Source organism: Pithys albifrons, chromosome 7 (genome assembly GCF_047495875.1).
Source record: "Pithys albifrons albifrons isolate INPA30051 chromosome 7, PitAlb_v1, whole genome shotgun sequence".
NCBI lineage: Eukaryota > Metazoa > Chordata > Aves > Passeriformes > Thamnophilidae > Pithys > Pithys albifrons.
Genome location: NC_092464.1, coordinates 36,110,560 through 36,254,738, shown reverse-complemented (window position 1 = coordinate 36,254,738; position 144,179 = coordinate 36,110,560). Strand labels below are relative to the sequence as shown.

At 39.9% G+C, this 144,179-nt stretch overlaps 2 protein-coding genes across 3 annotated transcripts; both read left to right on the top strand.

The window, feature by feature from the left end:
* The first annotated feature begins 14,841 nt into the window (after nucleotides 1-14,841).
* Nucleotides 14,842-23,581, top strand: DAZL (deleted in azoospermia like). The gene is made up of 11 exons (XM_071561254.1): nucleotides 14,842-14,976; nucleotides 15,720-15,854; nucleotides 16,192-16,283; nucleotides 17,618-17,669; nucleotides 18,148-18,214; nucleotides 18,491-18,624; nucleotides 19,912-19,992; nucleotides 20,794-20,850; nucleotides 21,899-22,000; nucleotides 22,749-22,841; nucleotides 23,528-23,581. The coding sequence occupies exons 1-11, from the start codon at nucleotides 14,842-14,844 to the stop codon at nucleotides 23,579-23,581; spliced, it is 1,002 nt and encodes a 333-aa protein (XP_071417355.1).
* Nucleotides 23,582-44,346: 20,765 nt separating this feature from the next.
* RFTN1 (raftlin, lipid raft linker 1) lies at nucleotides 44,347-139,439 on the top strand. 2 transcript variants are annotated; one of them, XM_071561044.1, is made up of 10 exons: nucleotides 44,347-44,587; nucleotides 54,555-54,710; nucleotides 85,081-85,267; nucleotides 95,479-95,587; nucleotides 107,591-108,014; nucleotides 112,441-112,644; nucleotides 121,141-121,256; nucleotides 131,742-131,845; nucleotides 133,209-133,290; nucleotides 137,075-139,439. In XM_071561044.1, the coding sequence occupies exons 2-10, from the start codon at nucleotides 54,566-54,568 to the stop codon at nucleotides 137,486-137,488; spliced, it is 1,785 nt and encodes a 594-aa protein (XP_071417145.1). In that variant the 5' UTR covers nucleotides 44,347-44,587; nucleotides 54,555-54,565; the 3' UTR covers nucleotides 137,489-139,439. The 2 variants fall into 2 exon arrangements, with proteins under 2 accessions (XP_071417145.1, XP_071417144.1); XM_071561043.1 differs by lacking the exon at nucleotides 44,347-44,587 and adding an exon at nucleotides 45,165-45,217.
* The last annotated feature ends 4,740 nt before the right edge of the window (nucleotides 139,440-144,179 follow it).

Here is a 144,179-nt window from a genome sequence, read left to right as displayed (position 1 = left end):
TTGCAGTTACCCTTGTTGAACTTCATGAGGCTTCCATCAGCCTATTTATTGAGCTGTATAAATCTCCATATTAGAATTCCTTGATAGCTGTAATCTACCAAATGCTGTTGAACAGCTGAGTTCATATCTAATGTCACTTAGGAGTTTACTTCACCTTCTAATGGATTTGAAAGGATAAAGAATGGTTATAGAAAATCTAACAAATGACATCTCCATAACAATGCTTAGCGTAATTCTTATTCAAATTCATGCAAAACAGAATTAACCTTCAAGGAGTAACTATGAATCATTGTTTCACAAGAGGCAAAGGTTAGGGCATAGAGAATGTCCAGGGCAAAAAGACAATCACACTAAAGAACATAGAATCTGCTAAGTTTTAGCCCTACATCTATTTACCAAGACCCAATTATTCCTTCATGCGGATAACAATAATTACATTTATGCACAGCTAATATTTACTATATATGTCATAATACAAATACAAGACAAAACAAAACTGAGAAAGCGAGAGTTACATTTTGATAAATATTTCAGACCAAATCCAGGCATTGGTGAAGTCAGTATTAAAATGCACACAGATTTCAACCACATCAGGACTTTCACACAGTTTCACAAAGCTGCAATGGGCAAACTGGCTCTCACACTCATGTGTGTGTGTGGCTCGGCTTCGCGAACGAAGATTTGGGAAGGGCTGTCCCCACGTAGGGTGTGCCCTTCCAGCCTGCTTAGTGGATTTTTTAGGTGAGGCACAGAGTGCGCAGAACTGGCCCCACCGTTTAAGTCCTGAGGTTCATCTGCCACGGCCAAGCGAGCTTGGACAGTGACAGGGAAGTCCTCAGGACTAGAACCTACAGCACCCGGCATTTCCCTGGAGGTCTCCCATCCAAGTACTAATCCGGGGCTGACCCTGCTTAGCTTCCAAGGTCTGACAGGATTGGATGTCAGGGAGGCATTAACTGCCTATCTTGGTGAAAAATGGTAAAGTTATAAAAGTACAATATGCAAAGTGCATTTGACAAACAGAAGATAAAACTTTCAAAGATTATTTCACAGAAATATAGGACTATAGAAGGCCTTGGGAAAACACTCAGACTGAACGTCTCATTTCAGTGCATTTCTTCTGCACCTCCAATAGTTTATCTACATATTTTTAGACTTGTGCAAAAAACAGACACAGTGTTCTAGCTGAGGTCTCACCCATGTTGAGCATACCAGAATATTTTATTTCATTATCTCATTCATGACCTTCCTGCAAATATTTCCCAAAACTACATTATTTCACTCTTGTATCACTGTCTTATATTTATCTTGCTATCCAACATAAAGTCTGGATTCCTTCTGATGTATAACTGACAAATGGTAATTCCCTTATTTTCTTCCTGTGTGTCCAATCTGACTTATTAAGTCTTGATTTTCCAAATCTAGTAAGAGAATTTATCCTGCTGATTGAGGGACATGATTCCACTTTGCTAAGATAGCTCTGCCCTTCACAGTACTTGCCCTCTCTTCCAGCTTGCTCTTACTCATAAATTTTGTATGCATATTCCTCTTTCCACTATCCAAGTACTTCATTATAATATGAAATAGAAATGACCCTAGGACAGGGTCCTAGGTTCCTGCTGGAACCTAACTAAAAATTCACTCTCAGTTTGAAGCAAAACACTGGTAACAACTTTGAGAGTAGTTTTTCACTCTGCCTCTATATCTGATTGATTGTTGGCAGTATAGAATCATGTCAAACCCACTTCTAACAGCAAGATGTATCATCCACAACCCCTTTGGTCATGAAGTCAACTATTTCCTTACAGTCTAGTGGTTGATGCCTCTTTTACTCTTTTAATAAAAGAGTATCTTGGAGGTTCACAGGATGAGAACAGGAAGGCAGTGCAGGATTTCTGACTCTTCTTAACCATCACTAAGACCCTCAGCATTGCTTTTTTCCTCCAGACAGTAGTAAAGCACGCCCAGAGACAGGCGAAACCGTGCCATATAACCCTACCAACTTCTGCCTCTTTCCCATCCCATTACCCTGACCTGCAGCACCTTGTAACCAGAGAAGTGCAAAGGCATTGCAGATGGGGGACATGGCAAAAAATGCCTATAATGGTTGTGAACTGGTCTAGGAAAATTTGATTATATTCTCCAATTCTGAACATTTCCTATGCTAAATTTCCTTTAACCTGTTCTGCCTCTCCTCAGGCTAAATTTTAAAAAGGAGGTGAAACAGAAAACAACTAGATCAGTTTTAAAAATTTGTTTTAAAAATCCATATGTTTATATCAAAAGAACATCACTTAGTCCCTAAAATGCAATATAAATTGTTTACCAATAAATTAATAATGTATTACAGGAAAATGTTAATAGTTTAGTGTCAATCTCAATATCAACAGAAATCAAAGTAATCAGTTATGCCTATTACCTATTTTTCTACCTTGCACATGAACACCAAGAAAGGAACAAGTACTAGAGATGAGGAAAAGCAACAACCTACACCATCCAGGTTTGAACAGTCACTTGTTTGTCAAGATATTAAAAGTTCAGTTTTAACTCTCCTCCTTTTCTTCCTTGCTGCTAAAAAATATGGTTCATTTTAAACATATACAAAATTCTGCTATTTAAAGGCATTCCAGAAAAAAAAAGTTTCATTTTTTTCAGAATTGGAGCAGATAAGAAGCTGTGAGGCATTATAAAGTGGCAGAGCTAAAAGGGGTGAAATCTGCAAAACAACTGCTTATATCAATGCTGACATCAGCTAGCACTGTCAGAGCTGTGTTAAAAATAATTTGGGCCCTTTGATAGAAACAATACTTTTTAAACTAAGACTTTTATGTTTGAATCACTGTATTAAAGGTGACTTGCAAACAACACAATAGTACAATTTCCTGAAGAAAAAAACCCCTAGAGCTACACACACAATTATAAAAGACATCGTTCAGAGATATGAGAGACAACTACATTTGTGTCTTTTGCAAGGGGTCTTGCAACAGGAACAGGATGATTACAGAGCTTGTAAGACATGAAGTCACTAAAACACCAAGCCATGAATTTTGTGGACAGTAGCAGCATTTGCAAATATAAATATACATATACTTCTACACTGGAAAATGCGATGCTGATATCTAGGAACAAAGTTTGAGAAGCTTCTTTCTAAGAAAGCTGAGAGAAGTTCAGGAAATATGCTTTGAATTTGCTCACCTGACAGTCTGAATGACTGAAGTGTCATAGCTATTTCTTCTGAAAATAAATTATAAAGCATCTCGGACTATTCCAAAAGTCTGAGAGAGACTTTAAAGAATTTGTGCACATAACATTACATTTTAATCTCTTTGAGAGCTGAGGGGAAGTGAAATATAGGAAAATAAAATTAAATCTTCCAATGATCTGTCAGTATATTCAGGATTATAAGTTCATGTCTATACATTTTCCAAGGCTTGCAAAGATACCACTTTAAATACTGTAGCATTGAAAATATGCTACTTCATAGTTAGAAAATTTGATTTGTATTTGATTAATACTATTTTCTATGCTAACACTTGGACATTTACTTCATGTACTGGTTAGCTCTTGATTTGCAAGGCATTTTGCAAATACTTCTCCATGGTAACTTTTAAAAAGCAGGTATGCCAAATGTCAGAGTGAGGCAGTAGGAAGAACCGGACTGACAGCTACAAGGATTAGGGTTAATGAGGTAAACTATTCATTTCTTACTATTGTGAGAAGTTCTGAACTGAGCCCCTAACAGTTATTTTTACCATGCAGGAATCATATTCGGAGAGATTGTTCACTCACACCCATTTAACCTAATCCTGTCAAGTTGCAGCTGACAAAAGCAACCAACTATAGGTGTAAGTAGGCAAAATGATTAATGGCAATTAAGTCCAATGCAATTCAAAAAATAAATTTACCAGTTGTGGTGTCAATAGGTTAAGAATTCTCAATACTAGGAAGTCAACTGAAGACAAGATTGTAAGGCTGAGTGCTTATTTCAAATCCATGATTTATTAAGCCTTTGGAATCCAGGTAGTCTTTTCTTCGTGAGAAAAGCTCTTGGCTTTTAACAAGTTCTCCTATCAAACGTCTCACTGATCTCCAAATCATCAGCTACCAGAAGTGATGGCTTCTGCAAAGATTTGAGCAGCTCTTCAATTAGCAAGGAATTGGAATCATAATTAGATAGCTATTTTTTATTTTAAAGTATTACATACCCTTTCTATTGACCTGTCATGAGGCACTGCTGAGATCAGAGCATAATGATTACGTTCAGGACTCTTTTGATCTCTACCAAAACCCTGAATATACTGTCACTGAAATAGTTCACCACCAGAACTTTTAAAATCTTTTCATAATTCCCGAATGGATAAGGTCATTGCAATGTAAAGCTACTGACAACAGTATGAATAAAACTCTCCTATGTAGGCAAAATTCCGCATAAAGCTATCCAGTGACCAGGGACTTCTAGTCATTTGAATTTTATGAGACAGAACAGAGAAGATAAATTAGCTAAAGCAATCTGATTCCAAATGAAAATACAACTTACCACTGTAACAGTTGAAAGAACAAAAATATTCAGTAACTGATTAAAAGTCTTCATCTCTCCCATGAGGTATACATATGAGCTAAAAAATATAAATGCTTCAATTATTAATACTGTGTTCATTCCTTCAGGTTCAAGTATTTTCTTAAAACACTGAAGAAGCACAAAAAGGTGGATTTTTTTTTTTATTCAATGTTCTTTCGTTTGGATTCCTGTAGAATGACATGATAGAAAATATGCAGATACCAATCTTTTTCTCAGCTACACTATTATTGGTCAAAGTAATGTACTTTCACTAAAGCTGAGGAAATTGTACTAGTTTAAGGCTTGAATTACTGAAGGAGTAACTCCACTGCATAACTTCTGCATAACTTCTAACTCAGGTAACTCTTCCATTAAATTAAGGGAAGAAATAACCCAGCTAAAGTATAGAAAATCAGCCTATAATCATGATGCCAGACAAAAGGTTAAAGTTAAGATTTTGTGCTATGAGGTAACCTTATATGAAGGATGAAGGCTTTAATACCTCTCTTAGAGATGTCTTTGGGCAGCACTTAGCTCTTTTGTGGGTCTTGCAACAATACAGCAATTTTTCTCTCCCTGAAGATGTTAAAGAAATAATAGGCAACATGAGATTACTGTGGTCTGTCCTTTTTCTGGCACAGCTAAGAATGGGCACCAAGGGCTGCTTTTGTTTTCCTTCCTAATTTCTGCTCTAGCACAAAAACAGAACAGCAAAAATTTTGTCAGAAGACTATAACCTGCAGTTTTTCTGTAATTTTTGAGCAGTCCACTCTGCAAGTAAAAGCACAAATTTAGCAGTAAACAGAGTTGTTCATACTTTCACTCACACACACTTCATTCCTGTGTTCTTAGCAAACACTATATTGTAAACAATCCCTGAGCTTGTCTCCATATCCAAAATGGAGCTACCTTAAATTAGACCTTGACCAGCAATTTTTTTCTTCTTGAATAATTTCAGAAAATAGGATTCTTCTGATTCTGATAGACTCCCCACCAGTTTTCAACTTGTTAGCCATGTAGACTGGAGTTCTGAAAAATAATTGTTCCTCTACTTAGATCATGCAAGTTAAAAACACACTTTTAATTTAATGAAGATGAAGAAATTTATTCAGCCTAATGGTTTAAATATGAACTATTCTAGACAGGAAATCAAATCACAGTTGAATAACTCTTCTGTCTGTGGTTCCTCAGTATTAGAATATCAGTCAAAGAAATCAAAGTGCTTCCAGCATAGACACACTGGGTTTGTACCACTGCAGTAAAACTATCATTCCTGGAAGGAATACAATAATAAGAACAGCTTTTTCTAAATGAGAGCAACAGATGTTATGACAGAAACCTCCAGTGTAGACACTTGTTATAAAAATGAGGTGCTTCAGCTTAATAATTTAAAAACAGTGGTAAAACACATGTAGTAGTTTAAAGTCAGCTCAGTAGGACTAAATGATAAGAGAAATAAAAAATTATTCTGTTTCAGTAAATGGCAAATATGAGAAGTCCTTGCGTAAAGGACTAAAGGTAAATTAAATTTTGGTAGTTCTACTTTAATTAAGGCTGAAGAAATTTTTTTTTTGATGGACTACTCACCATTAGTTACAAACAGATACTCCACAGTGAATATAAGTAATTGGCATTTATGAAGCAGTATAGTGGCATGACAGTCCTACAAAGCTCTGCAGTAAATACAAATTTGATGATAATTCAGATTTTAATTTATTTTTTACCTTTCTGAGTTAAATCCAACTGCTGCACTACTCATTTTAAGAAGTTTAAATGGAAAGACAGCCCTTATTTCTGTTTCATATTATTCTACAATCTGGCATTCAGTTTCTTTCATATGGCCCAGTAGTAGATGCTTCTCTAGTTAGCAGTAAAGACTTTTCCAGGCTAAATTATAACCTAGTGTCTTACCTGATAATTCTGATATGCAATATAACATACCTAGCATGTGTGTTGTTAACTGAGCTTATTCAAAATAACTTGACTAACAGATTCTGATCACTAAACAGTCTGGTTTTCATTTTTAGATATGGATTTGTGTCTTTCATGGAGAACGTGGATGTTCAAAAAATAGTAGAAGTAAGCTGTTTGTCTCAATTATTTGTAAAAGTTGATTTAAGAAGGCTTGAGATGGGTTCAGGGGAAGCCAAGTTACGTAGCCTGTAGAGTAAGTTAGAACAAGGAAAGTCTAGGACTTCTTAATTAGTGTGTGTGCTCTACAGATGCTTTGACCAAAAAAGTTGTGAAATATCGTGGGTTTGGATGTTCTGAAGGAATGCATGTGAAAGCTGCTCTAAAGAGAAGACAAAAACATGCCGGCTGCTGGTAGTGCATGTTACTGTTGAGGCATGTGATATGTAGTAAGTGTGGAGGCAGTAAGTGGGCCAAAGAGCTTGCTGAGGGCACTGCAGGAGAGATGAAGGGTAGAAGACATTTGGTGTTGTGGAGAATAGATGCTGTTCTGTGTGTATGTGAATTGATGGTACTGTGGTGTAGAAGCAGAGTCCAGTCTCTTTAAAATCCCACAAACCACTCACGTCACTGACCTGTCTTTCAGACGCAAATCAACTTCCACGGAAAAAAGCTGAAACTGGGGCCGGCAATTAGAAAGCAACAAAATCTTTGTAAGTATATCTAAATAAATTTACTTATGACACTTTTTTCTCAATTACACCGCAATATCCTTGGAAATACTTTTTATCGGGTACAATATGTATACTACAATTAAACCTTGATTCTGTATGAGGATGTGCAGTTGTGATACTGTAACTTGGGTGGATTGCTCAGTGTAATACAGCTCATGTTGAGTAAAATTCAAGGGGTTTTTTCAGTTTGAATTCAGATTCCTAGTGAAATGTGAAAATGTCTTACTACTGTTTTTTTCTTTGTTTCAAAACAAGCTTCTTATGTACATCCCAGACCCTTAGTTGTTGGTCCTCCTCCACCACAGTTCCATAGTGTATGGGGTGGTCAAAATACAGAGACATACGTGCAGCCTCCACCTGTAATGAGCCCAGTCACATCCTGTGTTCAGGTAAGGCTCTTCACCTACTGGCCTTTTGTTATGCTTACAGGGGGTACTTCAAAACAACCATAAAAATGCATGTTCTTAGTTCATCATCATCATCACGGCTAGGCTTCGCAAACGAAGATTTGAGAAGGGCACTACCCACGCTTGCTGCAAGCGTGCTGGTAGCTAAAAAGGCCGATACGGGATAGGCAGGTCCAGTCACAAAAGGCACAGCAGAACGTCTCTCTAGGTGACATTGGTGAGGAACGCTTCTTTCTGCCTTGTCTTTTCTCCTCCAGACTGACTCTCCGTGCATTCTCAAAGGAAGCAGCAGCGTCGTGAATGGTGTGTCTCCACGAATCCCGATTGGAGGCCAGAGTGGACCATTGGTGGCAGTCAATATGGCCAAGGCTGAGGTGTTGTTTCAGGGAGTCCTTGTATCTCTTCTTCGGGGCTCCTCTCTTGCGGCAGCCGGTGGCGAGTTCACCATAGAGCACAATCTTCGGAAGGCGGTGATCCTCCATCCTGGAGACGTGCCCTGCACAGCGCAGCTGCGTTCTCATCAGCATGGCCTCGATACTGCTGACCCCTGCCTGTTCAAGAACAGACACATTGGTCACGTAATCAGACCAGTGGATGTTTAGGATTGAACGGAGGCAGCGCTGATGGAAGCGTTTGAGAAGCCGCAGGTGGTGGCGGTAGATGACCCATGATTCAGACCCATATAAAAGAGTAGACAGTACAATGGCTCTGTAGACACTGATCTTTGTACTTTTCTTCAGGTGTTTATTGGACCAGACTCTTTTATGGAGTTTTCCGAAGGCTTTGTATGCCTTTGCTAGCCTGTTGTCTATCTCTTTGTCGATCTTACCGTCTGAGGAAATGATACTTCCCAGATAGGTGAACTGCTGGACTGACTTAAGCTCTGAATTGCCTATGGTGATGTGAGGATGATGGAAGACTTCTTGAGGTGCAGGTTGGTAGAGAACTTCCATCTTTCTCAGTCTGACTTCCAGCCCAAAAAGCTCAGCAGCCTCTGCAAAGCAGGGTGTTAAGCGCTGCAGAGCTGCTTCTGTGTGAGCAACGAGGGCGGCATCATCAGCAAAAAGCTCTTAGTTCTTAGTTACAGCTATTTATTTTTACTGCCTTATGCTTAAAAACGTACAATTCCCTGATGGGATTGAAAAAAAAGTTTAATTCCCTAAGGGAGTGGCTAATAAAACCAGCACAACATGACCTAATGGAAAGAGGAAGTAAATGGCCCTTGTAAGGCCTTGGCTATGCACTTCCCTGCGATAACCCTTCTCAGCGTGCCTCCAAGAACAGTTCCTAACTGGCACCATCATTTCTAACACATTCAACATCAACTCACTCACCAGATGGTCCTGTGGGTAACACTTGAGTCAAATTAACAGAAAATGTGCACTCTGTGGAGGTATCTTCTGGTTTACCTCTTCCTTTGGTGTTGAGACTCTTCAATGAGAGCTACACAGGCACTGTCAGTGTTTTCTTAGAGCTACAGCGTAAAGCCTCAGATACAGCCTGGGGCAACCAAACCAACTAGAACATTAGGTCAAAATGCCACCTGCATTTGCAAAGAAACGGACATCAGTAAACTGACATCACAGCTTTTTAACAGCCCATTAAGGCTATTTAGGTTTTTGAAGGTGAAAAGGACACAAAAGCTGGTAACACAGAAGTGTAGGATAATCAAGGTACTATCTTTATAACAGCAGTGTGATAAAAACATGGCAAAATAGGTATTATGGAAACAATTATATCTTCAGTGATATGGAACAGTGAGTAAAAAACTGCTTTAACAGGTCAGTCTATGAAAACACTGAGTATAATTTTTTGAGCCACTTTATGCAGCATTGTAACCTTTTCCCCCACTCCCTTTAAAGAACATTTTATCCAGAACATTCCTGCAAAGCAGTCCTTGGACATTTTTCGTGTGCTAACATATTCAAGTCTGTAGCAACCCAGTTCCTCCCAGACATTTTACTGCATCTACTTTTGGGTAGGTCTCTGCCTGGCCATTACTACTTCTAAACTTTCTGAAAATTTGAAGCAGAGTAGGTAGTTCCACACAAACTCATGCATACATCCTTAACAAGGGAGGTACATAACTTTCTTTTATTGTCTTGGGAGACTAAGGTCTTTGAGTAAGAGGAGGAAAAGGAAGCTAGGACCCAGTATAGTATGAAAGACTAAGAGAGTTCTCAGTTCTACTCTTTTAAAACTATAGCCAATTTCTACACAAAATGAAACTCTGTTACCAGAGATTCACAGTAACTGGAATTCTTGTGCAGACTAATTAAATCTTTAACAACTTTAACAAATGGTTAGTTAGACTTGTCAATACAAATTTAGGAAGCCAAGGCAAAATAAAATTATTCTGTTTCAGTAAATGGCAAATATGAGAAGTCCTTGCGTAAAGGACTAAAGGTAAATTAAATTTGGTAGTTCTACTTTAATTAAGGCTGAAGAATTTTTTTTTATGGACTACTCCCCATTAGTTACAAACAGACACTCCACAGTGAATATAAGTAATTGGCATTATGAAGCAGTGTAGTAGTATGACAGTCCTACAAAATGAAACAGGTCACTCATTAATTTCTTAAGGGATAAAAATATTTCTAGAACAAACTTACAAAGAGCCCCTAAAAGTTAAGCATCTATCTCAGTTCAAAACTCACAAGCCATTTATGGATGAGGTAAAAAAGACAAACATAGAAGCCCTCTAGTTCTCTTAACACAAGTCAAATAAAATTCCTCTTCTATTCCCGGTAGAGAAGATTGAGAAGAATTTGGAAATTCGCATTGCTCTCAAATCAAGTGCACTTAGCAGAGAGTTAATGACTTCTGGCTTAGTGAGTACAAACCTTGCAATAGAAAAAACATAGTATAACACCACAAACTATCTGAACATATTTGTTGGCTCCCTTTGGCAAAAGCATGTTTTGGAACTTCCTACAGGATTCTAGCTGCTTTAGAAAAGAGGCTTAGATATGAAGTTTTGCAAAAGATTCTGTAGGATTTACTTCCACAAGAATTTTAATATGTCTGCCATCAGACTGAATGCAGCTTTTTAATTTTTTTTTCGGTAGTATATATGTCTTAGCCGAGTTCTACTGCAACTTCAGTTAAACTAAACAAGACATTTGGATAATACTTCTCCATTACTGGAACACTGCCCATTTCAGTAAATGGCCCTTTCTACCCATTTGCCATGTAGGCATTAACTGCGTTTGAATCATTAGACTTCAACACAACCCTTAGAAGGGCAGCTTTATCAGCAGATGTGCCAGCCGCCGACAGTCATATGTAAATAATCCTCGGCCAACCATTACGACTTGGGTAAAAGGTCTGTTGTGACTGGAGTGATGCCTTCTAAAGAGCTCATTCCATCTGCTATCAACTCTCCGCAACTCTTCGACAAGCAAACAAAGTCAATTATTCCACTCTTGAGTGTTTTTCTGTAAGAAAGCAGAGCACCAACCAGACCTGTAGCGTTTATTGTAAATATTTAATTCTGCTACCGATCTCAGGAAGTGGTAAGTCCCATTCATTGTCCTCACCTCGTCGCAAACAGCCTCAGCCTCACGGCATTCATCAATAAAGACAAGCAGCCTCATAACTGCACCAAATGCTGCTATTTGGCGAATAAGGAAATGCTGCAGGTAACTACGGGATAGGTGAGAGGCATCCTTCTAAGCAGGAGAGAAGCTTCAATCCCTGTTTCAGCAGAGAGGGAGTGTCCTCTAGTAAGCTGATAGGGCAGCAGAAAGCGTTCAAACGAGTCTTGTAAGGCCTTGAACCCTAAGTATGGATCAGTTATTTTTCTCCAAAAATAAGTCTGCGTTCTCACCTGCCGCGGTGAGATGCAAAGGCAGCAGTTCGCAGTTACCGATGCGAGGCACTCCGTGCCGGGTATTTTTATCAAGAGATAGTTTTCCTCAGAACAAAACTGGCAAAAATCCACTGCTGTTTTTCTTTCTTCATGGCGTCAGCACATAGGACAGATCATGAGATCCAAGAGACAAGGCAGAGAAGAAGCCTGTGATTTTTGGCTGTAGATGAAAACTGTCCAAAGATCACAGAGATTTGTCCAAGATTCAAAAACAAGTGGACATCTACAGACTGAATGTACTAAATGAGGGCTTCCCAATTTTATACAGTGGTGTACAAAAGTCTGGATACACATATAAGATTCCAGGTCAGCATTTCAATCATGGCAAAAGCCTATGTGATTTTTTATCTGTGGTCAGAAATAATCTTAAAAAGTTCACAGCATTTATAACATATACTATAAATACTATTTTGAATTAGGATTTTAAGAGAAAGTCTCAAAATTACTTTTATCCCTCTTTCAGTTCTACCACTTACCATGGATAGTTTTTTATAGAAATGGAACATTATAAAAACCAAACAGTTGGGGCTTATTTAATCAAATATAAAATGAAGACTGTGGAACTCATTGCTTTGCTTGACATCTTGGTTGAAATCTAGGCAATAATAAATGAGTCTTAATGGTATAAGCAAAAAATATTTTTGGACTCAGAAGCATAAAAGAATAAACATTTTAGTTCTCATTAGTACTGAATTGCAGGGAGATGGCTCTCCAGAAATAGTTATTCATATAGTGTACCACGAGGCTCAGAACACACTGAAATCTTTCAGAAGGAAATATCTGGGCAAAAGATGTGTTATATCAGAGCCAAGACGGAAAGGTGAGAGGTTCTGTTAACCATGAAGGCTGGCATCCCACTCTAGACTACATAGATAAGCAAAAAAGGATGCTGCTTTTCCTCCTCTTTCCTCTATAGCAGATGGAAGGATGATACTCTGCAAGGAAGTGACAAGCTGATATTAAACAGTGAAACCTGTACCACAGACAGTGTTCTTTTTATTTGGGTTCAGGAAAAAAAGAAAAATCCCTTCTCTGTTTAATTACCAGTTTGTACAAAGCCAGTCTTTTGGCTCTAAAGCTTTTTTTCACCTTGGGGAACTCATTTTAAGGAAAATATCTAGGGAGACCCATTTCCAAGCTCCAACCGACTCGGCATTCTTATCACCCTTAGACAGCAGCACTCTGGTTTTCTGTTTGGAATGGAGCAGAGTGCCTGGGGCCTGAAATGGCTGGGAAGCGCAGTGCCAGCCTCGGGAGCCGCTGCCCTGCGGGGCGCTGAGGAAGCCCACGCAGCTCACCTGCCTCCCGTTTGAAAGCTATCGCCCTGATCAGAAAAGGCATTCAGGATTTATTAAAAGAAGAAATACTCCCTTTTCACTTAAGAAATACTTGCCACTCCTAAGGCCAAATATTAAATCCATTTTATTAAATACTATGTATTATTTTCCCCTCTTTCCTGGAGCCCATTTTCAAGATTTCAGCCATTGAAAATAAAAATACAGAAGACCTTATGCAGTACTGTAGAGCACATCTTTTATTTAAGTGTTAGCATTAGCTGCATGAAAGCCCACAGTTTTAGACAATACTGCAACCCCAGCAGCTTTAACAAAATCTCTCCTACATGTAACATAAATACATATTTTGTGATCAGGACTTTGTTATTGCTGTTACCTAAACCAGCTCTGGGTCCAGGTACATCTGGTGCAGCAGTCTGCTTTTAATATGTGATTCTCATCACCACATTTGGAAAAGGTGAACACTTGGTATGCTGTTAAAAAAAAGGCATTACAAGAAATAAAACTTGATAGGAAAAAACCAGCTTACATGTTAAATATGTTCCAATTTATCAGTTTACTTTTCTACTTTCATTTTTCATCCTAAACAAGGATCATTTTTATGCTTTTCCCATTAACAAACCCTGCATAAATCGAACATCTTATTAACCTAGCCCAGTTAGAGCTTGGGTTAATTTTATCAGGACATCCCTAAGTTTCCCCTCTCCCTGGAGCTATCTAAAATCAGTGTTCTAAACATCTGATACCAGTGGCAAACAATTATAAAACTCATTTGCAAACCCCATCTCGTTACTGTAGAACCAGAAGGGCTTCCAGAGAGGTTCTTTCCAGCAAGGTCTTGGGCGACTGGCAATGACACAGCAGGTTGGTTTTCAGTACAGGCAGTCACACCATAAGAACAGATTGCTCTAGAACATCCCTATAACATTGGTTCGTGAAAATAGCAATAAGAAGGCTACAAAAGCTGACTTAAAAGCTTCTTCAACAACACACCGCTCCCCAACTTCCACTAACCAAGTTAAGTGCGAGTTCTTATCAAAATTGCAAGAGCTGCTGCCCCATGTACTCAACAGCAACCTGCTGCACAGCAAGGCCACATGTAACAGTCCTAATTTTCCAACAAAGAAAAGCCACACTGCCGTTGTACTCGCCCTTGTCTCTTCACGAAGAGCTAAACCCCAGTGGCCAGGAGTGCCCGACTACAGACAACGCCCGGGCGGGTGTGGCCTCTCCCCGCCCTCTTCTCACCGGGGGCTACTTAACGAGAAGAGCGATTTCATCAAAGATACCACGTCGGGCCATCAATGGAACATCTTCACCGGGACGACTGAACGAGACGGACTGTGATACTGAGAAGCAGTTATATCTATCCCTGAAAGAAAATCGACTGCCCTCAGTGTGTTTTCTCAAAAAAGTTCATGTTGGTTTTGTTTTAAAAGCCTCGCTAATTTTTTGGTGTGTAGCTGCAGCCTCAGCTTCCGTGAATGATGGTAGGTAGAGGGGGACGGGGAGCCGTGTGGGCGGTGGGTGATGGCGCTTGAAGGGGAGACGAGTGGGCCTTTGCCCGGGGATGTTGTGGCTTTGTGGGACCCCCGGCTTGGTCGGACATGGGCAGCGGAGGTGGGAGTTGCGTAACGTTTTGGGGGTGAGGAATAAGGATGCTGACAGCGTACCGCTGTGACGGAGATAAGCCCCGGAGGGCTTTTAAGACCTCACGAGGTGACGGATTAAGGTTATGGAGGTAACATCGCGAATGAAAAGGCACGGACTTGGGCGAGGGAAGGCGGCAGCTCGCAGCTGTCGGCCTTGGGTCTGCCCTGGGCTCTGCGACGGACAGCTCTTCGCGCCCCCGAGCGGCCATTTTGTGGCGGCTCCGCCACATGGACGTGGCCGAGCCCCGCTGGGCTGGGCCCGCTCTGCGCGCCGCGCCTGGGGCCGGGCAGGGACCCTCGTCGGGGGCTCTCGAATAGCTTCCATTGCCCTCAGAGAGGCGTCCCCTGACGGCCGCGACACCTCCGTGCGCGCGCTCCGGCGGCGCTGGGCGGGCGAGGTGTGAGGGCGTAAGATGGCGCCGTGGCGCCCCCGCGGCCGTGGCGCTCCCGCGGCCTCCCCGCACCGCCGGGCCGGCGCCTTCCCCTCCGGGCTGCGGGAGCCGCCGCCGTCCGGGCGCGCCGGGGACACCGGCTGGGCGTTACTGAGGGCTCTTCATATGATAAACTGTTTGTAGACACCTCAAATAGTATAGGAATAAAGTGTTTCATTAAATAAAAACCCTAAAACGATAAAAAAACCCCAAACCCACCAAGGAAACCATTTTTTGCCCCAATCCCCGTAGCAGCAGGCGGGCAGGGCCCGGCCCGGCGCCCGGGAGAGCGCACAGGGGCGGGGATCGCAGCGCTCAGATGTTACCAAAAAAGAAAAAAATTGCAATGCTTACTTTAACCTAACTGTGTGTTGAAGCCAGGGAGAAGCCTGAGAAATAAGAGGGTTCTTCTGTGGTTAAAAGAAAAGTTAAGGTTTTTCTCTTATAGATGTGCATAAAACTAAGCAATGTTTGCAACCCCTTCGAGCAAGTCGGTATTTCAACGACCTGGCCCCAATAATGGTCTTTTTCCGCCTTTTCTTTTGCCAAAAGACGACTGTAATAAGGACCTTAATCCAGTTTCCTGGCATCAACCTCAACTTCATGCTTGCTGGAATAATGCATAGAGCAAACTGATCCATTTTACCTTGTGATGAGAAAAAGAAAAAGGCCAGTTAATTCCAGTATGCTAAAATTTATTTTTGAAATAGCAGAAGTTTCGCATCATACTACTGAAGTCTTGAAAAGCAGCTTTAAAGGAAGATTGTGTTTCTTGTCTTCATACTGCTGCAGGCAATCTGATGTCTTAAAGTAGTGTAAGAAGGTTAACTGAAATAAGTATTTCTGTTTATGTTTTTCAGTCTGCAACTGTGGAGACCCCGTGTGCAACTGCCTCAGAGAGTAACACCTGTTCATCAACAGTCAGTCAAGGTTATGTTTTACCAGAAGGAAAAATCATGCCAAACACAGTGTTCGTTGGTGGAATTGATTTAAGGGTATTTACATATTCATGTTCTTTTCCTTGTTTAAGATAGGATACGGCACTTCAGTGGGAGGATGATGGGAATCTGAACTCTGGGAAGATGATGGGAATCTGAACTCTGGTTTGTGTGAGGGCGCTTTCCATGGTCTGGTTTTTTTTAATGTGTGCATTTTGCTAGTCTTCAGGTATTGAAATTTCATGGAATAATTTTGGAACAGGTGTGCTGCCAAAACAGACCTTTAGTTCTTAAGGTAGTAGGAGACGGTTTTAAAAAATGGTAGTGGTTGCTTTAAGTCAGTTTTAAGCAATTGAATGTGTTTGAAGAAGTTCAAGTCTTCATTTTCTTCCAGATGAATGAAGCCGAAATTCGGACTGTCTTCGAACGATATGGTACCGTGAAAGAGGTGAAGGTAATCACCGACAGAACTGGTGTTTCAAAAGGGTGAGTACAGCAAAAATAGTTGTTTTAAGTTGCTGTTTATGCATAATTGTGTCATAGATAATACGAGCAGAAACTTTGCAACGCAGTTAACATGTTAAAGCCTGGTGCTAGCTGCAGTTTTCTGTTGTGGTGAATTAACACAGTGAAGCCAGTAAGTCTGTATTGCTCCTAACTAAATCTGTATAATCATACAACAAAGAACAGCCTGATTTTTCTGACTTAGTCTATCTGTTCAGGAAAAAGGGTTATTTTTCCGTTAACCAGTGGAAACAAAGCTTGAAACTTGTGATGCTTCCACCAACAGTTCTCTTGTAGGCCTATTCTGATGGTGAGAGTAGTTAAAAGACACAGTTCAGGATGGTTGAGAGAATCAAGGTTGTTTATTCAGGGCAGTGGGAATGCACTCTTCTGACACTTGGTTATATGTTCTAGATAGAAACAACTCAGACTCGTTGGGGTGAAGAGTGAAACAAAGTATGTGAATAAAGTTCAAACAATGGAAATTCCCATTGGATACATAGAAAAAAATCTGGATTATTGTAGTGAAACCCTTAAATAACCCTTAAGGAAGTGTAGGACCTTAGCGTGTTGGTGTTCTCTCTGCTTTGAGAAGGAGACTGCACCCTCTGGACGTTCCTTCTAGCCCAGTTTTTTTTGGGATTATATGCATAGATCCTAAAAGGTCACGTTTTGTTCTTAGACCTGTATAATAATGTGTGAGCTGGAAATGAGTTTTGGTTGCCTGTATCTGTTGCTGGTCCTCACAGTGAATCCTGATGTGCAATTAGCCAGTGTATGTTCTGAGTATTGATAATTAAGTGACCGGCTTAATTAATTTGACACAATTTTTAATGCAGTGTTCAGAAATAACAGAACAGGTAAAGTAGGGAGGCAGTGAAATAAATTGAAAAACCGCTTCAAGGATTGCTTTCTCTACTGGTGTCACTGTTCCTGTAATGCCTGTTTTTTGTCCAGAGCTCTGTAGTAAATACAAAATTTGATGATAATTCAGATTTTAATTTATTTTTTACCTTTCTGAGTTAAATCCAACTGCTGCACTACTCATTTTAAGAAGTTTAAATGGAAAGACAGCCCTTATTTCTGTTTCATATTATTCTACAATCTGGCATTCAGTTTCTTTCATATGGCCCAGTAGTAGATGCTTCTCTAGTTAGCAGTAAAGACTTTTCCAGGCTAAATTATAACCTAGTGTCTTACCTGATAATTCTGATATGCAATATAACATACCTAGCATGTGTGTTGTTAACTGAGCTTATTCAAAATAACTTGACTAACAGATTCTGATCACTAAACAGTCTGGTTTTCATTTTTAGATATGGATTTGTGTCTTTCATGGAGAACGTGGATGTTCAAAAAATAGTAGAAGTAAGCTGTTTGTCTCAATTATTTGTAAAAGTTGATTTAAGAAGGCTTGAGATGGGTTCAGGGGAAGCCAAGTTACGTAGCCTGTAGAGTAAGTTAGAACAAGGAAAGTCTAGGACTTCTTAATTAGTGTGTGTGCTCTACAGATGCTTTGACCAAAAAAGTTGTGAAATATCGTGGGTTTGGATGTTCTGAAGGAATGCATGTGAAAGCTGCTCTAAAGAGAAGACAAAAACATGCAGGCTGCTGGTAGTGCATGTTACTGTTGAGGCATGTGATATGTAGTAAGTGTGGAGGCAGTAAGTGGGCCAAAGAGCTTGCTGAGGGCACTGCAGGAGAGATGAAGGGTAGAAGACATTTGGTGTTGTGGAGAATAGATGCTGTTCTGTGTGTATGTGAATTGATGGTACTGTGGTGTAGAAGCAGAGTCCAGTCTCTTTAAAATCCCACAAACCACTCACGTCACTGACCTGTCTTTCAGACGCAAATCAACTTCCACGGAAAAAAGCTGAAACTGGGGCCGGCAATTAGAAAGCAACAAAATCTTTGTAAGTATATCTAAATAAATTTACTTATGACACTTTTTTCTCAATTACACCGCAATATCCTTGGAAATACTTTTTATCGGGTACAATATGTATACTACAATTAAACCTTGATTCTGTATGAGGATGTGCAGTTGTGATACTGTAACTTGGGTGGATTGCTCAGTGTAATACAGCTCATGTTGAGTAAAATTCAAGGGGTTTTTTCAGTTTGAATTCAGATTCCTAGTGAAATGTGAAAATGTCTTACTACTGTTTTTTTCTTTGTTTCAAAACAAGCTTCTTATGTACATCCCAGACCCTTAGTTGTTGGTCCTCCTCCACCACAGTTCCATAGTGTATGGGGTGGTCAAAATACAGAGACATACGTGCAGCCTCCACCTGTAATGAGCCCAGTCGCATCCTATGTTCAGGTAAGGCTCTTCGTGTCACTGATTTTGAATCATCATTAAATATTTTTAATGATGCAAGCATGTACTTCAGGAATATGCATTGAGAGGCCAATCTGGTCTTACCTAGTTGTTTTTGTAAGAAGCCCCCAACCTGAAACCACTTAAAAAATGACAGCAACTTTGAAAAATTCATTCAGTGATATGATGTGGTGTTTTTATGAAACAAAAGGAAAATACCTTCCAAGAGTGAGAACTGTTGAAGGTGAAGTGGAGATTGAATTACTTAACAGTTCTTAATCTTTTTACTTGTTGATCCACTTAACAAATCAAACGTATCCAAATATTAATGTATTGCTGTCCTCCTGTACAATAAACTACAAACTTTAAAATACATTTTTGTAAACAAGTATGGATCCAGAAGTTGTCTTTGGTACTCCTAGCCAGGCTGATTCTTGGTTTTGAACTGCTGTTGTGTCTTAGAACACTCTGTTTCAGCATCTAATGTTAATAGCGGTGACCTTACAGTATTGCCTTGATGCAGGACATCACTCTTGGTACTTCAGGTGAGTGTTCCAACTGAGGTGTAAGTAGAGTGCTTTCTGGCCTTGTTACGAGGCCTGTACTGCGAACAGAACAGATTAGGCTCTCTTAGCGCATTAGCCTGTGTGATAAGGCAGTGCAACAGGGTGTGTAGTATTAATTACCAAGTGATTCTGTTTTGTGTAGAAAACTGCAGTGACTGACAAATACTTCTTTGTAAGGCAGAGAGCTTGATAATAGTATTCTGATTCTGAGTTTATTGGGAGGAGAGTGAAATAGCGAGGACGAAAAAATTCACTTGAATGCTGGAATGCGCCTTTAACTACGTTCTAAAGAAACTGAGAAGTTTCCAGGTTAAAGTTGTGTCAGTAGTTAGAGGGAAGAAATACTGGTAAATTGTCCGAATTGGAGTACTTAGCTTCTCTTTGGCTCCTAGAAACTGATCCTCAGCCTGTACTCCATTATTCACAGTAGTTAGTCTGTTTCAGGTCTACTTTAGGAAGTTTATGGATTTTTAGGTGTAAAAGAAGACACTTCAGAATCCCACTTTGTAGAGATTATTAGTGCTGGAAGTGCTGAAACCAAGTTTCATGGGAATTGGTAGGTGTTGTTTTTAAGTAGTGAACTTAGTCTGAACAGGAACTGAAGTAACAATGTAACCACATACAGCTAAAAATGTGCTCCTGGCTAATACATCTACAAATAGCATACTTTTATCTTGCTTCAAACTTGCAGTTTTTTAAAAAAACCCCAACAATTAATTTGCAGCCATATCCATACAGTTCATCTCCAACCGTACTGCTAAAGCAGCAAGTTCCTGTAGGATATCAGCCGGCTTACAGCTACCAGGTACGTAAAGCTGTAGTAGCAGCAGAACAGTTATTTGATACCTGACCAGTGGGAATGAAATGTTAACTGGAGTCTGATCTTTGTGAATTCTGTTTTTCTTCAGCTATTCCTTTGCATATATCAAAAGTAAAAACAAAAGTAGTGAAATTTTTATTCTAATGAAATGGACTCTGTTGAATATCTCAGCATACGCTTTTTTTTTAATATACGTTAATGTTTGTTTCCTTAAATATACAGTGATTAAAAAACTTTCAAATTTGTAAAAAACGTACATGGATTAGTAGTAGTTTTTCTTGTCAGAAGGAGCTTTGCATTTGTATGTGCTGTAGTGTGGATAGCTAGGTATTAGGTACTCAAGATCTTGTCTTGGCAGACTACAAATGTGGGATGTATATAAGGAAGATGCACTCCTGTGCTCTGAAAAACATCAGAGAAGGCACTTACCTGGTAGTGAGTTTAGAACTCAGAAACGAGATATGTGGGCAAGTCCTATTATTGAAGCTAAACTAGAAGTTAAGTAACTAGAACCCAGTAGAGGTCTGAGATTGTATTCAGTGTGGCTGCTGTGATTTTCTTTATTTTCATAACATTTAGAAATGCTATTTTTATTTTTTTGGGGGGGGAATGAGAAAAGGATGGAGACAGTTGAATAAAATAAGCAGTCTTGCTGGACATAAGGACTATTGTTTAGTGAAAAAAGCAGACATGAAATGCTGTAAATGGTGGCACTTGCAGAGCAGTTACTTGTCTGTGTTGGAGATAAATGAATGAAAGCTGGTTCTTGTCCAATTTTTGTTTTAGGGTCAACCACAGTGGCTTGCTGGGGAGCAAAGAAGTTACGTTATGCCTCCAGCTCCGGTAAGTCTACAAAGTTAAACTTCTGAAACTGTATTCTGTTAACCCACAGTTTTTACTGTTTAACACTAAAAAAAATCTGTTTGTTGTCTGTATAATTATGTAATGTAGTCTGTAAAATTACCTAATTGCAGACTAGTACTGAAGTAGAGCCTTTTTGAGTTACCTGACAGAACAGATCTACCTGTTTTATGGCTTTACTGTATACATCCAGATTACAGAACTCTGGAATTTTAGCATGGAGTTGGTCTTTTCAGGAAAACTCAAAGGAAAAATATGTGTGACCTAAAGGACAATCTCTTTAAGATTTAAAAAGTATCAGTGTTCTTTGCAAATACTGATTTGTTTTTTGACTCCTTTCAACAGCTTTTAAAAATAATTTCCCAGGCAACTACAAACTGTAGATGGTGCTGCTGGCTTCTAAAGAAATCAGTTGCATTCTATGACTTTATACAAGTGACATCCACAAGAGAGGGGAAAATATTGTGTATTTCTTTAACAGAGTTGGAGCTTGAACTTGCTTCTTGGGCATTTTTATGTTCTTTAGATACAAGCTTGTGGTTGTTGAACAAAGCTTCAATTAAGTGTTTAAAAGCTGTAATACATAATTTTATTCTGAATTACATTCTTTTTCTGGAAGATTTTAGAGGTCAGTGAAATACTGGTTTTTATATCCTGTTGCCTTGAAGTAATTTTTGTTAAACAACATCCATGAATGTGATACAGCCACAGTATATCACTTAACGATTAAATAGTCACAGGAGAGCTTTTAGAGTAGATGTGTATGGGGGTTTCATTGTTGGAAGTTTTAAACCTGATTATATGAGCGACAACTCTCCTAGTCCTGTCTCTGTTAAACAACTGAAAATATCATTAGTAACTGTCTTAATAAAACAGATCAGGATACAGTATGTCCCCCATTCCAGAAACTTAGTAAAAGTGCGAAGGTAAAGCTGGCACAGCTTACGGACACATATGATAGATTAGGATCAATGACAGCATAACTTTGTATGCAATGTTACTGAAACACTGCAATACTTGAACTGTACAGGTTTATCCATCAGTAAACTACCACTCTGAGGATCATGGATTTATTCAGATGGAATGTGCTGTTCCCGAACCCATGCAGTTGCCTGCTAACAGCCCACAAAAGGTAAGTTGTTTCTCAATACTCTAAAGTTCCTTATAAATCCTAGTCCCAGAAACTTGACTGTGAAGATTATGTGACTTTTTCAAGGGCCTGTGACAAGTATCCTAGGAATTTAGGTTATAGTTGCCACTTCTAGCTAGTTGCTTTGTCCAGGGCCTTTGATTTCTGTGTAAAACTTCAGAAGTCTCACGTTTTCTTGGAACTGTAGGTACTTATCTGCAGTGCTAAGAGCTGTGTAAAATGTGTTATACTTAAGTATACTAATGTTTTTAAGTGACTAAACTTTACCTACTCTATATTAATTTCAGGGAAGATTACAGGTACTAAAATAGAATATTGGATAGCACGGCTTACTGTCTTAGGCAGATTTATTTTAAGCTTCAAACATCTGAGTTGGTAATGGTTTACTCCTTTTTTCACTATGTTTTGTGGAAGGTGACCCAAGTTAAGCCAACAGTTTGCTCTGAATTCAGTTTTCTAAAGGAGATTTCATTTTTCAGCAGCAAGCGTATTCATTCCACAAGTGAACTGGTTAGAATTGTTCTGGTGTAACACCAAAGTGGGATAATGAGTTGCCCATACAAAAAGATGAGGGGGGAGAAAGAAAATGACAAATACTCTAGGGAACATAAGGCAGTTGAGAGGAATTCTGAATGCCAAGTGAACTGAACTGTATGACACACTGGCATTGATAGGTAGTAGTGCCCTAACTAAGAAAATCAGTATTGATGCACCTGTAACTGTATTTCAGAAGTCTGTGGACAGGGGTATGCAAACAGTCGTGTCCTGTCTGTCTAATGCTGAGAATCAGCCAAGGAATGACTCACAAGACGACAATGCAAAGGTATGTAGTGAAAGCAAAATTAAATCTCAAAACACAGCTGACTTCCAATTTGTTCACCTACAGAAACCATAAAGATGAAAGAATTCGTACCTGGAATGCCATTTGAATGTTGTGCATGTTCTGAGATGGATGAGTTTGGCTCTCAATTGCTTAATGATGGAAAGAAATGCTGAAATTGGATTCAATGGGTTTAATCAAGATGGCATAAATTTGCTGAACAGTGACACATGTCTGAAAGCAGTGAGTTACTCTCTAGTTTGGACAGAGCATATAGAGTTGTTAGCCTGGGTAGTCCCGTGCAGTAGTCAAGTACCCCCCTGTAGATCGTGGCTTAGTTGTGCTTTGTCTTTGCTTTAACCAATAAATTGTAGTCCAGGTTGGTAGCTGGTCAAGCATGTTTTTGCTGTATGTGTTCAGTCTCTGTAGAATTGGAAGTTCTGACTACATTCCATGTGGTGTGTAATTTCAGTTTACTAATTTCTAAGACCTTGCTTCATTTTTGAAAAAGACAGACATGTGACCTAGGCACGCATTTTCTGAACTGGGAATGCAGAAACTGTATTTAGGAGTTTTGGAGGGAAGTGAAGAGAGTACAGAGTGTCTTGACATAGTTTTTATGAAACTTCAGTTGCCTTATTCTAATGATTATCTTTTTTTCTCTTATCTTGCCTTCTGTCCCATCCTAGGAAAGCAGAGTGTATCACTTTCGAAAAGGAAGGCCAGGACTCAAAAGTATTTGATGTATTGAAGACTTTAAAGTATTGAAATTAATTTAAAGTTGATGTTACTACTGTTCAGTTTAGCAATACATTCAGCGTAACATTTCTCAAAGTTGCTTCAAGTTAAGTTTGTGTTCACATTCCACCTGTTTTGATACAGTTCTTGCTTGGGTAGTTTAAAGTTGTAAGAGTTGACAAACTTCAGTTATATTTGCTGCATGCAGATTTTCTTCTGAGTTTTAACGTACACTTTGCATATTACACAGTTTTTCTCTAACCACAATTTGACTTGCTGACCGGTTAACTCTTGCAGTTCAAAAATGGAAATAGTTATTTGCCCAAGAGATTGTACTTTGAAACTGAGCTCTTAAATCAGTGCAAAAGAAGATGGCAAGTTGTAACTGAGCTGAAGCCCTTTTTAAGTCATAGTTGCCTTTAGACAACATAATCAACGTGGTTATGTTTATTAATGACACTTCATGTACCTGCAGTCTTGAGCATTGCTATTATTTTTGGGTAAGTAATGAAGAGATTCCTAAAATGCCTGTATCTTAACTTAAAATGCAAGAACATAATTATCTGTATTGGCTACTCAGTATGAGTATGATATTTTACTTGAAAAATTTTAACAGTGTCTGTATGTTAACATTCTGAGAAAACACTGCATTTAAAATACACTTTTGTTATGTGATGTGCAATGTTAATCAAAGACTATCTGTATGACTAATAATCATGTAGCTTTTAGTTGTGTATTTTGAAAGAGTGAAATAAATTTTATTTTGCCTTGGCTTCCTAAATTTGTATTGACAAGTCTAACTAACCATTTGTTAAAGCTGTTAAAGATTTAATTAGTCTGCACAAGAATTCCAGTTACTGTGAATCTCTGGTAACAGAGTTTCATTTTGTGTAGAAATTGGCTACAGTTTTAAAAGAGTAGAACTGAGAACTCTCTTAGTCTTTCATACTATACTGGGTCCTAGCTTCCTTTTCTCCTCTTACTCAAAGACCTTAGTCTCCCAAGACAATAAAAGAAAGTTATGTACCTCCCTTGTTAAGGATGTATGCATGAGTTTGTGTGGAACTACCTACTCTGCTTCAAATTTTCAGAAAGTTTAGAAGTAGTAATGGCCAGGCAGAGACCTACCCAAAAGTAGATGCAGTAAAATGTCTGGGAGGAACTGGGTTGCTACAGACTTGAATATGTTAGCACACGAAAAATGTCCAAGGACTGCTTTGCAGGAATGTTCTGGATAAAATGTTCTTTAAAGGGAGTGGGGGAAAAGGTTACAATGCTGCATAAAGTGGCTCAAAAAATTATACTCAGTGTTTTCATAGACTGACCTGTTAAAGCAGTTTTTTACTCACTGTTCCATATCACTGAAGATATAATTGTTTCCATAATACCTATTTTGCCATGTTTTTATCACACTGCTGTTATAAAGATAGTACCTTGATTATCCTACACTTCTGTGTTACCAGCTTTTGTGTCCTTTTCACCTTCAAAAACCTAAATAGCCTTAATGGGCTGTTAAAAAGCTGTGATGTCAGTTTACTGATGTCCGTTTCTTTGCAAATGCAGGTGGCATTTTGACCTAATGTTCTAGTTGGTTTGGTTGCCCCAGGCTGTATCTGAGGCTTTACGCTGTAGCTCTAAGAAAACACTGACAGTGCCTGTGTAGCTCTCATTGAAGAGTCTCAACACCAAAGGAAGAGGTAAACCAGAAGATACCTCCACAGAGTGCACATTTTCTGTTAATTTGACTCAAGTGTTACCCACAGGACCATCTGGTGAGTGAGTTGATGTTGAATGTGTTAGAAATGATGGTGCCAGTTAGGAACTGTTCTTGGAGGCACGCTGAGAAGGGTTATCGCAGGGAAGTGCATAGCCAAGGCCTTACAAGGGCCATTTACTTCCTCTTTCCATTAGGTCATGTTGTGCTGGTTTTATTAGCCACTCCCTTAGGGAATTAAACTTTTTTTTCAATCCCATCAGGGAATTGTACGTTTTTAAGCATAAGGCAGTAAAAATAAATAGCTGTAACTAAGAAAATGCATTTTTAATGTTGTTTTGAAGTACCCCCTGTAAGCATAACAAAAGGCCAGTAGGTGAATCTCGTTTGTGTTGCATTCAGAAAGTTGAGATGTCTGTTTACTGTCTGGCTGTAGGCATTTCCAAAACAGGTGTATGGTTAGAGCTTCTTAAAAATTTGTACCTCTTGTACTCTCAAATCAAGTGGACTGTGTTAATTGTGGGCCAGCAGGCAGCTGGGAGTCTTGGTGGATCTGCTGTTGCTTTGCACATGGTCTGTGGGACCCAAAGCATTGAGTCTCCTTTAAATATTAAGACAAGTCTTTGTCAAAAGAAACAATTGTTTAGACAAGATACCAAGTAAATGTAAACGTATTTTTCTATTCTCGAGCTATGATACTTGGTTTGTGTCACAGCTCTTGCCCGAAGTGCCCCAGTTTGCTGCTTGGTGGCCTGGCCTTTTCATACTCTTTACGAGCTTTGCCACCTGACAGAATTATTCTTGGAATGAGGTAACCAGACAGATGGCTTTCTTGATCTCCATTAGAATGATTGTCTGTCACAGAACACTAATTTTCTGTAAAAATGAAAATATTTTTTTCCTTGTAGGTATTTATATGCTAAACCCAAGCTGAATTGTGTTTTAACATCAAAGTGATCTGATCCCGGATTGCTACAAAGAAACAAAACTTTTCTCTAAAAAGTCCTTTAACAGGTATACAGTGTGTATTCCTTGCAGGAATTGCTTGATAGACCAGTGTTTTAGGAATAATATATATTTTAAGAGCTTTAGTGTCTGTCACTTTCAGTGTTTCTAATAAAGTTAAAAAAAAATCCAGGCTATCATGACAAATGGGCTTTTTCATATGAAATATGTCATTCCACGAAAACCCGAAAGAAGCTTTACAATCTACATGGTTTCTTACTTGACTTTTTCATTTCTACTCTAAAAATTCAGGCTGAACTGCAGGACACAAATATGCATACATTATCTAACTTTTTTAAAAAGGCCCTAGCTGAGTTTACAAAGACTTTTGTATTGCTCCACTTACTCTACTGGCTTTAACTTCTGTGAATAAATTCAAAGGTTTCTTTTTTTTTTTTTCAGTTAATGTGAACTTCTATGTACTTGATGCTCAAGACAAACATGAAAAAGGGTTTTCTGCTCCTTTAAGGTTGGGAGACTAGCAAATTTATTGAGGGCACGATTTATGTTGAAAAACATACTGCAGTGAAATAAAATGTCAGAGCTGAAAGTAAAGATATATAGAGTGACAGCAGCTTGGAGGGTAGGGCCGTTAAGACAGGATAGTGTTAAGCCTCCTTTCCGTCAGGCCGAGCTAGGGTTGACCTCAGTGTGCTGCTGCCATTGGGCCCCCTGCTGGTTGCAGCCCAGGGTGGTAGAGCTGGGGAAGACATGGCAAAACCAGATGCTGATGCAGGCGATGGTTGGCCATAGCCACTTCCATGCAGAATTTGACAGATTCCAAACTGCCAGCTGTAACCTGCTGTATGGTGAGAATCACATTGATGACCATTGTGATGATATCAGTACCATCTAGGTGAACTGTAGGCATTATCACATCAGTTTGGAGCTAAATCATGACTTATAACCAGTTTTGGACAAAAATTTTACCAATTTTGACAAAGATGGATGGACCACCTTTAGTTAACTTGTAAAAGGGGCAAACAGTGCTTTGTCATCTAGTTGGTGACATGTATAAACGTATGAAGGAGATTCCTATTGTATTTACGTACTATCCAGCAAAACCACATCCAAGGGAACAGGCTTGGTGGAAAAAGTGGGTAAAGGAGCCTGTTGAGCTTGATTCTAGTCTAGCACTGTAGAGACATGAGATGTAGAGTAAGTGGGAAGCCAAGCATGCATGTGACAGTGTGGGACAACTCTTCTGCAGGAGTCCTGGCCATGGCTGAAATACTGCTATTCCAGTTGTTTTTTTCACTGAAGTGGTGAGGTGGGAGAGAGGGGGGCGAGTCCCAAAGGGGGCTTCTAGCTGCCAACAAACTTCCCCATTTTCATGTCCTTTGGAGCCCCAGTGTTTAGTTGTAGGCTCTGTGTCTGAATCATAATGGTACCTTGGGACTAAGGTCCCCAGCACCATGGGTGGCCCACACCGTTCTCTTCTGCCTTGCAGCTTTCCATTCATTCTTTCCTAAGCCTGTAGTGTTTCGTGCAGTTGTCTGTGACCCAAGTGCCTTGGCTTTGTTGAACCTTCTACAACTGGCCCATCAATCCAACAGTCCAGATCCTGCTGCAGAGCCTTCCTACCCTCCAGCAGGTCCCTGCTCCTGCCCAACTTCCTGTCTTGTGCAATACACTTAGGAGGCAGTTGCTCTCATCCAGATCATTGATAAAGGTACTAAACAGGACTAGCCTCAATATTGAGCCAGTGGGAGCCCCCCTAACCGACCAGCTGCATGTAATTCCATTCACCAACACTATGGGTCTAGCTGTCTTGGAAGATTTTTATCCATCTGCTTGTACAGTCCTTGAGCAGCTGATTTTTTCAGGGGAATGGCATGGGAAACTCAAATTCTTTACTGAAGTCCAGGATCCACAGCCAGGATCGACTAAGTGGGTCACCTAGTAATAAAAGGAAATCAGGTTAGACAAGCCTACCTTCCTAAACCTGAGCTGGCTGGGCCTCATCCTATGGTTGTCCTGTACATGCTGCGTGATGCCCCTTATGATGATCTGCTTCAGAACCTTCCCTGGCACTGAGATCAGGCTGATTGGCCTGTAGTTCCCTGGTCCCCTCCTTCCAACCCTCCTTGCAGAGAGACATCAGATTTCTTAACTTCAGTTGACTGGTACTCCCAGGTTAGCCAGAGCTGGTAAATGATGGAAAGTGGTGGCTTGATGAGTGTTTCTGCCAGCTTGCTCAGTACGCTTGGCTGGATCCTACCTGGCCCTGTGTGTATGTCCAAGTGTTGTAGCAGGTCGCTGTTACCTCCTCAGTTATGGGGGGGCCTCATTTTGCTTTCCATCCCTGTCTTCTACCTCAGTGGGCTGGGTACCCAGAGAACAGCTGGTGCCAGTCTGAAGGCAGCACTTTACATTACTGGGGGAAAACTCCTGTGCCAGGATTGGTGGTACAATACCCCAAGGCACTGAGTAGCTCACTTGTGATTTGCAGGTAGGTTTCAAGAATGCTCCAGGTGATGTTTTCACTGCAGCCATCAGAGGGCTCTCGCTTCCAGGCCTACATAACAGGATGTGGCTGTAGCTATGAGATATCAAACAGAAATCGCACTGAAAACATTGGTCCGGGTATGTGCTTGTAGCATACAGACAAACCTTAAAGCATGAATAAGATTTCCCCCAAGGCTGTTAATTACCTTTATTTTGAGCAAATATGCAGAATTGATTTGCTTAGAATGCCAGAGGAAAAAAAAAAGTCACTCCTTTTTGTTAGATGTTTTGCTTGTGCAGATAAAAATGACAACTACAGCACTGTGTGTTAGACATGCTAATTGATGTTGCTTGCTTGGTACTACTGATTCTACTTGCCCTAGAAAAGAGAACTTCATACATAGTTAAGCAACTTACTGAATCTCTTCTAGGGAAAAGTGTTCCAACCAAGAGAAGGTTGTGGTTAACCCCAGCCAGCAATCAAGTACCATGCAGACACTTGCTGTCCTTGGAGTGGGATCGGGGAGGGAATAAGGGTGTAAGCTTGAAAACTTGTGGGTTGAGATAAAAAGCTAAAGCCGTGCACGCAGGCAAAGCAAGGACTGAATTCACTGCTCCTCAGGGAGAGGCACATGTTCAGCCATCTCCAGTGCATAACAGTTACTTGGGCAGACAATTCCTATCATTCCAAATGTTCTCCCCTTCCTCCTCCTTCCCCTCTACTTTATATATCAAGCATGATGTCATATGATATGGAATATCCCTTTAGTCAGTTGGAGTCACCTGTCCCAGCTGTGTGTTGTCTCAACCTCCCATGAACCCTCAGTCTCTTTGCCAGTGTGGCAGTATGAGAAGTGTAAAAATCCATGACTGTGTGAGCACTTGTCAGCTGTAGCAAAATCCTCCCTATATTACTGTGTTCAGCACAAATGCAAAACCTAGCCATGCCAGCCCCTGTAAGGAAAACTAACTACCTCAGTCCAAACCAGGACACAGATTTTTATTGATAAGACATTTCTTGTAAATGCTAGCATCTGTTTTTGACAGTGAGAGAAGTCTCTCTGGTCTTTGTTACAGTATTCATAAAAGCTGACTTGTTGCACTGGATATCCCCTGACTTAGGAGGCAGACAGACTCTGAAATCACTTGTTTTCTTAGGTGTTCTTGAGTAGTTTAATTGTAAGTGTAGTTGTGTTAACAGATTTTAAAAAAATCTTTCAAAGTAAGATAAAGAAGATTGATTGTAGTGGAGTTTCAGAAATTTTTGTTTTTAGTGCTGTGTTACCTGTTGGTAGATTGTGAAGTCTGAGCTGATGAGCTTTGTTCTGCCCTGGTTTCTGGGGACTCAGTAAGGTGCACAGCACTTCAGAACACCAGGCTGCTGGAAGATGGGGAGCTGCTGTGCTGTGTCACAGCTCACACCAAAGCCTGCTTTCTTACATTGACACGGTCCAAATGTGTCATTTGGGGATCAGCTGGAGTGAAGGAAGCCTGAAAAGGGATATTGTACTTCTCTTGCTATATGTAACTTGACTGTGTGTGTGCAGCTTCTAAAAACAGCCTTTTGGGCAGTTGATACATGCAGGAATATCTGCAAGAAGTTCAAAAGTCTTGAGCTACTGAGTCAGTAGATGGAAATAAAAAATGATCCTGGAATTGACATCTTAGTAAATGCTTCTATGTCTAGGGAAAGAACATCTTCTAGGTTCTGTGTAAATTCAGGGCCACTGCAGAAACACTTTATGTCTCAGCACCACTGAGCAGGTGTCTACTCATTCCATTTCCCTAAGCTTGGGGGGGGATGCTTCTAAAAGGGCTCTTACTCTATTTTTTTCAAATTATTAAGCAGGTTCTAAAGTCAGGCCAGCACTAAGTGCAAGCAGGGGTCCTTCAATCAAATGAGGTTAGGTTACTTACTCTTTAAAATAAGCCTTAAAACTCTTCTTCCAAAGAGAATTCTCAAATAAATGAGACTGAAATATTTTTACATTATAAGCCTTGACTTCTGTCCTTTTTCCTAGATTCCTTGATTTTTGAGAAACTATACCTGAACCTAACGCAGTATGGTGATTGTGCTGGGTGCAGATGAAGGTGTAGGAATTCTTGCAGGCTAACATCAGATGTTCATTGGTTTTGTAGCATTTCTTACATTATGCCTCAGTGTAGTAAATCTGGCTAACGTATTTTTTATAACCATTTCAGTTCTCTTTCTGCATGTTAATCTTCATGCTGTGGTGGACCCAGCTGTGCAGTCCATCTTCTGCGCAGAATGGGACCAGTTGCCATGACAGCGCAGGGCTACCTACTGGTGATAGAATAATAGGCGTGTGACTTCTTTGGGAAGTGTCACACTGTCATTTAGTCGTCAGCCAGCAGGTGGGGCATGAAGCTAACAGAAACCTGCCAAATACTGTAATTTTAAAAACCTTTCTCTTGGGGGACACTGTGGTCTGTCCTTTTTACAATAAAAACTGTCCAGTGCAGAATGTAGAAGTTCTTACTGTTGGCTAATTATTGTCTGCATTAAAAAATACGTCTCTAAGAAATGCAATGAGAACACTTTGTAAATTACCCGAGGTTGTGTTATGAGTCATAGTAGGTGTGGCAGAAGGGCAGGGCTCGTGAACAGTTTTGACACTGGATCCCAGTGTGTCATCAGGGTAGTGCCGGGCACTCACAAGGAAGCAGGACTGGGAAGTTTAAACAACTGATGTACCCCATAGCTGAAAAATTCCTGTCAGCTTATTTGTAGCTCTTTTCAGTTCCTCTCTTTATTTGTACAGTGCTTACAAATAAATCCTTAAATGAACTGGACAGTATTTCAAAGGGGTATGAGTAGGAAAAGCCCTTGGTCCTCTTTTCTGCTTTCAGGTAAGTCTAGTTTATTCTACAATCCCAAAATTTGATAAATGTACAACAGTAAAAAGAAAAGCCATAGAGATACTCAAAACTCAGCATATTCTGAATGTACTCATTTAGCCACCTTCTTTGTTCCCTTTTTCACAGAGGTGGGTTGAAATGAGTAAAAATATGGACCATTTCTTTAAACTGGATACTCATTCTTGATCTCTGTTCTTGTAAACGGAGCACAGTAACTGGCAATGGATAGGAACTCAGATATGTGGTTTATCCTTGCTACCAGTGCTCAGTGTAACCTGCTGTTTTCAGTGTTTCCTAGGACTAGATCCCTTTAGGCTGGTTGGAGAAAGGGAGGCAGTTACCCAGCAGGAATTGTAGATAATTTAATTTTCAGTTGCTATGTCTGTTTCCCCTAGGGAATTATGCTCTCTATGAAATGTTTGCTTTCTTGGGTGACATTTTCCAATATAAATGACACTTTATGACAGTGTATTATGAAGCCAACAGTGAACAGATAAAAAAAAAAAAGAGAGTTCACTTATATATTTGCTTATCTTGTTAGTATAGAAACAGCACTGAAGAGGTAAAAAGTAATAAAGTATTATTTTTGCTGAGTTTCTACATTTGATGGTGACCCTGAAACAATCTTAGTTAAGAACTACTATACGTGTCCAGATCAAGGTTTGTCTAGTTCATTACTAGGTCATTATTGGAAACCTCTCTGTAAATGGATGAGTAAAAGGGCAAGAAAATAGATCCTTGAGAACATGCTCAGTTTTAGTAGCTTGTGCCTCAGGTTTTGATCTTGTGTTTCATTTTTCCCTTTGGTAAATAGTAAAGAGAATAGCAAGGCAGGCTCTACTGGAGTGTTTTGTCATAATGTCATAAAATGCAGGAATTACATTTGTTGTATGAGTCCAATATGTTTTCATCCTTGCCTTTACAGACTTAGTAATGCTTTATCTTAAATAACAATCCTTTAGCTTGCAACAAAGCTGTTACTGTAAAAAAACTTTTAAAAAATCAAATTATGAAGCAAAATTCTTTCATAGACTATTGAGGATTCTTTAATGGATTTTCTGCCATACTCAGTGTTGTGAAAAGAATTTAAGTTCTCTATTAAGAAAACAACCTGTGATGCAACTGCCTAAAACAAAGGCAATAGTAGATAATACTATGTATTTATACCTAGAACTCTTCAGAAGTACTTAGTATCTGTTGTGAATATGTTCATTTCAAGTGCTGTGTACATGCTGCCTAAACAGCCAAAAATATCCTGTGTGCAGGATTAGAAGCAGCTCCTAAGGCCACAGGACCAGCTAATCCAGGAAAGTTCTTAGTGTATATGATGAAGTATCATCTGATTCTTGTAAAAAACATAGGGGACGTACGTAGCCAGGGATACTCCTGACTGCATCTTGAAGCTTTGAGTTTTGGCAGCAGATCTGTTACAAACGACTAGAGGGATCTCTTAATCCAAGTGGCAGGGGTCTGTGTTTTGGCACCAGATGATGTATTATCTCAAACCAGCCTGCTTGGCTTGTAACGTGCAGCTTCAAAAAGTACGAAATTTGTGTTTCTGTGTCTGTTCCTTCACATATGTACAAGCTAAGGATGACACAGAAATCATATTATAGTACTGTTAGTATTTTGGAAAGAATGCTTTTCAACATGGAAAGCAGATGTCTCAAACCTAATTAGAAACAGAATTCTGTTGCAGTTTAAGGATGGAGCAGTTAAGGGGACTGGCCGAAATGCCCATTAAGTGCCCCTGGCAAGGCTCTGTCAGAAACAGAGAGAATCTCTGTCTTGCCTTACTCAAGAGCAAAATTTGTTTTACTTTTGTCTGAGTTAAATAACATGGAGAGTTAAACCTCAGTCTCTTTAACATGTTAGGAAACTGAAGTTTGCAAACTAGATTTTTGTGATATTAAATTTTAGGAATCTTATTATTTGCTCCTTCAACCTGTGTGCTTCACTTTATACCTAGTAACAAAGAGAATGTGGAGCTAGTGGGGAAAATTAAAGGCTGTGACTAGTTACAAATGCCATTACTATTTTCTTACTGTATTTGTTACCTGTGACAACGAGGGTATACTTTAAATACTCATACTTAACTGTCAAGTCAGAGGTGAAACTTAATGGGTTTATTTTTCAAATACTGTTCCCCAAGAGCATTGCATGTCAAAGTAAGGCTTCTAAAGACTTGCAGCAGGTTCTGCCTCTTACTATTCCAGAAAACTAAAATAGTGCAGCAAGTAGTGCCTTTGCAGTTACAGGAAGTTAGTCAACTCAAAATATTTGTTTATTAGTACAAGTGCACAGATTACATAGACAAGTTTATGTTGTGTCTGTATGGAAATGCCAATGAATATAGAGTCCACATTTATCTTGTTTGAATGCTACTTGCTTTGTTAATTCATCATGTGCTCAGGCAGCTCTCTTCAAGACTGTTGGCTTTCTGTCTCATGTCCCAAAGTTCTGAATGCTGAAATCACTTTTGAAATCACTTCCATAATGAGACTGCCTGGATTGATATGGTTTTACAGTTTTCAAAATCCGAAACTATTTTCTAGCTACTCCACTCCATGCTTTTCTCTTGATAACTGACTCTCTTCAAAGCAATCTATTCCTGTCCTGCACTGTCCCTTCTAGTTGGATACAGAAGAGAAAGTTCTCTTTGATACTCATTCTTTATGCTGCTAGTTAGGAGTCTGGGTTAGATTGCGGTCCTTGTTCACATTCTCTTATGTCAAACTTTATCTTATTGGCAATACCTGATGCAGTTATACAACAAAGATATCTGAAAAGGGTCTTACACATTTTACTGGGGAGGGTAAAGCACTGTGTCATGTGAAAGGGGGGAGAGGGACAGAAAGGCAGAGATTTCTAGTCCCACCTATATTAATATAAAGTTATTGGCTATAATAACTTTATAAGCGTCTTCGGAACAATCAAAACTTTATGAACCCAGCACTGCCTGTCGAACATGGGACAGAACACAGGCTGGAAAGATTTTCAACCTTCCTATGAAGACCACATTTTAGCCAGGGAGAACTTACTAACTATAAGTGGCCCAGAACATCAGAGCTTTATATAACCCAGATCAGCCTGTCTGCGTCTCACCTGAGGAGACAACACAGGACAGCAACTGCCTGGAAAGGTCTCTGATACTCAGTTTATGGACCACACTTAATAGCAAGAACAGCTCCCAAAGTAACTTTTATTAATACAAGTATGTGACAATGCCTATATCGGTTGCTTAGTCGGTAACATCGGCTGCAGGATTGTATTTAATTGATGACAAAATACCACAAAAGAAACTGTCACAAAACACATTTTACAGGCAACTCCAGCAGTATACCCCTCCCACGACAAACTTAACTAACAGATTACTAACCAGAAACACAGCTCAACACCACATTTAAACACTCAGTAACCCAAAGGAAAAGCAACAGGAAGAATATAGCTGCTTCCCACTAACGTATACACCCGGTGAGCTGTAACAAATTATAATTAGTAAGGCATAGGAAAATAAGAATTTGGTTGCTTACCCCTGCAATGTCCGATGGAGTGGGGGTGGTGGTGGGAGAGACAGGATACCTCGTAGGTTGCCTTCCCACAGGTGGTGGAAGTTTTCTCCCCAGTTTTTGCTCAAGCCCAATCTCTTCTTCTACCTTTTTTTTTTTCCTTTAGGTAGATTGTGTGACTAAAGCTAATACTTTGGGAGTGATAGATGCCTGAGGGGTGGATCTTCGGGTCTCTGCAGGGTGCCACAGGGTGCCAAGAAAGACCACGTATCATTTCTGTAACACTCCATTCTTCGGTAACCCCATCAATAAGCACTTTCAGGGAGACACTGGAGTCTCTGTCCTGTCAGCATCCCTCCAGGGGGTCAAGGCGTTTCCCTCAACTCATCAAGACCTTATCAGGTTGATCACTGTTTGAGAAAAGTCTGAGAATAAAGAAAACTTATAGGTAAGGTAGTTGAGGCCACAGTGATACTTCTGGTGTATAAAACAATGCACTCAGAATACACAGTTCATGTGCAATTTGTGTGAGATCCTAAGTTTGCAGAAAGGATGAATTCATTGCAACTTACTTTTTCATTCATTATATTAATTTTCATTTCTTTACATTAAGTGCTGAAATTCCTAGGACTATATCTATGTAGTGTTTATTCAGATGGTAACAAAGCAAACTCCAGAAGTTTCCAAGAAGGTTAGAATCAAGTGTTCATAACTTCAAGATAGTGACCCCTTTTAGTCTTTTGCCTAGTCTAATCTCTCTTTTGCCATTGGAGTAGCTGGGCTGCTGCAACTTCCTCAGGAGGGGAAGTGGAAGGGCACACACTGATCCCTTCTTTCTGGTGAGCAGTGGCATGACCCAAGGGAATGGCATGAAGCTGTATCATGGGAGGTTTAGGTTGGATATTAGCCAAAAGTTTTTCCAGAAGAGGATAATTGGGCACTGAAACAGGCTCTGCAGGGCAATGGTCAGAACACCAAGCCTGTCAGAGTTCAAGAAGCACGTGGACAGTGCTCTCAGGCACATGGTATGACTCTTGGAGCTGTCCTGTGCAGGACCAGAAGCTGGACTTTGATGAGCCTAATGGGTTGCTTCCAACTCATGACTCTATGAAATTTGTGGGATGGTATTTTTGTGGGGTGTCTTTTACCTATCCATCTACTGCAAAGATAATAGACTGGCTAACATTTAGTAAAAAATTTATGAATTTTTGCATTAAAGTTTGGTTGTCTAATCCTTTTTCATATTAGTGAAATCTGTTCAAATGAGAATCTCAGCTGACCTCATTAGCACAGGTGGGTACCAGGTAGGTGGAAATCTAAAACTTCAAAAGTTCTAAAAATTACTTTCCTTTATGTGTGGTTTAGCTTAATGCAATGAAGAAATGTAAAAATGCATTGTTTGCTTTATAGGGCTCTGTTAAACTACAGGAATGTTCAAGAGACAGAAATATGTATGAGTATGTATCTAACTCCTTACTGATGGCACTAAGTAGCGCTTAGTCTGTATATCTAAAGATAGGAAAAGGCATATATTCAAGCTCCTTTAGTAATGCAGTGCTTCTTGTTAACATTAAGTCTTCTCCTTTGGCACTGGCTTACAACTAGCTGACCTTTTATAGAGAGCTTTCACTTGCATGTATTTGAAGCACCCATGCAAGAGAAACAGCTTGTGGAATGTAATCTGAAACAGGTCATAGCTTCTCTAATGCTCGTTAGATTGGCACTTCTGACAGTGAAAATTTGGCCACTGTTCTGATGACAGAGCAAGAGCAGCTTTAGTGCCAACTTGATAACAGCAATAAATCTTGCTCACTGGACAATGCTCTGTTATATGCAGCCATTTGGGGGCATATCTCTTCTGTTTCTGAAGGTTCTTCTACAGCTTGGATTTAATCAAAGTTATTAATGACCTGAGAATGTGAAATCTGTGTATCTGTCAGATGTGTATTGAAACATTCAAGAAAGGTAAAATAAATAGGGATGAATTAAATGAACGGTTAGTAATTCTTACATGTAGCCACAGCTTTCCTCTTGCTCCTACAGAGGCATATCCCATCATATACTCATCATGTCAAAATTACGTCCACATGTTGTTATATAAATATGTGTAGTCTTCAGAAATTTATGGCCATAAGTGTATGTTAAGTTTTAAGACATAGAAAGCAGCTTTCAGAAAGAGCTTCCACATTGAAAACTGATCCCTAATTATACCCAGCCTCGGCAGCTCCCTAGTAGTTGCTGGCAAATAAGCAATAGAAGCTCTTTAATAATAAGAAACTAAAAAATATTGTCCTGTGCCATTAAAATGCTGTAGTGATAGGATTTCTATTGAAGTTATTCTTCATGGGAAATAAAATATGTGCTATTTTAAATAACTAATTGGGCTAAAATTTTGAGCTAGTCTGAGGCATAGGTTGCCTCCATATTCTGAAACCCTGGAAAGGCACACGTAGCTGTCACTTCTGAGCAAAGGTCAAGTTGTGTGCTGCTGCTGAGGGAGAAGGGGTTATACCACCATCACCATTACCAGCTGGGGACTGGTCTGATTCTCTCTTTAGCAACAGTCTAGTTCTGACTACTTGAGAGCTTTCTAGTCTGTCTGAGTTCCTTTAGATTTAGAGGCAGTTTTCCTGGTATTACTGAGAAGCTGTGGTGTAGTTCTGAATAACACCCAATGATATAATTTCTTTGCAATAAGAGAAGAGTTCATAAAAATTGAAACTTCTTATTTCCACTCAAGCTTATCATCACCTCTGTGTCCTGAGTGCTTCAGCCTGTTGAAGACTCAAATATTGAAAATGAAAAGATGTTCAAGACCTTGCAAGTGCAAGAGTCTTGGAAAAACAAATTGGAACCAGACAGGGGTCAGACAGTTACAGATCCTTTCTTGGAGATGCCTTGGTGGCAGGTTGCTTGGCACTATGGAATTGTGCAAAACTAAGGGAATTGTTTTCTCTAGCAATCAAACCAATTCATACCACTTGAGGTGAAAATGGAAGTGAGTACAGACAAGATGATGTATTTGGCACTGGTAAGACAAAGATACTTTCTACTACAGGGCTCAAAATACAAACTAGAAATCAAAAAAATGGTATCTCAACAAGTAAGAAAAATGTTTAATCTTTGGGTAATTAAGATGTTTCTTGGAAGTTTGCACTGTTGATCTGAGGAAAATAGTCTAAATGTCTTGTCTACCTCAAATGGAGCCTGATTTTTATAATTTGGTGTTTTCTTTCATATTTTGTCCTGTTAATAAACATGCTTTGGGACAGTGGTAACAAAACTAATTTTCTTTACTGTTATTTTGGTATCTGTTTTTGATTAACAGGACTTAGTCAGAAGTAATTTAAGTTTTAACAAGTCCTGTTCAGTGTGATGTTGCAAGTGTCTTGCTTTTTGACAGAGGAAACAAATTTTATTCTAAATGACCTTTAAGTATTTTTCGCACAATTGCGAAAACTAGAAAAATGAGACGTGGTTAACTTGAATGCTGGAGTCTAACTTTGTAGTGAAAATAACAACAACTGGCATTGCACTGAGTGTCATGCAAAAAAATAAATGAATGGCTTTGCCTTACGCCTATGTGTATCTTTCCAATTAGTTGCTCAAATAATGCTTGGAATAGCCAAGCAAGGGATTATTTAGTGGCATAACTAGAAACACCTTGCATAAGAGAATGCTGTGCATGTGATTACATGCTGTTTTTCACAATATATAATCTTCTCTGCTTAGGCCAAAGTAAGTACAGATATTTGACCAAGCACAATTCTTCAGTGCTTTACCAGTAGCAATTTACACCTACGTGGAACTTGCCTTACCCAGCTGCACCCAAGACTACAAAGTGCAAATGGAAAATGTGATCACTCCTGCTTGTGGTACAGCAGGTTGTAGAGCTCTGCACTGCTAAGTGTGGGGATTTACAAGAGAGATTACACTGGCTAGACACAGAACTAAAACATATCAAAGCCCTTTTTAACTCAAATGGAAAACTAATACTCCCTAATGGAGTGTCTAGGGGCAACATCTTACTGTTGATTAAAGCAATAAGGTCCTCCAGTTGTTTATAGTTAAATGGTGGTTATTTAATTACCAAGTCACTTGTGCTTTGCAGTAGTGCATTGTTCTGCAGGGAGGGAGGGGTGTGTGTATACAAATATATGTATGTATACATACACAACTCTGAAATGTCTAGGATGCTTGTTTAAGTTTTTCAAGTTGATCAGACTTCTCATGGAAATAATATTGCCTGTTCTTGAAGTACCATGCAAAATACCTATTACAGATAAAATACGTTATAGATCATATCTTATCAGATCTGTACCAAAATGGTTCTGAGAGAGGCAAGTAATTTCAAAATATGGCAAAAGTGCATATTCCTAAAAGGAATACGTGAATGCTAGCAAGCCAAATTGAATTCTGAAATTCTTACAGTGGTAGTCTGGAAACAATAGTTTAGATGTAGAGTATCAATTTGGATTTTATGCCATGCTTCAACCAGCCACTTGAACCATCTTCATTTTGTTGAATTTCAATGTTGACACACCTAAATAGGTGATAGTAGAGATGTCTATCCTGGTAATCAATCTGCTGCTTCTCTAAAATACTTCTGTAGTCAGACGAAAATATTTTAATGTCAAAAATCCTTTGGAAGCAACTTTTAATTCAAATTTGCCTCTACTAAAATAAATTGCAGGTATGACATAATGGGTTGTGTATTAATGCTGGAGTAGAGGAGTTCCAGGTTGAAATTGTTGCATCAAAACACATCTTATCCCTGTTAAGTTTGCAGACATGTCTGATGCGTGACTTGTGAAGTGAGCAATGGACTTGTGAAGTGAGCCTGGTTTGTGCTATGTGACCCACTGTAAACACTAATTTGAAACACTTTTCATGTGTACAGGACTGATACTTCATAGAAATCTGCAGACGTCTAGGAATGTTGTTTTTCTAGTGTTGATGTTCCTTTACATATGCGAGACGACTCTGCACCAGCAAAAGTCTTCAGTGTTGTAGGAAGGACATCCTTTCAATTCAACCCCTGAGGTGTAGATCTGCAATTCCTGTGGTGTCAGCAAGCTCTGGTGCCTAGGATGATCCTTCTGGAGCCATCTGTGACCTGATGTGTTTACAGTAGAGGGAAAGCTGCACTTTCACGTCTTCCTACACACTTAGCAATCCTTCCCTATATGCTTTAACAGCAGCATTAGAAAAACAGCTCAATTACATGGCACCCTGATGGGACTGCATGCTGCTTTCTCACACGGTCAGAAAGCCAGAGAAACTAATGAGTGGAGGAAAAATGATGAGGGACAATGATAGAGCAGAAACTGTGTGTATAATTAAAAGAAAGGGAGAGGACAAAACCAAAACACACAGAAGGAAATAGAAAAAGAAGAGGAGTAAAGTTCCCAAATTGCATTGCTGGTGTTTGCTTCTTAGTTCAGTGCTGGTGAAGTAGGTTGACTTTGTCATTTCCAATGTTCTGATGTTAAGCTATTGGCTACTGACTACTCACTAATTGTGATAGTTGTGCTTTAAGAGGACTTGAGACCACTGGAGAAAATTTTTTGTTCCCCAATAGCACTTGAGGGAAAAATAGGGGCAGTACTTTCAAATAGATTTTGTCCATCACAATAGCAGCACTTAATACACAAATATTCTGCAGTTAGGAAGGAATTGGGGTGCCAATGCTGTGTTTGCTTATATATTTTTACAGAATTTAATTTTGTTTATGCACCTACACAGTAGGGAGAGAGATTCTTAAGTGGACCACGTATAGAAAATGTAGTTGTGCCTGCTGAGCACAAGGACTTCAAGCAGTTTCTGTGTTAAATCGGGTGGTTTAGGAGTTACTGAACAGATTTCCTAATTTCCTTGCTTGCCTAATAAAGGGAAATATAATGAAGGTGGTATGCAAGGTTCCAGACTTGGTCCACAAGCATGACATTTGGGATGGATACATGTTTTTTCTGGAGAGACAGGGAAGATGAGAGTGGAGGGTTGCCCACTCTGTAAAAAGAGCAGCAGGATTGTATGGAGCTCTTGTATGGACAACAAGCTGGTTGAGAACAACAGTAAGGATCAAAGGAGTGACTCCTAAGAGTGACAGTGGTGGATTACAGACCAGCTACTCATGATGGAATGTTCATTAAAATAGCAACTCAATAACATCTATGGGTCACAGATCCTGATTTTTGGAGAGGAGTTAATCTTCCTGAGAGCTGAATGGGCAGCATGGAGGAAGAACCTTGCAGATTTCAGGAACCATCTTGGTAGATATACTGAATGGGCCAGCCAGGGGTGTTGCACTAATGGATGTCCATTAACAAGGAAGAATTGTTTAGGAATGTGGTAAAACAGCAACTCTGGCAGCAGTCCTGGTCATACAATGTTGTTCAAGGTCCTGAAGGGAGTGAGGACTTCAGAGTCCCTGGACTTCAGAGAGCAAACTTTGGCTTATTTGGGGAACTGGTAAATGGGAAGCAGCTTTGAAAAGTGAAGGGAGCATAGGGAAGTAGGCAGATTTTTAAGGGGAGCCTTTTCCTGATGCAAGAGTGACATGGTCCAAATAAGGAACCCTGTTGATGAATTGGGCTACCAGCTAGGCTAAGCAGGGAACACCTAACTTGACTTCCTTGCAAAACTGTCATGGTGGAAGCAAGAACAGGTTATGGTAAAGAAGTTACAGAAGTGTTGTCAAAGCACGTAGGGATGGTGTTGACACATACAAGAGCTCGTGGAATCTCATGTTACTCTCAAAAAACTGTTAACAATAAGAGGCTGAACAAGGAACGTGTAAGTACTCAGGCTACCTTTGCCTCAATGACCTGACCTATGAGCTTAGAGACAAGATTCAAGCAAGTGAAAAACTACCAGCAATGGATGAGGATCAAGAGAGGGATTCTTCTGAGAACTTGACCTGTACAAATCTGCCTGGGCTGGGCTGGGGTTCTGGTCTGTATCTGAGGGTGCTGGGAAGAGGTGACTGATGCCTTGAGAGCAGCTGCCTCTTTGCACTTTGTGGTGTGTATGAGGGACAGCAATGAGTGGGGTGAGGAGGGTCCACAATTAACTAAAGCAAGGCCATTTCCAGAAAAGACCAGAAGGACAGTTTAGAGAAACATGAAGAAATCAGTTCCTGCTAAAATCAATGAGTCCCCTTGGAACAGGCTTAGTTTTGTATACCTTGTGTCTAGAAAGGGTTCCAGCTTGCCTCAACCTCTTGCCTCCTGTAATAAAATGTAGGCCTTTGCAGGCATGGAGATGGTAGTGGATGCCATGGCAACTTGAGTAAGTTGGCTGACACTGGCTCCCATGATGTTTTTGTATGTGCTTAGGATTCTGTAGTCTGGATGGCTGGACAGTTAGGTGGGTAAAAAGCTTGTTGTGTTACTGGGGTCAGACAGTTGCAATTTAATGGGTTGCACTTTGCTTTGAGGGCAGTACCATGTGGAGGCCTGTTGTATCCTGTTTGCACATGTCTGCATACTAGAGGTGCTGTTCAGGGCTGGGCTGATGTCCAAAATGACCTGGCCAGGCTCAAGAATAGGCCTGCATAAACTTTTTGAAATTTAACAAGGACAAACATTGAGCCTCTGGAAAGGAAGGACACCTTGCACAAATCAAGAGCGGGGATGGCCTTTCTCAATAGCAGCTGAACGAACAAAGGTAACAGCATGTCAGTAGCTTGGTAAAAGTGATGATCCACTCCTATTAGTCACTCATTAGGGCTCTTCTAAACCATATACTATGTCCAGACGTGTCATTCCTCTCAGCATCCTGTGACAAGAAAGTTGTAGTCAAGCTGGGACAAGCTCAGTGGAGGGCCACCAAGGCCAGGGCTGGAGCCTGTGTCCTGCAAGGAGAGGCTGAATAAGCTGTACTCATTTGACCTGGAGCTGGGAGGTCTTGCCACCATCTGAGATAACAGGCATGTTGAAAGGAGATGTGCAAGGCTCTGGGTATAAGGAGGCCTGTTCCACTGCAGTGCCCCCAGGTCTGGCTTGATAGTGTGGGGATGAAAGCACTGATGTAGAGCCCACGCTGGCTGGGGGCAGGGGGGAAGGGAGCACAGCTGCAGTAGAGAGTCACAGAGTTAGTAGGAAAGAGATTGGAAGCAGCGCCAGCAGGTCATCTGGCCCAGCCTCCCTACTCGAGCAGGGTCATCCTAGAGCACATGGCACAGGATTGCATTGAGGCGGTTCTTGAATATCTTCAGTGAGGGGGACCCCACAAACTGCAGTCTGTTCCAGTTTGCAGCCACTGGAACAGTAAATAAACCTCTGTTGCTCAGTTTCTGCCTGTTGCCTCTTAGCCTAGTGGTTGGCATCACCGAGGAGAGCCTGGCTTCATCCTGTTCACACCCACCTTTTAGGTATTTATATGCATTAATGAGGTCCCCTCTCAGTCACCTCTTCTCCAGGCTGATCCCGCCCAGCTCTGTCAGCCTTTCCTTGTAAGAGGGACTCCCCAGATCTTTGACCAGCTTTGTAGCTCTCCACTGGACCTGCTCCAGGAGCTCCATGTCTCTCCTGTACCGAGGAGCCCTGTACTGGCACACAGTACTCCAGATGTGGCTTTATCAGGGCTAAGTTGAGGAGCTGCTGGCATTACAAAGATCTAATGCATCCCAGGATTCTGTTGACCAACCTGGCCACAAGGGCACACTGCTGGCACATGGACAGCTGCTTGTACCCCAGGATCCCCAGGTCCTTCTCCGCAGAGCTGCTTTCCAGCAGGTCACCCCCTGTCTGACCTGGTGCAGGGGGTTATTCCTCCCCAGGTAGGGAGGCAAATTTATTAATTTATGGTTGCAGAATTTCAGAAGGTTCTTCTTTCCCCAACTCTCTGGCCTATCACAGTCCCTCTGAAGGGCAGCACAACTCTCCGAGGTACCGACCCCGCTCCCAGTTTGCATCCTCGGCGATGACGGGGGGCAGTACCGGGGAGCTGTGCGGTGCCGTGCCTGAGGCGGCGGTGCGCGGGCACCTCCCGCCCCGGCCGGCGGGCGGAGCAATCCGCCTGGGGCTGGGCTGCTGGGGCTGGGCTGCTGGGGCTGGGCTGCTGGGGCTGGGCTGCTGGGGCTGGGCTGCTGGGGCTGGGCTGCTGGGGCTGGGCTGCTGGGGCTGGGCTGCTGGGGCTGGGCGCGGGGCTCGGCGCCGCCGCTCGGAGGAAGAGGAAGTGGCCGCGGCCCCGGTCCCGGCCGGGCTGAGCGCGGAGCGGAGCCGCCGCCCCCGGGCTGAGCCGCACAAACTTTGTGGCGGGCGACGGGGCCGTGCGGCGCTTCCGCAGCACCTCCCTGTCGCGGAGCCGAGGGGGAGCGGCCCCGGAGCGCGGCGGGCGGGCACGGGCGGCAGCCGGAGGAGGAGGAGGAAACGCTGTCAGTGGGGGCCGTCTCCGCCCGCCGGGCATCCTTCAGCACCGCCGGGCTGCGCTTCGCCCGTCGCCTGCCCCAGGTACTGCCGCGCACTCCTCCGGCCCGGCGGGCAAACTTGGCGAGAGGGCGGGAGGGGGTTGCTGCTGGGCAGGGGCGGCGCGGCGGATCGGGGGAAAAGCGCTCCGGGGCTCCGGCTCGTCCTGATGCTCAGGCTGCCGAAGTTCGGAGCGGGGCGCCGGCTGGCCGGCGTGCCCGGGTTTGGAGGGGCTGCGAGAGACTCGGTGGGGTCACTGCCTCCTGCCCACTCCCCGCGCCGGTTGGGCCGTGCAGCCGCTCTGGAGGGTCCGCCCGCTGCGGTCCTGCCGCGGGGCCGGAGCGGAGCCGCCCGGGCAGGCGGAGGGGCCGGCGGGCGGCTCGGTGCTGTCAGTCCGTGCTTGCGGGACCCCGCGGGGCGGCACTGTTGGCGGCTGCCCCGGCCACACGGGTGTCCGCGCCTGCCGCGGCGGGGCAGAGTCAGCAGCGAGCGGAGCTCCGGGGGCGCCCGCCCGCCCAGCCCGCGCCCTCCGCATGCCGGGCACCCCAGGGCGGCGGTGCCGCCGTGGGTCTGGCTGGGCTCGGGATTTACAGGCGCTATTTTCCACTTTTATTGCCTTTTAAAGTTCGTAATACTGTTTCAATACATTTTTCTTATAATGTAAAGAGAGGCAGGGTGAGTATGGGTCGGCATTTGTACGTCTGAGTATGAAATACATATCTCTTCTCTGGCGGTTTATGTGAATTCTTGTCAGAGCAGCCTCTTCGGACAGACTGCTTGTGGAAAAGGGGAATTTAATTGGATGGACATTTAGAGCTCTTCTGTGGTCCTTTCAGCTGAGTCAAATAATTAATGGGAGGCACTTCTGAGTGTGCTTCCCTCCAGGGCGCTCCCAGCCCGGACCCCGGGAAGGAGCTGAGCCAGAGGCTGCGTGTGGTTGCAGGACGGGGAGCGCTGCCGGAGCCCGCCGGGGGCTTGGTAGGGGCGGCTGTGGTGCTAAAGCGATAAAACTATAATTATACCTAGCAGAATGTTCCTTGATGTCTTCAGCCAAAATTTCGAAGCTGTGGTGTGATTGTATATCACTTCTAGTTTTATTATCTTTAAAAAAATAAGGGTTTATTTATTTATTTAGTAGGAGAATAACCTTATCAAGACTTAGCTGATCTCTGCTTACAAGAGAAAGTCTTCCTGTACATTTGCTTTTATGTTTTATTTTTAATGAATCCAGTCCATTTCAGCTTCTGGTATTAAATGACAAGTTGCTGGCAAATGCTAGTGGTCACATTTAATTTCTGGTCATATTTAATTTCTGTTTTCTCTAAGGAAAAAGAAAAGTCTCGGAATGAAGGGTTATTTTAGGAAGCTAACTTAACCTCAAGTTAGTTACATTAGACGAGGGGCTTTCCACCTCTTGAATGCTGGTATTCCCCATTCTGAGAATGAGAATGTAGCATGAAGTGAGTGTATACAGCTGTGATTAAATACCTAAGGGAGTTCTGAGCTGTGGTACTGGGAAATGCAGATACCATATTGGGTATAATGAAGTGGCCGTTACACTCTGTGGTGTAAAAGCTGGAGTCACAGACTTGTGAAGAATAAAAAAGTTTATGAAGTTTGTATTTAAAATAAGTAAAAAATATTCACATTACTATTATTCATGTGAGATCCCACAGCTTCACACCTGGCACGAGTGGTTCTTTTTACCGTTTGCCCTCAGTCAGCTGGTCTGGGTTTTGCTCCATGGCAAACTGACAGAAGGCAGCGAGCATAGGACTGTCAAGTCTGTCTAGTTTTGTGTTTTACCATAGGTTTATTTACTGTCCTGAAGCAGCTGTGCATACATTGCAATGTGCTTCTGTTTTTCATGCCTGTTTTTTGTGGGTTCAGAGTGGTGTGGTGTTAACTTTAAAGGACGATTGGATCATAACTAACAATCCTACACATGTTTTTGTCAGGTTCATTTAGTCTTTATTTTCTAGACAACAAATGTTAGCTGTTGTGATTTTTTTCTTTAAATTTTTAAAGAGTAGTTCTCTAATTCTTAGCATTTCTATAGCCTCTTATATTCATTTGGGGGCAATGTGTGTGAACAATTCCATGTGGTGTTTTGGGATGAATTTTACCTGTGCCTTGTTTGATGACATTAACACTTTGTTATCTTGACCAGAAATACTCTGAGTGAAAGTATTTTGTAGAACTATGTGGTACGATCTGAATCTTGCTGTGCTGAAAGACAGGATCATGGTATCACCAGGTACTTTGAATGAGTGTTACAGGGGGGATGTAGGTAGGGTAGGAAGAAAGGATCTCCCACCAAGCTACTATTCCTCAGATTGCTCCCCAACACTAGCACATCCTGACTTTGTCCTACATCAGTTCTCTCTGATCCTCCTTGCTCCTCTTCCTCCCACCCTCTTGCCCACAGGCACACACACAGAAACCAGCTTTGCTTCCCCAGAGAGGGTTAAGCATGGCCGGTGGCAGCCCCTTCTTAGGGGCAGGGAGCCCGCAGAAGTGGCCTGCTTACCTACAGGCCTGGGAACAGCACAGAGCAAGGTAGTGTGCATTATGCAGGGCAGCAGAGTTGAGCCCAAGTCAGAGTTTTGAACTCTGCATTAAGGACAATCCTAATAAGTGTTTGTTGAAATCACGTTATCACGGTGGCATGTTATTTGATGTGCTGCATGCTAGGGCTGTGCTTTCTTTGTGACTTGTGTTTACAAGATCTGTCAGGGTAGTGTGTTCTAACTTTACTGAATCCGTATCACATTTATCCATGTATTACTTAGTTTTCTTCCTAAAGCTTAGAAACTCTTGAGGCTAGACTAGCAATTGTCTTAATTCACCAAATTATGTTTTCCTCAGTTTTTTTTTGTAGTCAGTACATTTTCTTGTGTCCCTGGGAGACAGTACCAAACTTGATGCAATGTTTGGTTTTTAATTCTAGCAATTGGGTTTGCAGTTCGTTATGACAGGTCTTCCAGACTTCTTGATATGAGTCCAGATTAGTCCTGATTTGTGTTCGATTTCTCTTGAGTTGTGGTATCTTTGGCCTCTCCAACTTGCCTTGGCTTCTGGCACATTTCATTTCATGACGGTGTTTCTTGATCCCAGACCTTCGTTTCCTCTGCTGAACTTTGTTCCTGTCCCTTGAAAGCTTTCTGCTTATTGTACCTTTCCTTCTTTATTAGGTAATTAATCTCTCTGTGTCTGGAAATCTTCTTATGAATTCTTTTGTCACTGCCTTGTGTTCCAAGTTCTGGAGATACTCATATTTTAAACATGTTCCAGACTTCCTCTGTGCTTATGTCCTCTGTTCATTCCTGTTCATATTACTAATGAATTCTTTAGTTTTTGAGATTTGCTTTTTGAAATTGAAAACCTTAATTGCAGATTTACTTGGGTTGCTTTTCAGTTTAATTTAAGTCAAATCAATCACAAAGAGTAAATCTGGGATTATTCTTTCACCAACCTTTCTGTAAGCTGAGATTTAGCTATCAGCCTCAAGTCTAAAACCCTGACAGGACTGGTCAGTTTTGTAAGTATATGGTGAAAATATTTGGTCAGCTGTAACATTGAACAATAGATGGGACTGATTTATGGTAATTATTCCTTGTATTTTCAAAATAAGTATTTCAGAAGCTTTCAAATTGTTTGCTAAACATTAGTTACTTAAACAAGAGATCCCTCCCTACAAATAAAAAATATTGCAGTATTTATTGAATATATGCTTACATAGTGTCCTTTACAGTAATACTGTTGAAAAAAAGACCAAGTAGGTATCTCATGGTTAGGAGTTTACCTCTTAAACAGTGTAATCTCAGAAAAAGCCTGTGCAGTGGTAAGCCAGGGCAGGAAAAATGGGAATATGTCACAAGGAAGGCTGTATTCTGGGAACTGACAAAGGATCATCCCTGGTGTGCTATTCTGCTTTCTTTGTTTACCTGTACACCCAGTTTGTCAGGTCCAGTGTTTTTCAGTCTTTGCTTGAATTAAGCTATTTTTTGCCTTGTTATTCCTCCTCTGCTTCATTGCTTTAACTGTGCTAGGAAAGGGACTCGACCATAATTTGCAAGCTCTCTCAGGGTTTGTTTAGAGCTGAGTGGGGGACTAAACACTGTGGTGTTTTGTAGACTGGGAAGGATGCAAGAATTAAGTGACCACATGCCAGCAAATGAACTGAGCATGAAGTGCTTATTATTTTGAAAATGGAAAGGTCAGGATTGCAGGAGTGTGGGTTTAAGAAAATAAGCATGTCTCTACTGCACAACAAATGTGAAGTCCTGTAATTATTTGTAAATGCCTTCTAGCATCCCTGTGAGGTACCTAAGCATTACCCATGGAAGGAAGAACGAGGATGAAAGGTCTTAACCAAAATCAAGGGAGAAAACCCATTAATACATTGCAGTTATCTTGTTTCCCAGCTGCTGCACTCCTCAGCAAGAATACTATATTCCGTAGTTGTGTAAAAGGAACTTCAGCAGTAACTTGCAATATGTTTTTTAAAAAATGCATTAATTCATGGTAAAGCTTACAGAATGCAGTCACTAGACTTGGAAAATAAATGCTTTAAGTATATTAATGCAAGCTTGTTTTCACTAATTGTGCTTGAAAACAAGCTGAGTAGCGTGTATTGTTTTCCTTGGATCCCACTGTAAATACTAAAATAACCTTGGTGCTATTTCAGATGGTAGTGTATCACACCTACACCTTTGTTAGAATATTTAGTCTAATGCTATATGCTTAGCAGTTGATTCTAGTATTATAAATATTTAAATGAATTATTTCAGAATTATTTTCAAATCATGCCTCTGAGTAGTCATTGACACAGTGTATTGATATAATTGAAATAAACTGTTTAGCTGATATGTAGTTAATTGATAAAGATCCCTTAAATTACTTACTGTGGTAATCTGTTTAAGCTTCCATTAGCCATGTGGTTCTTTTACATTTCAGTGTAATTTTCATTATTATTCTTTGAAGATAAATTGTTATGGAGTTTCATGAAAGGATGGATCAGTAAATCAGATAATCAGTTTTATTTCTCCTCTAAAAAACTCCAAACAGAAAATCAGATAGAAGGTAAGGGGTTTTTTTCCTCCCGCTTTTCTTTGTGCTCTCTTCCTTCTGAAAAGGAATTCTACAGCCTGAGTTACTATAAAGAAGAAAAAAAGTTGTTTGCTGCATGGTATTACTTTATTCTTGTTCTTTGCTACTTCTGATCTTGTATTTCACCTATTTTGAACACATGCTAGCAATGTGAGAAAGCAAACCCAGGCTGCAGAGAGTATTTTAGAAAGCTTAGGTTCAGAGATCAGCAGTTGAGAACTGATGCATCTCTAAAAGAGCTGTAAAAATTCCTGTGTTATATTCAAGATACACTAGTTTTCATGGATCACAATGGTGATTAAAATGGAAATGCTGCTGGATTTTTTTCTCTCGCTGAGTACAATTTGTTGTAATCTTTTGGCTTTTTTCATGGGAAATGATAGTACCAGTTTCAGTAAAACCTGGTTTGGGGAGGAGTGTTCAGGGGCAGGTCATTTGCCATGCTGGGGGGGCATTTCTGTCCTGTTCTTCCAGGGGTCCTGCAGAGCTCCTCTACTAAAATCCACCACAGAGGACAGTATTAGGGAGGAGGAGGTGGGAGCAAGAGGCTTGTTCTGTCGCTTGTGAGTTGGGCGTTTGGTTGGGACGCACAAATCCTGGGTTAAGTTTCTGAACTCACTTTGCAGGAGCAAGCTGCTCCTTTCGTAACCACTGAAGGCCTTTGCTGCCATTCACAAGAGAAACTCAAGAATTAATTGACTAGGCTTTGCTGTTTTTCAGCAACTCATTCTACCTTCTGTTTTTGATGCTTTGCAGAATTAAAGTGAGATACAGACTAAAAAAGCCCCAGTCTGTTGTTAGATTCGGATTTCAGTTCTAGTTTTATCATCACATGGCTGAACATGTGAAAAATTTGAGATTAACAAGATAATAAAGCATGTGTAAGATTAATTTACAATCTAAGTGAGTTTATGGACAGAATTAGCATGTGTAGTTGTAAGAGCCCATAACTAAATCTTAATTTTAGTGGTTCATATTCTTCATTAGATGTTACTTTTTCAAGGTATTTCTTGTAAGTATGGAACTTGTGAGTTGATAGTTAATTTCTGCATTCATGAAAAAGAAAATGTTTGTCTTAGAACCTACTGCAGAGCAAAAAGAATTGGAAAATTTGGCAGTGTTTTAAATAATTGTTTTTCAGTTTACTAAAAAGTGAATATTAGTGATAATACTTTGTTGTAATATGAATTAAAAAAAATGGAATTCACATGCAGGTCTACAAAGGCAGGATAAATATAGGCCGTACAGTAACCTTAAACATTCATTATAGCCAATAATATACCTTCTGAAAAAGGGGGATAGAAGTGGCTTCAGGTTACTTTGAATACATTAGTGATGATTTCTCACAGCACTCTGATAACTCCAAGGGAGAAAAGTAAAAAGGTGAATCATATCCTGTTGACAACTAGATCTATAACTGAAAAGCAAGGAGATACTGTCAGATGATGGAGGGAAGAACAGCACTAACGTTGCTGCAAAGATAAGGAAGAGGGTAATAACTAATGTTACAAGTTTTTGGAAGGTTATAAAGCAAGCTATTGCAGTAGGAAGTTTGTGAGAGAACTTTGATCAGAACTTGGTGATTCAGTGATGTCTTGTCATGCAGACATCATCACTATATTTGAGGAGACATAAGTATTCATACATCTCTGGAATTATTGGAATACTTAGACTCCTGTATTAAAGTAAGAACTTTAGTTTTTAAGATTTATATTCTCCTACTGTAGCACTTGCATCCTAATTACTATGGAAAAGATTGTGATGTGTGAAATTTTTTCTGTTGATCCCTCATTTTTTTCAAGTGAAAATATTCTTTCCCCTATGTGTGCTGTAACGTAAGTGCCTATATGTAACAAAATGGGAGGATGCGTTTATCCTCAAGGATAGTGGTTGAAGTTTTAGCCAAGCAACACAAGATGAAAATCAGTCTTCTGGTAAGCAATCACTCAGGGAATTGGCACCAAAAAAAGGATGTTTTTAGTCCATTACTATGTGAGCATATCTCCATGCTGAATGGCTTGTGAGTTGTCAGTGTATACAGAGGTCATTGCTCACGTGGGCAATGAGAGTGGACCAGTTTTTCTCCAAAGAGCTGAGGAAATGCTTTGCTAGAGAGGCACAGGAGAGGTCTGTGGCTGCCACTGAAAATGCAGGCTTGTATTTTCTAGCACTTTCACCCCAGTTTGGGAGAGAATGCAAAACTCTCCACAATATGAAATACTGAATCCCTGAGGCCTCCTTCTGTTGAGATCACTGTCTGAAGAGACCTGTGGATTTCAGACTGTTTGTACAACCAAAGGTTGCAGGAGCTGTGGCCTAATGACCTCTGAAATGGAATGTTTTTCCTTGTGAAATGCTGTCCTGTGTACTTGTGGTGCATAAGAATTACCACGCCGTTGCTGAAGCAGGGAATTTGATACACTTTCTAATACTTAATGCTGTCTTAATTCCTCTCTAGCAGAAGTGTACTGCTAGATGTGTTCCACTGTAGTTCATGGAAAAAGTGTCTTCTTGTGCTCATTAATGTGAAATACACATTTATGTATTAAAATAAATAACATTTTAAACTGAAGCTAATAATACTGCACAGGCAAACAAAAGAACCTGCTTTGTATATGAAAGGATAATCCTTTACTTAATGGTAGTTGTTGTCATTACCAAAAAAAGAGATAGAAATTATCACTTTGGGAAAAAGATCCTGCAGATTTTCAACCTTAAATCCCAATAAAAATAAAAAGGCCCCAAACCTGAACTTCATCGATCCAAATTGTTAAAATACAGTCGTTTTTATTTTTCTCTCATAATAATCAAGGAAGGTTGTTTTCTCTTGTATGAATCTGCCAAATGTTCAGGAACGCATATGATATATCATCCATTTTTCCCGATGCTGCACATCTAACTAGCAAATGTTTTTTTCTGTTTCCAGGTTTGTGTGATCAAATACTTACTGTGTTGCTTTTTTCAAGTTTGATGTGTTGGGTCAGTCCAGTCTTCATCTGTTTAGTAGTGACTTTGCAAGAAGATGTAGGTGTGCACTTATGGACTCTGTAGATGATAAGAAGGTGGCCGGTATTGTTGAGCCTGGAAGGACTTCCGCCTCTTTCTTCCAGGGGTGCAGGAGAATAATTACTGCAGTGGAAATGCAGAAGAATAGAGCAGAGTTATGAGGGATGAGTTGGAAACTTCTCAGTTGGCTGTGTTGAAATGGGTTCTTTGTCTGCTGAGAAGTTGACAGTAAACTGTGAATGTAGTGATTGATATGTGGATGATGATCTTAGGTGCAGGAGGTGTATTATTTGCCGTAGAAACAGGGAAGCATCAATGTTATTTTAATAAGCCTTGTTAAGATTTCCTTTTGAGCATATGGTCACCTGTGTTCATGTGGGGAAATGAGAATAGTGATGCAAATGAGAGTGAGTGGGTGGTGAAGGGAGCAGAGCTCCTGTCTTGGAAACGGCAGAAAAGGACTTGAGAACATTTATCCTAGCAAAATATGGTAAGGGATTAGGTAGCTGTTAATAGGAATGATTTCACAAGGAAATATGAGGGAGTGAAAAAATGCATAGAAGTCAGAGCACAATCTCAGTATAAATAAATTTCTTCAAGTAGATTCCAAACACATTGGGGCTGGAAAAGTGACTAACTTTCTGAGCATTTGGGGGATGGACCTGTGGCACAAGCTAACAAACAGCTCTTTGGAGACAGGGAACCTGAACAGGGTTTTCCTTCTCTGCTTTAGGTTTATTAACTGACAAGGTAAAGCAGCCCTAGTCTGTGACTGAAGTTTTTCGGGTGCTCATTGCTGTCCGTCAGAGGTTGCAGGGAGGCTGTAACATTGATCTTCCTGATGCTCCATGCAGTGTGTTTACACTGAATGGATCCCATGCCTTGAGGTGTGTGGGGTGCCCTATGGGAGCCACTCTTGGTCACTAAGAGTGAATTCTGCATTTCCCTCCCCATCCCCAAAGCATGAGTTTTTCCATGTAAGTGGAGGCAGAATGTTGGATGGGTTGTAGTGAAAAACCTCATGTGCCTACTGGGTGTGTTTTTATCATTTCATACTTGCTGCTGGTCGAAATAATTTGCGTCAGTCCCACTAGTGCTGAGACAAATGAGGGAGTTTGGATCATCTGAGTATTTTCACCAAGCAATTCTTCAATTCTTTCATACTCAGATGAGCCATAATGAGCAGGATATTGAGAAACATTTACTGTGTAGCAGGAATGGTTGTCTGGACTAATCCTTTAAATTGTTGTGGACTAGCAGCTTATTAAAGAGAACTGGATTTATATAGTCCCGTTCTGTGGCCATGTGCCTCTTTGGTTTTGGCTTCTGTAAAGTGCCATTATTTCCTGTGGTTTATCTAAAAAAATGAGGTGGGAGGAAGTGAGTTTGTTTTGTAAATGCTTGTGGTTCTCTGCAGACCTGCTTTTTCCATTGACTTAGAAGGTTAGATGTTAATTTTATGTTACAGAGATTTGTGTAAAAGTTAATATGAGCTGCTTTTGTATTAGCTGCATATATAGAAATTATTACTGTCTTGTCAACCTTTATATTAACAAGTTATTTTGCATTTTCATCTACTTTTTATAATGGAATATGTGTCTTCCAGAGTATACTATTGAATGCATTTGAAACATGCAAAATACATGCATTAAACTGTCAATTTTCCAATAAAATAATAGCATGCCTGAGGGTTAATAGGAGTAGTATATACTTCAGTTACTATCTGAACATTTATTTATTTATACTCTTTTATGCAGTTTGTAGGTAGCTTGTATTTAAAAATTAAAAATCATGGGAATGCACTAGTGTGGACCATGAAACCTGAAAGAAAAAAGGAAAAATTAATCATGTTTATGCATTTTCCCTTTTATGTTTCCCTACCTCTTTGTATCAGGAGCTGCTGAAATGGGTTGTGGATTGAACAAACTAGAGAAGCATGATGAAAAAAGACCTGGTAATATCTATTCAACTTTGAAGAGGCCCCAGGTAGAAACCAAGATAGATGTTTGCTATGAATATCGATTCTTGGATTTCACGACTCTAAATGATAGTAAGTACACAATATTTGTCTTTAGATTTTTTCCTATTCAAATTAACATGTTAATTGCTCCATAATGTTTTTTGAATAGTAGTTCAGTTTTTAAAATGTCTTCAGTTTCTTTAGGGGTAAATTCATTCTCTTCAGTCATAATGTTTACATGCAGAGAGCTTAGTGATCATTGTGTGTTAATTTTTAACCTTAGAGCTGGTTATATGTTGTCAGATTTTCAGTTCTTTTATACCCCACCCCCTTTGTTGTTTGGGTTTTCTTGGTTTTGGGGTTTTGGTTTGTTTGTTTTTGTTTTTTTTTTCTCTGATACTACTGTTTCCTTAATTTGCATTTTACCCAAGTTTCATGTGGTAAAGCATTTCAGGTCTGTCAAGTTACACACTTTTCTGCTCTTTTTTTGCTTCCCTTCTGCTCTTTGTGCTCTCTCAAGGGTATTTTGAGAGGTTGAAGTTAGTGTTTTCCATTTTGCTAACTTGCCTTAAATAACTTACACAGTTAGAGATACTTACAGGTGCACCTATGTAGGTGTAAACAGGATAGTGGGTGGTACTGAAGGTCTGAAACATCAAAGGGGTGAGGGTCCAGTCTCATGCAATTTTTAGCTTAGGTTTTTTCTTCCATCTGAAATAGTTGTGTTTTAATTCACGTGACAATTCACAGACATTCCATTTCTTTCCCTGCTGATTGACGTCAGGCATCACTGCCAGTATTGCTCACCTGTGCCCTCTTTCACTTCAGAATTAGGCTGTTCTGCGAGCAATTACTCTTCACACCATTTGGAAGTCTGAAGCTTGAGCAGAAGGCTGAGACCTGCTTCTTGCTATATATAAAACAACACAGTACCAAAATCTGTTACAGCTCCTTGGCAGGGTGCCAGGTAGAGCCTCTGTGCTTTTGCCCTGGGACTTGTGTTGTTTTGCGAGTCAGGTCAGAGGAAAAGCCAACGCGGTGCATCTCTCACGGTGTGAGTGAAAGAGCTGCTGGTACGCTGCTTGACGTGACACGTCTTGTGCAGTCCAGCATGTCAGCCCAGAGTAATGGCAATATTTTGTTTTTAAAACTTGCTACAAGTAAACTGGAATTTGGAAAAAGGTGTAGGTTTGGAGTAGGGAGTTGGAGAGGACTGTGCTTCTGTAGGCAATGTGAGAGTTGAGAAATTTTGTCTTTGCAGAATTTTAGACTACAGCACCTGCGTTCTCCTGTGTCTTTTGATACACTAATTGGAATGCATTGCTGTTGTTGAAAGCACCAAGGAAATGGTAGAGGAATTTTTTTCATGCTTATGTGTTGCAGTTGTTTCTACATTTATGTATTTTTATTTCAAAGTGAACTGTTTACATCCTTTGATAGTTTGACAGGTTTTACTGAGACGTACTGCAAGTTGTGTCATTAGTGAAAATGAATTAAGATTGAGGACACACTTCTGTGGGCTCTTCTGGAATATTCATCACTGTTCTGTCTGAGTGCCTCACAGACTTTAGCATGTGCTTTGGCATTCTATGGAGGAAGAATCAGTAGTTATGGTACCAGTGGGGCTTGCCTCAGGCACAGAGGATGTCTAGCACAGAGCAAAAAATAAGACTTTCCTAGTCTGATTAAATGGATAGGTTTATTACAAAGCACACTTGTACGTTTCTCTTACTCATCGTAGATCGTTTTATTATGATTTTAGGAGACATGGTTTTAAAGAGACTCCAAGTAGAACTACATTTGTCAGATTCTTTGGTTTGCCAAATAACATAAGCTCTCCAGCTCCTACTGAGTTTTGCTTGGGCATGGTGTATCCCCATCACTCCAGTCTGAAGATGCCTGAAGACAGATAGATGTGGAGGGAATGGATCTGTTGTTCCTGCTTTTTTTCTTAGTATCACCTCTGACTATGTGCTCTCAGGATTGGCAGGGCAGCTGTGCAGCTCCGTCCCTATTCTAGTCCTTGACTATATCAAGCCTCCCGTTGCTTGATAGCATTAGGTCATTCCAGGTTTTTCTTGGTGACAGCATCACTGATTCATTTACATTTTTGCTGAGAAATAGCCTCTGTAGATAACCTGAGTGAACAAGTGTTTCACCTACGTTTGTGTGGATTCAAAAGCTTCTAAAAACAAAGTGCTTCTAGCCGTGTAAAGAGAACCTTAGGATTGCGAAGCCTGTCTTCTGTGAATCTACTTTAGCCCTTTCAACGTGTAGGTACATATATCCTGACATCATTTTTTCCACAGGTTTTCTGCTTCATTGGGTTTTTGGAATAAGCCATGTTAAAGTATGAGTGGCTGCAGAGTACTTTATTGTATCCTTATGCGAGGCCTTATTTACAGGAATAGGGAGCCTGGCAGCTCAGACAGGTACTCATTTTTCTCTGGAGCTTTTCTATAAGGTTGAGTGCTCTGATAACTATCTCTCACTAGCGTTTAATCTTAACAGTGAGAAGGTTGTGATTATTTCTCCATGTTGCAAGTGGGAACTAATTCCTGGGTTACTGCCCGAAGTTTTCCAAGTTCTTAGCAGTTCCTCATGTGTTCCAAAAGCAGCTCTCTTGTTGACTTCAGACATAAAGGTGAATGCTGGTCATATTTTGTGTTTAGAACTACATGTATTCACAACTCTGATATCCAGAAAATCAGAGATCAGTTCTAGAATGCGGCGTGTGCAGTTTGGCTGGCAAGTGGGTAGACCTAAGTTTTCTACTGTTGTATGTGGGAGGATACTGCTCTCCTCTCTCGCCTTCTATCAGCTCTGTGAATTGATTTAACACATGTATCTGGCAGGTTATGCAGCTTTTTTGTTTGATTATCCTCTGCCGTATCAGTGTCTTGGTGGAGGGGTCTGAAGAAGGTTGGAACTAGTATAAGTGCAAGAAAAGAAACAGACCCTTCTTTAAATCAGCTCACTCTATTAGGAACTCAAAGAATCACAGCATGGGTGAGGCTGGAAGGGGCCACAGTGGGCCATCTAATCCAACCTCACCCCTCAAGCAGGGTTATCCTAGAGCACGTTGCACAGGTTTGTGTGAAGACAGTTCCTGAATATTTCCAGTGAGGAAGACTCCACAACCTCTCCAGGCCATCTGTTTCAGTGCTTGGCCGCCCACATAGTAAAGAATTTCTTCCTCATGTGCAGGTGGAACTTCCTGTACCTCAGTTTCTGTCTGTTGTGTCTTGTCCCATTGCTTAGCACCACCAAGGAGAGCTTGGCTCCATCCTCTTGATACCCTCCCTTCTGATACTTTTATTCATTGATAAGATCCCCTCTTAGTTGTTTCTTCTTGAGGCTGAACAGGCCCAGCTCCCTCAGCTTTTCCTCTTAAGGGAGATGCCCAGGCCTCTAAACATCTTTGTAGCTCTCTGCTAGCCCTTCTCCAGGAGCTCCCTGTCTCTCCTGTACTGAGGAACCCAGAATGGGACACAGTACTCCAGATGGAGCCTCACTAGGGCTGAGTAGAGGAGCAGAATCATCACCCTTGAACTGCTGCAATGCTCGTTCCCTTAGCATTACTCTTGTGAAAACAGGGATAAAATATGGTCCTGCTGATCATTTTTATGCTATGTTAACTAGAAATTTAACTTTGCTTGCTTGCTGTTTTTGGTTATTGTTTACCTTCTGACATACACAGCTAAGGGAATATAAGGAAATATCCTCCTTTATTAAATTTGTTTTACTCTTTTTTGAACTTTTACCTTGCTCTGCATTGATGCAGTTGTCCAGTGGAAAACAGCATTTAATCACTTATTTAAGTACTGTGTAAATAACTTATAGATGCAAAAGACAGAATTAAGGTTGCAAGCATAAACTTCATTTTTACATTTTCCAGTGTTACAAGATTGATGTACTTGAAGGTAGTGTGTCTAGCGAAAGATCTTCCAAACTTACAGGGAAAGCAGGCTGTGGAGAACCCAACAGTTTCCATTGTGTGCCACAACACTGATAATCTGCTTGGTTCTTCAAAATTAAAATGATTAAATTGCTACTGTCCTTTACTTCTTGAGCAAGTGTGAAAACTGGTATCAGCAAAGGGTTATCACCTAATGTAGACTGGGACTTTGCTAAAGCATTTCTAAACCTGGAGGTGGGCATGCTTGTTTTGAGTTGTTGGCTTTATAATATCTGCTTAGGAGCCTTAACCTTTCTTATTTCTCCTAAGAAATCACGGCTGTGTCTTCCATGTTGTTCCTTGACAATGCCATCCCGTGCTCTATTTAGTCATCTGTATTGTCCAAAGTTTGTGGGGTGCTGCTCTCCCTCGGGTGAAATCACACCAGTTTTCACCCAAATTAAATTGATAAACTTGTTAAGAAGATATTATTAGGTTTGTGAATTGGGTGGCTCATTACTGGATTGGCAAAATGCCAGAGGAGGTGCAGAGAAATAGCATTCTCTTCCATCTGTTGGCAACAGTGACCTATTCGATTGTGCCAACTGTGACACAAAACTCCAATCCTGGTGGGCTCATCCAGCTCCTGGTCTCTGCCTACCTTGCTGTCATCTTGTAAGGCTCATTCCTTCATGGGGTCAGGCTCATCTGTCACTGCACAGTCCAGTTCTGTGTTATTTCCAACTTCAGACAGGTGTTGAACCCAAGTCATTTCTTCTGTCGTGCCCCTGAGTTGTTCTGTCTCTGAGACCTGGCAGTCCCAGTGGTGCTGTGTGACAGTGGTGGGCAGTGCCTGGGACGAGGGGTTTTTCCAGCAAATCCTCAGCTCACAGTTGCTCACTTCGTTGCCTTCTCACTGCCTTTGGGACAATGCTAATGTTACATGGCAATGATTGAATTTTAAAACAATAAAAAAATTGGAGGAAAGTAAAAGACAGTAGCATTAGATTAATGTTGGAGCAAACCTTTTGCTAGAAAGCTGGAAGAAACAAACTAGTCTATTTACTTCAGGCCTTTACTGGGAAAAAAAAATCCAAAAGACTGCATCACCTGCCCAAAAGTAAAAATTTGTTTTTATTTTGCATCCCTCTCCTTATATATAAAAGGAGCTGAATAAAGATCGTATTCTACCTCTACTATATCCAAATTTTGTGGAAATAAGAGGAAAATGGTGAGCAAGCCTTAGGAGGACATAATGCTGGCAAATGGAATAGCCTTAATTTAAAGCAACCGTGTTTTCAAAATGCCTCTGTGTGGTAAGCTGGTTTGTTTTGTTTTGTTATTTTATTGGAAAGAATAGTATTTCAATAATCTGCATTCCTTCCTTGCTCTTATCTGATCTACTGATTTTGGAAAACTTTGCTTGCAATGACAGATCATACAGAAACTAAGCTAACTTATTCGTCCTTGATTTCTTTTCTTCCACCTCTTTGCGTTATGATGACCTCCTGAGAGAAACCAGGAATCTGATAGTAATTTATTTCTTCTCTTCTCAGAATATTGTGGAATTTTTTTGGTATTTAGAGGAATTTTTTTTGACTGACTTGATTAGATTTTTTTCTTTTTTATTTTTTCTTTGCTTTGCATTCCCATATTAATTCACTGGCCTGATGAGTTACGACAGGTTTTGGCCTTGAATAAAGTTGGCATGAAACATATGTTAGCCATGTGATGAGAACAAAATGGGGGTATAAATTTTTTAAATGGGGAAAGGCTATGCTCTGAACAAGCCATTTGTGCTATGAAACCACTAAAATCCAGATGTTTTGACGGAATGCAAAATAGCAATACTTCACATTTCCCAGAGAAATTTTTAAGTTATAATGTGAATACACAGACATATGGGTTTTATCCTCATTGTCAAGAATTTGTCTCTTTAATAAAAAAAATTAAAGAAAATTATTTAAAGGTAAGATTATTAGTTGCATTCCAGTATTACTGACAGTACTTGCAGTATAACAAATTTGCTACATACATAAAACATTATGATTTGAGGCATTTTTTGTATATGTGCACATATATGTGTGCGCATATATATATGTGTGTGTATATATATATATATGCACATATATACACAAGCACACATAGGAAGTATGTCTTTTAAGTTCTGACGAGCATATGGATACTTTACCGTAATGTTTTGGAGTCAGTTACACTGCTCAAAAAACACTTAACTACAGTCATAACTGCAGTGGCTGGGCTTTTGATTTTTATTGCTGATTTTCAAGTGCAAGACACAAATAATGTGTTAGTAAACCTTTATAGAGGACATTGCTATATTAGTATATTAGAATGTATAGTTAAGACTATATCCATATGAAATTTTCTCAGTTTTCTTTAATTTGAAATTAAATTTCAGTTATATGTAGGCTTAAGTTAATAAAAAACCCTCACTGTTCCCCTTGGAGGGGAAAAATAGAAGTCTGTTTGGAAATTGGAAGTGTCATGCAGTGGGGAGTGTGCAAGTGGAGGATAATGAAGCATTTTTCCTATAAAATATGTATGCATTTTTATCAGAATTTTTTTTCCTACAGACTGTAGTACTTCTTGACTGCAGTGCTTGCCATTGGTTTCTATTGGTAATTTCTATATTATATTAAGCAGTTATTTGTGCCTGGCTTCTGCTTACTGTTTCTCTTCACCATTCATTAAAAAAACAAACAAACACCCCCCGCCCCCCCTCCCCCCCAAACATAATGAAAACCAACCACTTCTCCAAGCAAGTGGCTCTATGACAAAAAGGGAACAAAACCTGCAACTTTGCATTTGCAGGTGTTATTTAAGACTAGTAAAAGCAAATGTTTCCCCATTGGTGCAGTAATTTAATTTTCTGTTTTCATTTCTGTAAGCAAATTAAATTAGCATTTGAGTTTTGTATTTCAAGTTGACCAGGTCTGTTACCACTGTTTTGTCCTCAGGAGTGATGAAATAAAATTAGCAGGGTAAAATATTGTTAGGTTATTTATGAGATGTGGTATCTTGAACCAGACTCTGTATAGATCATCTGTAGCTGACTAAAATGTTGCTTCAGAGGAGCTAAGTATGTAAAAAGGTCCAGAGCAGAAAGGTGAGGAGCAGAAGAGGCCAGTGGATTACCTCGGCGTAGCCCAGTTTCTCCTAATGCTTCCCCTTTGTTAAAGCTTTGTCCATGTGCATGTCCCATTCTACTTAATTTGATTATGTGCACATGATATAGTGAATCAACATAAGGGGTTTGCTTCAGTCCTTTCTGTTAATGCAAATATGAAGAAATTAAATTTTTTGGCTTCTCTTGGTTTTCTATTTCAAGTGAATTACAGTCTATATCAATACGTAACCCTTCTGAATTTGCCACTGTAAGTCACAGCAAAGTGAAATGTTCCTGCTGTAGCAGTTTATAAAACTTACTTATGTGTCTTGGAAAACTTGCAGTTTGACATAAAAGGAGCATTCCATATGTTAGGAGTTTAATAAATGCCATAAATTACATCATAAATGTAATTGCTTTAAAGAGTTGTGAGATTTGAACTTTACCATTTTTTAAATTTCACTCCAGTGAAAACTGCTAGACATATTTTAGTTTCTAAGTAGAAGCTTTGCTTTCCATAATTATTGTACCTAGATCCCTTTTCTGTGCATGCACGCACTTTTTCTTCTATATGTATAAGCTTATCAATATCTGTACACTGGTAATGTGTGCAATCACACATTATGTATTGTATATGCATTTGTATTATTGTGAGGGGTAATTCATGGGGATACAAACTTTCAATCACGTTTTGCTTATGGTTACACTTAATTGTACTGCAAAAGAGGGTACAAAGAGCTTTACCTGAAGTCCTGCAATGACTGTGACAGAACTGGGCAAAGGTGCTGGGCAGTCCAGGTGCCTGGATCATGGCCTTCAAAGCATCGTTCTCACAATCTAAAGCAAGAAGCTGGTCAGTATTATTAATTAAATCTCCTAGCCTATATCTTAACAGTTATGTACCTGCAGAAAAGCTGTACCATTCGCATAATTTCAAATGGGAAAAAAAGCCTAAAATTTGCTGGCATTGCCTGTCCCCTCAAGATCCAACTGTACTTTGCCACTGCTATTTTGTGTTGGAATAGTGCATTATAGACTAGATGAAAGCTCAGATACAATATGGTACATGTATTAGAACATCTCAAATATATTAAAGAGTGTGATTATGATGTGTTTTGGAACTGTATTTTCAACTCGTGATTGGAAACATAATTTTCTTTTAGAGGCTTTTATGATATCTCACCCCAGATACATCTAGCGGTATCATAGCCACCTTTTCTTTGAGGATTCTGAATGTGTAATTGGGCAGTGGGTGTGTGAGAAACAAAAATGGACTAAGGAGGAAAGGAATATCTGCAGAGTGTTTTTCTGTTTATGCATATTCCATGTTGTCAAAAAATGTGTGGCACAATAGTCCTGTTTGTGTTGTTTTCCAGCCTGCTTCCATTCTTAGACTCGGAAGGTGGGGAGCTATAACCCTCCATTCTTGCCATGTAGTCACTGATTGTATCTACTTGTTAGCTGGAGGTTATTCTTAAGGTAGTTACTGAGTTCCTACAAATGTTATGCTGTACATCAGGCATACATGAATGTTGTAATTCACTTGCATCATGGAAGAATACAGATATGTCTAAAAAGAGCTCTGAACTTCAAGAAACCTTTTCTTTCTATCAGCAACTCAGGAACTGCATGTGATCTTTCTGAGTGGCCGTGTCTTTTCTTTGGTCTCTGGCTTTGTACATTTTTCCAATCTTCATGTGGTTTTTATCCTCCTGATGCTGTTCAGCAGCCAAGGAGCCAGACCTGGCAGTCTGCATGGCTGGCAGACAGGCATTTCTGATGGAATGATAAAATTCTTCAAGTCACAGGGGCCCAATCCTGTCTTCTTGGAAACAAAACTTCCCGTGTTTAACTGGAACAGGAGATCACGCAGTGGCTTATAGCTTCAAATAACAAATGCCTCATGGTTTTATTATTGGAGAGAAGTGATTAGGAGTTATGTCTATAGTAATCTGCTTAGTCATTTTAGGACTTGTTACTGCAAATTCCTGAACATCATCCAGATAAAAGATGATATACAAAATCTATGCAATGGAGGTCTTAACACATTTACAAAATAAATTATTGTTGTTAGGCTAAAATCTCATGCAAATGAAAGGTTTAGAATTGGTTAATCCTGAGTGTAAGGTACCTCCTTTAAGAGGAAAAAAGACCTTTTGGTGTCAGCTGCTCTTTATCATGAGAAATCACTTTTGTTTGAAAGTAGATACACATTGTTTGTGTGGGAATTTTTTATCTTTCCATTTATATTTCTCATTTTCTTATATGAAGAACAAAGAGTCATTATTGTGGTGGGCATGGTGCCAACACATAGCTATTTCACATGGCCTGTAACAGTGTCTTGGTGTGTCAGGCCCAAGGGTCACCATAGCAGAGCACTGGCTGGTATCAGGTTGTGTGTTATCTTAAGACGGTAGTGTGGTGCAAGAGGAGTAGACAGCCAGGTTGGAGCAGTTGTTCTGGTGGGTTTGCACTGCATTAAGTGCGTTTTGAGGGTTTTACTTCGGACAAAACAGTGTCTTCCTGTACCCTGGATATCCCACTGTGCATGCATCAAAGCAGTCTGCAGGGAATGTATCTGAAAAATGTTCCCTTGGGCCTTTGCAAGCCCTTCTCGGAGCCACTCCAGGAAGTGCTATTTTGCCCCAATTTCTGTCTCACACATATGACTGTGCTTGTCATTGCTCTGCCAGTGACACTTGTAAAGAGATTTCACATGCAGAAACACGTCTTAATTTCTGTTCCACATTTGTTCCATGTTTGTTTTCTGTTCCTGCGTTTTCATACATGCCACCATTGCAGCTACTGCCTGACAGCTTCTCCTGACCTTTTTTGCCACTGCAGCTGTGGCAGCTGCTCTGTGAGCACACTCCAGATGAGCTGACTCCCACCTGCTTCTTCCTTACCTTTGTGTGAGGAGGAAGACACGAACCATGCTTTACCTTCATGAGTTTTCAGTCTTCCATGTACTCTGCCCTACATACAGTGGAGGGTACTGTGGGTGTGGGACACAGAATTGGAGTGGTAGGGCTAGTGATTGATTCTCTGTACTTGTCAATGGTGTGATAGTTCAGAAATTACAGTTGTCCAAGCTATTGCCATGGCTTTGCCATCACTGGAAAATTTGGGGACTCCAAACCTGCTTTCACAGATGTGGCTGTCACCCTGTGGAGTCCTGTGATTGCAGTACCTCATGGTCAGTGACTGGTCAGTTTGGGCAGGAAGAGCAAGCTTGCAGTGGGCAAAGTCACGATCAAGGTCTTCAATGTCTCCAAACTCTGCTCTTGCAGAGAGGATCAGCAGAACTGAGTGTCTAGAAGTGAGAAGATTCACTCTTTTCCTGGTGGCATTTGGCTGTTTATCCATCCTGCGTGGGCATAGTTTGTCTCTTTCCTGACTCTCAGTGCCTCTTTTGACTTTTTCTCCCAGTTGGCAGATGCCTTCAGCTCCTGGCTCAGCAGCCCTCAGAAAGCATAAAAGGCTTCAGACTCAGTTGTTTGTTAAGGAAGAACGTGGCTGAAAAGAAGCAGCAGCACGCCATGCAGGAAGAGGGAGGGGTGAGGGTCAAACTTGTGCCCTGCTCTTATGGGAAGTGACAAGGGAAGGAGAACTGACAAAAGGAACTGTGATAAAATCTGCCCTTTTACTCCACTGGCTTGGAGGGGGGACCTTTTTAAGGAGAAGGAAGGAGGATGGTACAGTCTGATCAACTCCTACAGTATGGAGATCAGCTCTCCCCTACTCTCGAAAAGAAAACATGCATCTCTCTCTGGGAAGCATCTGTTCCTCCCCTGCTTTTCTTCTAGCTTGCAGAGGAAATGGCCTGCCAGTCCTGTTCCTAGGCTTTTGGCTGAAGCACCCTGTTCAGAGAAGGACCATGCCCTGTCAGCTGCTTGATAGGCTGTCAACACTCAGCTGACATGTCAGCTCGTATGAAGCTCCAAAGGGTCTTCATAGCCAGAATCCTTCAATCCTAGAAACTGCCTCCACACTCTTTCCCACAAAAAAATGCAGCTATCAAGATATCTGTCAGCCTTGTGATGAGCTATCGCAGCCCTAGCCCAGGCTCCCTGTCATAGCTTTCCTGCTGCTGCTCCCCAGAAAACACAGACGCTTTAGTCTTCTCCACTGAAAAAGTGAAGTGGAAGGCACAGCTGCAGCTAAACACTAATGGGTCAGGAAAAGAGTTCAATCAATACCTTGGCCAACTTTATTCTCAGAGAATACTAACATGGCCCAAAAATTACAACGAAAGTTATAAGGAAAGCAAAGGAGGGAAAGTGGGATCTGGAACCTCAGGAGCAAGGACAAAGACTAGGAAAAACGGTGATACGGTGCTGATGCAGCCTATGCTGCAAACATTCCCTAGCGGACCAGCATGACAAGAGAATTAACCGGAGCAAAAACTCGCCCAGCTTTGGTATGTGGCACTGCACCTGCAGTCATGGAAGACACGAGAGATATGCACCCTGTCTGCAGGCTGCATATTGAAATGGAGAATAAAAGCAAATCTTGCAACATCCTTCCATTGAATAGAACCTACCCCAGTACAAAATGATGCATCCATGCTGTGGGTATCTTTGCAGCAGATAAGACACAGAGCTAGGACGAGTTCCAGGAGCAGAACTGTGTTGGTACTGCTGCTCCTCTAAGGGGGTATGTGGACAGGTGACTTTTCATGAGTGCAGAAGCGAAGGGCACTGCCTTGGCGGTCTCTGCCACTCATTGCTATGTCTTCTGAAGAGGTAGAACCACCCTGGCATGAACCAGTTGTAGGTCATGGACATGGAGACCCCAAACGTTGTGTGTAATTCTGTTGCTGTATTCCCCTGTGTTCAGACAGGGAAGAGACTTGGCAGCAGCACTTTCTGTGTCTGGAAGTGTAAGAGGGTGGTGGTGTTGTGGCACTTATTATGCTTTGGTGCCAGGATAGAGAAGGCATTTATGCACAGTGGGAAGAGGAGACATGATCTTCAGAATGGTGGGAACATTGGGTGAAAACAGAGCAGATAAAACAAGGAAAGAATATCAAGGGACAGGAGGAGCTAAACACACAAACTAAAAAAATTGAGGGTCATGGATGACTGTAAAAATGGAGGGATGTTATCTTTTGACATGTTAAGCAGGAAGAGAAGACATGGCATTGCTTGAGTTTTTAGTGTTTTGACAGCTTTCCAGTGCCAGAGGGATGCCTTTTTGTTGTGTTGTGTCAATGAAGCCCGATAGGGACTGGATGTCATTCTGACAAAATTTGCTGTCGCGTTTTGCCTGACTAAAACCCGTGGTATCATGCATGGGCAGGCACATGGTCTTTTACTGAAGAAGACAACTTGTTTTTCTGGGGTCAGATCCGTTTTTCATGACAATTTGTTTTTTTTTTTTTTTATCTGAAAGTGACATGAAAAACTTCCCATGAGTGTCTTAGACTTACTTCATTACTAAACAGGGAAAAGTTACTTTAAACCTCAAAACTCTATAATTTCTAGGAAAAATCAACATTCAGTTTAATATTTGTTTTAAGAATAACCAGAAAGCATTTAGGTAGTTTAAAACTGTCATGTCTATTGTGCATGGAAACTGCAGGATTTCTGATTTTCTTTGCCCAGTTCTGTAAATATGTAGAATTGTTGCTTTAGCAACAAGCATAATTGTGACTGCAATTTAAATTAAGGTTATGAATATTGTACTCAGCAAGATACTGTAGTTTGTAAACCTTAATGATTGGGTCTCAAGCATTAACTGTTCTTCAGGTTAGCATTCTTATGGCACTTATGTGGGTTTTGTGTGTGAATGTCTGACCTGCCTTTTCTTTACCTTGACTTTGTGTAGAGACGGGCATTGATCTTATGCCATGAATATGCATTATCTACTCAAGACCTTTGTTACTGTCTTGTTTTTCAGTGTCTGTGTGTATGTGCACAGGTTGTAGGTGGCCTAATAAAGCTGTAGAAGATGTAAATGTACTGCCAAGCAAACAGCACATTGGGCCTAATGCACCTTTTTTCATTAGTTTAGTGCTGCATTCCAGGGGCTTGCTGTTCACAGCTGGTCTGCAGGAGTTTCAGAACTCTTCAGTGTAACAACTTGGTGAAATACCATTTGAACATTACTATTTTGCAGCCATAACATACTACAAAGCTGATAAAGATTGATCCAGGCCTCCAGATTGTGGCCTTCTCTTTAAGTGATGAGGCAGTCTGGAAATATGTTCATGGCTTATGTAGAGGACAAGAACTTACTAGCATTTGCCAAACACTGTGCTAGCCTTGATTCCAGTTCCCAAGCTAGCTCCTTTGGCACTCATTCAGGTATCTTGGCAAACCCCTGGCATCTGTTGTATATTTTTGCCCAGTATCTTAAACCACTAAGCACAAGTCTGTCTCAGTGACTTGGTTTCATCTTATTGCAGTCATGCAAATATCTAATGCCCTGGACTGAAGAGGAGTCCAAGTGACGCAATTATTGTGTCAAATTGCAACTTCCTTTCTGTGATATAACTTGCACACCAAGCAGACTCTTGGTTTGTGTGCAGTCATGCTTTTGCAAATGATTTGGTACTTGTGACACATTGTGCTGTGTGATAAACTTAGGATCAGCAGCAGTGTCAGGGAGTTTCCGAGGCACAAGGTGCATATGAGAAGTTTCAGCTGAGTCTGATGCTTGCTCAGCAGCCACTGTAGCGAACTGGTAAGTGGTAACCCATGCACTGTGATAAGGTCTTGCACAGGAACTGCAAGTTTAAGGCTTCCCAGCCAATTACTTTTTGCAAACCCTGCTTATTTCATATAAATGGAGCTTTCTTTAGTTGAATTATACAGAACTCTCATCTTCCTTCTCCCCACAAATAATCATCCTCTCAACTTGAGACTTGCAGTGATTAGCTACAGATTTTTTCTTGAAAGAAGCATTCCTTTCAAGGGGAAGAGGATCTCATTAAGCTTTTGCTGTGAGCTGCAGCTCTTGATCAACACAGGGAAGACAAGCTTGACAGTCATCAGGTGAGTTAAGAACTGCAAAAATACTATCTGTCTCTGTTAAACAGTCATCAGTTGAAAGAGTTCATTTCAGTCTGAGAATACAGAGGCTTTTGCGTACTATGTGACACATAAAAAATTAAAGACATCAAGTACATGAGAAGTCCTAAAGATGCCATGTGTTTCCAAATGAATTGATAAAAGGCCTTAAATCTGAAAGAGAATGAGGTATGAGGTTTACAAATAAATAGATGGAATTTTTTAGAAAGTTAGAGATAAGCCAAGAAATAGTTACTGGTGAAATATAAATAAACAGCAGTCTACTGCTGTAACTCCTCCATTGCTAAGCCCTCTGCAGTGTTCTTTTATTTGAACAATTGTTTCCTGAATTTCTTAATAACAACTGATACAAGAATTGACAAATAGTGCTCAATTGCATGCGTTAATTCACTAGGAATTATTGTACAGATTATTAGTAAGCAAAAAAAAATTAGCATCTACTTCTCAAATCACAAAACAAAAGAACAAAAAGAGAGTGACAAAATAAATGGTCCTTGGTTAAGTTATTGTCTCATAAAATTTGGAACTGTGTCAGAATTGCTTTTTTTGTTTTGTTTTGTTTTTGTTGTTTGTTTACTTAGGAATGCTCAGCTCAGATGCAGCATCTGTCTTTCTCTGCAGTCCTTCTACCCTATTTTTCCAGCTGGGTTGAATGACTTGATGAAGCCTTTCAAGTGTTCAAATAGATAAAATTGTACAGATTCTGGGGGATTATTTTCATTGTTCTTCACCACATGTTAACTGAATAAAACACTTTATAATTGTAAGACTTTGTTTTCAAGCTGCACTCCTGCACTACTTGTTGTCTTTGTTGTTTGTTTAGGTTTTTTTTTCAATATAGTACATTTTTGTGAAAAACTGGTCTTCTGATCAACAAATACTTCCAGGAAACCCTTCCAGAAACATTGGTGAAAACCCAGATTACTTTATCAGTGATATTTCATTAGTAGCCATAGCAGGTCTGCTCTTTCTTGACATAAAAGAAGTTAGAAATAGTTCTCTGTTTTGTGGAATCTGCGTAGGGCTGGGGAGAAGTGAAAGTGTCTTCACAGCGATGTGTGCTGTCATATGGTTGGTTGGAAGTTAGAGCCATGTGAGGCTGCTTGTGGCCTCTCTTTGGCTTGCTTGGTTAGGAGCAGTGAGCAAAGAGTACAAGGCAGGGCAAGCGGCACTGTGCTGTGGGTTCTGCCACAGGTTTGCCCTGAGGTATTGCCTGTGCTACCAGGAGCTGACAGGAGTCACAGCCAACAGTTCTGTTGTGTGCTCACCATGAATAGGCATCGTCACACACCATTGGGCCACCTATAAATTTTCTATTTTTCTCTATATTTTCTAATATTTTCTATTCCTTGTAAGGGAACTGAGAAAGTGACCTGTTTATTTGCCTCTGTATTTTGTTATTTAATAAGTAAGAATGTGCATTTGTGAAACTGATTTTTTTATGTCACTAACGCAAAAGGAAACCTATCCAGGGGGCAAGGGAAGTCTTAGATCTTAAGATGGTCTGTATAATGCTTTTTAATTACCACCTTCATACCCTGAAAGATTTCTGTCCCCGTTGGAGAGGACAGCTCTATTGCAAATGCTTACTACTTTGGGATTAGATTATATTGACTTCATTAACTCATTCCTTACCAGATGTGAAGGTGAGGTGTCTCTGCTTCTTTCATTTTCATTTCTAATAAATATTTTAATTGGAGCACTTTTTCTGACAGAAATACACTGAAAAGTAAGAGCAAAATGATGCCTTCTCATAAACACGTGGAGAAATACTCTGCTGCTCTTTGCAAACAAAATTGCAACAAAACCAATTTTACTGCAAAATAAAAATAAAGAAAAAAGAAATATAATTTGGTTTTAGTCATTCCATTGTAATGATGGTTGAATTTGTGGCCATTTTCCCATGACCCATATTAAACAATGGATTTACATGCTATCAGTATTATTGTGTGGGAATTCTTCACTTGAAAACAGAAACTGGCCACATTTTTCTGAAACGAGGGAATAGAAGTTCAAATTCTAGAGAGTGACAGGAAAATTTGCTCTAAGCAAAAAAAGCAGGTTGTTTTGCCAAGAAAAACTTTTTTCTTCAGTAAATCCATCACCCGTGCTCTAGCAGACTTGCTTAAAAAAACAAAACAGTACTTTTGGGAAGTGCTTTGTTAACTTTAAACAGCCTTTTCCACTACTCTTTGGCTTTCAATCAAGTGTTCTTGCCAAGTTAAAGTGATGTGGTGTGTTTGGCAGTGACATACTGCTTTTAGGTGTCAGTGGTGAACTATTGCTTGCTAGTCATTTTCAATGTTCTGCAAAAGCCTTATCACTCTTAAATAGACTGTTAGAGGTGTTACAGAAGGCAGTATACCATAATACCTTTTGCAGGATTTTCTTTCCAGGTCCTTATTTTTGAAGGATTTTTTTTTGAGCATTTGTAGGTGGTAGTGCAATGGATTTTTCTGTTTTGTTTCTGAACTGGTTTCCTAGGGAAACGAAAGTTAAAAAAAGGCTCACAGTCTGTCTGTCTCATTCCTCCAAATAATTATAACCACACAATTTCAGAGCAATTTGTGAAAAATTTTTAAAGACAATTAGGCTGCTCCTAGTGTCATGGAAGCTGGCAGCTGGGTAGGAGACAGAGCCCTCTGTTAATCAGGGAAAGGCGAGGAGTGAACCAAGATGTGCACGCCCTCCCTAGTGACAGCTCGCTGGCCAGTGAGCCAGTGCATTGCTCCATTGTAGGCACGAATTGTGGTTTCTCAAGAAGTGGGAAGGCAAAATAAAAAAGGACATTTGAGTCTGTGGCAGTGAGGTTCAAGAACAAAAGCCTTGTCAATGGGAATCACTCTTCATAAGCTAAGGGGTCAAAACTTGAGTAGGAATTTGTGTAACAGAGCTATAAACAGGTGCTATTATAGTGATGCAGGTAGCAAAAAGTCAGCAAGAGGTGTTTTGTCTTGTACAGATTTTATTAGTGTCTTTAACCACCTCTGTATACCAACTGATGGATCCAATAATTTACTGACTGTCAAGTAGGTCCTCTTTGTATAGCTGGAACTCTCCCTTACCTCTTTTCACAGTTGCCTAATTCATGCAGTTGCCTAATTTGTTGCAAAACAACTGATCCATTTGGTGGTTCCAGCTTTATATCTGAAAATAGATTTAGTTCATGTGGTTGTAGATGGGGAAATACATGGCTCTTTCACATGGTAAATTAGTCTGGAGCTGTTGGGGAAATTGCTTGATAGGGATTTCTGCTGCCTAGCATTTCCACTCTTCACTCTTTGCACATTAAGCATGTTGTGGTTTTCCTGTGACAGTTTAAAACAGTGAGGATTTGGACTACAAGATCTTCCTCTTCAGCATTTCTTTTGCTGCAAATACAAGAAAAGCTTTAATTCCAGCTGGATTGCTCCCTTTGTTGCTGTGGAGTAGCTGAGATCTTCAAGTACAGCTTACCAGTGGCACTTAGAGCAAGTGTTGTGAGGGTGGTATGAGGTCTGCTGTGACAGTAAAATTTTGATCTTGCCTTTGTACAGACACAGACTCTTCACATGAAGTTCTTATACCCTAACAGATGTATTTTTGCAATGTGCAGTTGTACTAGTATAGTCCTGTTATCAGTGCAACAAAAAGTAGAGGTGTGGGACTGCAGAGCTGAGAGGAATAGTAAATACTTTATGGAGAATGCTTTGCATTTGGTTTTTCATTGCAGTTCCCCAAGCAGGCCTAACAGTTGGAAACAAAGGCAGATCTAGTTTGCTTTTATTCCTTTTTAAAATTTGGTGCTTTTCTGGAAATTTTGATGGAATTAGATGGCTCAGGTTTTTTTCTGTTTATAATCTAACAGTTGTTGTGTGTTCTGGGTCTTGTGTAGGTGTCCACAGAAGTGTTTGTCTTAGGATCATTACAGGGTAATGTGTTTTGACAAAATTCAAATGCATTATAATGCCCTTTCCTCTGAATTTAATTTATCTGCCCCTGAATATGTCAATGTCTCAGTTTGAGGGGAAAAACCAAAATGTTTTACCCACAAGCAGGGGAGGGGCCTCCTCCTCAATAATCACACCACTCTTTATCAAATTTAAGAAAAGGAATTTTAATACAAGAAGGATAACTGCTATATATATATATATATATGTAAACAGACTAGTGCAACCCACTTCCCCAACACCATAAGAGGAAAAAAAAAAACAACAACAACAAAACCCAGCAGGTTTTCCTCCGGGAGAAAACGGTTATACTTAAGTGTCCTTGTCACAGCTCGGCTGGCTGCAGAGTGAGTTTCAGTCCCTCTCCAGCGAAACAGACGAGCAGTGGGCTTTCAGATGGACTCAGTCTCTTTCCCCTGTGTTCCCCGTCCAAGAAGCAGACAGGTACGAGCAACCAGCAGCAAATCCAAGGCAGGTAGCAGCACGGCAGGAAAAAAAAGTAATCCGAAGTAGGCAGCGGCAAGACAGCCCGGGAAAACCCCAGCAGTAACCAGCAGGGCAGCCTGCCTCCTTGGAGTCCCCGTTCCGCCGAGCCAAGACTGAGGAGAATATCCAAAAAAAAAAACCAAAAGAGACAAACCTGCCCCCACCCCAGCGATCACAGTTAACTGCTTCTTTTGTTAACCGCTGGCCTGGGCAGTTAAGTGGCAGGGGAGAGAATTTACATAATAATCCCAAACTACAACAGTCTATTTATACTGAATTTATTGATGGAGCATTCTCTTACCTACCTTTCTTCTTCAAGTATAACTAAACCTGGGGCTAAAATATAATTGAGAATCTACCTTCAAATAAGACTGCTTGCTTAGTTATACACTGTGTGTTACATTTTTGGCTGCTTTAACGTTTGTTTAGTTTTGACAGTAAAGCTGAAAACAATTTAACAGACACTTATGAAAAATTACAGCATTTTCTAAGTCGGGGAGTTTGATTTAATGGAGAGCAAAAAAATACTGAGAAGTTATACTCTATGTTACCTTCCAAATGAAAGACACATATCATTTGGAAGTGTCTGCTCTTTATATAAAAATGATAAAATTTTAAGCTGGGAAAAAGATAAAAAGATGGAAATCACTCTAGTACTTAATTTATTCTAATTTAAAATATTAAGTGCTTAGTATCTACCACTGCCTTTTGAACAAAAGGAATATTATTGGTTGATGCAGTCAAGAGGTGAGAACATATGAAAAAGAGTAATGTATGGGCTTTAGTAACAAGATTGGAAAAAATCCTTTTCTAGCTTCTAAAAAAATGAAACAAACTTGGCATGCAGTATCATCCTAAGTAAGATTTTACAAGAAAGACTGAAAATGAAAACACTTATTAGAAGAGGAAAATGCGTGTAAAACACTGGAGCTCTAAAGTGAAAAGAAACAGAAACCAGCAGGTAACATTAAGCCTTCAAGCATTTCTAAAGCTATCTGTCCTTTTCCATATACACAATGCAAAGCATTATGTATAAAATATATACAGGCATGACCTGCCAAGAGGATTTTGGTTTCCCTGGAGACTATCAGTTCTCTGTTGCACAGGTTGGCTTGGGGAATAAGAGCTATCTTGATAAATCCTAACCTTTCTTCTTGAGGTTATTGGATATGTCAGTAAACTTAGAATTTAGATCTTTATGTTGAATGCTGAATGTATAAAATTCAAATTTTTAAAATGATCTGTCTAATTTCCAGTTATTTCTCCTGGTATGTACTTAAATATGCAGCAATTATTTTGTGAACTGGGGAACCCCTCCCCCTCCTCAATTGTAATACTTTGATAGCAGTTTTATCTTGTTTGTCTGAATTGTTCCAAGTCTTTGATTTTGATCACCATTACCAATGTATCATGAAAAAACATGCATCAGATCATAGTGAATGTATTCAGCCATAGTGACTACTGTGTTGACTCCTTTTTCCTTAGATGTTTGTGATCCTCTTGTCATTTTTCAGTTTGGAAACTAGGCTTCAGTCAGATTTATAGTTACTAACTATCTTGTGAGTATGGATGAAAGATCCCATGTAATGAATGTGAGCTACTTTGTTCATCTCTGCTTGATTAGAATTAAAAACTTAATCTCAAGGTTGTTCTCAGTTGGTTTGGATGGAAATACGTAGATTGATATATGAACTTTTCTGCTTTTTAACTTCCTAAAGAATCAGCACATGCAGTGTTTTATTGACAGTAGGATACAGTGATTTGGAAAGCTAAGATGTGCTAAAAATTCCATTTCAGAGGATATTTTTCTTATCTAGCAAAGTATACTGTAAAATGAAAAAATGCTGTGTAACTTGAAGCTTATTAAAGTAGACAATTTTTTCTGTTCTTCTGAAGATATCTGTGCTTTTTATATGTTCTTTTTTTACTGCAATGCAAGTTTGTCTTTTGTGAAATTTGCAAAGAAACCAGCATTGCTTCTTTGTTTTATTCTGCAGTTCTAAAATGAAAATTTGCCAGGAATATGGAAAGAACATTGAAGTGAGGCATAAAATAGAGAGGAGGAGAGGAAAAGGAGAAGGTTATGCCAGGAGGAAAAGAAAAAAAAACATGTAAAAAGGTATGGTAAGGAGAGTATGAAAAGGTTCTGTGGGCTGCAGGGTTAGCTGTGGAACTTTCAAGTGTTCATTAGTATTGTGCTAGAAAAATGTCAAGCACATCAGCTAGAGAGGGGTCAAAGCTAAGAAGCTGCATCAGCCCTCCAAATTTTACGATGCCACCAACTTCTAGGATATGAGAAGATCTCTTCAGTAAGTTGTATTTTTAGCTCCTTGAATAGCTCCCTTTTCCTTCATTTTAAAGTATTTGATTACTGGCTGCTTGCTGTGAGAGACACGACTTGCTGCACCACGGGTGGAAGTGATGGGAAGTCCTATTTCACTACTTTTTAAGCTCTTAAAATGAACAGCACACAGTGTTTGACTTTGGTAGGTAGGGTGTTGTCATCAGAAGATTCAGTTGGTGTCTAAAGGCTTTAGGACAGGGAACCAGTAGTTTTTTTGAGGGGTGGAAATACATGTGAATTAATATGCTGGCCCTTCCTGTAGTTCAGAATTAACCCCTTCTCTTCTGTGTAATTCGGTGTAATGCTTGTCTTTTGGAAGTTACATAGATAACAAGTCTCCATGAATACCATGTTGCAACTTTGAACACTTTCTACTTTTGGTTGGACATAATTGGGTTTTTTTTGGATTTGTGAAATGTAAATTGTCTGTCTTTATTGTCTCTGTGTTCAGTCTTCATCAATTTAAGGAAGTAGAACCAAGCAGGAGGGACAGACAGATTTAAAAAACAGCATTTCAAAGAGCTACTGAAGTACAAAAGGCATAGGATTTGCTTTTTTTACCCCTGTGCACAGTTTAAATGAGAATTCCTTCTCCTTTTTCACCTTCTTTTAGTTTGCTTTTGCACGATAATGAACCCTTTTTGCATTTGGGGGGTGTGTGTCTTAATTTTGCCCATTTTACGTAGTTCTGTCCTCAAGCTAATTGATATAAGCTGTGAGTCATTTAAGAAGTGATTGTGAATATATTTAGGTTGATGCCGGGAGTGAACCCAAAACCAGGACTCCGAGCCAAGTTAATGTGGGATAAGGTAAAAAGGTACATTCTTTAATGTCCAGGCTTAGGGCTTTTATGAATACATGATGACATCTTCGTGCACCCCGAACACTCATTTCCATGGTTTATATAATATTGCCCACCCAATCCCCAGTTTACACATCTCTCAGTCCGGCCCCAGTCCCACCCCTGGTCCAACCCCCCTGGAATTGGGTCTGGGGTCGTCAAGACCCTCTGTCTTCATCCACCTCCTTTTCTTCAGCACATAAAGGTCTCTTGGAGTTCTTCCGATGTTCTGAGTTCTGGGTCACTCTGGCCTGTGTTTATGTCTTGTTCTGTAGGCCTTGCTGATAGTCGTCCAGTCTTGTACCTTAAAAAAGAGACTAAGCAACTAAGAGAATTTGAGCTACTGATAAATGCTAAGGGTTAGTAGGATACAGAAACAATTAACTTAGGCTGCCAGAATATTAGCACATTAATTCTACATTGCTACAGCTACAAGTACTTCTAAAGTCTATAAAAATGAAAAATCAGAAACGCCTTCAGCATCAAGGTAACTAAACTTCTGTTTAGTGATTGTTTCTTAATTTAATGGAGGTGATAGGCTGGATATTTCCTTTTTTCTGAGACACCAGAAAAGAAACTGTCCCATGTATAATCACATCATATTTGTGGCAAACCTGCACAATTCTTCAGATATTTATCTTAGGCTTACAAGACACAGAAATGAAACTTTGACTGGACAACAAGCAAGATAACTCACAAATGCAATAAGATTAGACAACACAATTGATCAGGCAATGTCCATCTAATCTCATTACATCTGTGAGTATCTCAGTACTTTCTCAGTTTGATTAATGCACATGCCTAAAGGAAATTCCTAAAGGAAAGAAAATATATCTATGCATACATACACATTTCTTTATATTTACATGCTTTCAAAGGGTATATATACAGTTTCATAGTCTTCATGTGGATTTTTTCCCCTGTACTTTCTTAAGGTACAGCTCTTTGCTTTTCAATATTTCTAAATTTCATTATTACATTTTCACTGAAAGTAAACACTAGAAGCTTATTGAACAGCCATCTTTCATTTATTAAAAACTGATTGCTCTTGAATATTCATCCTTACTTTCTTTTATGGGGACATCTATTGTATTTGCCTTGAAGATTGAAAGAAAAACCTAAGAATGTCATTTAGCATAACTGAAAAATCAGTGTGTAAGGTAAACATCCAGTGTGTTGCCTGTGCTGACAGCCTGAACAGTAGTGCACCCAGACTATCTCTCCTCATTTTAAGTTAAGGGACCTCTCTATATGCACCTCATGGAAGCTCAAGCTCTTTTCAGAAGGAAAAGAGACTATTGTGCAGCTTTTGTTGCTTCTCCAAAAGCTTGAGCTATTAGCTCATTAAATTCTAGCATTAGTGTGTTTCAGGTAATTCTAGTGGTTTGATAGTAACAGAAGTACCATATATTTTCTGCTGTGTTAGTCATACTGTTTTAACATTTGTTTGGTAGGTTTTAGTTCAGTAATGGTTCCTTGTAATTCGTCACAAAACTTCCCAGAAATCTATTTACTGCTTTGTGTTCTTTGAGTTACATTATTAGTGGGTTTGCCTTTATTCTCATTAAAAATACCCCGATTCTCTGGTAGGTTTGTGTTATTGTCATTGACAAGAAACTATTTGTGGGTTGAATGAGGGAAGAATAGTTAAGTGAGAGTAACATGACTGCATTGTTCTGCCATGCAGAAGATTTTGTGCTGTGTGAAAGAGCGTTCCAGAATGTTTGCAACAAAGAATGAAAAATTTGCAATAGATACGTTATTATTTTTTTTAATTAGAGATTGACACTGATTGGGAATAACATTCTCCCAAGATCAGTCTGTAAGTGTTTTGATAATACTCAAGGAACAGTTTGCTTTCTACTCTCCAGAGTAACAGATTTGCCTTACCGAGCCTTAGTAGTTGGAAAGATTATGATCTGGATTCCTTCAGCTGTTCCAAACTAACTGTTAAATAAGTCAGTGAAAAGTGCCTTAAAAACTTCTTTATTTTTAGTACAGAGAGGGGATCTTTTCCAGATTGTGCTGCCTTATTAGACAAGAGCCAACACTTCGCAATAGATTGTTATCCTCCACCTTTCTCCAGATGAATTCTGATGTTCGCACAGGTCCCTGTGGGGAGCTGTGGTACTGTTCAGCCCTCAGGGCCTCTACAGAGAAACCCAAGGACTTTACCAAACCAAAAGGGGTCCTGATAGGGTAGTCCTTCATTTAGTAGTCAGCATTCAGCTTGCTGAAACTAGCTGCTTGTAGAGGCACTGTTTTGTTAATGTATCCTAATTGTTGTGACTGTGCACCTTCTGTTGCTGCAATTCTACCTTCCAAAAAGAAATCACGGTTCCAGTACTATGGGTAATTCCAAAATTTCAGGTGAAGTGAAAATGCACAGAACCAGTGAAAAAATGCTTGTTTAACCACTTTGGTCATGTAAAACATGCATACATTACTTTTATTTAAACTTCTGAACATTACCCAAATAAAAAACTTTGCTGCACTTGACATAGTCATACAAAATGTTTTAATGTAGGTGAAACTGCATCTTCTGACAGTAGACTTTCCAGTTAAATTCCTTTGGCTGGCCTTAATGCAAAAACAGTGTTTTGCTTTTCTAGAACTTAGTCTGCTGTAGATTTCTTTAAATTAGATTAAAGTTACTGGAAAGAAATGAAGAAACAGCAATCCTCCTACTAAATAGAGGAAGTGTGCTTGCTTTGCAGTTCTACAGAATGATCAGGGCTGTTTACAAACAGTCACAAACGTGCTCAGGAAGTGCCCTGTGTGAAAACATGGGAAGCTTTCTGGACTCAAGCCAGGTTTATGTGTCTGCTGGCACACGTACTTAGTGATAGACCATCTTCCCACATTATTGTCTCGATCCGTTGTTGCTGTTTGGTTTCCTGCCAGCAGACATGCAATTGCGACTGCCTTGGTGGGATGCGTGAGGTGCAGTAGAGCGAGCTAATGCCATTGTCCATGAAGCAGTCACTAAAGGCAGGATGTAAATGGCCAGATCTGTTATATAGCCCTTCAGGGCATCAGTGGATGGTGTTAGGGCAACAGCTGCGTTACTGTATAACCGTAATTTTGATTTTACCTTGTTTTCATCTCATATGCTCCTTTCTAGACTTTTTAAGCACTGTAAATGCTAACACCTGGAATCTATTCTGGTTCTTTCAGGTGGTCTCCTCTGTGCGCTGCATAGTGAAGAAGGGAGATTTGGGTTCTTTGAAAGGACAGCAGCAAAAAGTTCATGTTGGGTAGAGGATGTCTGCAAGTAGCAAGTAGGAGTGACTAAGTGTGTAGCATGTTTTAATGTTTGCTTCTTTATAGCTCACATGCTCAGCCCTCTCAGTTTCAGCCTAATTGCAGCCTTTCAGTACTGAAAGGGGATGTACAAGAAAGATGGAGACAAATGTTTGAGTAGGGTCTGTTGTAACAGGACTAGGAGTAATGTTTTAAAACTAAAAAAGACAGATTTAGATTGGACTTGGGAGAAATTTTTATGGTGAGGATGGTGAAACACTGGATTTAATGGTTTCCCAGAGAGGTGGTGAGTGCTCCAGGGCGGTCCCCTGGTGTAAAGGAGAGCACTCTGGACTCTGAATCCCAAGGACCTGAGTTCGAGTCTCAGTGGGACCATCTCCTGGCAGTTCAATGCCTCCCTGACATCCCATCCCGTCAGATCTCGGATGCTCAGCAGAGTCAGGCCCGGTTAGTACCGAGTGCTGTGACAGTCCCGAGGACTTCACTGTCACTGTCCAAGCTCACTCGGCCATGGCAGATGGACCTCAGGAGTTATTTAATGTTTCATAATCAATTGAGGAACATGAAAAAGGCAGATGAACACGAAGAGTTGAAAAGGGAACAAAAGTAGTTAAAAGGAGCTCCCGTTATTTCTGTGGAACATTTTCAGGTGTGATGTGAACTGTCATTAAAGGTTCTCTCTGCCTTTAACAGCTGTGACTGGCATAAGAACATAAAAGCTTATTCAGAAAAACATGTTAAAAAAAATAACAAAAAATCCCAACAGTTTTGTTGGAGCAAGCAAACTAAGCAAATCTTACAGGATAATGGATACACAGGATAATAGAAATTTATGGTAAACTGTATGCTTGTCCTCTTCAATAAAGTATCAAGGATGTGCACCGAGGATCTAAGACCCAAATTTGACCCCAAATTTGACCATATCAGTAAAGAGAAATTAAATAAATGCCACATTGGCATTTAACATTTTAGTTTTCCTGGAGCATAGCTATTATTCCTGATAAAGGAAATTTAAAAAAATGTTCTTTTTATCTTTGTCTTAAATGTAACCATGAGGAAGAGGAAGTTGCTGCTTATCCAACAGAATAGTTAAAAGCATCTAATTCTGTTGAGTATATATAATACAAAGATGTACTGTTCTTGATTGTCATCACTAAGCATGGGCTAATAGGTGAATCCAGGCATTATTTCATAAAGCATAGTATGCCTTTCTTTCTTGAAAGTGTCAGGTTACATCATCTTGAAGGTACCCAAATATATTGTTTTAATACAGAAAAATCAGCCTACTTTTTGTAAACAGTTGCTGTAATTTTCTTTTAATATCTGATTGGATTACATCTACCTGTTTAGTGTGGACCATAGCACAATTGTCAGAGGTCATATGAGGTGCTTCTATTTGTAGGTGGTCATTGGCTGTTTGATCTCTGTGATAAGCAGCCCTGGATGATCCATTGGTAGGGAAAGAGAAGCTTCTTAACACAGGAGGAACAAGTTCTCTTCAATACCTGTTTCCCTAGTCATATTTCTCAGGCTGCTCTTAGTCCCTCAGGATCCCTGTGGTAGACTGACTCCTTTCTCTGTTTGCCAAAAGTTGCTTTTTAGAGCTGCAGAGATGACCCCCTTTCATATATACATGACACAACCCGTAAATTTTCATGCAAACTCACTCCTTCTATTGTTTTTTTTCTGTGGTAAGATGAGGACAGTGTGACTGTTTGGTCAGGTTTTTCCATTAGCAGCAAGGAATGCACAAGTCCTTAGACCCAGGAAAATCACCTTCCTAATACCAGTTGTGTAACACAAACTTCATTTCTCTTTGAAGAATCTCAAAGTTGTAGTTTTCTGTATGTATCTGAGCATTGCTGGAAGTGATTTCAGCTTCAATTATCAGTCAGGCAACAAACTAATTTGCCTGGTAATCAGTTCCAGAAGCAGTAGGCACTACTGTTTCCACCTCTAGCCTTAGCTGAATTGAAAAACACTGCTTCTGTCATTTGGAAGTTTCTTAACCACTCATCTAGATGTAGACAGGATAAACAGAGGAATCTTTTCAGATCAGGTTGTGAAGTGCAACAATAAATAGGGAAACATGGACCAGAATCTAAAACTTTTGTTCCTGCAGTTCAGAAACAAAAAGGAGGCTGCTGAAACAAGTCAGCATTATCTTTTTGCACAATAGAGGCTTATAAGTACTGGAGCTAGCGAAGATTTTATTTGGTTTTTCATTTACTCTTTTGCCTTACACAAGTCCCTGTTGTACACAGTTTCAGTTTTCCTTTTCCTTCCAAAAGTGGCAGAGTTAGAATTCTCTTTAAGAATGAAACCTAATGTTCCAGTGAATTTTACTGTAAGTTGTGTATGCTTTTCTGAAAATGTTAGCACCTTTCTAAGGTAAAGTAAGGAAAAACTAGGTTGACAACTGATGTCATAAATTAGGTGTTTTCAAGTAGGTTGAACTTACAGGTACACACTTCAGAGGAATTAGTTGAAGAAATAATTGAAATTTTATCATTTAAGGTTGAAGAATATTGAAGGATAAATGCAACTCTCTCTGAAAGTGTGATGTCTTTTTTTAATCTACCTTTAAAGAGAATTGTATGATTGTTAGCCCAACTTCATCCTTAGAAAGATACTGGAAGAAATATCTTACTTATAAACCAGAGGACGATGATTAGCAGTAATTTCTGGGTAGGAATCTGCATCACACAAACCATAAGTAACAAGAATGCACACCACAAGTCTGTAGACCCAGGAAACTCATGTAGACTTTGTGAGCATTAGTTGTGTAACAGGAACTGTCATTTCTCTCTGAAGGATCTGTAGTCCAAAGAGAAATTAGCAGTAGTTCAGCATCAAACCAAAATGATATATTAATTTTAAGGCTTAAAATGGTTCTGTTCAGAGTTGTTAAAATTCATAATTTGCATCAACTATTTCAGCAATAGACTGCTGAGCGTGTTTATTGAGTTTTGCCAATCTGAGAAGTGCTGAATGGCCCTTGAAAACTGAAAGAAAAAACCCCCACAATTCATTAAGGGCAGGGACATTTGGCCACTGTTAGTTGTGATGCTGAAAATTGACATGAGATGTAATAAGTGTTAAAGAGCTTTTCATTCTACAAAGCTGTGATGAGGTTTATGCTGGATCACTGTGGTGAAGCTCATGTACTATACTTGAAGAATAATGTGGACCAATTGAAGAGAATGAGGAGAGGACCATCAAAAATTGTTTTGAAATACAGAAATCACAAGAGAACAGGAACATTGAAAGGACTGAGTTTATACAGTCTAAACAAAGGAAGATTGAGGCATGACAGGTATTAGGAATTATAAAATGCTGCTGCAGTAAAGTAATACTCTAATGGGGAAGTAGTAATCTTGAATTTAAGAGTGGGAAATTTAGGCCAGGTGCTAGGAGAAGGTTTTGAATAGTTAGAATAGAGAAGTGCTGAAACATGACTTACGGGGTTTGTGGAATCTCCATGACTAAAGTTTTTAAAAATAAATGAGAAAAACTGTGAGAAATAGCTAAAGTAGAACTGATCCTGCCTCTAGGTAATGGGATGAACCAGCTGGATGATCCCACCCCTCGCTATTTTCTATTACCTTTCTTTTCTAATCAAGTTACATCCCAAGGCTCCAATTACATGCATTTTCACACTTGCCCCTCATGTTTAGCTTTTAGGAGGAAGCAATCATTCTCCCATGCTAATGACTAGACTTCCTACTAGTTTTACCAAGATATCCTCAGAAGAATCCTGATACTACGTACATATGCAATGTGAGCATCAGTTTTCATAGATGATTGTTAAAAATTGGAGCACCATTACCAGAATTAACATTATTGAGTAGTGTTTAGTCATTCCATTGTGTTCAAGTAAACCCCTCATTTAGAAAGGTATTCTGGCTTTCATATTTTTCAGTTAATTGAATTATTTGCAGTGTAGTCAAAAATATATGGAGTCTCTGAGCCACAAGAGGGAAAGTGGAGTTCTAACATACGGGTTTCCCCATCCACAGTAGGGTCCAGTAAGTAACAGTTGGTTTTATTATTTATTATGCATTATTCATTGTGCCATCTCTTTTTATGATTCTGAAGTAATTTGTATGCAGTTGCAGAACATAGAGCCCTATTGTCTGTCAAATATACGTGTTACTTGGATCTCATTTTATTTGCAAAAATAATAAAAATTCTGCATCTTAAACTCCTGGTCAAAAAGTTCCATTATCCTCTTCTGGAACGTGGTCTTATATGAAGAAAAAAAACATACCAGGCAAATCTATTCTATTATTATTTAAATTATTCCTCTGTATTATTGGATTTGAATATTTATTAGGGTTTTTTTATAACCTCTTAAATTATTCATAAAGGGTAGCCACACAGTTTGATGAAAAAAGCAGTACAATGAAACCTTATTTTGCATTGCTGGCGTCTTTCATACAAACTATGCTACAGTGCCTTTTTTTTTTTTTTTTGAGTGACGGCCTACAAGGTGCTGGGAACCTCTGTCGTGTTTGTTGCAACATCCCTTTCCTATTGGTTTCAGTGGGAGGGATGAGCATCCAGCACCTCACCGTCCTATGTGCTCTCGCATGGGTATGGATGAAATAATAAATATCCTCTGAGAGAGATGGAAATGAAGAGTCAAAGGTCAGGAAAGAAAGATGTCTTTTCACATAAGATGTGAAAAACATAGGAAGAATTACTGACATAGAAAGGGAGTAGAAGGTTGGTTTAGGTGATTTATGGGATTTTCTTTTGAAGCCCACAAGACTCCAATTGCTGTACTGAATGAAGTATCCGTGTGTATGTCGAGTGTCTGACAGGAGTCAGCATCAAATACTTCACCGGAGGGCATAAAACCCTACAGTAAGCATATTGGGAAAGGATTATTTTCATATACTATGTCTCATCCTTGTTTCTGATATGTATAGGTTTCCTTAAACATTTAGGTGTAAGGTTCAGTGTCAATTCTAAAAGGTTTCTCATCGCTGTAGGTTCCTATGATCAGTATACCTACAAAGTAGACTTGGGACGTATTGGCAGATACTTGGTCTCATCAGCATTTTGCATCAGTGATCCGTTAGTCTGATAATACAGCTTTTGTGTAGACAGGTGCTTCTCTATTACTTTTGATGTGTTCTGCCTTCATTGACTGTCTCTTTTCTCTTGTTTTGTATTTTTGACTTACAGCTCACTCTCCTCTACTTGCATTACTATGACAACTACTAAAACCTAGAATATCTTTTGTCCAACTGCCTTGTTTTTATTAAATTTTTCACTTCATGTCTGCCAGTTACGTAGTGAATTTGGCATTTTAATGTATCTGTTTAATCGCACCAGTCTCTTGTGTAATGCAAGTCCTTCACCAAAACAACCTACTTAAAATCTGAAATACAAAGTGGGCCTCAGGAAAGGTTACTTTTGGTGTTTATATTGTAGGTCAGTGTGAAGCTTGCCTGACTCTGAAGAGCCTGGATTTTAAAATACGTGATAGTCCAGTGTAGGATTACTGACCAATTTCTTTTTGTTTCCAGCTGAGCTGCCAGGATCATCTGCAATCAAGCTCTCCTCCTTGTGTGATCTTCCAGCTCAGCTGCAAGAATTGTACCAGCAGGGCTTTGTCTTGGCTGCTGTCCACCCTTTTGTGCAACCAACTGATGAAAAAGAGAAAACTCCCCAGGAACAAATCTTCAGGGCTGTGCTTATCAAGAAAACAGAAAGGTAAAGCACTTCCAGTGAACTGGGATAAAAATAGACAATGTGATTTCCCGCTGAGTTTTGACCTAAATCAGGAAATTATAGCAGAGTTTACTGTGCAAGCCTTGATTATTTTTTCCTTTTTTTTTTTTTTTTTTTTGGTGGGCTTGAATAGGCTTAGCATGTTCTTCGTGTTTACAATTCATCTGCAGTTTGGCAGACGACTTGGAGAATAACAAGTTGAAATATGCTGTGTATTTTGGGATGTGTTGTCATGAGAGGCAAACAAACAAGCCCTATGCCTGACAATTTGTGAGGATGGTCTTGTTGGTACCCTTTAAGAATTTATTAGGTTAAATTACGACAGAAATGTTTGCTTACAAAAGGCATATTTTGTATTTAAACAGTTACAGTTAATGCAATTAATTTGAGAACTATAGTGCTAATGCATACTTCTTAAATTTATGTGTAGACTTTTAGACCCTTCTTTCCTCTAAGCAATACGAGTTCTTCTAAATTTTCAGTCAGTGTAAACTCATCAAATAAAAAAATTATTATCCTGCTTTGTTTGGTTTCTTAAAATGTATTAAGAATATTTTACACAATCAAAGTCTGAAGATGAAAAAAGAAACAGAAATTATTTTCTTTTCTGATTTAATGTGATTTAAAAAGAATAAATAGAATGTGCTGCTAAATGACTCAGAAGAAAACTAAAACATGAATATTTGTAAATGTTGAATTTTTAGTTAATGATTTAAAATCTAATTTGACGTTATCTGACCACCCACAACTCTGCAGTTATCTGTGTTGTTGCAGCCATTCTTCATAGTTTCCCTACATTAGTTGCATTCCTCAGTCCACCTCTTCTTACAATGACAGATGCTGAATGCTGGGGGATAATTAGACCTCCCCTTGTTGATCCTAGTCCCACTCTTGGTGCTGATGCTTTAAGGAAAGAATGTGGCTGCTTTATAGATATGTCTTTAAAAAGTAAACAAATCACCATTCAATTTTCTGCAGCTTAGGAGCCAGTTGGTAGTGGTTATGGACAGGGTTGAAGTTCAGTCTCTGACCTAAGGAAGAAGTTTTGCATTTCATTAGCAAGTATATGTAGGCATTAGGTGTCACATGCAATTTGAGCTTCTAAAATAACTCTAAATTTACCTTGACTTGATTTTGATTTTATTAATACAGAGCTTCATGCTGGCTTGCCTGATATTATTGTTTAAAGGGTTTGCAGTTTTAGGGTCAAAACATAGAATGTTTGGCTGAACAGTAGACTTGTTGAGTAATATTGGGCTGAGCTGTCCTGGTTTTGAGGCCTTGCTTTCTCTTCTGCACAATATCTTGCTGCAAGTAATGAAAGTATTTACATGCCTGAGTTTGCAATGTTAGGTAAGCACTTAAAGACTTCTGTTGGATTGGGGTCCAAGGGTTCAGTATCTTCCAGGTCTGAGCTCTGAAGACGTCAGGGAAGACCAGCATCATTTTCAGTGGGAGTGATGCAGTCGTAAAGCCAGAGCGCTGTGTGTGTCACTGCTGTCTCATACTGTATCCAGTAGTTTGCATCTGTGCAGAACGATTGTGAGAGAGTACAAAATCTTAATTGCCTGCTCGCTCACTTGGGTGCCAGCAGTTCATATACTTTAGGCAGCTGTAAATGACTGTACAAAATTGAAGCCAGTAGAGGATCTTGAACCAATTATATTTCCTTTTACATTTGTGCTCTGTTTCTTTGCATTCTCTTATCTGTCATTTCTAACTGCCTAGGGAAGTGGAAGAGACTTCGTGAAGCAGGAAACCCCAGACAAGTACCAGAAAGGGAAGTGACATCAATTTGGTGTTTCATGTTGCCTAAACATTTTGAGTTCAAGTAAGAGTATAGGAGATGCTGCTTCCACAGCGTGTAGATGCAATGAATGTTTGCATTGCCAGGTGCAGTGAAAAGAGATGGGTGTTACACAGGTTTCAGATGATGGTGGCCTGCATAGAGAACAGCTGTATTTGAACCACGAGTTCATGTCTGTCCATATGCATCTGAGGAGAAAAAGGATGTGGCAGTATGGAAAAAAAAGCATACTGTTAATTTTTTTAATTAACCTTTCTCATCCCACTGCTGATAATGATTAAATTGCGTTTTTTCCACTGAGGACTACTGGGTATCTTGGCATCTCTAGGCTGTCTCTGTATAAAACAGTTGAACTCTTGTGTAGAAGTTAGCTCTGCTTAGGCTAGTTGTTGATCAGATGAGTGTTTATTTCTGTCATAGGATTTTAGGAGTACAAGTAGTCCAGTCACAGTTGTGGGATCACTACTAACATCGTTAATGCTGTGAAGTACAAAGTGGTCCTTTTGGTGGTATGGTGTTCATGGGGAGCCAAGGAGTCATAAAAATCTCTGTACCTTAGTGTGGGGCCCAGCTTTGGGTTTTATGGATACTTTCTGCAAAATACCTGAGGCTGTAGCTCCTTTCTTACTGCAGGTGTTCCACCACAGATGGCTCCAACACTGTGTGCTTCAGCTGTCAGTTGTCTGGCAGATACCAGCTGTGATTTTCCTATTTTTGTTGCCTAAACAGAACAGAAAGGAAATTGTTGTATCGGTGCCTTTTTGGTGCAGTAATGTCAATGTGGTGTATACAGAGACAGAACTGAACGCCTGAATTAGTGTTTAGTCAGTGTTGCTGTATCTTTCTATGTCAGTTTTGTGTTTCAAAGTTTATACTGTTGGCTTACACTTTGGCGACTTGGTTTTACAGCTCTGCCTCTCCAAAGGTAGGAAGAGGCTATACCAGCTGCAGCAGGTGATGTGTCAGGAACACCATTCTTCTGTAGTGGCTGAGATGTGCAGTGCAGATTTGTGTTCAAGAGTAAAATGGGAAAGGTAGTGCTGAGTCATGTTGCACATTAGAACTCGTGGTAAAAGTACCTATTAATGTCATGTACCCTATTTTGCCATTGTCCTCTTGTCCTGTAGTTTCAAAATACTCAGCATATATTTGCAATGTCATTGTTCAAAGTGACTTTTAAAGTCACTTTGATGTTTTTTGTTTAATCTGTACTGGAATCTCTGCAGCTTTGTTATCTTGACTGTGTAATTATTTCTGGTAAATACCTAAGTAGGAGTCATTCCTGCTGTAGGATGTTTGAGGAAACATGTTCCCAACATACATGGAAGCTGTACCTGTTCAAAACCGAGGATTGTCCCTTGGAAATGTTAGGGAAAATGTGACAGTAAATGACAGATTTTTAAAAGCAGTTGACTGTTTTACTGTCTGTGCCGAGTTCTCCAAGAAACCCAAATATCTCAGAAGACATCTTGTATAAATTACCTGAAGAAAAATCTTCAAGCCCAGGTTTTTACAGGGTTTTCTTTGCTGAATTTAGGGAAGGCCCCATGTGTGAAATATAGGCCATGCCCTGCTGGTTCATGTTGATTCACACCTGAGGAAAGTAGATTCACAGTGATTTACACTCAGAAGACAAGACTTTCAGGAATAGGAGATAGTAGTGGTCCCCTGAAAAACGAGAATGTGTGACAGTGTATCTCTGCTGCTGGAAGGGGCAGGGGCAGGTCTGTGTGTTTGGGAGGTTCTGGCTAGCCAAGGCAAGGACAGTAAAACATATGTATGTTCCCACAAGGAACACAGATGGTTAGTTCTTTGTGTGTGTGCTAAACCTTTTTCACCTTGCCCTTTTGTTTCCATGCTGGCTGGGTTTTGATAAAACAGTCTCCGTGTATGTGTCTTGTGCATGTTACTGTTTTGGACAGCTTGTGACTGTTGCAGGTAACCTGTTACCTGCAGAGAAATCACAAAGTCAGCCCCTGAACAAAATTATAGCAAAACCATAGAAGAAAACTGTTCTGATTTGTTACCAGGTCCCTGTAGTGTGATACCTCTGCTTGATATCTGAAAAGTTTTAAAATTCGATGTCAGTTAAAATGTTTTAGTGTCCCTTCCTCAATACTGTGCACTGGAAACCAAGCCCCATTCTCTTTCATTAGGAAAGATGCTTGGTCTGGACTCATAACTGTCTGCTTGCAATAGTTTTGACATGTTTGCAGGTGCTTCATCTCACCACAGTAGACAAGCAAGGGATATAAATTGAATGCCTAAGAATTTCTCTCAAGTGTTCAATCTATGTCATAGGACATACCGTCTACAGGTTCTGCTTCCAGTCAGTAAAGCAATCATCAGGGAAGCAATGCTGTGCATAGGTGGACTAAGTAGTTTAATTTAAGAATAATTGTTTCAGAGTTTATAAATGTTCTACATTTGTATGTTTATCTCAAACAGCTTTGCAGCTGTTTTCTCTTTCTGAAAAATAATGAGGTGTAAAGGTGTTGCAGAGATTCACTTGATGAGATGATTCTGATTCTATTTCTGTAATTTCCCTATAACCATTAATCCTGTAATGCAAACTATCATCACTTTGCTAACAAGAATTCTGTTTATCTGCAAAGGAATTTGACAGACTGAGTTCAAAAGTTTAATAGTAAACCAAGATTTTTACAGTTTCTTGGTTTTGCTGATATTTCACTTTTGTGTTTTTGCTTTGGTCAAAGTAGCTACTTTGCATTGGTACAATATATTTTAAATTTAAATGCATATGTGTGTGTGTATCTGTTTGGTTTTCATGTAGGATTTAAGCCTGAAGATGAGAAATGTCTGAATTTTTCTTTGTGAGCATTAGGATCAAACATGTTTGTGTGCAAATGCAGTGTGTGTTGTTGCTCTCAGCAGGCTGATTTCAACTTACTGAAAAGGTAGTGTTTACTGCATACCCAAGAGTCAACAGATATCTTCCTTTACCTCAAAGGACAATGACTTGAGTTCTGAAAGCTTGCTATTTGTTGCAAGTTCAAAGAAATACATATTTTCTCACAATAACTTTAAAAATTGACCCAAAATAAATGTTCTTTGATCTGTGTCTTCAAAATCATAAACACTGCACATTAAAGACATCTATGTATCTGTACATGCCCAAACTTTTCTCTAGAAACTCTATATGCTGTCATTAAAATAAGTTCATAAATTTTACTAACAAATAATACATATTCCAGTGATAAGGTTTCCTGTATAAGAAAATTTCTGTTAAAGAAAATGTTTAGGTAATAAAGTTAAAACACTGTCACATGGGTTAGAGTTGAGGCTGTCATGATACAATATGCCTGCTTTTGTTTTTATAAAATATGGTGTGTTTCTTGGATGGGCATCATAAAACCTGTGATTCTCTAGTTGCTGTCTTCTTGGGTTTCAGATACTGTAGTTTTGGTAGATTTTGAACCTGGAATCATACAGGTAACAGCTGGTCATGTTGTCACTTTAGTGTGGTTTTATTTTGTTTTTGTAATGTAGATCAGTTTGTTATGAATGTACAGTTATATTTTGAACTGTGGAGCTATTCCTCTGTAGTGGAAAATCTCAAAACTGCACTTACATTTCCAACATCATCTTAATCAAGTAGTTATTTTAGAGTGTCTGTGCAGTTCACCAGCATGGTCCAACTTGCCAAATTCATGGACATGGGGAACTCTAGGAAGATTAGCACCAAATGTTGGCTTCCTCAAATCCTTGGGTCTGAAAAGGATTGGAAATCCAGTTTGTAACAGACACCGTGTTGTCAGCTGTAATAGTTACTGTGTAAGTTACTGGTACTCCACAGCTGGTTATGGTTTATCTACCATGAAGTGGTGCTTAACAACGAACAGCTGTGCAGGAAATGACAGCCTACTGAGACAACCATCGTAAAATATTTTGGCCCATGAACTTCCAATTATAAGTGAAAAATCTTATTTATTCTATGTATTTTCTTCTTATTTAGTGGCACTAGAAGTGCTGTTTGGAATTCAGGATGACACTTTTTGTAAGTCTGTGGTCCTCAGCCTTTTCTGTACTGGTAACATTTGAGGGTACCCTCCACCCCGACCCTGCCAGGCCTGTGAACGCTGTCCCTCTGCTCAGCATCAGGTTGACTGAAACTGCCTCTCAGAACACTGCCATCCCATGGTTAAGGTTGTCTGTAGCAGTTGCTGAGGGTACCTGTAGTGACAGAAAATCCTTCTTCAGGAAAATGGATAAACAAACAATGAGATGCATAACAAAGGAATAAAAACAAATGAAAGCCCAGGGTGTACAAGTTATAGTGAAATTTTCTGTAAATCTCCATGGCTAACCAGTGGTTCTCCTCTCCTGGGATGGGCCGGAGGCTGCCCTTCCTCTCTGCAAGGGAAGCACTGGCATTATTCACACTGTCCCTCATTTCCTTCTCGGGTATCTCAAAATGTGTTACAGTGAGTACAGGACGTTGTAATGTGTTGGGATATACCAGTTCTCCGGTCATCTTGGCTTCCAAGAAGAGTACAGCTTTAGTGTATCCAGGTGTGCTTCTTTCAGAGCTGGACCATTCGTAATTAACCTAGAGATTTTTTTTATTGGACAGAAATGTAGCAAAAACCCCTGAGCGTTTTCAGGGAATGAGGGAGGACGATTGAGTCTTCCAGCTTAGGAGGAGGAAAAAAAAAGGCAAGAAATTGCTGATTGTGCATCCAGAAGAAAAGGAAGATCTTTTGAACTGTTGGAGCTTACACATTATTTTGACTAAACTGATCTCAGCATTTCTCTTCTGCTTTCTGTTGAGAAATATTTTATTATAGGAAAATGGAAAGCAACTTTACGTAAATCCATTGGTTTAGTTTTAAATATCTTGTACATTGGACCCCCAGTAACATCCTATGCTATAAAACTGGTGAGAGTCTCCAGGGTATGAGTTACTGGGTTATTTCTCAAATGATTGACATCAATTCTTCCTCTTCAAAACAGAGCAGAGGAGTGCAAGTGCACAGAACTGTGCTCCTTGGACTTTTTCCATGTCTTCTAACGGATGTGATCCTAAAAGTAGTCCCATTGAATTAATAAACCCAAACTGTATTAATTTCTGTTCAGCATAGAATTTACATGTACCTATGTTTAGCTGCTTATGGCTATACTAATAATATTCAGAGAGTTTAATGATAGACTTTTATGATATCTCTGAAATACTTCGTGATACTTGTACGAAATGCATTGTTTATTGCATAAAGACTGGAAATAATTTCTTGCCCACCTAGATTTGCTCAGAAAATTATTTTTGTGGTCTGTGGCATCTGCAGATATTTATTATTTTCATGTAATAAGCTGGAGCATTTGTTCTGTTTGTTTCTGACAGAGTAACAGGCTTTGAAAGTTTTCCTAAAAAGGTGAAAACTGCCAGTTTAGACAAAGTCGTGCTTTTAACATATATGGACATAATTTACTTGAGAGCATGGAAAAATACTTCTTGGGAATATAGAGTACTTCTGTTAGAAGATTTTAACTTAGGATTTTACAGCCTTTAGTAGAATCTGTTAACTGTGTTTTGTAAAATAATGTTCTTAACAGGGTGCAGTGGTATTTGATGCAATTCCTTTCATGAGCCCTAGTGCAGAGATAGCCCTCAGGCTCTTAGAGGAGGAATTCACTGTCTCCTATTCACTTGAATATTTCCAAGTAGCTAGTGTATTTCAAAATAAATGCTTATTAAAAATATGAAAAAAATCAGTACATTTTAAGCAGTTGTAGCAAGAATTACTATATTTTTATGGCTATAATCTGTGTCTCAGATAATTCCTTTAGAGTAGTTGGAAGCGGGTCCTCAAAAAACTTCACATAATGAGAGCCCAGAGAACTGTTAAGGGAGAGGAATTAGGATAGGGTGGCTAAAAGGGCAAACTTCTCTTCCTTACACCTCTATATAAACCTAACCAATATAGGTTGAGATGAGCTTATTTTTACAGGTAGCCAGTGAGCTTAAAATGAATATACAGTCTTTGTCAGTCCAGAGTAATTAGAATAGCAAGTTTTTATGTGTGTTACAGCAAGTATTTACAGTAGTGTTAGAGTTTATCACTGTGTAAGGAACAGGCTTTGTCAAAAGAGTGGGCACAGATGTAGCATGGTGCATACTTACTTTCTGGGATTTGATGTCTTAACTTTGAATTTGAGCTGTAGTATTTCAAAGCCTCTGGGAAGGGAGTATGTCTTCCACAACCAGGCTGGAAGGGAGCTGTGATGAGTACAGTGGCTTATTCCAGTGAGGGAAATACCAGAGATGTTTGCTTCTCGCATATGTAGAGTTTGGTAGTTGACCCCTCAAAATGGGATTGGTTGTCCAAAAAGACCACTTGTGCTTTGTAATTATACAATAGCTGAAGCACTGGAGAGCTGTGTTTGCTCCATTTGATGTTGTATGAACTTTGCTTGGCAATATTGGGTGGCAGTTTCGATGGTTTGTTGATTGCTTGGACATTAGAGAGCCCCAGTTCATGTTGCTTCTATCTGGAATGTGGCTACATGAACTCGGAGCTACAATTCTAGTTAGTCGTATCCAGATTTAAGTACTCTAGCAGTGAGACTTTCTCAAGTTTATTTCTGTATTCTTGAGTTCACTGAGTTTGTCTGTGGTGGAAAATCTGCACAGAATAGATTATTTTATCCAGGACTTTATCTGAATCAGCAAAAATGGTTGTCTGCAGTACACATGTTGTCCCTCACAAAATGTTTTGGGGTTTGTTTGTTTGTTTTGTTCTGTTTTTTAAATTTTCTTGACACAGTTGTTCTCACGGCTTAATTTATGTGTTCCTGTTACAGAAGAGTAGTGATGGAATACTTTCAGTCCCCCAGTAATGACTTCTGTAAATCCTATAAGGATGTTTGGAGAGCTTTCGTGGACTCTAATGCTTTGTTAAAATTTTTGTTCAGAATAAAGTACAAAATGGGACCACAGGTTATAAGAAACACCTAGAAAAGAGGGGAAAAAACAACTATGGAAAGGACTTCAGTGTTACCAAGCAATGCAGTCTGGTACCACCTGTCCCACAGTTAAGTGAGATAAGAGAAATGAAGTGAGAGTGTAGCCTGTGTGGAAGTGGAAGGTTCAAATACAAAATATAATGTCATGTGATACTTCAGAAAATTCCTACAGTATTGCCTAGGAAACACACTGCCAGTTTGCAGTCAGCAGCCTACGCATCTCATGGCTCCAGTGAACTGTTAGCATCTTGGGAAAGCCCTTGGGACCATCTGTAGCTGAAGTGTGTTTTGTGTGTCACACAATCTCAGTCCCCAGAACAGGGCTTTTGCACAGACTTGCTTTTCCAAGGATGGCACCTCTGCAAAGCCCTTGTTTGGTTGTTTTGCTGCTTTCTTAGTGCTCTCAGTTCAAACTTCTGTACCTTTCTTCCTGTACTGAGGTACCCAGCGCATCAGATAACTGCTGGCCCACAGTAGTTCTTCACACTGGCTCTTCTAATTCTCCATATGGGGTGTTAGATAACTACTTTGTTACTATGCCTGAGAATTGCAGGCTAGCTTTTGTTTTTGTTTGTTCTTCTGCATGTTCTCCTAAAGAACTGAGGAAACAAACCATTCCTTAGATACCCTCTGTTGATCAGGTGTATCAGTTTCCTTTCATGACAGTCCAGAGGAGATGAAAACTGCATTCAGTAGCACTGGTTTGCAGTCCACGCCCCAGGCTGTTTCTCAAGAACATTCAGGGGAACTTCCAAACTTTCCCGTGGTGTATTTTGACTGATACCATGTTTCCACAGTGCTGATTTGCAACATGTACAGAAGATACCATACGCTTTGTATTATTTTAGGAGTTAGTGTCTTCTGAAAGAGAAGGGATTTCAAACACAGATTTAAATTTCTCAACAACAAAGCATAAGGTAAGACTTAAGGATAGACTTACTTTGATTAGCCACTGATTCTTAAATGTTGACTTGGAATGCTGCTAGATAAGAGAAGGAGTTACTTTTAATTGCTGTCTGTGAAACACATCCTGCATCAGGCTTCCCTGTGGGCCCCTGGGATCTGTCATTGTGTGTATTTTGAGTTACATCACCTGTGCATCTCCTTGGTAATGGCCATAGATGCCGAAGGCTGACAAAGTGTTTCCTGGACAGATAAAGAAATTTGGAAGTCCCTGCAATGTTCCACCACCCATAGTCACTGGTGTGATTTCCTCTCTCAGCAGGTAGGTGAGACACTGTAGCTGCCACTTGTCAGAACTGTATTGACCTCAGTGGAGTGAATGTATTGGGACCAATGTTTTGTCTCAAGGTTAGCTCTCCAGGAGAAATACTTAAAAATGGGATGTATGGGTGTCCAGTCTTAACAACAGAAACTGATTCTTTTTTTCTGTCTGCCTCTTTAGATCTCCCAAAGGTGACATCAGTAGTGAAGGCTATGTCTTGGAGGTAGAGTGCTGCTCCTCTTTTAACCACCTTTCAGAGAAAAAGGAGATGCCTGATTTTATTAAGAAAGTAAGTAAAAAAAAGGGGAGGGCAAACCCCAAAACACAGTATGCTTTTATTTGCACTATAATTACTATTTCTAGTTCTATCAATTTGACAATAAGGATATATATACACTTTGTCCAGCTGAAACACTGCACTAGAATTTGGTGTTTTATAAGTATCTGGAGGGCAGTTATACTTACTGAGAGAAACAAGTCTGATCTTGTTATTATGAGAAAATTCTTTCTATTGTCACAGCAGAATGACCTCTCACAGGTGATGGCAACTAAGCTACTGTTGTAGAAGGTGGTCCTATAATGTGCAACATTTTGTGTTGGAACAATATATATAGTTTCCATTTTACTGTCAAAATAGCCTGTTGGCTTGACCTGAAAGGCCTATTAACTCCAGAAAACCCCCAGATTTAAGTTTTGTTTCAGTATCACATGATGTTAGTTGGAGATGGATGGTACTGGTAACCTAAATCCCTTTGTCATCCAGAATAGTGTTGCTGTCTATGAACTGTTATATACACACTGGGGGATTTGAAGTGAAGATGGCAATTCTTATTTTGTTGCCTTCTTTTTAAAATTATTTTTGACACTATAATATTCTGCCAGACTAGAAATTAGCAGGTTATTTCCATTTTAGTGAAGACAGATTCACTGTGCATGTTTCAAATTTTGCAGCATCTGTTGTGTCCTGTTGCACGTTGTATAAACTAGCACTGAGTACTATATATACTTAGCCATGGAGCAGTGAGTAGGCACAGTCCCCTAGCTTTAGTCCTTCTTGCAATGATAATGGTTAAGAAGATTTTGTAGAATAAATTTCAGCACAGGCTGTATGATCTTTATGGGGAGTCAGCTTTCAATCTTTCCTTTTTAGAATGAATTGTAAAAACTGGATTAAAAATGCAGCTATAACTATCTGATCATCATTGTCAAAGTTAAAGATACATACGTGTTGGTATCAGGACAAACCGATGTTTTCTGAACACCTGATAATATTCGGAAGTTTGAGTATGAATTTGCTTCAGGTTTAGTTGTGTTATTGTACTACTATTCTGATGTTGTTTTGGACTATTTCAATATATTTACACTTAGGCAAAACTGGTGTAGTTATTGTGTATCAGTTCGAAGCACTTGATTTTGTTCTTCAGTTCTTTGAGTCAGAGCAGAAAAATAGGGATAGCTGTCACAACTGGTAGCAAAGTTGTGCATCATTGCGACAGAAAATTTCTTTGCATTTGTAAGTTCAGAAAGAGTATGGCTAACATGAAACAAATCCAGGAGTCATCTTATTTCCATAGATATCCAATTCTGAGACTCTTTAGAGTGCTTTTCTAGACATGGAAATGTTTCTGTTGGTAGAAGTCATTTGATTATGGGCTTATGAAGATGCCTTTTTGAAAGATAATAATTTAAATTTTAATAGCTTGAATGTATATTTACTGTTTCTCTGTAGGCTGAGTATGTCGTTCATCCTCAGATCTTATTTGATGTAGAGAAATTTGAAGTTCTTTGAAGCTTTTGCTGTCAAGTGTGTGCTGTGTCACTGTCTGTATCTGATTAAACACATTGTGGAAATCTCAACACTTTTATATAAATCTAACTCAGCGAACAGGACTTGTTTGGGAGTAGGAATTAATTGCCGTATTAACTAATTTGTCTGAGCAATGAAAATGTCCATTGCTTTTAAGGGCATGTAAACCAGATGTTTGCAAACAAAATAAATGAAAGATAAAGAATATTCTTCAAACAAAGTAGTAACAAAAAGCTGTTAGGGTAGTTGCTCGCTTTCTGAAAACAACAGCCCTATAATTCTTCTCAAACTGTAGAACACAATTGAAGTTAATAGTGTGTTTTAATTGAATAGGCAAACCCTTGATCAGAGAGCTCTTTGTAACAGAGGTTTTTAGCACAGGTTTACCATCTTACTGCATTGAAAATTACTATATATTTAAAAAAACCCCAAACCAAATAGAATAGCCATATTTTAAAAACAAAATGAGTTCTCAAAATTTTATCCATGAGCTTACAACAAAATATTCCAATACACTGAGAAAATTAATTTTATTTATTTTATTATGCACTGCTGAGCAAGTATTGTTTACCTGGAGTTTGAACAAGGATGCAATTTTAGTAACTTTCCTCAACTGACTTTTTGTTGCATTGAAAATGTATCTTCATATTGACTATTAACTGCTTCCTTCTGCAAACACAAAACAATTTTTTAATGGCCTACAACATAGGTATGTGCTTTTTGTTTCTGTAATTCCATGGAGTTGCACAGAAAGAAGAAGGTTATTTCACCTGGAGAGTGCTTCTTGCTGACTGAAGCAAAGTGTGTCTCTGGTCAAACCTGTGCTTTGCTGTTGAGATCCTTCTGCACTGCTGGCCTCTGTCCCGGTTCTCCACTCTCTGCTACTTTGGAAACCACCACTGTGGTTTCTGGCCATGGCAAGACAGGGGACAGTTAAGCACTGGGGACATGATGTTGAATAAAATACACTCCTCCTGTACCTTAAAGTCATGTTGACATGACTGCACTCTGTTCTTTGATATCCATGTGGATCTAGTTCAGCTTAACCTGTCCTAAAGAGCTCAAACAGTCCCATGGAGTCCTTGAAGCATAATTTGTGAGCAATGAGAGAAATAACTGCTGTGTATGTAGTGTGTTGCTGTACTGGTATTAGCACTCTTGTCCTTAGCTCTCAGGCAAAACAGAGATTAAAGATTTGCTCACCTGCTTTTTAATGAGCAAAGCTAACTTCTGAACTTCTGATTAGTGTGACTCAGATCATTCTGAAGTTGTTGAAAATCAGAGCTGTTACTTCTACGATATTGTATTTTGTAATACTTTGAGTAGTGTCTCATGTCAAGTAGGGTAGCCTTTAATTACTTGGTTGCTGTTTATCCTGTTACCATATTTTTTACCTTAGGATGTTCTGAATCTATGGAGACAAGTAAGGGAACCAGAAGCTAGGCTGACATCACAAGAAAAGTGTTATTTTGCATACACAATCATATATGAATGCCAAATATGTGTCTCATGACCTTCGTTTTCTGTTCCAATCTGAATTAGTGCTCTAGAAGAACTGTAACAGACAGAAGGTCTTACTCTTAAACTCACATTGTTGTGAGGTAGCTGAAAGATTAGGAAGTGGAGGATTGTATCTGTACCATGTCTCCCCAGTTTTGACTCCTTATAATTTAGAAAGTGCAGCTTTGGATTCTTGGTTAGCTGCTTAATAATGTACTGTCAGAAGAAATTAATGTACTTTAACTATTTTTCATTGTGATGCTATGTCCAGGGTTCATATTTCTTCTTCCCATGGGCTCATTATCCCTCTCTGGGGAAGTATGATAAGCACAGAAAGACATGGTTTAAAAATGCCTCAGCTTAACTAAAATTCAAATGCAGGCGTCTTCCTTTTGTGTTTTTGGCTAGACAAGGACCTCTCCCTGCTGGTCTGTCCTTACTTGACACAAAAATGAATCTAATTTTTCCCAACAAACCTAAGGCAGTACAGATGAAAAACTAGGTTTTCATCTTCAGAAGTGAACCAGTTCCACTTCATCTAATTAAGAAATTGCAAGAAGATGTGGAAGATGTGTAATGTATCCATGTCCCCATAATAATATGTATTTATATATAGATATAATTATTTGTGTTTGCAACAGTAGGAAAAGCAAATGAGAAGATGAAAGTCTGCAATTTCCTAGAAAATAATGAATGTGAAAATTACTAATATTATAACTTTTTTTACTTATAACAGCTAAGAAAATACTGGGGTTTATATAGCTGTTCCAGTATTTCTCCCATTCTTGTCTCTTTCTGTTTGTCATTACTTATTCTTCATCTCTTAATCTTTGCATTGAGAGTTCTTTTTTTGGAAGGAACAAGGAGATGCAATTTGTGTTCTGGAGAGCACTAGTCTGTTGGTGGATTTCTTGACTTGGTTATTGCAGTCTTACAAGGACCTCTTCTGTGAAGTCTCCCAATTGCTCTTTTGATGCCAAGGTTCCTTAGATGGTTATGGTAATCCTAAGCATTATTGTTTACTTGAGATGTATTTTAGCTGGCCTGTTCAGAAATTTCCTGGAGTATACAGTCAGAGCAGGTGGCAGTAAAAGATAGAAGAGGGGGAAAATGGCGTCTTTAATATAGCTCAGAGGTTTGTTCTTCAAATGAATAACCAGTACAGATTTACTTTTGTGGGTAAAAAAATGACCCCTCCAGAGTCCTGTTTATTGCCTAGGATTGCTTACCTAGATTTGATCTCAATCTATTCTAAAGTCATTTCCATCCTCAAAGCAAACCCTAAAAATCCCACCTGAAAACCTTCACTCTCCAGAGTATTTGCAAAAGAACAATGCAACATTTATTTCTATAATGCACTGTAATGAAAACCATTGCTGAGCCCTTAGCTGACTGCTTTGTTTTCTGCGTGTTTTCAGTGCAAACAGACCCTGTTTTGTTTTTTAAAGTATTTGGATGTTAGCAGTAGATATGGTCATGAAGCAGAAGTTGAAACTCAACATCAGTGGTTCAGCTGTTTGTAATCTGCTGTGATAATATTTATTAAAGTGCATTCTGTTAACATTTTGTAAGTGTACATATAATAAGAGATGTTAAAAAATAGCATATATTGTATTTTAAACAGCCTGGTGTGAAGGGAAACATCTGTTCCTGGTTAAGCTTCTTTCAACTTGTGTTCTTTTGACTAAGCCCTATAACAGTGGTGTTGATATATATCTTCCATGGACATTGCAAAACTATTTTCAGGACTCTCCCAGGAGCCTGGCTGTGCTTTTATAATCCTTTGCCCCCAGCAGCTTTCAGAGTCATCCCCCTTGTCCAAGATAAAAATAGGTATCCTTGATGTTTTTAATGCTGCTACTTCTGTCTGGTGGGAAAAAATAACTTTTTATATAACAATAAATATGATATTTTATACTGTGCTAAAATAAAATATGTGCAAATTGTTCAAAATGTAATTTTGGCTATGAGTGACAGATGGCTTGATGAAACAATGTGATTTTAAAGATACACTCTTTGGTTGATCTAAAAATAAAATGAAGTGTTGCCTGCAAATTAAATGTAAAGCTTGTAAGTTGGAGATGGAATTCATACTTTTTAAAATATTTACATTTTCCTGACCTTTTTTTTTGTTTTGTTTTCATCACCTAGGACAGAGCTGGACTAAACCACTGTCCCAGTTTTGAATCACATTATCTCTAGTTGCTAAAATGGTTCTTAGGTACAACACTCAACTATATGCCTCTGTAAATCTTTATTTTCCCCTTACTTATAGTCACCCATTAGTGTAGGGGTTTCTTGCAAAAGATTCCTGCACAGGACATGATCTGCATTTTGAAAATGCCAGTTCTCTAGAGCAAGAGCTCAGGACAAGTTTCCACAGACTTTTTTTAAACAGTGTATGTCAAGTATTTCAGTTGAGTGAGCCTAGCTGGCTGCTCTCTAGCAGTTTATCCCAAGGCTAAAACAAATTTTAGGGAGTAAATCTGAAAACTATGTGAATAATTTCAGGGCTTTCTTTCAGAGTTTAGGGCAAGAGTGGGAGGATGCAGCTCTGTTATGTGGCTTTTGGGCAGGTACCACACTCACCAAACCGTTGTAGCCTGTGGCCAACAATATTCACCCTTTGCTGTTAGTGAAGAAACAGGTGCTAAAATGAGATAATTTGAGAAGAATCATCACACCCAGGACCACAAAGGATGACACTGGTTTCAAGGCCTGTCATCTGGTGAAATGATGAGCTAAAAGGAGCAAGTGTACGTGTACTGTGCTGCACTACATGTTTAGCATGGTTATATTGTTCTCAGGAGTCAAAATAATGCGGAATTCCAAGTTGTTAATCTCACCCCTGCCTTGGCTCAAGTAGCAGGAGACAGAGCTCACTGTAATTTAATATCTCCTACAGCACTGCCTTAAGATCCCGTCCTCTCTTTTACTCAGTGTGACAGTAAGTTGTAGTAGCTAGTTCAGTACATTTCTCCCTGCACTGTTCGTAGCTTTCAGTTCCCTTTTGCAGAGGCTACTACCAATGAGCATGTTGTAAAACTGCAAAGCTTGCTTGCTTCCTTGCCCTCTTCACTGGCTTGTTCTGCTCTACTGCAAATGCAGAGCTTAAAATGGCAAATCAATGATTCTGATGAAAGGGCTTCGTACTGCAAAGATGGAAAGATTAGATTTTACCTTTGGTGTTTGTTTCTGGGCTCTGCTCTCTTCTGTTGGATCTGTCAGTTTCACTCTGATAATCTTATCTAAAGTTCTGGCCAAGGTTTTCATTGGAAGTATCAATACAAACACTGTCAACAACACTGCTTAAAGGACTGTTCTGTGGATTGGAATTATGGTAACATTTTCCAATGCACCCCTCCAGTATTTTACCCCTGATGGCCTATTTTGATGTAATTAACAGTGAAAATATTTGGTAATTTGAAAGCCTGAATGCAGACTGGGATTTTACTTTCTAAAAGCTGACTTTATGTTTACTTATATGTATATGTACCTGAACTATCTATCTCAAATTCAAAATTTCCAATGTCAACTGGAAAAGGTTAAAAATGAATGGGAAGTACAGGCTTAAGTGATGGAACAGAAAGGTTGGATGATTTGGACATCTGCAAGTAGTGACAACACAGAGTAATAGGACAGAGGAACAACTGGCAATTGATGCTTTGCTCTTTGATTAGTACAATTATCTTTTTTGTAATGTAGCATTGAAGATGCAAAAATGCCAAAGTTGCAAAAGTTTTGAGTCATATGGAAAGAACTAAATCTCTCCTTCAGAGCATTAGCTAAGCTTAGTTGGTTTTAAAATAAGCAGTAAACTCTTGATGACTGTTGCTGTCTTCTAAGGCAGGAGCATGTGAGACCTAAGGAAAATACCAGGGGCAAACTAAAAGCCTGTCATAATTTTAAACATCTGTTTTCAGAAATGAACAAGCTAGGAGGGGGATGTGCAATATTTCTGATGAAATGTGTACTACTACATACTAATGGAGGACAGCATAGTGGGAAGACTGTAGTCTTGAACATACATTCCCAGCTCCACTCCTGGCATGCAGTACGTAGCATTCTCCTCAAACCACAAGTTCACGTTCTTTGCATGGAGGTTCCTGGTGCTGTCTTTTGTTAAAGGAGATTTGCTTGAGTCCTGAAAAAGAAGGTAGAAAAATATACTCATCTGGTTTCTGGTGCACAAAATGATATCTAATGTGTTCATCAAAACAGCAAATAAATAAACAAACAGACAAGCATTTTTTTAATTGACTAAGTTCATACTTCGTTTAAATAGATAGCTCTGAGCAAAATTAATCAGCTGTTGTTTCCAAGGCCATGTGTTTCCCCATCAGTGGGACTAAGTAGCAATCTTTCCCTAAGTTCACAGCAGAGCTGGCTAAATGCATCTGACCATCAGAAAATCAGTTCATTGCTCCTGGAAAATGTTGTACTCTCTCTGAGCACACTTTTGCTATATATTTTCTTTGTAAATTGTGTCTGGGTTACATTTTATATTGGTGGCAGCCCCTTTACTGGGTTGTTACTAAATTCTTTCAGTATCTTGTTATATCCTGGGCCATATACCAAGCCTATTAAAGACATGTTCAGTCCTATGCCTACTTTTTGAAGGTGGGTTTTTTCCAAATAATGAGAAAGTGCAAGCCTTTAGACCATTTGGGACTGCTGTAAACTGGAGTGCCTTGGTGACATTAGTAAAACTGCTTTTCCTCTAGGTGCATCCCAAAAATGTCCAGCTCCTGGCATGGAAAAGTTAAGGAAAATTTCTAACAATTATTAAATACTTTGTTTGAAATTCTTATCTGAGAGAGATCCTTAGTCTTAAATCTCTGTTATTTTGCATTTTTATTGATGTGGGTGGAATCCTATCCTGAGCTGCCTGGAAGTGTTTGATTTTCTGTGTGCCATCCCACAGGGATGTCATCAGGATCTCCCTGCAAGCAATTGCTGAAGCTGACAAAAGTGTATGATTCTGTTCAGCATGGGATCCATATCCTTGAGTTTCCATATTTATAAGAGTAGCATCATGCTCACTATCTATCAATAGGAGATTATTACAGAGCTGATAGTGCAACAGGAAACACAGAATCACAAACAATATATGGGCTGTACAATGGACTTGCCAAGTGTCTTTATTCAAAATAGATTTGAAAAGGCTGTGAGATGTATAGACTAAAACCAGGTAGTTTCCAGAAATCAGTCAGCCATACTGGTGCCAGTTGGGGTTTTGCAGATCTTTAATTTAGACTGTCAGCCATTTTCTAATTAGAATTATTAAAAAGGTGAGATACAAATTTGCTGTATCAACGTAATGTTTAGTGACACTGCGTTGTGCTGCCAGTGGTTCCTTTTCTTTCCAAATGCAGTATAGAAAGAGCAGTCAGGCAGTTCTGAAATAAACAGTAACACTTCACAAATGTTAAGAATGTTAACACAGGCGCTCCAGCTAAAATTCAATTAAGGTAGTGACATTGGGGTTGGACACAGTGATTGTTTCTATTCCTGCTAAAGTTCGTGGGAGATTTGATATTTATGTCACAGACAGCAAAGGCTAAATCTGTCATTTTTTTCCCCTCAGGGAAAATGCCAGGTTTCTAATCAAGCAAATTATAGAGATGACATTAAATTCTGTAACTGCCTTGGCCCTCTGTACACATGAAATTTCACCCCTTCTTTATGCAGATTCTATTTTTAAACTGACATCAATGCAATTTGTTGCAATCCAGTTACAAATGAATTTGGATGTACCCATTTGGGGTTTATCCAGATTGAAATAAGTAAGTTCTGCTTCTGTGGTTGAACAATAGCATGTTTTGTGATGGAGATCTGGTCTTGTATTTGTGGTTAATATAATCCAAGCAGTTTCTGCTCCTATCTGGGGAAAGAAGCAAAGATGCTTTTTTTTATTTTCAACTTTGTTGGAATTTCCCTTTTCAGAATATCCAAATATGTAAAGGGCAAGTATATAGTATATTTTAAGTACAAAAAAAGTCAGTAAAACATTTGAAATTAGTATAGATCATCTAATGTAAGGGCATTTTTAGTCTAGCTTTTTGTCTGTTGTGGTAAGTGGTAGAGATGCAGTTGTTCTCTTTATGCTTTTTCCTCACATTTAGTCATACAATGCAGTATGACATGGACCTTTCTTAGTACTCTTTGTTAGTGCTCTAAACTGGCACACAAAGACAAGTAATTGCATTGTTTATCTGATCTGGAATATGTCCTGGATGATCCTGTCTGAGTAGCATCATAGTCTTCCCATTCAGCTCAGCTTTACCCCTGTTTTCTCCTGTGCATTTCCCTCTTGCTGATTCCTAACACTGCATCTGCTGAGATATTTTCCCAAAAGACTGGAACAGAAATATCTGTCTGCGTGTACCAGCACAGGATGCCTGAGAGGGTCCAAAAACTGCAGGTCCCTGGTAGAAATGGTCCTTCTGTCCTGTGTAGCTTCTGGGCACAACCTCTCTGGTTACTGAAGTTTGGTTTTGATTTGGGTTTTTTTATAATTAAAATATTCAATATTTGAAATACAGGAAACAGGAAATGTAAATGTGTACTGGATGGCATTATTCAGTCTGTATGTGAAGATGATTAAAACTTCATACTATTTAAGCTCTCAACAGGATGCTGAAAAAAAACCAAATTGTCTTTGTAGTTTGAAAATGTTCAGGCTTTATACTTTCTAATGAGAGCATGTTCATGGTTTTGTGGAAACTTGAAAGGAGTGACTGTTTGTGTCTGCTGATACATCACTTTGGTGTTCTGCACTGTACATCACACTGTTGATGTAGCATTTCCTGCTAAATTGGCTTTATTGAAAATAATGAGATGCTTGTTTCAACCATATGTAATTGGGAAAATTTAAAGTTTATGTTTAAATAAGCTTTTGTGTTCTGTACAGTCTATTAACTTGTTGGGAAAGGGCCTTTAAGATACAGACTTTCCAGTCTTTTCCGCCAAACTTTTAGGATTATACAGCATGGACTACAATTCAGCTCTTAGTTCCTCCCATTTCCATTCTCAGAACAAGAGCCTCAGAAGAAACACCTCAGCATCAGGTATTCCTTAGAACAAACCTGGTTTTTTTTAGTGAGCCAAGACTTTAAAACATTGCTACATTATCTGTGAAATGTTCTCATCCAAAGCACAGCGTGGGAGTCGGTTATAGATTGACAAGCAGTCTTTATTGACCATGACCAGTAAAATGACTATGTATGTCCTATCCTCAAACTCTTTAGCAGTTGCATACTAAATTTCTATAATTAGCTGCCCTGCAACCTACTAAACAAATGTAGTGTTGTGTCTGTAGATGAGTGATAAGAGATGAGTTTTTAACTCTTATTATGGATTATATAAAGAAGTATTCTTTAAGTTACAGTGGAGAGTCTGGACCATTAAGCATATTATGAATGCATCTATTATTAAACCTTCCTGAGCAAGGTACATGCTAATTTTCTTTGTAGACAGATACTCATTTGATCAGGACACTGCTAGTGGTATTTTTATTTTCCTCTTAGAGGTTATTGTCCTCTTTACCAATGAGCTTTCATTAAGTCAGCATTCCATGTTTTCCAGGCTAAACACCTGTGAAGAGCATTGCCTCGTTTCCTGGAGACCTCTGTCTTAAGTTCCTGTGATCATGAAATCAAGAGTTAATTTAACATGGGAAAAATAATAGTGGTTTTAAATAGGAAGTTCTTGTTGTTAATCAGGTAACACGTTACCAGGAAGTAAATGATTCATTCTCTGGGTAGAGAAGATGCAGAAATGAGCTTCCTCTTAAATTAAAAAGAAAAAAAAGTTGTACAAAATTCTTCCTATATACTTTCTATTGAAAAAACTGCACTGAACTGTTTCTCCTAAGTTCATGCCAAATTGATGTAGAAGAATAATTAAAACACTCTCTCTGGAATTACATAGTGTTCAGAGAAAGTGAAACATTTTCTCCATTCTCAAGGCATTTATTTTTGAAACATTTATGTGTATTTGTACATTATATCAAGTGTATAGATTATGTGAAAACCTTTTTATTTCAGTGAGTGATTTTGATAAATGAAGCAGTAGACACTCATATGTTTTCACAGAAGTCTGTCTCGCACTGCAGCTTCTCCTGGGTTTGAGGGGTGTGAGGCTGGCGACTGGAGTGGATGGTGCATCCATAGTGCTGTGTCTGCCTGAAAGAGATTTCCCTTTCTGCTTCATCTCAAACCTTCCTTAGTTAATTTTGGCGTTATCTAATTGTCATTACTACTAGCCCAGTGTGTTTTTTCCTAAGATCTTTTGTGATTTGATTCCTTCATTTTCCTCCTTTACATAAAGTGTAAAGGATTAATGATAGATCGTCTTAGTTTCCTTTTTCTTCCTTCTCCTTAGCTCATGTCACAGTGCCTTTTTCTATTCTGAGTTCTGTATCTTCCCAGAAGTGGCGTATTAAAATAGCTTTGCTTTTATGTGCTCGTTATGTGAAAGTTTGCCATTTGTGCCTCAATCCAAAATAGGACAAACAACAACTGTTGTTATACTTGTGCATGTAACAGAGATAATTAATAATCTTTTCTTGCATAAATGTCACAATCTCACACACCTAATACAGCAGAAGATGCAAGTCTCTAATTTTTTAACATTGATACCAAGTTTTTTGTAAGAAATACCACTTCAAATAATTTATAATAAATAAGCTTTTCAAACAGATACTTCTATCTCTTGTGAAGAAATATATAGGTATTTTCTCTCTATTTTTCTCCTTTTTTCTTCCCCCCCCTCCATTTTCACATTATTTCAGATGGTTTCAGGACCTTTACATTCTGCTTCTTTAGAATAACTTTTTATGTAAATACAACCTAACAATTTCTTGTGGTAATGGACAAAAGTAGCAAAATGACATGCTTGCTGCCTTGAAGGGTGTTATTTTCTGTGTTTCTATTTAGCTAAGACAGCTTGACAGTTAAAAATCTAATCTTCTTCAACTTGTAGATTCAAGATGCTGCAAGTCAAGGCTTGAAATTTGTTGGAATTATACCTCAGTACCATTCCCAAAAGAACTGTCTTGTCAGCGCCTCCCTGACACCTGCCAGTAACAACTCTGTGCAATCAAGAGATAATAAAAATGTTTCAAATTACCCTGAGGATCATGCTTCACTGGATGGTGAGAAAATAGATGGCATTAATGGATGCAGTACTCCAGCACAGAGTGAGGAAAGTGCTGACCAATGTGCCACATCCAGAGCGGGCTGTAGAGGTGAAGGACAAGCTGCTGAAGAGCTGAATCTCAAGTCTGTGCAGGGAAATGAAGAACAGTTTGAACATGTGAACCCGAATACAAGAGGAGCATCAGACAAGACGAATGGACTGGCAGAGAATGAAACACCAGCACGATGTTTAAAACCACTTACTGGCAGTAAGTATTGTAGTGACCTCTCATACATAACAGCCAGGTTAGAATTGCCACAATTATGTTCCCAGCTCCTTTGTAGGTTGGAGATGCAGGGAGGACATTACCACTGTGATAGTGAAGAAAAGATGCCCCAAATGAGCCACTTAACCTGATTTCAGCATGGTTGCATAGTTCACAACAACTTGAGCATAACTCAAATGGCAAAGGAAGAGATAATATAAGCAGGTGAAGCTTTGTTATGGCCCATATGTATGTCTGAGTTTAAGGACTTATTTTTGTCTGCTGTTTGTCTGAATTGGTTCGTTTCTGTATTTGTTGCTATACCCTGAGAGCTCTTGATCTTTGCATCCTTTTTGTCTGTTCGAATAAAAAGCATGGCTAATCTGCCTGACAAGATTTTGCAGCAATAGAAGGAATAAGTTGCAAAGCCTTATCACAGTTAGCCCCTTTGTAGCAGGTGAACATAGATGGAATTTAAACCACATCAGGTACAGCAGGAATATATGTGATCTGGACTCTGAAGTCTCCCAGTATCCAATAGTCAGGCTCAGCATCAGTGCTACAGTCAGAGTTGTAATTACTGAAAATCACCTGCTATTTTTTTTAGTGACTTTTGTTTGCTAATTCATAATAAAGGTCTTCTTGGTAGTGGGGGCTTCTAATTAATTGCCTTCCAATTCTCTTTTTTTCCTCTCTTTTTTTAAAGATTTTTCTCTGTATAGAAGGTTCTTTTTTTCTCATCTCTTTGACATATTTCTCCTTAGGCATACTTTCCACTTTTTAAATGTGATTTTATGCCATCAAAGACCATAACTCTCAGCTCAGGTCCCAAAATAACCTTCATAAGGTGTTTGATGCTGAGGGGTTACTTCTGTAGCAGGAACTGTAGTTCAAAATAAGATGTAGACCAGAGTAATTAGAAAATTGAAAGGGATCAGAAAAAATATTCTTTCCCCATTTTCAGTTTAAACCTCAAAATACTTTTCTTTCCTATGTTTGTTTAAATCAAAGAAAACCATGTTTACACCAATTTCCCTTACCATTTTCCTTAATTTCCTTATGAACTACAAATCTTTTCAAGGGGAATGTATATAGAGTTTCTAAAGCTGGTACTGTCCTTGGCTTTAATTTATCCCCATTCTTTAAGTCTTACCTCGATGCAGTCAAACAATTCTACCCCTTTGGGAATTGCGTGTAGGACCAAGAATGACTTTGCATTGTGCTCTCCTTGGACTATTGTCTTGGTTTCCGGTGCAGTTTGGTGTAATTCGCTTTGTGGGATCACCCTCTAGTAACCTTTCACCGTACTTTGTTCAATTTTTGTTGGGCGAGGGGGCATCTAGATTTGGCCAAAACACAGCTATTGTTTGAATAGTTTCTTCTGGTTTACACCCTTAAGGGTGGTCACCACACTAGAATCTTACACATAAAACCTCTCTTAGTTTTGTAGTTATCTCCAAGTCTAATCATACTAATTCTTTCTCTATTTATATATGCTGTCTATGAGAGAGTTAATTGTGGAAGATTAATAATCCTTTTTGATGCTGTTCTTCTCCATACTGAACATTAAAATTCTTTTGCTACACATAACCATGTTCTTCACATTTCTACACAATGTGTAGCAGATCATCTTCAGTCTTACCACCTCTTGTCCGGAACTCACAAGGGTTTTATTACAGCTGCTGATTTGTCAGATAAGAGGGTTTGTTTTAAAAGTGCATTTGGTTTCCTCAGTTATCTTGCTTTCTCTGAGTGCTTTTTCTATAGTAATTTTTCATTTATTTTTTTAATTGGTGAGTTATGCAAATAATTTCCAAGACTGAAGGTCTCAGAAGGCAGTTTTATGTGACAGCTCATCTACAGTAGGATTTTTCCAAATCCTGTACAAGATTGCTGATTTCTTTATTACTCTTGTATGAATTTTTGTTATTACAGCACTCCCTTTTCCTCATATGGAAAATGTATTTCAGCTTTTGGCACCAGTTCTCCATCCTTCCTTGGGAGCGTGAAGACTGAAAGCATCAGTTGGTGGTTTGTTTTTTTTCCCACCCCTACGTGTTCCATAGGAGGTTACCACTCTTAAACTCCTTCTTCCCTACATAAAACTTCAGAAAAAAAAAAGTTAATATTTCTTACTGTTTGTGGGATCTTAAATCTGTTCTTAATTCTTGGTTTAACACTACTTAAGTGTTGTTTTTACGCTTCTTCACTTTATTCATGAATGTTTTCTAGTGCCCATTCTTTTTTCCTGTTACTAAAGGGCTCTTCAAAGCATGTTGAAAATTATTTGTCTGTGAACAGACATTCCAACAGTATGTCCAAAAGTGCTGTGTTCCCTAGAAGCAAACCAAAGGTGTCTTTGTCCATGCTGGAGGATTCAGGATCACTGGTGACAACTGTTGTCTTTTGTGGCTTGGGTTAGACTGATGTATTATGCAGTGACAAACCAAGTCATAACTGACTCCCACCCATTTTAAATGCATGTTGTTAACAATCCAGTGTCAAATCCAAACTACCATCTCCTTATGGATTTTCAGTTTCATGAGTTGCTATTGTTGGTATAATCATGGAAAATTTGGGTTGGAAGGGACTTTAAAGTACCATAAATTTCCAAGCCCCTGCCATGGGCAGGGACACCTTCCACTAGACCAAGTTGCCCAGAGTACCATCAAACTTCTACGGATGGGGCAGCCACAGTTTCCGTGAGCAACCTGTTCCAATGCCTCACCACCTTTGCCATGAAGAATTTCTTCCTAATATGTAATCTAACCCTATTCTCTCTCAGTTTAAACCATCATTCCTTGTCCTGTCACTCCATGCCCATGGGAAAAGTCCTTCTCCAACTTTCTTGTAGGCCCCTTTAGGTAGTGGAAGGTGCTCTAAGGTCTCCTTGGATCTTTCTCTTTTCCAGGCTGAACAGCGCTCACTGTTTTAGTCTTTCCTTGTAGAAGAGGTGATCCATCCCCATAATCACCTTGGTGCCCCTCTTCTGGGCTCACTCCAACAGATCCCTGTCTGGATGCAGCACTCCAGGTGAGGTCTCACCAGAGCAGAGCAGGGGGGCAGCATCACCTCCCTCACCCTACTGGTCACGCTGCTCTGGATGCAGCCCAGGGTAGCGTTGGCTCTCAGGGCTATCAACACACACTGCCAGGTTGTGTCAAGCTTCTCATATTAGTGTCTTAATATGCAAAGTCTCCATTTCCAACATGAGTCTGTTCAGAATCAACGTGACCAGAGAAGCTTTCTATGTGTGCTCTTTTGAGTTGGAATTATCATAATTTCATTCTTTCTAAACAAGTGGTAAACAGTAAGAGGAGTCACATCAATGTTTCTTCCTTTTTACTTTGTTAGAATTATGGTTCATTTCTGAGATCATTAGGTCTCTTTTTGTGCTTCCAGCACCCTTCTCTTCAAGTGCTGCCAGCCTGTTTCTGAGCATCTCCCTACTGATACCCTTTTCAGTTTACACGCTATTTCTTGCTCAGTGATGTTTTGTAGAGAGAATTTCTCAAGACATCTTTCTTTTTACTTGAGGTTAGGCTATAATAGCTTGGAAACAAGAGGAGCTTATTGAATGAAGGAATTTCATGTCTATCTTTTATATTAATATATTTTGGGAGAACTTTTGGCATTTGGAAGACAATAGAAATTTTACCGTTTATTTCCATGTCCACTAGTAAGAAAAATAATAATATCCAGAACATTTTACAATTGTGCCCTTCTGAAAAGGTGTATCTGCTTTTAAACTTGATTCCATGTAAGGGCTGTGAAAGCTCAGCTTTGCTTACAAAAACAATTTTTGCCTACTGTTACTTTTTTGTACCTGCTCCTACGATATACTGGAGGAGATACGGAGCGGAGTCCAAAAGATACTCTCTTTTGTGAGACCCTTCACAATTCCACTTTTAAAATTCATTTGCTGTTGTGCTAATAGTGCACCTTTGCTCAGATCCAGAGTAAATCAATGAACCAGCTAGCATAGTCTCTATGTGAATGATTCATTGCATTTTCTTGAGACGAGACTACTATTGGCTGGTTCCATGACATTGTGTTATCAAAACCAACGTATTTAATACTTTAATGGCCATGATCCACAGACTGCAACGCCTCCTAAATTTGTGGTAAGATTTCATATTTGGATTGATAACTCCCGTAGGGGAGTGTTGCTTTAGTACTCAAGTATTACTGTGAATGTTTTATTATCAACAGTGAATCCATTATAAGTAACAAATGCTGTAACAGCAAACAAAATACTGCATTGTGTTTTGGGACCCTACTGCAGTAATGTATTAAGGAGATAACCACATCCCAAAGAATTTTTTGCAGTTGCACATTAGGCAAGGGCAAGCAGTGGGTTATACATAGTTTTAGCTGAAATTTTATGATACAGTTGTTGAATTACTACTTTTTTTTGACTCTTGGGTAGAAGCAGAGATCTTCGCTCTCTTCAACAAGCCGAAAACCCCACTGAAGTGCAGCCAGTATTACACAGTGACTATCCCTATGAGGATCTCCAGGAATGGGCAGACTGTCAACAGCTTAGAAGCAAATTGGCTGGAGCACATGACAGATCACTTCAGGAAAGGAGGCTCATTGGTAAACGCCATCTTCAGCCTTGGAATGGTAAATGGTATGGAAATTACAGAAAGCATTATGCTGTGGTTATTTTCCTTTTCTGCTAATGGAAGTCATTATGTTTGAAGGGAAGACGTTTGGGAGATGCTTTAATATAGGCTTGGGGCAGATTTGTTTCAGATTAGCCTCTTTCAGTGAAATGGAATGAAAGCACAGACAATATTTTGGCATTTGAATAAGGAAAACAGATCATGTATTGTATTTTATAAACATACTAAAGATGATCTGGTAATTGCGGAAATATACAGAGTTAATAAAGAGTACCAAGTAAAGTGAATTACACTAATAAGATTGTAAAGCAGATGCCATAAACAGAAGAGTGACTTTCCTCTTAGATGTCCAGGCACACGCTGCATCTGGATCTGATTGCAGGTCAGCATGAGGACTCTGGAGTTTTATCTGGCCAACAAGTGGCCAGTTACTCCCAGTCCGTGCAGAGGCCCTTTCCACCCTGATGGCACAATGTTTTACAAAATGGTCTTCTATGTTTGTTTCATCCTAGCTAGAGTGATGGATAAATGTTGGTCTTAATATAAGAAGATTAAAAAAACTCCAGATTTTTTCATGTTGTGAAAATGTGTCACTAAGTTCAGCTTAATACTGTAGCCAGTCTGTACTGCAATTGGGGCCTCCACAGCTTTGAAGACAAGCCTGCTGTACAGAGAAAGGCTTTGGTGCATAATAGGGATCCAAGAGACATAACCAAGGAACCATGAGAACAATTAAAGGGAAGTACGTGAACTTGAAAGTGTTGAAGTTATAGCCAGATTAATTTTACTGGAAAAGTATATGACTGATGTACTTCATGGTTAAAGTACCTATGACTGAATCTTTCACCTAATTTTGATTTGGTTTGCATTCTTTAAAAGGAATATGGTAACCCAGAGATTGGACATTGCTGCTAAGAATAGTTGGTTTGTGCCTCAGAATTAGACGTGAACTGCTTCCGAGCATCATCCTCCCATTGTGCTGCTGGTCAGAATTCCAGGACCCATGATAAAACACAGTAATATGAGTCAGTTCTGGCAGAAGTCAGTCAGGAAATTAACAGGCATTCCTAATTTTTCATTTTACAAAAAAGTATCAAAAAAAGGAAGGTCTAAAGTTCAGCTGGTGGAATGCTTTCACACAGCTTCCTGGAAAGCCTTGTAATTGCTAGTTAACTTGCTTAAAATAAGCAAGTGGTCATTTACTTTCTGTATACAAATTGCAACTCACAGAGACAAACCTAATTGACTCTTATCAGGCTCAGTGTGGGTTTTTAATAAAATCTGCTTATCAATGTACTTTAAAATGCTTTAAACACAGCATTTTTGAGTTATTTAAACTTCTGGAGTTCATTTACATAACAGAGGCCTGTGGGAGTTCTTGTACTTGGATACCGTGGTGAGGAGTGCTGGATAACTGCCCATGGACATAGATAAAATGGGCTTGAATAATGACACTAAAGTTTCAACTCAGGACAACAAATTATGTAGAAGCAGACAGATTCAGGATTAAGTCAGATTAGAGATTGAAGATGCACAATTAGTAAACATTTTTATTAACATTTTACAGTTACAGGAGGAAGAACAGGTTTCAAAATCAAAAAGCTGGAATAATGTTTCTAAAAGTGTATTATGCTATTAGAAGAACATTGCTAAGAACATCTGTAAGTTGTTATCAGTTGCAGTTAAACTTCCTTATCATTTAAATACTAAATTTTTCTTGTGCTGCAGAGAAATGGAATACCTTTTTCATCATATGCCAATCAAACAACCCAGGATAAGGAGGAGGGAAGAAGTAGGAGGCTGAAGGCTTCTCAGCTCCTTGCAGCCTATCCTGCTCTTCATAGCTGGTCTTACTCACTGATTAATCCTCTTCCAAATTAACGTAAAATCTGCATACTTTCTTTATTTGGTTGTATCAGTTTTCTTTGTTCTCAGGGCTGGTTTCCTTCTTGGCTTAAAGTATGAATTCATTATTTTGCTTATTAGACTTACAAGCAGGGTTATTATCTTCCTCTTTTCCCCCTTGTCTTTGGAATACCCAATGAAGTGAAGATTTCCAGATTGTCAGTAGTCATAAATCTGTTTCTTCCTTCTGCTAACAGTTTAATAATTAGTCTTTAAAAGAGTTTTAAAGTTCACTGATAACAATTATTTCTTTTTGCTTATTGTAGCAGATAATTATAAACAGAAGTATAACACAATTACAAATCACGATATGTAAATCATAAGGAGTTACACCATATATTAAATGTATTCAGATTTTGCTAGAAAGTTAGAAACAGCAGCCTGCTTAGTCCTTGAATGTTCTTATGCTGACAGATAACAATTATTCATTTAAATTTGCAGTTCAATTACTTGCTGATGTTTTTCATCCAACTGTAATTGGTAATCCTCCCTGTAGTCCCAGGTGTAAACTGGTCCTGCCTAGTGAGCTAAAGTGATCATAGGAATTCACCCTTGCCCTCTTCTAGTGAGAAGTGGAGATTGTAGCAGCAAGCTGCAGATTAATACCAAATGGAAAGGAAGTAGCAGGTGGGGTCTCTTGTAAGTCTCCAATCAGCAGTGTGAAAAGGCAGGAAGAGTCAAACCTTTTGAAGGTTGCATTTTGATACCTTAACAGAGGAATCACAAGCCTCTTCATCTTTAGTTGTACTGAACTGTGGGTCTTTAAATGCCCGACATTCTTGTATTTGTTTTACCATCCTGTCTGTGAATTTGCTGCCTTTCAAACATAAAAAAACCCCAGCCTGTCAACCAGGAAACATTGACAGGACTTAAACACAAAGCAAATGAAGCCAAACGTGAGTTGCTTGGAAGAGGAAAGTAGTCAGGTTTTTAAGAGGGCCAGATTGATTGTCTCTGTGATAACTTGCACTGCCTCCAACAAAGATGAACTGGTGATGCGTTTGCATTTGACTGATTATCATCATCTTAGCCACTGAAGTGGCTGGGATTGCTGTCATCCATATGGAATTATTTTCTCTGTGTGTACTGAAGGTGAAAAGATTCAGAAGGAAGGAGGAATGCAAATTGGAAGCAAAGGCCAACATTCAGGTCACATGCCACATAAAGCCACAGAGAGCTATTTTTCCTCATTGAGAGCAACAGCAGCCTAAAGGTTCGTTTCCTAGATAAGGTGAATTTGTAGTTCAAAGACAACAAGGGGAAAATTGTCACCCACTAGGACAGCAGTCATGGTAAAGTAAGTAATCTTTCCCAATATGCTTCCTGTAAATCAGAAACAAGAACATCAAAATAGCTTTTTGTCAACCGAGCTACATCAAATATTTATACAAGCCGGTGAAAATAGCTTTTTGCGCACAGTAGGATACCTTAATAAAAAATGCAGTGGTAATGGAACAGTTTCAGAAGAAGGACAGTGATTGCAGCCTTTACTTTTGGAGCCTTTTCTTTAAGAAAGGGTGAAGTTCAAGAGCAGAGATCGGAAAACTGTAATACAAACAGCAGAGTCAAAATATTTTGTTTTACTGGCATCCTTTACTGCCCTGTGGCAAATGAACTAATATTTGAAAGTGCTAATGACTTTTTAAACTTAGACTAAGTTCCAGGAGGTAAATCTTGTTAAAAAAGAGGTTCCCAAAAGAGAATACAACTGCATCAGAATCAGGAAATACCTTGCTTGAAAAACAGTGGAAACTGGAAAGACCAACTCACCATCTAAAGCTTTGGATGGCTGATCTTTGTAGACAGGTAGGGTAACATTGAGCTGAATAAATGTAGGCATCTGCCCTGCAGGTATCTGTGTATGAGCTGTCACTCCAAAGTGCCATTGTAATCAATGGAGATCTAGTCCTAGACCTATATAGTCACTAGGATTTGTGTTATGATCCACCTCAACCTACATCAGGATATGCAAAAGGGATCAGGTATATCTAGATAAGACTAATACTTGATGCTTATTTTGCCTTAGTCTTCACAGACAGTCTTCAGGCATCTGAGCTTCAAGGCGAGGTTCAGGGAAAGTGCAGGACTAGCAGCAGCAGATGAAGATCAAGACAGGGATTGCCTCCATTTCTGAGACCACACTATCTACATCCAAGAGTTCTGGGAGACCTGGCTGGTGTCATAACAAAGGCACTTTTAGTCATCTTTGGGCAATCATAGAGATCAGGGGAGGTTTTTAACACTTGAGAAAGGCAAAGGTTGCACCCATGTTTAAAAGGACAAACCAAGGACCTACAGGGTATTCAGCCTCACTTCAGTTTTGGTTGAATCACTGACTCAGTTCTTTTGGAACATGTCTGAACATGTGAGGGAGAGGACAGTGATGGAGAACAGTCAGCATGTATTTAAGGATGAAACATACTTTAATTTGATCGTATTCTGTGATAAAATGACTGCCTTTGTGGATGAAGAGAAAGCAGTAAGTGTCATTATGAGGGAATTCATTGAGAAAGTTTTATTATGGCTCCCACAATATTTTGGTATCCAAGTTAGGACCATGCAGCCTGGATGGGTAAAAAACTGGTTTCATGGCTAGACTCAGAGGGTCATGGTTAATGGGTCACACTTCATCTGGAGTAACAAGCTGAGGACTGCAGTGATCTGTGCTGGGACCTGTTGTGTTTCACAACTTTATCAGTTAGGCAGAGGAGGCAATGAGGCGTGCTTTTGGCAAATTTGTGGATGATCCCATACTCAGGGGTGCAGCTGATGTGCTTCAGAACTGGCCTGCTGTCCAGATAGACCTGGGTAGGCTGGAAAAATGTGCCAGCGGGAGCTTTTTGAAATTCCATGAGGACAAGTGTCCTGCCTCTGGGAAGGGAGAGGCCTTTTCACTAATCCAGTCTGGGGACTTCCAGTCTGGTTAGTAGCTCTGTTGAAAGGTCTGGTGAGAAGTTAGTAGCAAGCTGAAGTTGAACCAGCAGTATGCCCTGGCAGTAGAGAAGGCAACAGCATACTAGGCTGTAACAACAAGAATGTGGCCAGTAAAAAAGGACAGTGACTATTCTTGGTGCTCATTAGATTGCATGTAGAGGACATACTGTATCACAAAGGGGTCAAGGAAGATGTTGACAAACCAGAGCTAGTTTAGCAGAGAGTCAGCAAGATAGTCAGTGGCTGGAACACTTGTCCACATTGTGCTGTTTCCATCCTTGGAGATTTTGAAGACATAACAGTCTAGTCTGCACTTGTATTGAACCTGCTTTGAGCAGGAGGTTGGACCGGAGACCTCCTCAGGCCCCCATCCCCCTGAATTATTCTGTGAAACTGTGAAACTGTTAAGTCCTGTGCACCTCATCTAGTGGGCCAGCTCTAGAACACATGACTATAGACTTAAGTTGACCTTCGATCTAGAGCACCTGCATAATAAAGTACTGCAGGCAGACTCAGTGAGTCTTTACATCTCCTTGTCATTCCACACCTCTGTGTTAAGAGTTTCCTGATAGTCCTCGTGACCCTAACAGCATAGCATGAGTTATGTGTGCCTTTTCTCCAAAATATGACCATGTCAGCTATCTGTCTGCTGCTTTCTCCTTTCCCCTGATTATTCTCAGCATCCCAAATGCTTCACATGCAAAGGACTTAATGATCCAATTATTCTTTACTTTCCATTTCCCCTCCAGAGTAGTAGATGACCTGTACAAGGGAAGATGTACAGCCAGAGTGTGAGAATGGAAAGGTGAGCATTCATGGCCTGAAAGTTTAAAATACTGTGGCACGACAGGTAGAGAGGAGGTTAGTTATGGTTAAAAGGGAAAATCTTAATAAGCGTCATCAACCAATTTCTTTTACAGAGTTTTTCACCAGCATCACTCTGTTTAACAGACACTGCTCTCTACATTTGCAGCAGCTGTCTCTTCCTCATTGTTTTTCCCCTTCCAGTTTTCTTATTTTTTATAGATTTATTTCCTAGCAAAAGAAAAAAAAATCAATGGTTTGTAGGATTGATGGATGTAACCTTCAACAGTAATCATTGTGCATTCAACAAGGAAGCAAAGTCATAGAATCATTTAGGTTGGAAAAGACCTGTAGGATCATGAGTCCAGCCATAAACCCAGCACTGCCAAGTGAAGTATTTGCTCCTTGTAGGGTCTCGTGAGCTCAGCTATTAGCTTCTAAAACATTACATATGTGCCATAATATTCACATATGTGGAAGCCGTGAATTGCATGAGTGGAATGTGCAGCAGAATGAACCATAAAGGATGATTTATGAGTGAGTGTAAACACACACATGCTGATTGTGTTTTGATCGCTTATTAATTAGCTGGCAAATGCGTGGGGCGAGCTCAAGCTGCAGTTGTGCCAACAGTGTGACACTGAATTTCATTAAGAGAATTCACAACACGGGATCAGTGCACTGATGCTGTATAAAGCTCCACCAGCAAGATCTGGATGTCTGTATCTAGTTCGGATTGTGGGTTTCTGCTCTCAGTTTTAGGTGCTGTCCTGTCATCCCTGCTTTGGAAATTAAAGGGTTATTTGTACATTGTGTATCCTGAAATAGATCTGGGTATGGGTTTAGGTGTTGTAATGTGAGTTGAGTTGGTTCCCTTGTTGAAATGTCAGGTCTAACAAAGTGCTGGTTTTGAATGAAATACGATAATTAAATCTTGTACCCATTTGTATATGGCAAGCTTACTCTACCCGTGTTTTCAAACCTGCAACCTAGCCACTTAGTGATCTGGCCTCTTATGTCACAACAAAAATACCTGCTTTCCTCGCTTGGATGAGAAATCTGCCTAGGTGACAGGAGTTACTGCTTTGTAGTCCAGCTCATCCTCCTTGGAGCAGTGTGTAATACTGGGTTGCTGTAGTGGTGAGGAGTCTTCATCTCTGTTCTAAACAGAGTTGCAGGAAACCTCACTGTGAAGACAGTCTGAAAGTAGACAGAGTATTTTTCTTCTTTCAGTCTCCCAACACAATCTCAAAGAGAATCTCTAGTAATTGGTTTACAAGTTTTTTCCTTTACAACCGAACTAAAAAAAATTACGCTGTGTTAATTTAGAGATGAATATTTGCATCTCTTCACTTGCATCTTAATGATTTGACTGTAACTGCATCAAAAGAGAGTAGGGGACTGTGCAAATAGAAGCAGGGGAGCTTGACACTTGCAGCAACAGTCTTGCTACAGCCTGTGTGTAGTCATAAGCCTCCAAATATAGGAGTCTAGTGTGTTGTGGGTTTGTCCCACAACAAATTTGTTAGTTCCAGATAATAAATTGGATTTACATCATGTAATTACATTGGAAGATGTTGACTGAGATTGTGTCTGCAAAAGGTAAGAAGCCTCTTAATCCTCTTCATGGCCTCCTTTGTGAAAATTGTTTCTGAGTTTGATGTATGTTTTCCATTGGAGGCAGCAGTGCCTTCCTGCTGGCATTTCTTGACCTCGTAACATCCACCAGAAAAGCAGAAGGACCTGATGAAACACCTTAACAGACTTATCCAGGAGACTCTGTCAGTTCAGTAACCTGTTTGTCTGGCATGTATCCCACCAGTGCACGGAACATTGTCTTTCTAAAAATGTAAGGAAATTATCATGCAAAAGACAACACTTGAAGAAGGGATAAGCAAGGTCTTTATAATCAGTCATACAGGGTAAATATATTATTCATACTAGAAAGGCTGAAAAAGACACTTTCTGACAATGTGAGAAGAATTTTCGCTGTTTGTAAAGAGGACAGTCCTGCTTATTTATGGTTTTTCTAAATATAATTCTGTTGCTTCATCGATTAGCTTATTTTAACAAGGAAAGGTAAGTCTTTTTTTCAGTTACTCTGGTTGTGTTGTATCATGGAGCTGACAAAATGTGAGTTCTTGCGTATTGGAGCTGATTACAGAGTACATGGGTAAGTTGAAGGATAAAATGCTGCTTGAGTAACTTTAGTGCTATGTGTTGTCTGAAAAAAGGCTGAACGTGTTGGGAATGCAAATGAGAATGGAGATGCACTAAACCAGATGGTCAAAATGCCTTCATAAATTGATTAAATAGTTATGAATGTATCTTCTCTTTCACACTGTTCAGATATGCCAGATCATCCTTAGTCCATATAGATGACAGCTGCAGTGGCTGATCCATATACAGAGTTCTGACTTGTGTGAATGAATAGATGTAGTCATAAATACAATAAATATCATAAATATAACTTAGTATACCTTGAACAGCACTTGAAAGTAACACACTGACTTAATACAGGATCTTTAATGTGTTTATGACTTTAAGTAGGTGAGTAGTACTGCTGACCTGAGGACTGAATTAATTTTGTCTGCTCAAAATGGGAGAGCTGTGGTTTTTTTGACGACAAACTGTGGCATAAGACAGTGGCCAGCAAACTTTGCTATTAGGGCATAGGATTGCTCTTAAAAACCACTAGAGATACTAGTCTTAGTCATGTAGTAGAGCTGGCCTATTAGGGAACATCTGTGAACTTGTTAGTAACGTCCTTGGAAGAATAGGTTATTAATAAGTTCAGATACCTCACTACACATGATGTGCCTTCCATAAAACTTACAGTCAATCCTGTGTTTTCACAGATTCCTTCCATGGGACAATGGATGGAGTATTTCTCTTTGAAGATGTTGCTGTGGAAGACAGTAAAACCATTCAGGGCTATGATGCAATTGTGGTAGAGCAGTGGACTGTCTTAAAGGTTTGTGTACAGTCTTTCTTCTTTGATTTTTTTTTTGTAAATCGAAACATGACAAGACTGTGAGGCAGACTCTCACATACTGATCTGTGCTCCAACAGTAACAGACAGGCAACTGAGGCAAAGGGGTGGAACATAACAGTACTGCCACTTAACCACACTCTAGGTTTGTACGATGCACTTCTGATTTTGATTATCTTAATGCCTTTTTGAGAGGGTAGGAAATGTGACTAATGGTGAGCAATGAAACTCAGGGCTATCTGTCCCCAAATTACAGCTGTCTGCCAGATTAACTGTAAAGGGGATCTCCATTGGTTGTCAAGGCAACATGATCACACAAGCCACTGTAGCACCGCAGTTCTAAAGAGCGCAGCCCTTTACGTTCCTGCTCAGCTGCAGCAGGAATGCACAGGTGACTGCCTTGGCTTCTGTCTGACCTCCTCTGTTTGCTGAAAGAACCTTGTATTTTGGGTAGGTCCATATAAACAAGCAACCTATGTCATAGCTTGGCTTCTTACGGATCCATCCAAGTGCACACTCAGATCAGAAAAACATTGTTTAGATCAGATCAGTCAGTACTGATCTCCCATAGCAAATGTGATACTCAGATAGGTATTTGAAATTTGGGCTTAAGTTCTTTGTGACTTGAAGCAAAAAGAAAATGGGGAAAGAGAAGAAGTTGCGAAACTCTTAGGGTTTTTTTTGTTTATTTTATTAGTCATCTGTAGAATTAGATATTATGCATCTGTAAAGGCTATATGTGATCTTTTCACTTGGAATATGTTGTAACTAGTGTAAAATCCTGAGACAGACAATCCATCCTTTTGGCACACACATGCCATAAGAATGGATTAAGGGAAAATGGGACAGATGCTAGACTAAGTATGTAAAATTCCAGGAAAATAGGATTAAGAATTTTGTTATTAGGTAATGACTGTAGCGTAGCAAGAAATGGCCATATAGTAACAGCTAGAAAAATCTTGTGAACAATGTAATGTAATGTGCTTTTTTTGTTGCTGATATGTGTCTGAAAAATGATTCCTATATTGCATTAAATGTTATTGCAGTTATGACAGACCTGACTGTGAATTCTTGTTCATTTTTAGGGTCAAATTGTGGTGTTGCCACTCAGGAACAAGGTTTTGGGATAATGACAGATGGTTCCATGAGTGCATTAGGTCAGAGCTGGTCAAGAAGGCAAATGTTAAGAAGCATTAATGTTAACCATATGTTCAAAACTGTTAGGAAATGAATAGAGGGTGAAACAGCAAGCACATACTGCTACATACTACTGTGTTAAGCTGTGTTTGACAGCACCTTATTGCAGGAGGTTATGTTAGCACTGTAATTTTTCAGAGAAGAGCAGTGGGATAATCAGTGATAGAGAAGCTTCTGTTCTGGGAAGACTTCACATGGTGTGTCCTTTCAGCCTGGAAAAAAGAAGAGTTGCAGGGGAATGGAATAGGTAGAGAGCTCCTAAATCATGGGAAACATGTAAGTAGAGATTGTTTGCTGTCTCTTTCATTAAGAGAGCTAAGGACTGCCAAATGGCACTAGTCAGGGCCAGGTGCAAAGCAAACAAAAAGGAGATAATTCAGATAATTACTTATGCAGAAGATCTATGGAACTCTTCTGAACAAGGTTGTGAGTTCAAGAAGTTTAGATGAAGTGATCTTGTGTTTCTGCAAGCATTTTAATGCAGATCAGGAGTGCATTTTTGAAGTGAACCCACTGATCTTCTATTACTATGCCTCACTTCACCTCACAGAATGGTCTCATGTTGTACAAACGGGTTTTCTTTCAGTAGAAAGTGAACCAGACGTGATGAGAGGAAGTACACAAAATATTTAGGACAGATAGCCTACATGTTTGACCTAATACATATTACTTTTCCTTAACTCACTTACAGCCATGTTGGAGACATCTTTGTGAGTTATAAATGGGTTCTTGGCCTGATGCAGTTTGGCTCTCAGACAGCCAGTGAAAGGTTTGCTGTCTCAGTAGGATATCACATCAAAGTTAGGCACAGTGGCCCCTACACAGCTTTGGGGTTGCTCTGTGTGGACACCAGAAAGTTTGTGTTAAGCTGCATGACAAAGACAGTATCTGATAATGAGGATCCTGTGATGCCAGAGTGCTGGCCAAAACACTAGGACACAGCAGAAGAGTATTTTTTGGCAGGGCCCTTTGAAGTGGATCCCTGGTGGATGGAGTATCATTTGTTTTCAATTCTAGCACTTCCATGCTGGAGACACAGCTGGTCAACAGATCAGGGAATCAACTCGCTGTCATCTGATGTGTCAAGAGGTGCTGTACTGCTACATACCATGTCTGTGTGAGGGCTAATGCGGAGAATCTCCTGTTCTAGACATAAGATTTGGGATGTGCAGTTTCAGAAACTGACTGATACCCATATACAAAGCTTGTTGGTGTGTTCAGATTATCCTCTGCTGTAATTAAAAATTTGGATCCTGGGTGTTCGCTGGCAGTTTTGCTCTTTTGAGGTCGTGTGGCTCTTGTGTGGACATTATGAATATGTTACCCACCAAGCTGAAAGTGGAAGAATATGGAGAAGAAAAAACATGCTAAGAAGGGATGTTGAGGCATTAGGGGACTCTTGCAAAGGCCTTACCCTTTTAAAGAAAGAGCAGAGCTGACCACCTCTGTTTTCTCCTCCGGACATATAAATAACTGCCTGGATATTTCATGCCCCGTGCTTTCTGAGACAAATAGGTATGGGTAAGTAAAGTCATCAAATCGTGAAAGGCTGGATGCCAAGGGACCAGTAGGCACTTGCACAGTGTCATACCCAAAGACCAAGTTACTTCTCTGTTAAACCCTGCTGGAATTCACCTTTATTTACCTTAAACACGGAATAACACGGTGCAGAGGAAGGGACTGTAAAATGGGGAAGAGGACAGAGTTCAGTAGTGATGGAAAATATCCAAAAGCCAGTAAAGGCTTTGAGTGCTTCGAAGTATAATTTTCACAGAGATAGTTATGGAGCAGTGGAATGACTCATGAATGTAGACTTGTTTTTTGGTTTTGTTTGGTTTGGTGAGGGTTTTTTGTTGTTGTTCTTGGTATAGGTTCTGCTCTGATCTAGATTAACGTTTTCTGTTTGTTGTTTCCATTTGTACCAAGGCAGTGGAAGAAGCCCTGATGGGCAGCATGACATTAAATGTGTTTAATGGATCCTCATTTTAAATTTGTATCAGTTTTGGTTATCTGGATGAGCTGTGGAGTTGTTCAGATGTGGTCTGAACTGAATGTAAATTTATTGTGCTGTATCTCAATTAAGAAGAAGAAGAAACAAACAAAAGAATCACAGCCACAACAAAAGAAAGCTTTTTTAAAATGGAAGGCATGTAGCACATATTGATGTCCTTTAGAAAGAGAACCTCTCTAAAAAAAAAGGTAAAGGTCTGCTGTTTAACCATGAACACAAAGGAGAGGGGCTGGCACACCTCTTACCAGAGAAAGTGCTGCCTTTTTAATTGCTAAGGCTAATAGATAAAACAAGCTGAACAGTGTGATGCACTCAGTATGTGTGTAAAATGTCAGTTTGTAGAGGATGTAAAGCTCGCAGCTGTCACAGTATGTGGTCCCACCAAGCAGCAGACAGGATGTAATAGCTCTGAGTAATTTAACTCTTTCTTCTCAAAGTAGAGCTCTGATATCCTCTACAAATGACCACAGGACTTGTTATGATAAAATACTGCAGTCATCCTTATCACTTTAACTCTAAAAATGTCAGGGCGTATTATTTCCACTGCAGTCTCTGAGATCTAGCCCTAAAACTTGTTTGATGGTTTTAATTCTGCTTGTGTAGGCAAATGTGGGTAGACAGTTCTGATTAATCAAAGCCTGCATGATTTCCTTCTCCCCAACTCTAAATTTGTCACCTTCTCTTCCCCATTACCTAAGACAAAGTAGCTAATACTGTCTGTAAAATTGAGTGCTATAACATTTATTTTAGATTTCTGCATTGTTCTGCCTGGGAAGCAGTGTTCATTTTGAAAATATTGTCCTTAATTTACAGATATTTTTTCACTGAAAATCTTCAGCTGGTGATTCATCACTTGTATTTCCTGCTATACCATACATTTATTATACTGACAGGAATTAAAAACTTAAATACATCATTGTGTTGCCATTTCCCTGGCAGACTTGAATGGGGTCAGTCTCCGCTGGAGACATGGTAAACCTTTTAAAGTGCGACATACCAAAAGATTTAAAAATTTATCTCTGCTGAGCCTAGGTTGCAAGTTGCCTTAATGTAAGCCTTGAAACAAATTCTCTGGAAATGAGGATTTGATTTGTCTGTAAATCTGATTTAGGTCATATGTCAGCTAAGCTGTGTTCTGCTGTCTCTGGCCACGGGAGAAAGGCATGACCGGGTCAGCCAAGGAGCTGGTGGCAATGGGCGTGAAAAGCCCAGAAGAGTTGTGTGTGTGACCCTCTTTACCACCCAAAGGACATATATGTTGCCCAGGCATAATATTTCAGCGAGGTGTCCCTTCTTGCTTTTTAAGAAAAGCTGAATAAAACCCTTTAGGAACCGGTTATCTTTGAAAGGTTTTTATAATTCTTTAATTCTTTCATGTAAGATATGAAAGCAGCATATATACATACATATTTGTGTGCTGAACTCAGCAGACATATTCTCTGTACAGGATTGAAACCCACAGGCTAATCTTTCATTGGCTTTTTGATAAAATTAGTAATAAAATATAGCAATATGAACTTGGAGCTCCCCTGACAGTTTCTTGTGATACTGACAGTACTGAACGTCTAACAATGCAATTGCTTCTTCCATGTGAATAAAGGGCACTTGGTAGTAAACAGGCTGAAAAGCACAAGATTTAAAACAGTATGAATTAAAAAAACCTCTTTCCTATCTGTCACAGGGTTCTTAGGTTTGTGACAAGATCAGAGTTAGTTCTCTGCTCACCCATAGAATCTTTCAGGAAAAAGTGAGCATACCAGATTTGAACTTCCCACTTAAGAAAAAAACTGAGAAAAAGTATTTCAGTTCTCTTTTAGATTTCCTATAAAACCACACAGGACACAAGTCATGTTCCTTTTAACCAGGCAGTAGTGCCCTGGGTAATGCATCTCTCTCTGAGCATTCTGAGGGGGCACGGGAAGCAGGTGCTGGGACCCCATAAATTGCATACACAGCCAGCACAGAAGCCAAGAGCAGTGCCAGCATTGTGTTCCTGCTGCCTGAACCAGTGGTAGTGGAGGGTCTGGGCTTCAGCTGTTTTGCTAGTGTGGAAATGTTCCATAATGGTGGAGTGGTGCACAAAGCCTTTTGGCAAAAGTCACATTTTGTTTGAGGGTAGGTTATAACCAAGGGAAATTAGGGTTGGGGAAGCTGCATGAGAATGATTAGGCTGTGCGTGGTACAGCACCTTGGAGTGTGCAGGTTCTCAGGTAGTGTTTCACAATGTTGTCTTTCTTTCTCCCACAACAATTGATGGGCAAACAGTAAAATCAACTCTCACTTAAAGGTACACAACTGTTGCAGTAATTTTGAAAGTAAAAATGCCAGAGTTATTTAAGAAAATGTAGTGATGGGTTGCTAGATCACATTCATTTCATATGTTCCATGGACAGTAATGTGGAGTTGTCCTATCGTGTGTATGTTGCCTGTGCAGTGATGAATTTAACACATTACATAAGATTTTTCCATGTTTCCTGTGTGGAGAACCCTCTGTGTCAACATGTTCACCTTGTGCAGCTTTGCCTACCCACCCTGTGCTTGTCTAAGTACAGAATTGGGTTGCTCTGCAGGTGTACTTCTGTCTTACAGGTGCAGGCAGTATCAGGAGCGCTCAGATGTTTTTGTTCTTTTGTGTACCTGCTAGAAAGTAGTATTTGCATCCATAGAATTCACTGAGAGAAGTGGGCTCTGTGAGCAAAGGTTTTTTTGGTTGCTTTTTGTTTTACCCTAGATGTAGACCCAGCTTTGAATGCTGCTGCTCAGCAGTCTATGTGTGTATTGAATTTGTGAGTGGATACATCTAACTGCAGGAAAACTGTCTTCCAGGGTACTGCCCCACATAGTGTTACGGCCTTATTATAGTCTCTAAAATATTTCACATTGCAGGAATTTCACATATAAATTAGTACTCATAAATAGCTCTAAATTGCATATGCCCAGAATATTGAGGAAAAAGCCTGCCTGTGGATTTATTTATTACTCTTTTGTTCTATTACCGTTCCACTAAGGTCCCTATTTGGCAGCTACTCTGTGTTAGCCAGTGACCCATCTACTGCCAGAAGCCACTGGTAAAGGTTTCTAAGGGTGCAGGAGCCATCCCACACCCCTTTGCTCTACAGCTGATGGATGGGTAGCAAGTGGCTGCTAGCAAGGTACTGTGGTGTATTACACGTGGAGATTGAGGAGCAGCTCAGTACTAGAGGAACACGATCCAATTTCTATTGCTGAAGCATTTGTGAAACTTCTCTTTCGTTTCCAATGAATGTTTTTAATGATTCAATAGTGCTACATTGTAGCAGAAATTACCTTTTGGAAGAAGGAAAAAGACAAATAATTCACAAATTTAGAGGTTCAGTTTAGTCTCCCTGTCAGCTGCATTACTGCAAACATAAAACATTCGCTGCATGCCTTTACTGGGTTGTTCTCACATGGCCCAGACAGTTGATTTCTCTCGTTTTATTTTTCTTCTTTGCCACTAAGTCACAAGTTCTATGTTTGCCGCTTCGTCCCTTCAGTGCCCTAGGACAGAAAAGCTTTAACTTTGGCAGTGGTGGGGACTGGAGACCAGCCTTGGCTGGGGATGCGTTGCCACCCTTGTGGGCTCTCCCCTCCATCCTTTGTGAGGAGCTGTGTTTGAACGCAGTGCCCATTTTCTGCAACAAACAGTAGGTTACACTTTCAAAGCAACTTGTGTTTTTTACTTCCCATCCTCTTTGCCATCTGTCAGTAGATCTTCGTACGCAGTCTGTTAGGATTTGCTGATAAAGGTTTTATTAAGATTTATTTAATGGGATTTTCAATCTACCAGTCTTTAATCCATGTTGGAAAAAATATTAGATAGTGACAATCCATAGCTGCCTTGTAACTAAATCACATTCACTTAACCCAGGAAAGAATGATTTCTAGAGAACTTCTGTCTCACAAGAGCTTAGTGGTTGTCTTGTTTATTACCTTGCTGTGGTTAAAATTGCCTCAGTGATGGGGGAGGAAGAAAATAAAAATTGTTAATGCAGTTGTTTGTGTGGCTTGCCCTAGATAGTATTCTTACAATTTTTAAATTTTTTTTTTTAACCTAATGAGCAGAAGCAACTGTGAAAGAAAGAAATGCTGAAAACAAACAATACAACTACAAATAAACAGAATTCTTTTCATGTGATGCAAGTCAAGGGGAAATCCTAGCTCCATATGCTCTGGTTTCTTGACACTCAAGTTGTGATCAGAGATTACTTCCATGCACAGGAGAGAGGGAAGCAAGTTAATTAAAATTTTCCACTCTTTCACTGAATGAAATGTCTTCCAGTTTGAAACGCATTATTTAAACACTTCTGTTTCTGGAGAGCTCTGGCACTTTTTTCCTACTTGTACTGGTGTTCAAATCCAGTATTTGCTAGCAAGAAAGAGCAGTGCTCTTTCATCTGATGGAACAGTATGTTTGGAATTTTATTTCTAGTGTCTGTAATAATAGTAGATAAAATAATTACTGTATTAAATATAAAGTGAGTACAAGATGACTCTTTCCCTCTGCACCCGTCCCCCAGTGTATTGTTTGTTTAGAAGCATTTTTGCTTTAGAAAACTTTTAATATGACACCAATTAAAGGTCTGTATAACCGTGACTTCTGCTGGCACACAAATTCCAGTCGTGGGATAGGATTATAACCAATGATTCAGGAGGGGGAGGGAGAAGTCATTTCTTATGGCCTTACAGAAAGCTTAAATTATCTATATTTGCAAGTAAGGAGCTTGAAGCCCATGTGGATTACACCTGTTTATTCTCAAGTGACTCCTTTCTCTTGTCTGTCATCTTCCAACTCAGCCAGTTATTAGGAATAGTTTATTCCCCAGGGACCTGGGGACAAGAGGTGCGGTGTCTGACTCCAGTGAAGTGTCATGCAGAGTTGTAAAGGGCTTGTTTAAGGGCATATTGAGCTCAGAGGAGGTGTACATCTCTGCATGATGGATACACTTCCTTCCTCCAAACAGTCTAATACATGCATTGGGGTGTTGGGTACCAGCATAGGAGAAATAAGAGGCCACCTTTTTGTCACAGCAGTACAGAACTCTTCCAATGGTTTGGGGTTTTATTGACATTTCCTGTTTTGAAAAAACATTTCTTTAGGCCTAATTTACTTTAATCTTAGATTTATTTTCTGGTAACTTTACCCTTTTGAATGTGCTTACCTGCTTGTTTCCTTTCTGAACCCTTGGATTGTGAAATACACCATCATCTGCTGCAGATGATGCTTCATCCTGACAAGTCAGACAGGTCCAAAGCCAGCCTTGTCTCGCTGCTCAGAGCCTGCAGGGACAGTGGGCTGTGACAGGAGTGATGGCGTGTCCCTGAAACAATTTGGCTTCTACAGCAGCCAAATGAGCTCTGTGTGGTATTGATGTCCTTCCTCATTGCCATAATCTTCCTCTGATAAAATGTTGCTCGGGGCACAAACAAGGTCTGCTGTGCCAGTCTTTCCTGACCTGCTAGTCTTCCACCCTCTAAAAGAGTGAGTGCCTTCTGGTTTTTCCTCTACAAACACTGTTTGATGGAGGGAATGTTTTAGTCAAGTCCTTTCATGTGATACCTCTTGGCCGGCTTGCGATGGTGGATGCTTTGACCTTATTCTCTTAATTATCATGTTGCAATTTTCATCTTTATTTTTTGAAGGTGGTGTTGACCGATCTCATCAATCTCAGTGTGTTATTTTCTGGAGACATTAGATCTTAAAGGCATCTAGGTATGTCATAATTTTTGCATTACCTGCAGACACTATTTTAAAAACTGGAAAAAGGGTGGAAATACCCATCTTACAGAGGGAAATTGGAGTCAAAGGAGACTCTGAATCGACTGTGATCACAGCTGCAGGATAAGTCCTGATTGTTTCAGAGGACATGAATTAAGGGCCATGTGGTATTGCCCCCCTCTCACAAGGTGTCTCTTTCCTCTCCTGGAGTTAAAAACTCGGGTCTGTACATGGTGATGTTGTAAAGTAGCAGTATCTCTCTACATCCCTAAAAGCCTCTGTACAGAAATCAGAAGTAACATGAGTGGTGTTCTCTTGCATGCACTTTCTGGGATAGAACTTTTAAACATTCTTCTTTTAAGCAGGAGTGATTCAGTTTCTTCAGCTTATTTGCATTTGTAGTCATGATCAGGTTTTTAGTGGGTACAGTCAGGCAGCCATTCAGTTATAAAGGTACCAAGTGACCTAAATTACATTTGATAGAAGAAAGGAATAGCTGAGATTGAAATTCACTAAAATACCTTGAAATAACTGCAGCAGGATTTGGATTAGTTCTGATCAAATGACTATTTCATTACTGCAGCATAAATGGATTTTTTGGAGCTGCAAAACCATTGTACCTTCCCCAGTGCTGAGAAGGTACATGAAACTAGTGTAAGTGCCTGAGATTTTTGGCAAATATAATTGTTATTCCAATCGAATGTAGTTATGTTTGTGGAGACTAGTGGTGGCCACTTGTCTGCTTTCTGCTTATTAAAATTAAAAACTAGGTAATATCCTCTAGCATCTATTTGTTGAATTACTGGAAGTCTTGGCAATGAGGTACCTCACTGGAGCAATCTTTGTCGAAACCACAGTGGTTCTTTCTGTGTGAATTACACAGTCTGCCATTTAGTCGAAAGAATCAGAAGGCTCTGCTGGGTACATGTACAGCAGGAACCAGACTTCTGTGCTGAAAGGCAGAGCTTTTGGTCTCGCCCACAGATTTCCTGATTCAAAATAAGCAGGCAGTGATGCGTATTTGTGGGTGATAAAAGGAATGGACTCATATTTTTTGTTGCTGTTGTTGGCTATTTTGCTTTTGATCCACTGTGGTAGAGTGCAGATATTCAGGATTTACTGTAGCCTAGTCAAGAGCAGGATCTGAGCAAAGCAATCTACTTTAACATAATCTTGCTTTGGAGGACATAACTCCTAACATGAATTTATCCTGTTCAGATCTGGGGAATCATCTAAAGCTAGATGGATGACTCAGGCAGTGTAAAAACAAGATCACAGATGTTTACCATTTTAAACAAACTCATTTAACGGTTTGGGATGTATGGGGGATCAGTCTTGTGTCTCATGTTTGAAGCATTTTCCTTCCTGCCCAGCTGAACATAGAAATGACCCACTTCAGTACAAACCCCTTTCTGCCTCCAAGAAAACCCACACGTGTATGTATTTCTTCAGGGTTTTTTTGGTGTCAGACTGAATGTCGCACTCCAAGTGATGATGCTAACTGTTGGTTTTCCTTCCCCAGGGAGTTGAAGTGCAGACAGACTACGTTCCGCTGCTGAATTCCCTTGCTGTGTATGGCTGGCAGCTGACGTGTGTGCTTCCTACTCCCATTGTGAAGACAAACAGGTAGGGAGGGGGTGGGAGCTGCCTTTTGGCCAGGAGAGTTGCTGTGCAAGCACCACAGTCTGTACAAGCAATTCCCTGTGTGGTTAGTGTGGATTTCCTTGCAAACCCTGCTGCAGCTGTTCTCTGGGTTTTCTGAGCATCACAAGCCACATGTGGCAGGAAGCACATGTCTGCTGGGCAGAGGTGGCAGTGTGTTTCTGCATGAATTTTCTGAGTTTTGTTTCTGTCTCTGTAAAGTCCTTGATTGTAAAATTCCTGCTCTGAATCTTCCAGTAACTCCTCTTAGAGCAAAGACAAAATGCGTGACAATGTTTGGAGTGAGATGTTGTCTATATGAAGAAAAGAAGTTTTATTCTGAATAAGTGTCTGTCCCGTGCTGCTGACACAGTCCAGCTGAGCAGAACCATGCGAGGCTGGTGTATCGTTGCTCTGGTAGTCATGTGTGCACATACAATAATTCTCTGATCTGTTTTGCTATTATTAATATTCTGAGTTTTTAAATGTAAATGCAAGTTACTTAAAAATACTCTTCATAACTTGCAAAAAACAGTCATCCCACTTGTTAATCATGAAGATGGTGTTGTCTGAATTTTCACTGGTCAGGAATATATTTATATTTATATACATATCAATATAACCAGTCATCATTTTTTATCTTTAAAGAGTAAATCTGCACAGAGCTCTTTATGAGATCTAGATGAAGACAACTCCTACACATAAAAACCTAAAAAGTAAAGGCCATCTGTGCTGGGGAAAATTGTTTTTAAATTCTTCATATATATTTAAATATAGGAATGAATAGAAAATCACAATTATGATTTATAAGCCCTATCTCTTAAAGATATGTATGATTTTCTTTCTCTTCCAGCTTTCTGTAGCCCACTAGTACATTACTTCAATAACACAGGTCAGGTTGACAGTGCAGAAAGGGACCCACTGACCAAACCAACCACTGTGGTTGTTCCTCCTGCCGTGGATCAAACCCATGGGGAGTACCCAGCCCCACTCAGGATCAGTGCCCCGGGAGGGAGGCAGCACTCTGGTGTTGCTGAGACACACAGGCACCGGGTGCTTGTGTTTCTTCTTTTTGTTCCACACAATTTATTCTGTGTTTACACACTAATGCTAAAACATTCAGTAAAACTGTGTCACAGGCTGACAGGCTCTGTCAGGCTGAACATTTGCCAGCCCCTGCAAAATACCAGGCTGCTCAGAGACACTGGGGACAGGCAAAGTGGGGATCAGGCTTCATATTGTTCTTCTTTGACCTGCAGAAATAAATGACTGAGATGGATTTTCGCTTTGAATGATGCCGGATGTGAATTTAATTCATTCTCAGGAGTGTGCATTTGTTTCTTTTTAGGGAGGGGAATTTATCTACAAAGCAAATCGTATTTCTTCAGAGACCTTCTTTGCCCCAGAAAGCAAAGAAGAAAGAATCTAAGGTAAATAACCTTGAGTTTCTGGTGCTTTTTGGTGGTATTTTTTATTGTAATTGATTTCCCATAGAGCTAAAAATGGCCTATTCAGTGTTTCTGCGAGACATTAGCAAGACACAGGGAATGGAACTGTTCAAATTAAAGAAACAAAAAATGCTCAATTGATATGAAAGCTCTTAGATTTCATTCTCTGTTGAACTCGTGGCAGCAGAAGGGATGTAGATTTCTCTGTACATAAACCAGCCATAAACTCCCCATACATGACCTAAAATTCTCTGTCCATATTCACTGCCTGCAAGGTGGAACCAATACTGTTTTCTCTCACCTTTTGCCTGTCCTTTTTCTGTTTAAATTGCTCACTCTGTCTGTCTCTCTCTCTGTGTATTTTGGTAGAGCCTAGCAAATGTAGGCCTGATCTTGGGTGGTGTTTCTATCTATTGTGTGAATGTTAATGAATTCTGCTACAATTTAACCAAAACAAGCCTCCTGAATCCAGCTAAATTAGTCGAGGACGTAGCTGACAACTAACAATGTCTGGATGTGGGTACATGTATGTGTTCCTACTTCCATTTTTAAATGTGTACCTGTGGGAACCCCTGCCCAAACCTGTCACACGGTACAGCTGAGAGCGAAATGTAAGGACTGGGAACTGGGAAAGTGATGACCTTTCTGCAGTACTCAAATCTGGCCTGCCCTCTCAGTATGGAAGGGATTGGGAAGCCCAGATGAAGTATGGAAAAGGTCCCTGAGACCACATGAGTCTGAGGGTGTGACCAGTGCAGCTGTTTGTGTGCTGGCTCTGGTGTTTGGGGGTGCTGGCCAGCCCCATGTCACCTCCAGGAGTGGGGCCTTTGAGCCCTGCAGAACCAAGCTGGAGTAGGAGATTGGAAACAACAGTGAGCAGGGCTGAGCACCAGGGCATTTCACCCACCAGTTTATAGCATTGCAGGTAATTTTCATCTATAAAGACCTCCCTGTTTTGGAGCCTGGTTCTGTGAGAGTCATCTTTTTGATACAGTGCAGACCAGTAGAGTGTTTGAACTGACTGAAGTAGGAGAGAACTGCTGGGAGCATGATTGTAATGTATTTACGCTCTCTCATTAGTGAAGCTGGACCCCAGAATATTGTGTGAACATGTTACAAAGCCCATCTTTCTTGTTTATTCTCTTTGTTTTCAGGTGATTAAAGGGATATTGGGGTGAGCGTTAGAGTGCCTGTATTTGGTCATTCTTTTCCGACCACTGTATGTGGTTTTAGTGAAAGTGGTGGGAACCCATATGTGGTTGTACCCCTTCAAATAGACAAACTAGTATGATACTGATTTCTTGTGTTACCACAACACATACATACCATCCAGATGATTCCAAACTTTAATTTTTTTTCATTCTGGGTTATAAAAACTTACTTAACAATGTCTGGTTGACAAAACAAAGGACTTACTCATTGGCACTATTACATATACAGGCATATTTGAGGGCAAGAATCACTACAGCACATTTTCATACCAAAGGTCAAGGAAAAATGACATACCTTGATATATAGTTACATAAAGAGATGTAGGACTGGTTCAGCGTCTGTAGGTGGTTGTTGTGAGTCACATCAAAGATGCCAAACCTGGCATTTGACTAAGTTGCTGAATATTCTGCACCTACAATGTCACAGGCTCTCAGTGTTTTTTTAACTTGAGATACGGCATGTCTGAAATGTTTGTAGATAACCCTTCAGAGGAGGGAAATAGGCTGGTAAGATTAAAAGGATATTGCATTGCTGGAAAGTCATCCATTGTATCTTTGCACATCATCCAACTGCTGTTCAAGGTACACAGAGGAACAGAAAAGGAAAACACTCAAGGAGTGGTACAACTTATTTCTCTCTTCAGTAAATCAGAAGCACTCTTACTACTGCGGTATCAGTCAGTGATGAGATGTTCATTCACTTCATACGAAACTGATGCTTGTTTGAGCAGAAACTGCTTGAATGCATTTTTGTATAAGTACCTGAATGAATACACATGTACATTTGCATGTACACACAGAGTTTCCTACAGTTTGATCTTTACCACTTTTAGGGCCCTGATCTTACCTTCTGTCAAACAGCTTTGAGTTAAGGGGAGCAGTTGGGTGCCCAGGACTTCTGCAAATCAAAGAGGAAAAAACTCAGGTGTCTGACTACAGCTGAGCTCTAAAACTGAGATGTTATCGTTCCTCTTTGTCAGAATGGCAGTGCTATTGAAGTGAAAGATAACTTCCTCTAAGTAAAACCGAGAAGAATCTTGTGAAAGCCAGTTTCTCTTTTTTGTTCCCCCCCCCCGCCTTTTACATTAAGTTCTGGCCAATAGAAGGAAAGAGCATTGTTCCAGCTTTATAATCTAATAAACTTAATGGGTTTTGAATGGCTTTTTGATTAAGGAATAAATAGCTAGATCAAAAATTTATGAACACAAGATGTTTTGGCCAACTTCAACATAGACCTGGTTTCTCAGAAGAAAATGGGTTTTGGAGCATGGCTGGATTTGCTGAATGTTCTGATGAGTTAATTGATGCCATCCAGATACTGCCTCCTAACCCATCCCTGAGTTTCCATCAGCAATGGATGCTGCTGACAAAATGGTTGTGCTCATTTACATGTACTTAGCAAATGTGTAGGATGGCTCAGCAGTGGCTTGGAACCATGGAGCAAGTCCAGAGGAAAGCCATGAAGTTTTTAAGGGGACTAGAGCACCTACCCTATAAAGACAGACTAAGAAAGTGAGGGCGGTTCAGCCCGGGGAATGTTGCATGGAGACCTCATAGCAGCCTTCCAGTATCTGAAGGAGGCCTAAAAGGAAGGTCAGGAGGTGCTCTTCCTCAGAAACTGTAGTGACAGGACAAGGGGGAACGGCTTCAAACTGAGAGAGTAGGTTTAGATTAGATGTTAGGAAGAAATTCTCTGCTGTGAGGGTGGTGAAGCACTGGAACAGGTTGCCCAGAGAAGTTGTGGATGCCCTAACCCTGGCAGTGTTCAAGGCCAAGCTGGATGGGGCTTTGAGCAACCTGCTCTAGTGGGAGGTGTCCCTGCCCATGGCAGTGGTGTTGGAACTAGATGATATTTAAGGTCTCTTCCAGCCCAAACCATTCTGTGATTCTTTGACTCTGTCCGGCTTTCTTTGGGAAGACTTAAGTGAAACAGATAAAATAGTGGCATATTTGTCAGCCTTTATATATACTTTACCTGTCAAGTCAATATCTCAAGGTACTGCTAGTTCCCTTTTTTTTAAATTGTCAAAACACTTTTGAAAGGGTGTCTATGGCAAGTCGTTTGTGAGTTCTGCAAGAGGCAGCCTCATGCTTTCTCATAAAAACCCCATTCATACAAATGGTTCAGAATGTTTTGCTGTTTGGGTGTAGTCTTGGGTATTAGTTCTGCTGCTAACCTGGTGAAAAACATTGGAATAATGCCATAGGATTGTTTTTTCTGTCTGCATTTGTGCAAGCTTTGCATATCCTTTCTTTCCACATGGTACAGGTGGGCTGCGAGGGTGTCACAGGTGTTAATGGTGACACAGTGTGTGGAGAGGAACCCACACGGTACATGCAACAGCAGGAGCCGAATTCATCAGGGTCTCCTTTCTCTGCCTAACAGATACATGTGTAGGCAGAAATGATCTTCAGTTGTCTGATTTTGTCAAGCAACTTTTTTTTATCTTGAGTCTTTTTGGTCAAACTGGTCTTTGAATTAAAACTACATTTCTGCTCAGGAAAGTAAACGTTCATGTGAGATTGTCTTTAACATTTGAATCCCTTCTTTGTAGTTTCACTGGAGGTTCTCCAAAGAAGACATGCACAACAGAAAAATAAAGAATTCCACAAAGGCTAAATTAAGTACTAGGGACAAGCAAAGGGCAGAGGAGAAGCAGGAATTTGAAGTCACAGAGAACACGAGGAACTTAGAAGCACAAATCTCAGCAGCAGCCAAGGCTGATCCAGAACAGCAGCTGGATGATGTCATAGACTTGGGAGATGAGATTGCTGGGACCAAGGACACGGGTCCCCATCACGATGGGGCATCGGAAGAGACATGTCCTGCCAGTTGTGACACTGGTGACAGCGCCAGGCATGGTGGCTGCGTGGAGGAGGCGGCTGAGGACGGGCACTGCGCGGCTGTGCCAGGCGGCTGTGGGGGCAGCGATGGGGCAGGGCCGGGCGTCGACTGCGCCTGTGAATAACACCTGTTTCAGGAATCCTGTGAGTCGCTGATGCTTTGCCAAGACAAAGAACAGATTTTGATAATCCCCACGCTAACTCCATTCCTCAACTCAGCATTACTTTGGCACTGTGCTTACTTTGCTCCTTAGCACACTGGTATTTCACGTTCCAAGTAACTACAGGGCCCATACTTTCTAACCTACAGAGAAATTGCAAAATTCCTTCCACTGTACATAGTGGGAAATGCTCTCCTAGAGCTACACTTTAAATTAAAAAGTAGGGACAAACAGAGAATATACTCACTTTTTGCTGAGACTGGCCGTAGCAAACAAGCTTTGAGCCTGGGTCAGGGCTAGTGTTCCATTCGCACAGATTTTACTCTGTAGTACTTTCTTGTCCATGTAACTTTTCTGGAGAAGTTATTGTGCCATATGTTACTTTGTCACTAGGCTTGTAGTGTCATGAAAATGGTATTTGGACTTAAAGAGGCTGAAGCTGGAAAGCTTAGGTGAGATGGTTGTTACCCTTGTTTATCTCCAGTAGCATACTTACTACTGAAACTCTCTTCTGAATTTTATTAACCCTTGCAGATTTTTGAGCAATAAGCAAATCGCGTACCTATTTTAGGCAAACCGGGTAAACAAGCCCTATGGTAAATTCGTGTCAGGCAGATGATGCTGATATAAAGTGCAATTTCCTATTCACTCTTTGCCAGTCAGCGGTTCATCAATAGTTGTGGGGGCTTGAGAAGACAGAAAAACAGGAAATAAAAAAGCAGGTGAAAAGTACTTCTCTCAGTGGTTATCCTCACTAAAATTGGAATTAGGTGTTACCTCCTGACCTTTTCCAGGTGGTTTTGGCCCACTTCCTCACCATTTTGAAAAATACCTCGCAGGAAAGAACTGAAATTGTACACAGGGGTCAGTGGCCAGCAAATGTCACTAAACAACCTTAAAAATGCAAATACCTTAGTAGAGCTTTTTTTTTCAAAGAAGTAACCATATTTTGGGATGGCAAACAGACAGAATTCTGTATAATTACCAACATGTTTATGTTTGAAGCTACATTAAAATATTTACAAGTGAATGTGCATATAACATAGTTTGTGCCAATATTCTCCAAATTCTTCAGTATTTTTTAAAATGTAGGAAGGAGTGGATTCTCTCTTCTTAACCACCTTCATTCTTATTTAGAAGTGGTCAGGTAATCTGATAACAAGGTGAGAAATACGTTGTAAATTCCTCTGCTTTTGTTGTTTAAAGGAAGAGCTCTGTAAGTGATTTGCGGTTTTTTCTCTTGACTTGTGCCTGATAATTTTCCTTAGTCTTCAAATCAAAATGCTACACAAAGAACTATGTTCTGTATCAGATGAGCACCTGGAGTGGTTCAGAAGCATCCTGTGTGCCTAAAAATGACACAGTTGGCAGAACATTGCAGAGAAGGGAAAAATGACACCCCTTAAATATTCATTGGAGTGAAGGCTCAAGTTTAAACCATTTGATTTCACACACACAAAGCACAGTGGTGTTTTTGTCATTGATTAAAGAGTTTTTTATTTTGAATTCAGTGGTTTAACCACAGAACTGTAAGTAACTTCAGTTTCTGGTGGTATTTTTCAATTATTTCATTCTGTATCTTGAGATTAGACTCGGGTTCCAATAGCCTCAAAAGTAGGTTGTTTCAGTTGTTCTACTTAAATACAAGGTCTCTGCTCTGTACAGTTTAATTACCTGTTTGCAGATTTTATTAGCTTAAGATCCTTCTACTGATGGTTTCTATCTCAAGGATTAGCTTTGTATTAATCTTGTTAAAAATTCACTATATTTAATGAACGTTTTGCTAGTAGAAAGTGTTGCAAGAGAAAGACCTCTCCAAATACTTTTTTTATCGGATTGCAATTTGACCTTGTTTAACTGGATCCCAACTGATTACAAAATTAAGGAGAAATAAAGGTCATTAAGAGATTGCGTATTTGTGGTGCTTGAAAAACTGCCAATAATTTGTCCCCAAAAGCAGGAACTCAGGATCTCTAAATGGTGATGAAGGGAAGCTCTTGACTACTGAGTTATCAGTAGTTAATAGTGCTAGAGAACTGGCTACTTCATTTTCCTTTCCAGGCTGACAGAGCGTGGAAGGGTCAATGGGGAAGTTGCACTTGTCTAAGTGAAAGCTTGATTTAAAACCTCATTTCGGTAAATGCTTGAGTGGCTTAGGGTTGCGAAAAGTTGAAGAGAACTTGCATGTTTTTCAATTTCAAAAGGGTGCAAATGGATTTGGTTTTATAGTCACACGATCAGTTCCAACTCGTGACTGTGAATTACCCTGAGCTGGTTCATCTGTCCGGAGTGGTGTGTGTGCCTTTGCCGTGCCCCATCTCAAGCTAAGTGGGAGAGCTTAAATCATGTCACAGGCTGATGATCCAGATGTGATGAGGGCAGGGCAAGGCAGGTGTGCAGTACAGCAGCAAGGTTCCACAGCTGTTACTTCAGTTTTATCTCAGCTGCTTTTGCCATTTTGGGCCTGAAAAAGCAGGACCACCAGAGTGGCCAAGGAAGTGAAAGAAAACAGCACCTATTTGCAGCCTGAAGGGGGACAGTGGAACTCCACACTGGGTGCTCACCCAGAGGAACCACAGTGACTCTGAGCCACCAGCTCTGCAGCAGGGTTGGTCACCCCGGGCAGAAAGTGGAGGAAGAAGCCAGGCCCTTTCCTTTCCCACAGAGAGCCAGCATTTTAAGCCAAGCCTGTATTTTCCCCCAAATTAGGCAGAATCTCCCAGTAATGTTGCAAACGAATCTTCCTGTGCCTCTCTTGGAGAAGGAGACACCACCGATTATTGTCAGCATGGCCTGGGGAAGGATCTGATGGGTTGTGCTACCACCTGTTCCTGATGCCATCTGGTGACAATGCCCCTCCCAGCATATGGATCTGTTCTGACAGGAATGCATCCCTGTCAAGGCCAGCATCACTCAGGTGTCTACACCCGTCCCAAGAGCTGCCTGTCTCTGAGGGAGCTACTCTGCTGGGAGGAGTTTCATGTGCTGGTGTTTGGAGCAAGTGGTCATCTGAACAAGCCAACAATTGTTACACGGGACAAGTTCAAAGGAGAAGATCCAGCTCAGGCAAATGAAGAAATGTCAAAAGAGGAGTGGCTGAATTAAGTGAATGATGGAAAAAGGAGTTTATATTGCAACAAACAATGGGGACCAGGGATATAGGGGAGCAACTGTGATGGGTAGGGTGCTGAAGCGTTGTAATGGAAATGGTTTAGGAGGGGTTAAATGCACAAACAATTGGACTTCATGTTGCATAATGTCTTTGATTATTGCATCTTGCATTTGAAAACAGTATAAGTGAAATAGCCTGAAGTAGCTTTAACATATGCGTGGAAATGAAGCTAAGTACAAAACAATATACCCTTTTTTCCATAATTTGGCTCCTCTGTCAACCTCAGTTTCTGAGGTGAGTAGAGGAAGTGCTCTGTGTTTGGGTACCTTGCTTTTCCTTTGTAGTTGCCGTGACTCTACGTTTGCCTCAGGGAGCCAGTTGTGGGCAGAAGGGAAGCATGATCAACCTTTCATGCAGGAATGTCATCCTTCCAAAACTGAAGTATATAAGAGCAGATACTAATTTCTTGCTGTTAAGGGCTTCTCAAAGTATGAGGAATGTGGACGAACAGTACCAATGTGCCTATGAATTACGAGTGATAGACACAATTCATGTATCTCTGAGGCTGTTAGTGGATATGTGCTTTTGGCTATAAAAGCTGATTCTTGCCAAAGCCTCCATTGTCAGAAAGGTGCCTGTGGTGCTGGATGTGACAGCTGACTCTAATCAGTACCTTACCTATATGGTGAAGGGGGAAAAAAGGCTTTTCAATTGAAGTGCTTTCTGTTACTCACTTTAAAAGCACCCTACTAACTAAAATGATGTAATGATAACTGAATAGCTACTCTTTTTCCAGCTAATTAATACAACTATAGGAATACTTCATACTCATTGTACCAGATAAGATCACAACAAACTGGCAAACTATGTGTCACAGGAAGAAAAAGTCTAACAAGGCTCCAACACCACGTAACTCACAAACCATCTCCCTACGTTTAAATATATAGACAGGCACATCTCTCATTCTTCATCTTCTGTTGCAAAAGTATCAGTTGACTTCTTTTTCAGTTGCTCCTTAGCTGACGGCACAGCTGTAAGAGGAATAAACCTTTTCAACAATGACATGATGATTCTCTGATGTGATGAGAATATTTCTCCAACTCCATAGCAGCTGAACAGGAGCGGTTGCTCTCTCTTCCCACCAGTGCAGGCCAATACCACATTTATTTAATGATTAGTATACCATATGTTTATATGGGTTAATGTTCCCGGGGTGTTATTTTTGTCTTCAGTTAAGGCAGAGTCAGATCCAGTAACAGACTTTAAGGTGAAGCTGATGTTTCACTACAAGACCATGAAACTAGAGACTTCTGAAAGATTCTAAAGTGTCAACAGGAAAAGGCTATGGAGGAAGAGGATGTCAATAACTTTCCTGACTTAGTGTGGAAATGGCATTTATTACAAGGTAGGAAAGGACTTCTTCTTGACATTAACCAGAGGTTACCCGTATTTGGGTATGGATGGGGAGGTACGAAATTATTTTTCTCCTTGGCTTTTTCAGTTCAGTATGTGTGTATTTTGTCCTGCTCTTCAAGTGAGCCCATACAATCAGCTGCGTCCTTGCCCCACAGCACTCAGCTTGAGTGTAACAGGGAATGACAGAAGGAGGTTAGAGGGAAAAGAAGATGATTACAGAAGCAAAAGGTTTCAAAATGCCTTTTGTTAAATGGACGTTTTGGGGCAACTGAGGAGGAGGGGCTTGTGAAAGAGATGTCATTTGGGCTGCAGAAAGCCTATGCATTAAGGTAAAAAAAAGTATACCAGTTTCTAATCCACATAATGATTTAAAAATCATAAGAAAAACAACATTTAAAGGCTTCTCAGAATCTTTTTATCATTACACTGTCAAAACATGCAGAAGCCTAATGCATGGTTTTTATTTTAGAGCACCAGTACTTCCCCACAGCAATGTATTGCACATTCCTAGGAAAACCCTGTTTCTTTCAGGCATCAAGCTCTGACATGTCAACTGTGATCTTTGTGAACACAAAACTCCCCTTGGTGTTATTTTTTGTGACAAGCATGCTGTCCTATTTATATTCTAGACTGAACAAACAAGGAGCCATTCCTTGAAACAGAGGTACTCAGAAAGAATCTTCCTCTCATCTGAGGAGGAGGGAATTTGATGAGACATCCCCTCTGGGGCTGCGGTGACTGCGGTGGAGTCCAGCGAGGTCAGCTGGCGGCAGAGCCGTGCGGAAGGAACAGCAGCACAGCCCTAGGTGGGTGAGGCTGCTGGCAGCGGAAGGCGGACATTTATCGGCAAAGCCTCAGCACAGTGCTGTTCCCAAAAGGCAACTCTAAGGTCCATCAGTCAGAGTCATGCCCTCCTGAAGGAAAATACAGCCTGTTCTTAAGTTATATGTGTGTTCCAAGCAGCAGGAGTTAAGGCTTTTTCTCTTCAATGCTTAGGAAGTTTTGGCATCATTTCAGTCATTCACTCACCTTCTGCTACAATTACAGTAGTAGTTTTGTGCTTTCCTCAAAGCAAGGGCCTGGAGTTTCCCAGCTGGGCTGCCCTGCTGGATTTTGAAGATGAGATGCATGTGGATATGGCAGTAGGTATGCTACAGAGCAGATTGATAAAAAGAGTGTACTACTTGAGGCTAAACTCAGTATGCTGAAGTGACTTCTTGGGAGAGAACTACAGCTGGGCTGGAGGCTTTTTTGGCCAACCACAGGGAAGTTATGCTTGAAAACCAAAGTGGTTCACACCAACAGTACTGCTGCAGGCTGGAAATAGGCTGCTGGGATCCTTATCCTTGCAACCTCTGTTTAAAGGCAGAGCAGGACCACACTGATGGCAAGAGACTTCTGCATTACCTAGCTGACTATTGTCTGAAACATTTAACTGAAGGTCACGAGCCACTACCATAGGGAAGGCTTTAATATTTTAACATTTTTACTAATTCAGTATTAGTTTAGTATTTTTGATACTGTTCCTTATTGAGGTCTTCACATGTACAGTAGGAATCTACCACTGAAGGACCTGAACTGCCTATGCAGATAATTAACAAACTAATTATAGCTTTTTGTTGGTTTCATAAATTCTACAATGAATTTTTCTACAAGTTGGCCAAAGAAGATTCATTCCAGAAGGGCTCAGGTGTTAGCTGTGACATGGAGAGATACACTCATGCCTTCCAAGAGCAGCCTTTCCAGAGACTTTTCTCCAAGCAGAACTGATATACCCTGGAGTCCCCTAAAGCTCTATGTTTTATGCAGCAGGACAGTGGAGATTTCTCATCTTGGCTGTTGCTGGCCAGTGCTGCTTCTGAGGATGTGGCACATACAACCACAGTCTTGGATGGGCAACCTCAGCATGGGCCCAGGCTGCAGGTTCACGTGAGAAACTACCGAGGCCTAACACTGCCACACTCAGCACTTCTAACGTGGGGCTGAACAGGATTACCAAAAAATGTCTTGTACTCTCAGCACCGCTGACTTAAATAAACCACATAAAGAGTTGTATTTTTTTTCTTTTGACAAGAAATGGCAAGAGAAGGAAGTCGTAACACAGCAGCTCTGCTTCTACAGAAATAG

Bases quoted from the DNA above. Each gene is read 5' to 3' on its own strand.
- DAZL (XM_071561254.1), top strand. From the start codon at position 14,842: ATGGCGCCGTGGCGCCCCCGCGGCCGTGGCGCTCCCGCGGCCTCCCCG. The intron at 15,855-16,191 runs GTATTTACATAT...ATTTTCTTCCAG, and splicing joins TTGGTGGAATTGATTTAAGG to ATGAATGAAGCCGAAATTCG. The intron at 18,625-19,911 runs GTAAGGCTCTTC...ATTAATTTGCAG, and splicing joins CAGTCGCATCCTATGTTCAG to CCATATCCATACAGTTCATC.
- RFTN1 (XM_071561044.1), top strand. From the start codon at position 54,566: ATGGGTTGTGGATTGAACAAACTAGAGAAGCATGATGAAAAAAGACCT. The intron at 108,015-112,440 runs GTAAGTATTGTA...ACTCTTGGGTAG, and splicing joins TTTAAAACCACTTACTGGCA to AAGCAGAGATCTTCGCTCTC. The intron at 133,291-137,074 runs GTAAATAACCTT...CCTTCTTTGTAG, and splicing joins CAAAGAAGAAAGAATCTAAG to TTTCACTGGAGGTTCTCCAA.